The sequence below is a fragment of the Muntiacus reevesi genome, chromosome 2, assembly GCF_963930625.1.
Source record: "Muntiacus reevesi chromosome 2, mMunRee1.1, whole genome shotgun sequence".
NCBI lineage: Eukaryota > Metazoa > Chordata > Mammalia > Artiodactyla > Cervidae > Muntiacus > Muntiacus reevesi.
In genome coordinates this window covers 247008526-247147075 of record NC_089250.1, presented here as the reverse complement: position 1 = coordinate 247147075, position 138550 = coordinate 247008526, and the positions used below count along the sequence as shown (strand labels likewise).

The window sequence follows — 138550 nt, the reverse complement described above, 5'->3', positions numbered from 1 at the left end:
AGAGAAGGCTGGTGGGCCACAGTCCACCAGGTTGCAAAGAATCAGCCACAACTGAGTGATTAACAATGGCAGTTTCTTTAAAAGTTCATATTCATGAAACTAACTAGCCAGCAATTTTAGTCCTATGTATCTATCTACCCAAGATAAATGAGAACAAATGTCCACATAAGAGACTCAGGTATAAACATTAAAAGCAGCATAGTAGCCAAACCAAGGGAAATAACTCAGATGGCTATCAACTGATAAATGGATAAACAAAATGTGGCAGATTCACACAATGGAACACTGCTCAGTAAAAAGAAAAGATAACAGAGTATGTAACGGAAAGCAGACAATGGGTGCCTGGGCCGGGGGGCGGGAAGACTGGCTGCAAAGCACATGAGGGCACTTTCTGAGGTTACGGAAACAGGCTGTATCTTCACTGTGGTGGTAATCACACCGCTGACTGTACATATTTGTCACTGAACTGTGTATCTTAAATAGGTGAATTCTACTGTATAGAAATCATATCTCAAAAATGACAACTGAAAAAAATCAATTACAATGGGAAGCAGTAAAACTGGGACATAGCAGCCCTTCTCAACAACTGATTTCTTTAGTTGATAACATCTTTATCCTTGCAGTGTCTGAATTAATCATTCAAAAATATTGGGGTAGGAAGTACAAACAAAAAGGGGAAGATTAAGGATGTTTCTCTCAGACATACCATTCTGACTTTTCTAACTTGAAAAATATAATTGAGATATGGCCAAGACTACACTTCACACTAAATCCAGGCGAATAATCCAATTCAAGAAAAGGGGAAAAGATGAGTGCTGTATATCAATTCTATCTCAATAAAACTGGAAGAAAAAAAGAAGACGGGAAAAAAAGAGTATATTGTCTTCAAATACTTCAGAGGAGCATTTATCATATATGCAAGTTAATGTAACTCTAACTGGAAGATACTATGACATTCTAATTTTTTTTTTTTTTTTTTTATGTTTTATTTATTTGGCTGCGCCTGGCCTTAGTTGCAACATGCAGAATCTTTAGTTGCAGTATATGAACTCTTAGTTGCTGCATGTGGGATCTAGTTCCCTGACCAGGGATTGAACCCATGCCCCCTACATTAGGAGCTCAGAGTCCTAGCCACTGAACCACCAGGGAAATCCCAACATTCTAATTTTTAAACATTATTATTTATTCATGAAGTCAGTCTACTCTTCCTGGATTTAAAAATTGTTGAAATAAAACTTTTTTAAAAAGCCCAGATTACTTATTTCAGTGCACTAAACTGTTGATAACTAAGTGCTAGAAAATATACTTCATATTTTAGTTGAATTGAAGTACTTAAAAGTCTAGATCCAACAAGCTAGTTGTAAAGTTGCCTCAGTTTCTCTTGGGGAAAACCACATTCCAAAGTGTTACCACAGATTTCTTTTATTTGGAGTGACTGGGCTGTCTAAGGAGGAAAAGAAACTTGCTGCTTCTGAGCTTGAAAAGGAATTTCTCAAAGCTAAAGAGAGTGCTCTAAACTCTGCCAAATTGTGGATGGTATATAAACAGACACAATATTTATTTTGGGACAAAGATCCTGCAAGCAAGTAAGCAAACCGCTCCAGAAACAGCAGTTATGGAACTTTGAGGACAATTTTTTTTTTTAAAGACATTTAAAGTAAGAGTTTTTGTCTTCATTTGTTAAATCAAATGCTATTAAACTTTGCTTTGCTATTTCATGCTGATGAAAATGAAGGGTAAAAAGATTTTTAAGTATGAATGTTCAGAAAAGAAAAAGAAGTAAAACACATAACTTATCAAAAAGTTTAAAAGTGCTCTGATGCCACTATATAACTACTCCCAATGTCTGCTATCGTTATCTATCAATTAAAATCATAAGTAATGAATAGCAATGCAAAAACTATAGAAAGTTTAACCTCTTTTTCTGGGACCACATCTAATATATCTAGATGAAACTAGATAGTATATTCAATTTTCAATTTTCATAGAAAAAATGGAAAACAAACAATAGCACTACAAAGTTAATTTCTTCAGTTTACAAGATTTTCGTACCCTCTAACTTCATGCTCACAAACTAGAATTATGCAGTAAGCATAATCATTAATTTTAAAACCTAAGGACGCTTAAGAAAACACAGAATGCATGCAAAAACCATTAATCTGACCACTCAAGACTAATAACTTATGGTCAACCATAACCATTTGCATTTGTTTGAAATAAAAATTAATTGGAAATAAGTTCCAAGAGGAAAGATCAAAGGAACAGGGTGTTGCTTGGTCTAACAAAATTTCACACAGAATGATTTAAATTCTGATCTGTTGCATTCCTTGTCTTCTGACAGCTACATTAGAGGAAAGCAGTTTAAATTAAGGGACAATTATGAACATTTTGGCTGTCTAGGTTTATAAAATACCAGGATGGACCACTGAGGAAAGACATAGTCTCCCAACACCATACTACTACTTGAAGTGAAGCTGACCTAAGGCCTCTATAGCACTGAAAATCCTTGATTATCTATGATCTCACTCTACAAACCTATCAAATAGTCTAGCTTTGGATAGGGCTTGACAATTAAGAAGGCATTTTCACATATTCTGGTACTTCATTTAATCCTCACATGAGGTTTATGAACAGAGAAGACATTTTGACTCCCATTTACAGCTAAGGAAAACAATTGTTGATTGTCTTCTGACAATCCAGACATATCCAGAGCTCTCTCCATTATACGGTATTATTTTAAACCTCTTCTAAGAAAGACCCTTAATAAAGAGTCAGCTTTATCTGTTAATAGCTCACTAGGTACCTGGGTGCAAAAGTTTTAAATATATTTGAAAGTCAGACTATAAAAGTGTGTGCTCTGACTTGATGGTCAGTTACCCACTAACAGACCTTTCTTACTGAAGACTCTAGGTTTGAAAATATTCCAACAAACACAAAGGCAGAAAGAATGAATACAAAGACTGATTTTGTGAAGCCCATTTTCTTAGCTCATAAAGCCATATTTCAAATCTAAGAGAATATGGAACTTCTGTTTCCTATTAGCATTCTAATTTTTTTCCTGAATTCATCAGATTTAAGTGAACACTGGGAGCCAGCCTCTAAGATGGCCCCAAAGATCTCAGCCTCCTCCCATATATGTGAATAAACCACCCCCCTCCCTGCTGAGTGTGGGCTAGACATAGCGACTCGCTTCTAATGAACAAGAAGAAAAAAGTGATCAGAGAATAAGTCATAAAAAGCAGGATGACCTCATTCTTTTTCTCTCTATGGAAAGGAATATATGACTAGGAATTGAAGCCACCAGCCAAAAGTCATGTGAGTGAGTTTGCAAGGGGATCCTTTAGCTCCAATCAAGCCTTCAGAGACTGAAGAGCCCCAAGAGCTGGACTGCCAACTCATGGGAGACCCTGAGCCAGAACCAACCAGCTCAGCTACTCTCAGATTCCTGCGGAAGGGCACAAGGGGATGAAATATTATCTGGACTGTGGGTGGTGTTTACATGGGTGTGTACATTTGTTAAAACTCAAATTATACACTCAAAATGGGGGCATTATTTGGTAAATAAACTATACTTTCATAGAGCTGATTTAAAAAAAAAAAAAAGACACTGAAATCTTGAGATAAGCAGACAAAGGGTCACTTAGGAAAAAGCTGTGCCATCATTTAAGAAGTTATGGGTGGGTGCTGAAAACAGAAGCTGCAACAAGCTACCACCACAAACTCACATGCCCTAAACTGCTCAAAATTGCTCCACCCACAGCTTTTCTCATCGCAGATGACTGCAATCCTATACTCCCAGTTGCTCTAACCAAAAAAAGTTGGAGTCATTCTTGACTCTCACACCTCACATCCAATCTATAAGCAAATCCTGTTGGCTCTATCTCAAATATTCCTGGACTATGACTCCTTCTCACCGTGTCCATTGCTACCACCCTGGTCTCTCACCAAGACTACCGCACCAGCCCAATGGGCCCCCCTGCTTCACTCTTGCATGCTAAAACTGCTGTTAACCCAGCAGCTAGAGTGATCTTTTCAAAACTAAAGGCAGATCAGATAATTCATCTGCTCAAAGAGCAGAAACTACTCTCCACTCTACTCAGAATAAAAGTCCATTGTTGTTCCCATGGCCCCTCACAGTCCTGTAAACTGGCTTCTTGCTATCTCCCTAATCTCTTCCACTACTCTCCTCTTTGGTCAGTGTACTCCAGCCGCACTGGCCTACTCACTGGCCTACTCATTGTTTAACGCACACACTGTGCAAGCTCCCACTCCAGGGCCTTTACAACGCTGTGTCCCCTGTTTGGATCACCTTTCCCTCAAATATCTGCATTGCTCATCATTCCCTATCTTCCTTTAGGTTTCTGCTCAAATATGACCTTCTTTACCCAGTCTTTCCTGTTTAAAATTGCACACATTCCCATTCATTGATCCCTTATTTTATTCTAATTTTCCTTTCCCCCCCCCAGAGCATTTATCACTTTGTAACATACTACATAACTTATAAACTGCGCATACTGCCTGTTCTTCCATTCTTTCCATAAAACAACCTGTAAGGCAGGATCTTTTGTTTTGTTTATTCATATATCAAGTGCCTAGAACAGTACTCACTAAATTACATAATATGTGTTAAACAAAGACCTTCTGAATGAATGAATTTTTTAATAACTCTGCCAGTTACTGATCTAAGCACTTTACAGACACTATTTTATTTAATCCCTAGGGCCACCCTGGGACACATGCATTAACCTCACTTTATAACTGAGGACCATAAAGATTAAACAACTTGTCTAAAGTTACAGAATAAACGTAGTATATGAAGCCAGGACTTAACCTCAATTTATATGTAACTCTAAAGGCTCAATTTCTCAAAGCTAGGTTTGAATGGGAAGAGAACTAAGCTGCTTTAGCACCTAACTAGGTTGAAAGCATGTGGAAGAAGAGACACTGATTTTGGATTTAGTATAAGGAGTAGAGGCAAATAATTAACATTTAGGGAAACTGCTTCAATTTGCTTTGCTTCTAGTCCTATGGGGACAGAAATAAACGATGGTTATCAGAAGAGAAATAAGAGACCCCAGAGCCTGAGCTCTATGGATGAGAAAACATGGGTTAGTATCTTTTCTCTAAGTTCATTACTATACTTATCCCAGTGGTAAAGAGCGAAATACTAGCAGGGTTTTGTTTTTTTTTCCTTAATGTTGTTGGTTTTTTTCATTAAAATGCTTTCTTTTTCCTAGATTCTACTGGTGTAGAAAGTACTGGTAAAATTATATTTGAGAAATATATCATCTATACACAAACATTTACCAATTTACATCTGAGGGAAAGATACAGATTTCTGCCAGTATTACCATCCTTGGAACACAGCCACATTCATTTGTTTACACATTGTCTATGGCTCCTTTCACACCGTAACAGCGAACTTGAGAAGCTGCAACAGAGATCATATGCCTGCAAAACTGAAAATATTTACTCTGGCACTTTACAGAAGAAAATCATAAAACAAATATTAATAAAATATAAGTTTCCGGATTTCTTGCATCAGTTCTATCATTTTTCTTGGTATATTTGAAAACACTTTCTCTAAGTTCTAGAACAAGCTATCTAAGATTTTTGTTCTTGTTGATCGTACAACTAAAAACATCTCAACGGCTTAAGTCCAAGGAAAATATGGTCGTCAATCTACTAAACAGATATCATTAATTCAAGCAAACATATTCTAGTAGAATTAACACCCATTTACTAGTTATTAAATACTAGAAGATTTTAGTAACATTGAGATGTCAGTCATGAAATCCTAAAAGAGTTTAGCATAAAAGTTGAGAGGAAAGAAATTTTTTGGTTTATGTTTTTAGTATCTGAGCTAGCAAGTTAAACTTTAAGGAAGTGTTTGGAACAAGGAAAAAAACAGTCACACATTCATACACCAAACAGACAAAAAAGCAATAATCACACATTGTCATTACTTTCCAACTTCTCCTTTATATATTAATAATTACCAAGTAGTAAAACCTGGAACATTTGCTTTTAATCTTCCAAGCAAACAAGTCTAACACATAGAAAAGCAAACTTCAAACTTATTACTCATTGTAAAATTCTGTAATCTATTTTCCCTCTTCCCATCAAAAGATTAGTTGATTTGTAACTCACAAAAGAGCAAACTTTATTTCACAAAATTAAGGAAAAAAAGCCCACAACTCTTCATTGTATATGTACAAGATATGAAAATCCTTTTTCTAATACAGACCAATACGAAAATCTTTTAAGTTCCCCAAAGTAATGTTTACATGATCCTTATGTTTCGCAAATAAAGTGATAGGTTATACTATTCACAATGACACGTAGAAAACAATTTTAGCAAGTTAATAAAAACAGGTATAGAAACATGCTGCAAAGGAAACAGGAGAAAGACTACAAAACGAGGTAAAAAAAATTTTTTTTCTTTAAATATTTTATTTCAAGAAGTCAGTTTCTACATTAAAAGATGAACTAATCCAAGACACTATTCACTAATATTTCATCAAAAGCACATAATTCATTTAAGTTAGATTTTAATAGGGCTCTCAACTTAAACATCTCTACCTACATTTTTCATATCTTTGATCTAAAACTTTCCATGTTAACATTTTCATATTTTCTCAAAATTAAATTTGCTACATTAAAAAGTGGAAATCTATCCATGAATCATTTCTAAATACTATTAAATTTTAAGCCTAAGTCTTTTCCCATTTTTCTCTAATTTTCATTTTTAAAAAAAAACACTATAGTTAGACACATTTTAGTAAAACAAAGAATTTCTTGTCCACACTTTTAAAGGAATTAAGTTTCAAATGTTACATATAAGAAAGCACACTACTCTCTTTAAGCGTGAGAACTTTCTGTGGCAAATGACATAAGCATCATATTAGCAATGAAATTATATAAAATATTGATTTTTAAGAATTGTATTATATCTTTTTAATATGGAATGAAAGCACATCTGATCACATGTCTATAATCAGACCTGTGATCTCTTTCTTAAAATATAAATCATCAGGTAATTGCTAATAGTAAAACAATCCACAGTATTTCAAATTGCAAAGAAATGTTTCCTACCTTGCCTGCTTCTCTTTCTAAGTCGACATACTCTCGGCTAGGTGTTTGTCGCTGTTCTCCCTGCCAGCTGGCCGGAAAAAACTGGAGAGACAGATTGGTTCCTGTGGCCACAAAAGCCTTTTAGAAAAATCAATACAAACAGGATCAGGAGCAGGACATTACATAAATTATGCAGGCAGTCATTTATTTTTACATCAGTTTCTGTCTTAAGCCAGGCAGCACCAAGATTACTTAAAAGTAAAAAAACATGCACTCATCATTTTTCTTAAGTATTAAGTTACAAACATCTGATTCCATTTTGAGGACATTTGCCATTGGCTGCTTAAATATAAAATCAGACATGGAATCAATACTTTCTTTCAGGTCATTTTTTGCTGACGTTAGCACAATACACTGCTAATGTCTAACCAGAAGCCCCCATAACTACATTTAAGAACTTGTATTTTTAAACATAAAAATCACTGAAGAGCTGAATATTTTGAATTTTAAAGCATACCACAATTTAAAGTTGTGTAAATGAGACACTTTAATTTTTCTTGATTTTCCATGCTCAAAGAAACACTATGCTTCAAAAACCATGCTAAAAATGCACTTCGAGATGACTGGAAGTGAAAACATCTCCACGATATATCACATTGGGAGGATCTCATTATCATGAATAAACTGACCAAATATCATTTCCAATGATTTTTAAAAACCAAAATTTATAAGATGAAGATAATATCCTCCATTACGGTTTTCAGTAGAACTCACTTTCAGAGACAAAAATTCCAGTTTCAGGAAAGGCTCAGCTTAAAAAACACAGACTTTTTCATCCCTATAGGTGTCTATTTTATCCAGAGTTTCCCAAATTCCAATCACTTGCACGCTGAATATAAATAAATGTTAATTAACTAATAGCCCACTATTGAAAAAAAAATGCATATGGGACTGTCTTTCCTCTGATAAACCATACATTAGCATGTGCTATGACAGTACTCATCTCTCTAAAACCTTGGATGAATTTTTAAAAATGCATTTTCGAAAATCTGACTTTAGGAAAACTGGATCTGACAATAACAGAAGAGTATTCATCTAATATTTATAAAAGATTTGGATGGCACAGCTCAAGAGAACAATCTAAAACCATTTCAATAAAGTGTCATTCTGTGTAGCCCCAGAGCAATTTAACTCTATACTTCCCCCTAGTTAAAAATGGAAGTAACACTGTCCCTCTTTCCCAGGGAAAAATCTAAAAGAAATACATAAAAAGCATTAAAAAAAATTCTGCATGTAAACTCACTGTTGAAATCAGAGAACTTTTTGTTTTAGTTTACTAATTAAAATTCTAAAACATAATTTGAAGTATAGAGTCTTCATCTGAAAGCTAGGGGTACACATTCTTGGGCAATTTGTTTAAAGCATTAGCTGATTCAGCTATCCACTAGTTCCCCCGAAGATAGGGGCTTAGATTCTTTACAGATAAAAATTACAGCACTTCCTATTTCTATGATTGATACTAGAAGGTACAGTGGTCAATCTAACTGCTAAATCTCTACAGATACCTTTAATGGCATTTCCCTAATCACTGGGATACCTTTTCTTGTGGCAAATACTTATATGAATAGAGACTGAACAAACATCAATATTACGATATTAACCTTAAGAACTTTGCCAACTATTAGCATAAGTTTAAAAAACAACCACTGAAGTGAAAAGCAGACACTAGAAGGCAAACTGCCTAGGTTGACCTGAGGCAATTACTTCACTCTGAACCTCAGTTTCCAGTACTTGTCAAGTGTTTAGAACACCACCCAGTAAATGCTACAAGTATCTGCTAAATACAATGAGAAGTAATTCTTAGCTGAAGAAGACAGCCAATTCTTTCAGTCTCAGACAGTGAAATTCACAAAGCAGAATGGTGACAGATAAGAGAGCCTGCCCATGAATGAATACCCTGCCAAAATCCTGGCAGCCATGTTTCTTCAGTAGTCACCTAGTAACAAATCCTTCTGTCACAGTGTATCCCAAATCAGCTCAGGGCTAAGTAAAGACATTCTGCAACTCATTACCTCACCTCCCGCCTGAAGGCCAACCTCAGATTTCCTGCTTCATCACTTCATGTCCATTATCTCAACATACCTCTTTGAGACTGGAGAAGTGGTAAAAACAGATCACACTCCAGAATACCATTTCTCAAATTTATTTGACCACAGAACTCTCTTTTTTTAATGGAACATCTACAATACATAGGAGTTGGGAAAATTTTGTTTGAAAACATAAAAATCCACACTGGTAAAAATGGCTGTATGGAGAATTCTCAGAATGTCCTGATTATATTTCATGAGGTTTCATTAAATTGCAAAATAGCACACTTGTGCCAATCCAACATACCTTTTATTCTTCCATCTTCAAGATTAAAAACAGTTTTTACCACTTTCACAGTAGTCACCATACCTCTCATAAGTAATTTTTTTATTAATCATTAGTGTTGAAGGTATCTCTTAATACTATAATACAAGAGCTTATATAAGGAATAAATCTGATTTTACCAAATAGATTCTACCCCTCACCTATAATCACACTTATCTCATGCTATGATATAGAGTCTTGCTAAGTTTTATACCTAAGAAGAGATGAGCATCACAGCCTTATGTTGCTTTACATCTAAATACAAAATAAATTCATTAACCTCACTGATAAGGTGTTCATAAAAAAAAAAGAAATAAAAGGGGTAAGGGTTGGACACAGTTTGGAGAATTATATATTTTTATCATACATGGCTGCTATTAAAATAGAAGTAAAAAAAAATGCCTTTCCCTACCTATTTTCCACCACCAAATAAGTAAAAGCCACAGCCTGTTTACAAGTCGTAAGATAAATTTGGGGCATTAAATGAAATAACCTTTAAAGTCAAATAATCAGGTGCTTATGATGCAAAAGATACTGGGCAAAACTCATATGAAGGGGGCATACATGAAATTAATGTGGTCTCTATCCCCGAGAAGCTAAAACTCTGTTAATTTAAGTATGGCTAACATTGAATTAAAGGGAGAAAACTGGAGAGGAAAAAGTGAAATTCCTTCCAAATACAAAGTTATACTATTCAACGCATTAAACTGTGCTGTCTTAATTATAATTCTTAGATGAAATTCAAACTACTTATCTTCTTTAACCTAAATACTTGTTAGAAATTAAGAACTTATTAAAAATTTGTAGGATCAGATTTTTGGAAGAAGAGAAGGCCTAGAATTAGAATGTCTGATTTATCCCTGAAGAGGAATTTATAACAAATACAAGTAACCTATAATACTGCTATAACAGGAAACTCGTGTTATACATGATATAGTAATTCAAATATACTATGAATTCATATATATTCAAATACGCTTAAATTATATTGCCAATTCATAATCACATGCAGTAAAATTTGATATAACAGAAAATACCCTATTAACTATATTTCCCTAAAAAACTGTATTTCTCTAAAAAATTAACTATATTTCCCTAAAAAATTACAATAGCATTTTATAGCTCATCTTTCATACTTACATCAATTACTTCCAAGAAATCCATTGGTTGGGTATACCATCCACCTTTTCCAAAAGGAAATCCAGACAAAGGATGATATAATCACTGAACCAACTAAGTAAGGAAAGATTCCTCTACCACTTAATGCCAAAACCAAAAACTATTTGTCCTATACATCTGAATCATATAACAATTACAACTACTCAAGCAAGTGGGCTAAAAGCTAGACATTTTCTTTTATAATGTGCAATAATGACCAAATATCCTAGAGTTTCTAGTAAAGTTGGCCATATCTTCTCATTATCTGTAATAGTTTAAAAAGCCTGTCTTAAGCATCAAAATATTTTTTAAAAATAAACTTGATTTCAGTGATGAAAAGGGAGAATTTTATGATATGTGAACTATGTCTCAATAAAAATATTCTCTACTGTACACGGAATGGGAGACGCAAATGGTCCAACATGTCTTTCTACTGTTAACATAAATTCAAACTGCGCCTGTAGCTTCAAGTGTGTGAAGGTGCAGTGGCCCAAGTCATGGTGCAGATAATCAGATTCCATTATACAGTTCCTCAACTTCTTAAAAAATTAACAACCAGTCTCCTCTTTAATTCTTTCCGATGCACTTTTTGGCTCCATCATTCTCTCATTAGCACCTCCACTAGGACAAACCAAAAGGAGATGAGGCGAACTAGGATACTTGAATTGTTTTTCAGCAAAATGTTTGGTGGAGGTAAAGCACCAAATCTAGCATTTAAAACAGGGCCTCAAATCGACTGTGGGTTTTGCAAATCCATGTGATTCTTTAAAAACTGCAGGCCTAAGCGGGATATGTTTTTTAGGTTTGGAGGGAAAAAAAGGTTGTTCTCCATGCGAAGAAAAGATGGCACGTTTTGGGGGGCTTCTTTTTTTCTCTCTTAGGACAACAGGTAACTGGATTTACCCTCTGATTTATTTCCAGCTCTACTGAAAAAGAGATAGCTTCACACATAGATTTACGCAAAATCTAGCCCCCGAGACAAACTATCGCCCAAGAAATGATTTTGAACGAAGCCCACTTCTTTTTCCCTACGGGTGTTTTCTTCCTACTAATATCCCGACCCTTTCTTTTAATGAGGGTCACAGCCTATATAGTGACCTTTCCTGGTTTAGTTGGGCTCGGATTTGAGATCCACTCGCGGCAAAGTGTCCGCCGAGTCGTGTGTGGGAAACATAATCCACCCGCCGACGGCCACCTGGAAGCGTCTCCCCGCGAGGACGCGGCCCGCCAGTGTCTGGTTTCGCATTTTGAATCCCGAGTAGGAAGTGAGACGGCGCCCGCTCAGTTCCGGGAGCCGCGGCGTCCGCGGCGCCGTCCGGAACCGGCCTGGGCCGCGGCGGCCCCAGTGCAACAAGTGACCCGCGCGCGCCTCACTCCCCCGCGCCCCCGTCCCGCCGACTTACGATTTCCGAGCGGCCGTCGCGGCAAGCGTTCTGGAAGCGCGCCTGGCGCTCCTCGTGGGGCCGGTCCCTGAAGCCCGTGTACTTAATCTGCAAGGCAGAGACGGCCCGAAATCAGAAGCCAAATCCGCGCCGTCCGCCCCGCGCCGCCCCGATAAGGGCAAGCAGAGTCAGCAGGGAGACGGCTGCCCGGGCGAGATTGCCCCTCCGCGGCGCGCCGGCGCGGGGATCCCCGGGGCCGCACCGCCCAAACTTTTCTCCGCCCGGGCCCGCTCGGGGCGCGCCGCGGCCTCCCCGCCGCCCGCCTGCCTCACCTCACATTCGCGGCTCAGCTTCCTGAAGAACTCCTCGTTCTCGAACTTGCTTCTCTGGTCGGGCACGACGCGCGGCATCTTCCCGCCCTGAGGCCGCGCCGGCCGCCGGGCTCCAGGCTTCCGCGGGCACCCGCTGACCGACTGACCGCCCACCCGCGGCGCCCTGACTCTCGCTTCCCTTTGTTTCAGGCGCCCGCCCGCGTGGGCTCCCGCGCCCGGGAGTCTAAGGTGCCGCCGCCCGCTCGAGCCCAGCCCACGCCGCCGACGCCGCCTCAGCCGTTGCCTACCGCCCGCGCGGACCCAACATTCGCCGCCCCCGGCCGCCGCCGCCGCCGCCGCCGCCACTTCCTCTCGCCGCCCACCTCGCTAGCCCGCCCGCCCCGCCCCCGTCGGCCCCACCCCTCCTCCTCGCGCGCCCGCCCGCCCCAAACTCCGGCAAACAAAACGCACCATTCACAACTCTGCGACCCGCGCCGCGCATGCGCCGCAAGTCTACTTGCGGGGCTGCTGGACTGCGGCGAAACCCGGCTCCTCTTGGGGCGCCGCGCGGCCCCTTTTCCCCTGGCCCGCCCGCGGGCCACTTCGTTCAGTGGGGGATCTGCCCCGTTCTTGGAGATAGGGAGCGGCCCGCGCGAGTCCTTCCTCTACACTGCCTGCAACTTTTGGGCTCCGCAGCAGCGCAGAGTAACCCCAAATTGTCACCTGAACGCCAGGAAACTTAAGTCCTTGGAGATTCCGAAAACCGACCAGGAGGGGTGCAGACTGTGCACATCAAAGACTAACGGTGGAAAGAGACCAAAGAGATCCAACTGAATCCGCATCATGGTGGAAAGGTCTGAGTTGTTGGAATCAGAAGGGCCTCAAATGGGACCTCGCTCACTCCCCTGCCTGCTGGCTGGGGCCCTTAGATAGGCACTGAATCACAAAGCCTCAGTTTGCTTTTTTCCAAAATGCAGGCATTCACAAGCTCGCAGTATTATCTGGCATGAGAGCTTTTATGTAGTTTTAGCACATGATGAACACTCAATAAATTTAAGTTTTCAAAGAACAAGCTGAATTAATAACCCAATACCGGTTCATATATTCACACAAATGTACAATCAAATCCTAAAAAATAAGATCCACAAGTTCTAGGGAAGTCATTTAGCTCAGGCTGGAGACAGCCTGACATGGGATTTACGGCAGAGCTTTACTCAAAGTTGGTCCTCAATAAATTCTGATCCTTAAAATCTCAACTTGTCAAAAACTCAGTCCAACTATGGCAAATAGGTGCCAATTTTGACAGTAGCTGGTCTTATAGCAAAGGATTGTAAGAATGCACTTAAACTTACAGGAGTTAGTGCCAAGGGCAATTGGCAAGGTCTGCCTGAATGCAGGATTTGGCAGACTTTCCCAGCCCTTTCTAGTCCAATCCAATCTCATTTTTACAGATACAGAACTGAGCTAGGATGATGGACTATCCTGGTTTTAGCAATGGGAGTCCCATGTCCCAGGAAACCACTCAGTTCCTGGCAAACTGGATTGGTTTTTCACTCTAACTAGGATCCAGTTAATGATGGATTGCCCAAGATGAGGGGGAGTTTTCAGCAAAAGCAAACCTGCAGGCCAGTGGTTTTAACAAACACACACTTTCTGAGTAGCAAACATAGAATCAACTTCCAAGGGCATGCTCTCTGGCCTACACCAAGCCTGTGTGAATGTATGTATGTACACAAACAGAAAGGGTATACATAGATATGGATGTCACCAACCACTTTGGTGGGGGGTCCAGGTATCTCAGAATCTTTCCCTTGGGTGCTTTTCAGTTGCAAGTGACAGAAAACCAATTAAAAAAACAACAACTTAAAGCTAAAAAGGTGTCAGTTTTAAGTAAACAAATTACAGAGAGGGACTCTCCTTTCTCCATTTCTTCTCACTGCTAATTCTCTCAGCCTCTCATAAATGGCATTCATTTCCTGACAAAGGATGGAAACATCCACTTCTCTATCTCCAAAGATTCCATCTCCTGGGGGCCTAACCTGGGTCCCACACTCTCCCCTCTGCCAAACCACCATATCCAAGCAGATGTGACGACATAGGCCAGCTTATGTCATATGCTGTCCCATTTCGGACTGGGGTCCTGCAATTGGCAACTTCAGAGAAAAGCCAATGGTTGAAAGAAGGGAAGAACAGTTTTCCCGAAAGGAGGGAGTAAGAGCACGTGGTGGGCCCACTCAACAGCTTGTATCAGCTATATCTGGCAAAAGGTGCCATTTATTTCACTGCCTAAAGGTTCCAGTGAAACTGAAGGGGGAAACTTCACATTAGTACAAAGTGCAGACAAAACCAGCCTTAAAGTATCTGCACTTTATGTTAACAGGTAAGTGAGGCAGCTTCTACCCGTTACCAAGGCAGAACCAAGCCACTCACAAGGAACAGAAGTTTTCATCCATCTGCTGCCTCTCCCTTACATCTTCCCAGTTCAGCTAAGAAGATCTTTGGGCACCAAGACAACACAATCATCGTTTGAACAAGAGGAAGATGATGAGTTTGCTGTCAGTCAACAAGGACTGTGGTCAAGAGAGCAGAGTTTCTGCTGTTGGTGTCCATAGTAGGAAAAAAGGGTATCCCATGTGATACCATGCAATGTCACCATATTCTGTTTAGGTAGATACTAGAGTAAAACCTTTCATTTCTGTCTCTGATAGATGATTCACAAGGAAGCACTCTTACTCCACAGTGGGTCCAGGTAGGGCTCACAGACCTGCAGCTGACCTTGGTGTCTGAACTCTAGCAATAATTGTTTTTTCCCTGGGAGATGTGGAATAAATAAAAGTTGAAATCTCACTAGAGTGGCCTAGATGCTCAGACCAGACATGAACTTTTTGTTGTTTCTGTTCCCAAGTTTTATTCGAGAACTCATACAGAGGGGCTTTCCTGATGGTCCAATCACTAGGTCCAAACATCCTCCCAATGCAGGGGTCGGTTTGATCCCTGGTGTGGGAACTAGATCCCACATGTCGCAACTGAGATGTGGTGAAGAAAAATAAACAAGTTTTTAAAAAAATTATATGATATTATATATATTACATATATACATTAAAGAACTCATACAAAATATTCCAGATAATTGAGTTTTAACCTTGAAGTTCCTCCTCTTCTTGATCTTGATTAATCTGGAAGTAACTCAATTCCTAACTTTCTTTGCTGTTAGCAACTACAGGTAACCAATCATGTAGTTGTTGTTTAGTCACAAAGTCATGTCACTTGGACTGTAGTCCGCCACGTTCCTCTGTCCATGGAATTTCCCAGGCAAGAAAACTGGAGTCGGTTGCCATGCCCTCCTCCAGGGTATCTTCCTGACCCAGGGATCAAACCCAAGTCTTTTATGTATGTCTCCTGCATTGGCAGGCAGGTTCTTTACCACTAGCGCCACCCGGGAAACCCATCATGTAGATTATGCTTCTTCAAATATTTTTTGGTGAAATATTTCAAATACCTTTTGGAGAAAGGCACCTCAGACATTACAGTAGTCCTGTTCTAGCTTCTTTTGACTGTTACAACTCCTCCACCAAGATTCTCAGCTTTTCCATTCACTTTGATTCTCTACTAAAGAAACTGCTCAAAATTGGCAGCATCTATGATGCTACCTTTTACAGGGTAGGTGTAGTCAAAGGTAAAACTTCAGAAGCAGCTTCTTTTTTTGCTCTTTGCCACAAGCTTTTTCACAGGGGCCATGGCAGCAGCTGAGGCAGAAAGCCACCATGAATTTTTGACAAAGAAAAGGTGATGGTCAAGACAAATCTCTTCTAAGCTCGAGGGAGCTGGACTGGAAACAGTGGGAGTGCAGAGCAGGACAGAGTACTCTAAGTGTCAGCCTCACAGAGGTGGGGAATGCCGTCTGGAGGGAAAGGGATGGGAGAGTCTGCCAGGCGGACCCAGAACAGCAGCACCACAGAGAGCTTTTGGCAACTCCAGGCCACAGGGTAACCCACATTCGGCATTGTCTGGCATCCAAACAGCCAGGACAACCGGGAAACGAGCCGCAGGCCAAAGGAGGCCAGCTCCTCGGCTGAACTCTGTATGCCTTTTTATTTTTTATTTTTTTAATGGTTGTTAATTTTTTTCCCTTATTTTAAAAACTGGATTAAAGGAAATTAATAAAAGAAAATTTCACCCACATCACATATATTTAGCTCTTGTGCTTCTGTCTGGTGGGTATGGATTGGTTCAGGCACCACCCCGTGAAGGAGTTTGCTACCAGCCAGCTCTATTAGGGCCCGCAGATGGAAGCCTGAGGATGACTGTTCATTGCCGAGAAACACCCTCCCAACCCCATAAACCTGGCTGAATTCTCTGAAGCCCAACTACTTGGAGCTTTCCTTTCTTAAGGATTCAGTCAGTCCAGGGCCTTCTCTCTCCTCCTTTCCCGGGTGGGCAGCTGCTCCCACCGATCTTGAAAGGGTGGGCAGCAAAAGGATGACACTGCTGAGCAGGGTGTTGAGGGGACCCTGAATTGTCTGGTTCAATTGTGAAGCTCTGAGCAGGGTGCTTTTATGCCCCTTATCTCAGTTAATTCACACAACCACCTTCTAAGACAGGCCTCATTGTCCCTATCTGAGATGAGGCAAAGGAGACCCTGAAAAGGTAAATAGGTGGCCATAGGACCCAGACAAGACCCTGACCCATTAGAGTTAATGAAATGGCTAAGCACTGGGGGTATATCCTTTATTCACTCCTCATCATAACCCTGAAAGTTTGTTGTTATTGACCCTATTCTACAGATGAGGAAGCCAAGGTTCAGAAGGGCTAGGGCTCTTAACCATTCCATTACAAGGCTTCTATGGGTAAAGATGCCCAAAGTCCAGCTTGTCTCCTTCACCAAAGTGCATGTGAACTTATAGAGAGCTGGGGTCACTCTCCTGAAGCACCCTACCATGCTCCCAAAGGGGCCCCAACAGGTTGGGTGAAGGGGTCTTACTGTGGGCCTTGTGGCAGGATGCGGCTCTTGCCCTTGATGGTTGCACGTTCCTGTCCCCTGAACCCAACTGTTTGTCCCTCCTTGGCTTGATCGGTCAGGGCCTAGACATCCTGCCTCCCAGGTCTAGCAGAAAGGATGGCTTTATCCAGATCCGGTGTCAGCAGCCACCCACATCTGTCTCTCCTCAAAGTGGGGGTGAGGTCCTCCCAGGTCCCTGAACCTCTGTGTACTTTAATTCTAAAGAAACAGCATCCATTCAATTACTGAGGAAATAGTGTACCATCTTAAAGCTGAAACAGGATCTGGAGCCACAAATGAACGTTGAGGGGGTGTGAGAGGAGGGGAACTAGTGGTTGGCACAGAGCCATCAAAGCCTAGCTCTACTCAGCTTCTAGTCTTTGGATGGAGATGGGCTGAAGTCCAGGATGGGGTATCATCCACCTAAATGAGGCAGTTTCCTGAGCCCTAAATAATTTTTTGGAGATATAATTTACATACCATACAATTCACCCTTGGGCCCATAAGAATTTTCCCTCTGGGAAGTTCTCCCCCTTCTTAACTGCCCTGCCACCACCACCCGCCCCCCCGCCCACCCCCAACACCCCCATCAATTCATCCATCCCAGAGGGAGAGGAAAGCAGAGAGGAGCAAGTTTCCCCAGAATAGCATTTCTTCGGTGTTGGGATCAATAAACCCGTTTGCTTAAAAGGAACCAGATGATTTCATCCTTGTAATTACAAGGTTGACGTTTGCAAAATCTTGCCCAGGCACCAAATGAGCCTCTTTGTCATGGGAGGTGAAGGGGTTTGTCTGAGTGGCCGGAGGTGGAGCCTGAACCTGGTGTGGTGGGCAGAGGGCCAGACTGGGGTCAGGAGGTCTGGCTGACCACGTGTGAGAGCTGCTGGATGGCTCCCCTTCCCCTCCCCTCCTCTCTGAGTTTCTGGAGGGTGATGGCAAACAGACTAGACTGGGGAACTGGAGAATGTAGAGCTCTAACCACACTGCCCTGCTGCTTGAAACCCTCCCCCAAGTCCCCAGTTTGCCTATGGCTGAGAGGCAAAGGCCCTCAGCCCAGCTTATGTGACCCCCTGAAAGTCATTCCTTTCCTTCCCAATCCCTTCTCCCATTGTGTCTCCCCACGGCACCCTGCCATTCGACCACACTGGCCTGCTTGTGGTTCCCACATGCCTCAGGGCCTTTTCTCTCACTGTCCCCTCTATCTAGCCTGACCTCCTCCCCTTTCTCTTGTGGGAAAACTCTTATTTGTTTTCTTTCCTTTCTTTTTTTAAATGTTTATTGATTTGACTGTGCCAGGTCTTGGTTGCAGCATGCGGGATCTGTTTCCTGACCAGGGATGGTACCCAGGCCCCCTGCACTGGGAGTATAGAGCCTTAGCCGCTGGACTGCCAGAGAAGTCCCTCATGCTTTATCTTTAAATAATGAGTTCAGGAGCCTTTGACTGTCCTCTGCAGAGTGACCGCCCTCAGTATCACCTCATCCTATCACTTCTGTCCATTTGACGTGCCAGGGCAATGGTCAGCAGACCTAAGACATAGCAGTACCCTGGGTTCTAGAATGAATCGGCTCCCTACTACTTTATGCTTATTTTACTTCTATGCAGACACCTCATATGAGTGTCTTTCGCTCCATCCTTACATTTTGTTTTAATTATTTAAAACTAGTGCATATTGTAGAAAATTTAGGAAATATAAGGAAAAAAAAGAGAACCTCATCACTTGAAGACAATCATTGCTAACATTTTGGTACATTTTCTTTGGCCCTTTTCCATCCACATTTCTTCACACAGTTATGACATTCTATATGTACAGAATTTTGTGGGGTTTTTTGGCCATGCTGTGCAGCTTGCAGAATTTTAGTTCTCTGATTGGGGATTGAAATCAGGCCCTTGGCAGTGAAAGCACGGAGTCCTAACCACTGGACCACCACAGAATTCCCCTATGGGCATAGTTTTGAATGCTCCATTTTAACCTAATCCTATGGCATAAGTATTTCTCCACGTAATCTTATAAAACTCCTAATGACTTCTTGGCTGATCCTTTATTGTCAGATATAACTATTTAGATTGTTTCCCGTTATTGACTGCTATAAAAATAAGACTTCTATGAACATTGTGATGCTTGAAGGCTTTTTCTTAAAAGTTTTGGATAGTGTTTTTAGGGTCAATTTCCAGAAAACAGATCCACTATGTCAAAAGATACAGGCATTTTAAGGTTCCTGATACCTGTTGCCAAATTTCTCTTGGCCTTGCCTCTTTTCTCTCCTGGAGTCTTAAAAACCTGTTCCTTTCTTCTCTCCATTTCTCTTCCCACTGTCTCAGACACAGGAAATGCCAACCAAGAATAAACCAAGACCTGCAGATAGAGATCAATGGATCAATAAAGGAGGCTGAATAATTCAACAACCACTTCTGGCTCATTTATCGACGCCTGAGTCCAAATGCATCCTTTTTTATCTTATCTCCTTTTGTCTCCCTGCTGATACCTTGAAACTTGGCCTTGTTCTTGGATTCTTACCCCAGTTTACTGAGCTCTAAACCATCCTTGCAGGCAGGGTTTCCCAATTGCGCTGTAACACTGTCTTAAAAATAGGCTGACAGAGTTACTATCCTACGGCCACCTCACCAGCCTGGAAGGGATTCTCTGTGGTTCTGGGGTCTGCTACATCAATAGCTCCTTCAAAGGATTCTGCTTCAAATGATCGGGCTGACCTGGTGGCCAGACCAGTTCTGGGACCTGAAGGCAGCCATGGATAGGCTGGAAGAGGAAGGGGCTATAAAGACCACCCAGTGCGGATGTTTTGGGTGAGATGGTAACCAAGAGATCCCATCAGAGGCTTCTCTGAGGCGTGGGTGGTGTAAGTGTGCATGTAGGTGGCAGGTCCAGAGTACATAGGGCATGGCGTTAGGTTACATTTTGGGGCTCATTCACACTGTAAACCAGGTAAACAGTGCTCCCTGGAGGGGTGTCCTGCAACAGCTCTTCTGCCTGCCATAATACCTGGCAGTGCGAGGGAGGTAAGTGCCACTGTAATAATGAGTTCCACATCCAGACTGTTTTCCTGCTGGATGGGCCCTCTACCAAGAATTGTTTTGATATGGTTCCATCCTCACTCTTCATGAAAAATTATTCCTTTCCCAGGTGTATTGAGTATTATGGGCTTCCCTGGTGGCTCAGGTGGTAAAGAATCTGGCTGCAATTCAGGAAAGTGAAAGTGAAATTGCTCAGTCATGTCCGATTCTTTGCACCCCTGTGGACTGTAGCCTACCAGGCTCCTCTGTCCATGGGATTTTCCAGGCAAGAGTACTAGAGTGGGTTGCCATTTAAACCTGGGTTCAATCCCTAGGTCAAAAGAGCCCCTGGAGGAGGGCATGGCAACCCACTCCAGTATTCTTGCCTGGAGAATCCCATGGACAGAGGAGCCTGATGGGCGATAGTCTATATGGTTGCAAAGAGTCGGACACGACTGAAGAGACTTAGCACACATGCACTGAATATTATAGATGTACTGGTCACCTAGAAGGTAGGGAAGGTCAGAATTCCTCCTGGCAGAGAGGGTCAGAGAGGTCAACTGAGTGTCTGAGATCACACAGCAGTTGTATTCAAACTCAAGGCCACTGTCTATCAGCAGCCTTTCCTAGCACTGTAGAATCCTATGATTCAGGAACAAAAAAACAGATGATGGTGCGCCCTCCCCCCCACCCCCCACCAGATGCTGAAAATTCCAGTAAAAGTTCCAGTGTTTTGAAGTTTTGGGTCTGGGGTCTTTGGAAGACTCTGGAAGCTACCAGTCCTGCCCTCAGCCCAGAGAGCTGTTCCTTAGGTGAGAGACATGAATCAGCAGCAGCTATTCTGCCAGCTTTTGATGAATTTTCCTGCCACTGGGGCTAATTTTCTGAAAGGCTTTCTCTTCCATCTTCAGGCTCCCCTTCCAAAGGGTCCTTGCTCCTTCACAGTAGAAAATACATAATGATCACCCAGTGACTCCTTGGAGAGGTCACGGGTATGCTCCTCCATAGCACCTATGGATGAATAGGCTGAGAGTAGACAGGAGTCCTGGACCACAGCTGGAGGAGAGGGAGGTTAGAGCAGTGTCCTACCCCAGAGATTGCTCCCAGTGCACTGGAGAGTAGAAACCAGGCCCAGATAGGCAGTGGCTCGCCTGAGGAAACACACAGAGAGGAAGAGGCCCAGACAGGAACACACAGCTCCCAAACTCTGCCTAAAAGAGATAGGTTGAACTCTATTCTGTGAGGCTGTCTGCTCTAAGCTTCTGAGTTCTTTCAGGGCTCCAATGGGCCTCCCTCCCCTTCTGATTTGCTCCATAGACAAAGAGGCCCAAACTCAACCCCTCATGGCCATGGAGTTATCACTGCAATGATAGAGGGTCAGCAGCTGGAGGCTACAGTACTACCTTGATTAGCTTCTGGAGAGGGGGTCAGAGGGGAGGAGCTCCGCCAGTAACACCTGGCCCTCCGTGCTGTGCCCCCAACCTGGACTGGACACCCTCTTGGGCCTTTTCTTGGGCCCAGGCCCTAGGGCAGCTTCACGTGATTTCCGAGGCTGGGTGGGAGAGCTCTGAGCCAAGGGCCCACCTGTGGAGGGCAGCGGGTGGATGCTCAGAGCTGACCTCCTGCCTTGGCCCAAAGCTCCTTGGAACAACGAGACACTTCGGAGTCTCTCTCCACTTCCACCTCCCCTCCCCTCCCCTCCTCTGTCACCAAGTCTTGCCCATCTGCTTTATGAGGTTGTTTGCTCTGTTCTCTGAAGGACTCCCTTCCAGTTCTGCTCCACCCTTCCCTGGCTTCCCTACTTCTCCCTTCTCCTCCTCCAGTTGCTCCTTCTGGAAGATAAGCCTGTCCTTCCCGGTACCTGTCCTTCCCATGGCTCTCCAGTACCTCAGGGTAGGGGCCGTGTTCCCTCCCTGGTGCTGGCCCTGGTGCTCCAGCTCTGGGCCTGGTTCCTCTTTTAATCTTCCTGTGTGGGCCACGCTGATGCACAGCTGCTGGGATGGAAGAGGCTAATTCCTGCCTCCGGGCCTGGGTTCCTCCCCTTCCCTCTCCACCTTCATCCCTTCCACTCTTTCCTACTGGTCCTTTCAGGTGCTCCTCCTGGAAGCCTTTCCCAACACCCCAACCCAGCCCAAGAGAGGTTCATCTCTGTGCTCCCACAGCCTTTCCAGATGACCCTCCTGTCATGCCCTGAAGGGTCTCAGCGGTCAGACAATGGGGATGAGAAACAGATCCTTTGCTCTCTGTCCCCTTCTAAGTGCCCAGGTAGTGCCCTTCTCCAGGACAGCCCCCAGCACTGCCCTGGCTCTCTGTTCATTTGCTTGTCTGGGTGCATGTGTGCCTGCTTCTGTTTCTTTTCCCCACCCTCTAAGTTTCTTGGCAGACTATTCCACTGTCTCTGTCACCTGTCTCCATACTTTCCCTCATGCTTTTTTTTCCATTCATTTATCTACTTACTTGGCTGTGCCAGGTCTTAGTTGCAGCAGGATCTTCTGTCCCCGTTGTGGCAGGTAGGATCTTTAGTTGCAGCATGCGACCTCTTAGCTAGGGCATGTGGGATCTAGTTCCCTGACCAGGACTGAACCCAGGCCTCCTGCATAGGTAGCACAGTTTTAGCCACTGAGCCACCAGGGAAATCTTCTCATGCTTTAATTTAATGCACTGTCACCTCATTCCACAAAGGACTGAAGGTGGTATCTCTGTCATGGTCTCTCTTCCTTACTCAATCCCCACACCCAATTTCTCACAGTCTTCCCCCACCTTCTCTCCATACAGTTAATCACCTTGGTACATAGAAAGGGGGAATTCTCATTCGCTTATCATACAGTTTATCACCTTGGTACATAGAAAGGGGGAATTCTCATTCGCTTAGAAGTGATCCCTTCTCCTTCACAGGAAGTCTGGTCCAGCAGGGTCTGAATGAGGTTCTAGGACACAAGGCAGGCTTCCAGCCCTTCCCTACTAAGACCAGACCTGAGTGGGTGCATGCATGCGTGCTAAGTTGCTGACTCTTTGTGACCCCATGGATTGTAGTCCGCCAGGCTCCTCTGTCCATGGAATTCTCTAGGCAAGAATACTGGAGTGGGTTGCCATGCCCTCCTCCAGGGGATCTTCCCGACTCAGGGACTGAACTTGCACATCTCTTATGTCTCCTACATGGACAGGCAGATTCTTTGCCACTAGTACCACCTGGGAAACCATGGGGGCTTAGAAATAAGGCCACTCTTAACCCCAGGACACTGCGTGCAGGACTGGTCAGAGGTCCCAGCACCTCTTGCCCGGCCCTGCATGGCACAGGAAATGGGAGTCTTGTACAGCGGATCTCTGGTGAACCCCATTTGTGAGCCTTTCCATTAAACCCTTCTCCCCTGCTTCTTCCATTCCCCAGCCTCATCCAGAGTGTGTGCTGGGCATAGGCCCACCCCGCCCCGACTGCAGGGCCCCAGTGTGTCCAGTCTGGTCTAGAAAGGAGTCAACTGGGGAAGGGAGAGCCTTGAAGTGGCGGTGCCGCCTCTTTCCTTCACCTGAAGCCTCCCTGGACCTCAGAGTTTCTATAAGCTTGGGATCCCAGCCAAGTCCCTGGTGCTTCTGTCTAGGCAGCCTGTGGGTTCCCGGAGGACAAGACTGATCCCCCTTGGGTCTCAAAGCCTATAGGTTAGCAAGGCAGGTTGTGCAGGGCCGGGACCCAGGGGAGGAAGTCCATGCATTGGCTTATCAGTGAAAAGGGTCCTGCGGTCCCGCACTGCCCACCCACCCTTCTGCCCACCTTGCCTGCCGCGGGAGCTTTATCAAGCACAAGCCCAGGGTTTCTCAAGCCAGGCCCTGCTAAGGCCGCCAACAGGGATCTGCCCTGGGCTTGGCCACCCTAGGAAGGAGCCTTGGAGGCCCCCAAGTCAGAGGACCGTGAGGCTGTTAAGGGGAACCTCTCCTCTTACCCCCGCCCACCACTGCGCCCCTGCAGCCTGCCTGCCTGGCGGCTGAAAGCAGGCGCCAGGCTCGAGCCGTCGGGGGCGCAGGAGTCTTCACAGGGAATGAGGCCCCATTCCGCTCGCCCCCACCTCCCAGCGGCAGCAAGTTGCAGCTCCCGGCGCCCTCGCGTCCGCCTGGGCTCTGGCCCCACGCCAGGCTGCTGGATCCATCACTGCAGTTGGCGGGAGGCCGGACGTCGCGTCCCCCGGGGCTCCCAGGCGGTTGGCGCTGTCTGCTGGGCAGGGAGGGCGGCGGCGGGCGAGCGGCGGCGGCGGCGCTGCGAGGGCTGCGGTCAGCGCGGGCACAGTCGAGGGGCTGCGACTCCCGCACTAATTGGCCCTTCCCCGGCCGCCTCTGCCGGTAATTGCTGCTTTGGGGGTAGGGAGCTGGGGGTGTTGGAAGAGAGGAACGGGCCAGATGAACCCCTCCTGTGCGCGCCGTTCCCAGGCCAGCTTTGCAGGGGTGCGCCTTTGTGCTCACAGTGGTCCGGGCGAGCCGAGGTAAACGTGGGGAAAAGCCACAGAAGCGCCCTGGGGTCTTCACCAAGATCTAATCAGTTCTGAGAAGGGCTCCCTGCTACAAGGGATTTCGGAAGGACTCTAGGTGGCCATCGGGGGATCCCAGCGAAGGCATGAAGACAGGATGGAGACAAGGCAGTCCGTTGCCTTCTCCAACCCCTTCATCCAGCAGTGACATCCCAGAAGAGCAGGCAAGAAGGGAGGATATGAAGCAGGGACTATGGGAGGCAGGGACCCAGCCCACCATCCAGGTTGCCCATCAGAGTTCTTGCTGACTTGAGTTCTTAGAGAAGGTGCCAGGGTTCCCGGAATTCCTTTATGATCCTCGCAGCTCCTGCAGCTGGCTGAGCCCTGGCTGTGATTCAGCTGCTCTCCCTCTGATTCCGAAGAGAATACCCTATGGGTGGGTGACTGTTTACATAAGCTCCCTTCAGCTCCCTTCACACAGGAGAGAACTGAGGGAGCCTCAGAAGCAGTCCTGGACCAGTCTGAGGTCAGGCCTCTGGATTCCCAGGGCAGGATGTCCTATGTAAGCATCGTGTGTGTGTGTGTGTGTGTGTGTGTGTGTGTGTGTGTGTGTGTGTGTGTGTGTGTGTGTGTGTGAGAGAGACCCAGCTCGACCTCAGCCAGCATCTGCTGATTTCTGTATCGGTTGCCCAGGACCGCCCTCCAGGGGGCTGAGCTCCTAGTCCTCACTCTGGGTTTCACTGAGAAATGGCTATTTAGTCACCTATTGCCTGGTTAGAGGTAGACAGGGACTTTTGGCTATTCCTCCCCTGAAGCTGGAGCTGTCACACCTCCTCTGGGGGCCACCTTCTCTCAGGGGTTGTTCCAGGTCTGGATAGAGGTGGCGGGGTGAGTCAGACAGGCCTGGATCAAATTCCCACTCTGCCCCCACTAGCTCATGACCTTGAGCAGGGACTTTTATGTTTCTTGTCTCAGTTTACTTGTCTGTAGAAATGGGATAATAAAATCTATGTGCCAGCATTGTCGTGAAGATAAATGTTTACCCAAAAGGGGCTCTTCTCCCTCCTCCAGCCATCCCTTTGGGTTGGCAGCTTAGATGTGAGGGTATGGAGGATTGGGTGTCCCTCACCTCACGGGGTTTTGCAGCCTCCAGTTGTCTCAGAGATTAAGGAAACCCTCTAGGAATAAAGAACTTAATCGACATTATAGTTTATGGCACAAAACCCATGGAACACTACACTCATGTTCAGAGCATTTTTCACAACAGCCAAAAGGTGGTAACAACCCAAATGTCCATCCACAGATAAATAGAGAAACAGAATGTGGTATGTACATACAATGGAACATAATTCAGTCTTAAACAGGAATAAAATTCTGAAATATGCTACAACATGCAAAGTATAAAAAGCCAGACATGAAAGGGCAAATACTGTATGATTCCATTCACACGAAGCTCCTGAAATACTCAAATTCATAGGCTAGAAAGTAGAATAGTGGGTACCAGGGTTTGGGTGCATAGGAAGCTATTATTAAATGGACACTGAGTTTCAGTTTGTGATGATAAAAAAAATTCTGGAGATGGATGATGATGATGATAATGTAAATTTACTTAATGTCACTGAAATTAAAATGATTAAAATGGTAAATTGTATGTTGTGTATATTTTCCAAAAATAAAAAAATCCACAAAAAATCCACAAATAAAACAAAAACCCTATGGGAGGCAGTGGGGTTATGCCCAGGTTGCAAGAGAGACCAGAGAGTAAAGAGTCTGAATGCAGCACCAAGACCTCACCCAGTGGACAAGTGAACATGGAGTGTGGATGTCCTGAGAGGTGCACTAGAGACAGTGAAAAAAAAAGCCAGGTGTTCTGCAGCCCAGGCAGCTTTACAGCAGCTCTCCTTGACTGAGTGAGCAGCGCAGGCTCAGCCCAGCAGAGAGAAGCCAGTAGTGCTCCCTCCCTGCAAGGACTCAAATAGAGAAACCATCCGCTTCACCCAACTGTTTCACAGATGCACACAAATTCAGAGCAAGTCAACATGTCTTTATTAAGGACTGTCTCTGTGGCCAGGCTTTGAAGGAACCCTGGGAAAAATCAGTATGGAAAGGGGAGAATATCCCCAGCTGTCAAAGCATCACTCCTTATAACATATAACCTGCCCAAGGCCTCAGTCCAATGTGAAAAGGCATAAGGTTGAGCAGGATGAATGGCGAACGCTAAACTGTTTGCAGTGGTGGGGCAGTGGCAATCTGGGTGGACTTCCCATAAGAAGTGGCTTGAAGTTGACCTTGATGGATGGGAGGATTTGGAGAAGGAAGAGAAGCGTTTGTTCTGAGTCTGGGTAGCTGGGCAGAATCCGGCAGAAAGGGCCTGAGCTAATCCAATGGTCAGTGAGATAGCTGGACATCATGGGATGTCAGACTGAAGAGGGTGATTCTGGGCCCCAAACAGGCTAAGGCTCTGTCATGGAAGGAATATGGACCCTCTGCAGGACCTGGACTGGGGAGGGCAGGATGCTTGTCCCAGATATGTCCATGGCTAGTGTTCCTAAGGCCTGCGTGGTGGGACAATCCCTAAGGCTCCCTCCTGCAGAGCCACTCAGAATTGCCTTGCTTTTCAGGTCCTTAATTCTGGTTCAGCCTCTTCCAAAAGGCCATCTTCTTCTCCCTGAGCATCACACCCACCCTTGTGGTTAAATCCAGCTGCAGGTACTTCTCATCTTTGTTGTAGCGTGGCCAGTAGGGCAGCTTCCCACCATTGGGGTTTCTGCCCGGGAGGAAGGAGAGAGGATTACTTTAGCTCGTCTTCATCTTGCCTCCTTCTGTTACTTTTCCCTCATACACTTTCCCTTTGGGAGGTAGGGTTCAAGAAGGCCTTACAGAGATGATATTTAGACAGATCTTTAAGAAAGAGGAGGAAAAGTGTGGTGGGAGGGCACTTTGAGGCAGAGGGAACTGTATGTGCAAAGGGTTGGAGGTATGAAAGCCCAGGGCTTTTGGAAGAAAGCACAAGTACAGGGCTAGGTGAAAATATAGAGTGTGTCAAGAGAATAGGTGTGGGGAAGAGATGAAACAGGAAGGATTTTGAAAATTTTTGTTCCAAGTGAAGGGGATGGGACTTTATCTGGGAACAAAGGGAAGCCATGAAGTTTTAAGTGGGTGACTTGGTCAAATGATATTTCAGAAAGATCCCTTGAGTGTCATCAGGAGGATGGAGAGAAAGGAGAGAGAACATGAAGATGGAAACTAGTTGCAAGACTAGCCAAAGCTCAGATCAGAAGTCATCTCTGCCAGGAAACCGCCCCTGCCCACCCCAGGTCAGTCAGACACCTCCTCTCTGCTCTCATAGTGCCTTCTGCTCCCCTAACACAATTCTCATCATGCCAGATGGTAATTTAATATCTTTGTTAACCATTAACAGGCTACTGGCAGATGGGGATCATGTCTATGATACCCTTGAATTCCAGCTCCCAGTATTGAGCTGGCCACAAAAAAGCGCATTGGTAGTGACTGTGGAATGCTTGAGTGAATGAAGGATGTGGTCATGGGACAAAGAGAGGCACATTCTAGGGACATTTAGGCCGGGGTGCCTTTTCTCACAAGGACAAATATCTGAAACAGCTGACCACTGGGTCTAGCGCTGGTAGGAAGACCACCCACACGTGTTGGGGGATCAGACTCACCCTGAGCGAGCAAAGTTGGCCCAGTATTTCATCATCTGGAGGCTCAGTGCCTTCTCCTTGCTTGAGAAATGGCCTGGAGGCAGAATGGAAGGTGGTGTTTAGAACGGACCATGGGGTGGGGACATCCCACCCCACTGCTTCCATGCTGGGAGGCTTTCATTTGGGAGAGTACTCCAGATTAAGAATTTGCTAGCTAACTCCCTGTGGTCAGCCAGGGAGGGTGGGGTCAGAACACAAAGATGGAGAGATTGACACCCAGCGGGGAGTCAGGTGGGGCTTCGGCACCTTTGGAGAAAGGACTCCCGAAGATGAAGCCGATCTCATCTCCGTGGTCTGCCCCATCAGTGCTGGGTTTTACGATAGTGCCAGGAGCATAGTGTTCAAACTCGTATAGATAGACAGGGAAGCCAGCATCTAGGAACAAGGAACCCAATGAAGGCTGCTGAAAGTCTCAGCCCGGACTTCTCATCCACCCCACGCATCCCACCCACCTCCATCAAGCAGGGGAAAGAGCTTGGGCTTCAGAACCCAGGGAGCAGATTCAAATTCTACCTACACTACTCATTAGTCATGTGACCTGGGGCAAGACACCCAACTTCTCAGAGCTGCAAGTCCTCATCTGCAGACTAGGGACATGAAAACAATTCATGGGATTGTGGTAAGCCTTATTCTTCCTTCCACTGAACCTCTCCTCTCTCTATTTGGCACTTAAAGTTCTTCAGTGTCTACCTTCTCCAGGCCCTCCTTTGACCTCTCACCCACGTGTTGCCCAAGCCTGGGTCAGCCTGGGCAGGATCTCCAAGATACCCCTATAAAGGCCTGTCCTTGCAGCCAGGAGACCTTCCCTGACCACCCTAGGTTGTTTCCTCTGGGCTGGCCTTGGCCTTGCCCTCCTCAGCCCTAAGGAACAGCCTCTCTTCTCTGCAGTTGACAGCATGCTGCCTCTTCTGTGGCCACTTGGAATTCTACATCAGCCCAGAGGTACAGAGAGGGTGAGTGAGTGATTGGTCAGCCCAGTGGCAAGCAGCACAGTGGACAGGGTGTGGCCACTCTTGAGGACCCCACATACTGCGGTGGTAGCGGGCAGCCTGCAGTGTGGAGTACACAAAGGTAGCATCCCCAGCTAGGTCCATCACATGTTTTTGTAGCATCTTCTGGTCATGGTCATCCACATCACTCAGGTACTCCTCCATCACCAGTGGTAACTGCTCCTTGGTGACATTCTAGGTGGGGAAGTCACACCCACCCTGAGATGTGGGGTGCCAGCTGGGTCAGAGGTAAGCACACCAGTGACTTGGATCTAGCCTTGGCACCCCCAGGAGTTTTTGGCCTGGGTGTGGGGGGATGAGGAGCCTCCTGGGAAGGTCTCCCCCTTTGACAATTCTTACCCCAGTGTTTTAGCTGCATGAGAACTGCCTGCTGTGTCCCTGAGGAAGTCTGGAGAGCCTTGCCCAGTAGCAGCCACCTGATCCCATGCAAAACCCCAGCCCCCCCCCCCCCCCCCCCAAGGAACATCTCTGTCCTGGCTGGGAGCCCTTTGTGAAGAGCAGTTACTAGGTAAAAATAGGGAGGCTGCCTTGTCCAACCAAACAGAGCACACGTGATAGCACGGCCCCTCACCAACAGGGTGCTGGTACTCCAGAGCAACTTGATGATGGTTTCTTTCCTCAGATGGCTCATTGGAAACTTCATGATCTGCTCCACAAGGCAAGGGCCCAGGTGTAGGCCAGGTCGAAACATTAGGAAGGATTCCAGCTGTGCCACATCAGGCCCCAAGGCTCTTCTCAGAGTAGGAGTACCCATGACCTTTCCCGCACTCCTGCTCCCAACCTCTCCATCACTAACTTGGTTTGGAGCTGCAGTGGGGGCTGGGAGGGCCCTCCTGAGCTCGGGCATCTGCCCTGATCCACTTGGGAGCAAGGGAGGGACCCAGGATATACAGCCACCTGGTGGGGAAGGAATGGATATGAGGACCCATTCACACTATGAGCTAAGGATTTGGGGCTCCGAAACCTCCAAGAGACTACACTTCTTTCCCTCTCATTATTCCTGTACAGTTCTCACTGCACAGGGACTGCAGGAGGCTCCCAAGCTCTTGGGCATCCCCAGAGAGACCTGTGGAATCTGACCTGGTACCCAGCACTGCTCAAAAGGCATCCTCTGCTACCCCTACTGTGATGGGCATCCCTCCTTTTCACTTACAAAAGGCAAGAGCCAGTTGAACTCCAGACTGTTGACACCCAAAAGATAAGGCACAGGTGCAACCTGCCCCTGAATCAGGACCACAGTGGGGTTGTCTTGGAACACTACACCATCCACCACGGGGCTCATGAACCACACAATCTATAAGGCAAGGGGGTTTCTAGTCAATCCTCCCACTTACCCTCCTAGGACCCCATTGGTCTAAGATGCCAGCTCAGCAAGTTCCAGAAATTACTCTAGCTATATGTGCTTTGACTGGGAAAAAGCTAGGGCTCAGTCAACCTGGTGTGAGAGAGGATTAGCCACAGACAGGACCAGGCTACTCAGACTCAGGATTCCCCTATCTCCCACCCCTCGGCTGACACCAAGAGGTGTTCACATAGCGCATTCTCTCATCTCTTGAAAATCTTTGCTAAAACTTCTCTTTTCTTTCTATTTAAAATCCTACCCCTCCCAACATGCCCAACCTCCTTACTCTCCTTCTTTTGTTTTCATTAACTCATCATCTCCTAAAGAAGTGAATAATTCATTTATTTATAGTGTTTATTGTCTGCCCCCAGTGGAACATCAGCCCTGTGAAGGAATTTTGGCCTGAGTATCGTAAGTGTCTGGCTCACAGGAGATGTTCAGACAGAATGGGGCCTGCTCACCTCTTGAGGGTCTTCCTGGCAGTGCAGTTTGAAGAATCTCTGTGGGAAGAGAAGAGGATGGGACTAAAGGGAATCTTCTATGGCATGGTGCCTGGGAAGGCTGGGTACCAGGTCAGAAGGATGCAGGCAGCTGGGTCAGAGGCCGGGAGGAAGTTCTACCTACCATCTTCTGGGAAACACGCATCACCTCAGCCCCTGATAGTGCTCTCAGGCAGTCTACCAGAATCTTTGTGCTGTTGTGATTGCAGCCTGCCAGCTGGGCAATCTTCTGTGAAGAGAAGAGGTGCTTGGGGGTGTGCCCATCTTGCCTCCCTTGCTGAACCTTAGGCGAGAGGAGGCATTTACCTTGGCCACCTTCAGTGGATCAGGAGTGATGAAGATGTGGAGTGCTGCGGTGCCACTCTGGGAAATGGCCCGATGGAAGAGACCCCGGGCTAGAGGTGATGTCATCTGCAGGGGTGGGGGGAGTGGCAGCCATGACATGCACAAATGGGGGCCCTTGGGCAGTTTGGGGTGACTTTCTGGCCTGGCTGGGCTGCTTGAAGGGGCCCAGAGAGGGCAGAAGCAAGGAGGGAGACAGGAGTTCTGGGTTGGAGTCCTAAACCTAGACCCTGTGCCTTCTACTCTCTGGGCATCCATATCCTGCTCTGTGGAATGGCCCCAGGGGTCCCGCAGGGCATCTGGCATTGCTGTAGTGGTTCTGCTGGTGTAACAAACCAATAGGGGCCCCCCTCTGCTACTGGGCTAGGAATATGGGAAGGGGACCCTGTGATTCCCATGACCCCAATTACCTGCGCTGATAGCTCTTAGCCTTCCCCTGCTACCCAGGTTGGAGAAGTGAAGTGAAGTTGCTCAGTCGTGTCTGACTCTTTGCGACTCCATGGACTGTAGCCTACCAGACTTCTCCATCCATGGGATTTTTCAGGCAAGAGTACTGGAGTGGGTTGCCATTTCGGACCCCCATCCTGTCCTCTGGGCACCTCAGACTTAATGTGCCCCAAACTTGCTCCAGCCACTCCCCATCTGGGTGTTGTCCCTTATCGACACCATCCACCTGGGCCTTCCCTCTCTCTGTTCATCTGCATGCTGCAGTTGGCCCTGTCCTGTCTACTTGGCCTCCCACATCACTCATCTATTGTCCATCCTTCCCACTCCTATTTCAGAACTAGCCTTCATTAGATACACCATCCCTCACCCCAAGCTGATCTCCAAGCCTCTGTTTGTGCTTCATTTTAACCCAGATCCAGCAGAGCCAACTCTAAAGGCACATCTGATTGTGTCACTCCCCTGCTTAAAATCTTTGCCTGCTCTCCAATGCATTTTCAACAAAGTTGCTTAACGTCTCTGGGCCTCACTTTCTTCCTCTGTAAAGTAGAGTGCAGAAAGGGAATATTCCTCTTTTTGGATTGTTGAGGTAATTCAATGAATAAATATGTGTAAGGTGCTTAGAAAAGTGACTGGCACACGGGATGTGCTCAAGTGTTTGAGTGTTATTACTGTGGCGCACGAGGTCCTGTGTGATGTGCTCCCCGCTGACTGCCCAGCCACATGTCCCTCACAGGGCACCTGACCTACCCTCAAACTCTAGGTGAGCAGTACCCCAGAAGTCAAGGGCAAAGCCCAGTCTCTAACCTAGGCCTGACTCCTACCCCTGATCTGTGGCCCCAACCCTGCCCAGAGGGCACACAGTGGTCTCTATTTCGGGCATAGACCTCTGGGGGAATGTGGAGGCAGGAAGTGCTGGATGATCTTTCTGGCCCACCACAGTCATAGTCTTAGCATTGCCTTTTCTGGGCTGACTTGGTTTCCTCCCTGAATGGAACAGATATCCTTGGCTGTGAGGGGTGGTACCCATGGCAGTGGTGAGGGCACGTCTGTGGATTGGAATGTTCTTGTATACCCAAATCTGCACAAGTATATGTGCAGAACCCATGGGCCACGCGGTCCTGCGACTGTGCTTAGGTCTATCTGGGCATTGCACTCACCAGTCCCGAGATGCACATGGCCCCTGATGACTGGCCGAACAAAGTCACGCAGCCTGGGTCTCCGCCGAAGGCTTCGATGTTCTTCTGCACCCAGCGCAGAGCCGCAACCTGGTCCAGCAGCGCCCAGTTTCCGCGCGCTTGGCTGTCCCCAGTGCTGAGCGCGCGGGGCTCACTCTCAGCATCAGGAGCCCCGACGCCTGGGTGCTGGGGAGCCCCGCGCCTTGTCCCGCCCTGTCCCTCAGAGACTAGGTCTAACCACCGCATCTCCTTCCTTATAATTGGACACGGCCCCATGCGGTAGCGAGTACCCACCTGTCCGCTCCAAGTATTAGACCCCTCCCTGCCACGCCCCTCACGAGGATACGCCCCCATAGGCCACGCCCCCTTTCTTCCACCCAATCCTCACCTCCTCCGCCTTTAGCCCAAGAGCCGAGGAGGCCCCGCCCCTGACCCCAGGCGCGGGTTTCCGGTCCCGCCCACCTGAGGAAGCCCAAGATGCCGAGTCTGTGCTGCAGAACCACGACCACCACTTTCTCCCGGGCAGCCAATTCGGAGCCATCATAAGTGGAAGCGGAACCCACGAGGAAGGCGCCTCCTGGGAACCAGATCATCACCTGGGCGAGAAGGGCTGAGGCCTGAGCGGGACAGCGGGGTGCTTGAGTGGGATGGTGAGTGGTTGAAGGCTGAGTACTCACGGGCTGCAGAGGGTCCCCGCGCGCTCGCACTGGCGCGTGCACATTCAGGTACAGACAGTCCTCACTGAAGTGTAGCCATTTATATCGTTTGTGTGTGTTGAAATACATGGAGGTGACCTGTCCCCAGGACTCCTGGAGGCACCTGTGGACACGATGTGAGTTGGGTTTCAGTGCCGTGATGATAGTAGGGAGAATGGTTTCAACCCAGGTTCCAGTAGTGAGGGACTAGAACCCAAAGCAAAATTCAGGCAACGTGTGGGTGGGTGTGCGTGTGTATTCTTGTCCTAGCAGTCTCCACTAACATTAGGTCCAGGGGTAAGAGGCAGGTTGGCATTTCCTGCCTTGCAGCTTGATGTGCCTGTTCCCAAGGAAGGAAGCAGTTCCCTGCTCCTGTTGGAGACCTGTTGGTGCTGTCAAGCTAGAAACCTGGGTGCCCTGGGCACCTCCTTTCTTACATGCCCTGCCCTCCCCTCAGTCTCTGTTCTGACTCCAAAACAGCATTTGAATAGGCCCCCTCTGTTCACTTCAAGGCTGCTGCCCTGTGAAGGCCACCATCACTCTGGCCAGGACTCTGCCCCTGCCTCTTCACCTCCCCTCCAACTCATCTTCCACTCCCTGGCCGGAAAGATTGACAGATAACACAAATCTGACCATGTCACTCCCCTCCTTATTACCTTCCCTGGTTCCTCCTGCCCCCAGGATAAAGTCTAGGTTCACCCACAGTGACCTAGGCTCTCCTTCCCATCTAGTCATCACCTCCCAGTCACTCTTTGCTCCAAATACACATGACCTCTTGCCTCCCACCCCCAAGCCCCCATGCCGCTGTTCTCTCTACCAAATGCCTTCTCCTCTGCCCAGCAAGCTCCTACTGACATTTAAAGTCCAGCTTATGTGTGTGCTGCTGGGCACTTGCTAATCTGGGCATCCCAAACCTCTATACACCACTAACTATAATACTGGCTTGGAGTAATTTTGATTGGTTGTTTTTGCTTTCAAAGGGTAGGGATGGAGATGTGTTCATCTGATTCCTGGCACTTGGCCTTGTGCCTATGCACTGTATGGATCTTGGGCTGTCAGGCCATCTTGCCTTTCCTCCATGCTGGCCCAGCCCTGGGGATGGCTATTCTTATAACAGGTGGGGCTGGTCGCGTTTGACTGGATGCAGGAACCCTGTCTACCTACTCCTCCGTTCCCTTCTCTTGTGCCAGTCTGTCTTCACTGTGTGTATGTGTGTTTTTGTAGGTGTAATTCATCTCCACCTCCCTAACCCTAGATCATCACCTGCTCCTTTTCACTCCTTCCCCATAGCACTTCAACATACCTTGGTCCAAACCTATCCTCTACTACCCGCCTTCTCCAGCAACTAATCTTCTCTCTCTTCCCCTCAAGGCCAAACTTTTCAATAAGTTTTCTCCCTTCACACCTACCAGGCTGTCCAAGATCACTGGTAGGCAACTTGTCTCTCTTTCTACAGATTGTCTTTGCTTGACTTCTCAGCAGCAGCTAACGTTGGTGTTAGGATCAGTTCAGTTCAGTTCAGTTAGGATAGCTCAGTCATGTCCGACTCTGCAACCCCATGGACTGCAGCACGCCAGGCCTCCCTGTCCATCACCAACTCCTGGAATTTACTCAGACTCATGTACATTGAGTCAGTGATGCCATCCAACTATCTCGTCCTCTGTCGTCCTCTTCTCCTCCCGCCTTCAATCTTTCCCAGCATCAGGGTCTTTTTCCAATGAGTCTGTTCTTCACATCAGGTGGCCAAAGTATTGGAGTTTCAGCGTCAGCATCAGTCCTTCCAATTAATATTCAGGACTGATTTCCTTTAGGATGGACTGGTTGGATCTACTTGCAGTCCAAGGGACTCTCAAGAGCATTCTCCAACATCACAGTTTAAAAGCATCAATTCTTCGGCGCTCAGCTTTCTTTATGCTGTCCCATAAATCACATCCAGCATCCCAGCAGGAAAGCCAGGGCTCTTAGAGCCTAGAACTGGGGTTATAAGCATTTGAGGCCTCTGTCTCCAACCTACACTAAATCCATTCCCATCAAAGTCACCAATGACTTCCATCTTGCTAAATCTCTCCCATCATCTTACTTGCCCTGGTAGCCTCTCTGTATGGTTGACCATTCTCTGCTTCTTCAAAGCTTTCCTTCTCTGTTGGTCCGTCACCAAGTCGTGTCTTATTCTTTGCGACCCTGTGGACTACAACACGCCAGTCTCCTCTGTCCTCCACTGTCTCCCGAAGTTTGTTCAAATTCATGCCCATCAAGTCGGTGATGCCATCCAACTATCTCATCCTCTGCCACCTGACTTCCTTCTCTAGGCTTCTGTAATCCCACTCTCCTGGTTTTCCTGCCACCTCATGGGTGATTCCTCCTCCTCTTCTTTCCAGCCTAAGCAGGCGAATGCCCCAGGCCTCAACCCTCATTTCTCTTTTCAGTCTGATTATTCTTTCCTGAGCTGATGTCCTTCAGGCCTAGGGCTTCACACCACTGACATTCTGATGACTGGTCTCCTTTCAGCTCCCTTTGTCCAAACCATCTATTCTACATCTCCACATGGATATCTATTAGACATGCCAAACTTAACATACCCCAAAATGAACTCTTGTTTTGCCCAAACGTGCTCTTGTCCTAGTCTTCTCCATTTAGGTAAATTGTGCCTCTATTCACCTTGCTGCTCTGCCCCCAAACTAGTCATTATCCTTGATTATTCTTCTTTCCTTGTGACTCACATCCAATTCTCCAGAAAATCCTGTCAATTTTACCTTCAAAATAAATCTGGAGCCTGACTACTCCCACCCATCTCCACTGTAACTACCCTGGTCAAAGCCACCATCTCTGTAAGAACTTTCTCCCTGTTCTCCCCTTAATTACCACCCACAGTCTGTTCTAAGTTATTCACACATTCTTACACCAGACACTCTGTGTTCCAAACAGCCAGTGGCCAATATTCCCACAACAGACACCCAGATGTTTATGCAAGGACACCCCAATCTCAAAACTCCTGATCCTCAGAGTTCCAGCAATGGTTTTTCCATGTTCTGTCACCTGATCCATGGAGTTCCGAATAACAGTTGTCACACAATATTCAGAATGCCTAGGCTTCTCTCAGTGATGACCAGTAGTTTAACAACCAACACTCCAGTGTTCCAGTAACAGTCAATCTTATTCTAACAGTGGACATCCTGTTTTTTAACAACTAGATACCCAGGTAGTTGTAGTTTTTTTATATCACCTGACACCCAGGTTCTCACAGTAGACATTTTTCTAAATCCAGTAATTTATCCAACCGATGCTGAACAGTGTTAGTGTTCATCACAGAATGTTCTGGACAGTGCGTTACTCAATGGTCTGAGTGAACAGTAAATATACTTGTTCTTGGTAAACTGCCAAGCCCAGTGCTTCAAAGGGCAGTCATTGTCCCAACATGCTCATGTGATTCAGGCCCAGCTAGGGGTTGCATTAAGACCCTGGGACTTTGAAACTGCAACTGAGTCCAGGTTTCCCCATATTCTGCAGTGAAGGGCTAGAGGTGACATGTGGCCTTCTTAGGTTCAAGCACCGAGGAAGAGGGAAGAGTTCAGGGTTCTGTGTGTGTGTGTACTGTTCCTTACACACATTTAGGGACTCTCAGCTCCCCAGCAGGTCCTGGGGGCACAGTCAGTATACACCTCCTCTTTGCCTGGAGCCTTCCCACAAGAGAATAAAAAACAGCCTTATCAGTGCCTTAAGTACCATTTAGACCAGCTACTTCATTATATAGGTTTGGAAACTGAGGCCCAGTATGGTCCCCAGGCTTGCCCGTGTGCACAAGTGCACTCTTCGGTGAGTTGTTCAAACCCTGGCCCAGAAGTGGGCATGGGTTCACCGCCTTGCTTGGGATCTGCCCACCTCCCAGCCCACAGTCCTCTGGTTCTTACGCAGGAGCGTAGGTGGTGGCATCTCTGATTCCTTTCCAGGGCTCTGGGGCTTCTGGGGCAGCGAACCTGCGGGCACCCACAGGAGGTTTGGAGAAGGGAACTCCTAGGAATACATTGATGGGCGTCTTCCCCACATGTATCTGCTTTCCTCGGAGTGTCCCATATTTGGTATCCACTAGAGGCTCCTTGGTGTGCAAGGCACCTAGAAAGAGAAGAGAAGGGTCACCCTGGACACTAGAAACACCTTGACTCATCTGCCACAGCACCAGCTTGAAGCTTTTCACAACTGTGTCATTGCTTACTTCTTTTGTGTTCCTCTTAGTAATTTTATCTAGTGTATTTGATTTAAGATATCAAAGCTATGTTTGTTTGTTTGTTTTCCCCCTTCCTAAAACACCCCTGTCATTTCGTTCTCCTCCTCCCCCTTTATCAAAACTAAATTTTTCAGGAATTTCCAGATGGTCCAGTGGCTAGAACTCTGCACTCTTACTGCCAAGGGCCCAGGCTCAATCCCTGGCTGGGGAACTAAGATCTCACAAGTCACATGGTCAAAAAACAAAACAAAAAGCTGAAATTTTCTGTGCCCTGGTTCCCTGGGGGCTCACCCTACAAAATGACAGAAAGCAAATCTAATCAAAATATTTTATCTAACTTGATTGGGCATTAGAATCCTCTGGAGGAATCATCAGGAAATTCGAATTCCTGGGTCCCATTCTACATCCTCTGAAAGAGAATCTCAGGTTGCATCAGGAAATTAGATTTACAACCCCTTCTAGGAGATTTTGATGCAACTCATTTTTCAAATAGCATTGATATAGCTGAGTGCCAAAGAATTGATGCTTTCGAACTGTGGAACTGGAGAAGACTCTTGAGAATCCCTTGAACTACAAGATCAAATCAATCAATCCTAAAGGAAATCAACCTGAATATTCATTGGAAGGACTGATGATGAAGCTCCAGCTCTAATACTTTGGCCACCTGATGCGAAGAGCTGACTCACTGGAAAAGACCTGATGCTGGTAAAGACTAAAGGCAATAGAAGGGGGTGGCAGAGGATGAGGTGGTCAGATAGCATCACTGACTCAATGGACTCAATGGACATGAATTTGAGCAAACTCTGGGAGACAGTGGAGGACAGAGGAGCCTGGCGTGCTGCAGTCAGGCAGCAAAGAAGGATTGAAAAGAGTTGGACATGACTGAGCAACTGAATAACAACAGTTGGTGTGGTAAGAACACACCCTCACACCCTAGCTGCAGGTGGCCTCTCTGCCCACGTTCCCAGGTCTTACATGAGTAATATCTGGGCACAAAAACTGGCCGTGATAGTGACCCTTCAAACATGGAGGTGTGTGCCAGTTGGGGGCAAGGGATCATCTCAAACCTCCTCTGTGTGTGTGTAGTCCCTTGCAACTTACAAGGCCCTTTGTCATGGTCCTCCCATGTAGGCTTCTCAATGGCCCTTGGAGGAGCAGGCTGGGGCCTTGAGGCGCAGAGATGGTTAGTGACCAACTTGAGATCTCATAGGACAGAGTCAGGAGGTCAAGATCTATCATATTACTCAGATTTGCCCTGAATTCTGGGTCCACTCATGATTGAATAACTAATGACTATGATTGACTGATCTTTTATTATAGCTTGGCACTCTGCCAAACACCTTTATGCTATCTCACCTCATCTGCCTAAAAAAATTTAATAAGGTAACTGTTTTGTATTTTCCTACTACACAAATGTGGAAATAGAGGTTCAAAGTGGTGTATAACTTGTCCAGGGTGACACAGACTGTCTCACATCAGAGCTCTGCCTAAACAGTAATGTTTTACTGTCCTCACCCCAGCCTCTGGGAGCACCTAAGCCTGTGACAGAGTGCTCTACACCCCTGAATCAGAGCTGATGAGGAGTGTTCCCGGTCCTAACTCTGCTACCCTGAGGCAATACGTAAGCACTTATGAAAACAATATTCCATGTTTTTAGAAGTCATAAAATACTAATTAAAACCAAGAGTTACAATTTCCACTTAATAAATTAAAAACAATGGCACCTCGACTTCCCTGGCAGTTCAGTGGTTAAGACTCTGTGCTTCCAGTGCAGGGGGCCACCGGTGTGGTTCTATCCCTGGTCCCACATGCCTGGCCATCAAAAAACCAAAAACATAAAACAGAAACAATGTTGTAACAGATTCAGTAAAGACTTGAAAAATGGTCCACATCCAAAAAAAAAGAAAAAAGAAAAATCTTTGAAAAATGATAGCACCCAATTCTGGCAAAGATGCAATAAAAAGGACACCCACATATGCTGTTGGTAGATAAACTGATATACCACCTTGAAAAAATAATTTGGCAAAATGTATAAAAGTCATAAAAAATTCACATGCTTTGACTCAGTAATTCCACTCTAGGTCCACCCTTATGAAACTAGTCAGAAATGTATTAAAAGAAAGACTTTATGAATCACAGTCATACTTGCCATAGTGAGGACAAGAAGCATTATTTGTATCTGGGGTTCAGAAAAAGTAAATGTAATTATGAACTCAAGTTATAAACTGTTTATGCATGATCTTAAGTGAAAAAAAAACACAATAAAATTGTTTAGGTGCTTATATCACAGCTATATACAAATACGCAATAAAAAGACTAACAGACAATGTGCCAGAATGCTAAAGTTGTTTTAGCAAAGTTTCAAGTTAAAAAATTTTTTTAATGTGGGGACTTCCCTGGCGGTCCAGTGACTAAGACTCTGTACTTCCAATGCAGAGGGCTCAGGTTTGATCCCTAGCTGGGGAGCTAAGTTCCTGCATGTAACCAAGAAAAAAAAATTGTGTTAATATGGGCAAAACTAAATTATGATAGCCATCAGAATGGTGGTGGTTACTTGGAGGGTATTGCCTGAGAAGGTGCATGTCAGGTGTTGGAAATGTTCTAGATCTTTTTTTGTTTTTTTGGCCTTACCTCGTGACATGTGGGATCTTAGTTCCCCAACCAGGAATGTAACCCACCCCGCTGCATTGTAGCATAGAGTCTTAACCACTGGACCACCAGAGAAGTCCTGAAATGTTCTAGGTCTTGATCTGGTTGGTGATTACACGATGATTTTACACACACACATACACTAAGATATATATATATACACACACACACTAGTATAATAAGATTTTTAAACAGTATTAATTGTATAAAGAATGTAAGTATACAATATAATTATAACATATACAGTTATGTAAATTATAAGATATGTTTTATAAAAATGTAAATATAAATGTCCATGCTCCCAGCTGCCCACCACCTCCATCCACCCAGATATCTAAATGTCCCTACCCTGCTGCCCCCAGGAGAGGTTGAGTTGGGGACCTGTCCCTATGGTCTATGTCCCTCTTGAACCAGGGAAGGGTAGGGGCTTACCCCAGGCTGTCTGCACCACCAGAAGGAGGGTGAGACTCAAGCACAGAATCCAATTCATTCTCCGGCCAGCCAGCTCCTGTCACAGTCTGGGACGATGTCCACCCCGCAGATGTCAGATGGCGAATGTGTCTGCGGCGAACTGGGCTGTCCGACTTTTATCTTCTTTTAATCATCAATAGAAGGTGAGAGGGTGGGAGAAATTGTAACCAGCTCTCCCATCAGCCCACAGCCGTATCTCTGTGTTGGGGTGATAAGTCACTGTCAATGGTCTTGGCTCTTCGAAAAACTGACCAGCCTGTAACCCCTTTGCAGTTTGCTCATCTGTGCAATGGGCTTAAAGTTGAGGTAGTGTGAGTCAAGCACTGAGCACCAGGAGGTACTAACTTTGGAGCAGAACACCTGAGCACTTGTTTCTTAGCCCCCAGGTTTCCTCCCTGCGGATTTAAAGACCCCACTCCCCCGCCCACACACACATACACGGAGGCTTCCCTCCAGTTTGTGCAGTCCCTTTTTTTTTTTTTTTTGTGCTCTTCATCTTAAGAAAAGATTTATTTGGTCACAGGCATGATGCATCTTGATTACTGATGGCTTAACAAGTGTAGTTAAGGTTCTGTGTTGTGCAGTCCCTTTTACAGGCACTCCCTAACCTTCTCACACATGCTGACTTTCTCAGCCAGGACCATGAGGGTCTGAAAGCAGCCATGATGTGGAAGTCCAAAACTGGGTGATGGTGATCAGGGACCTGGGGTAACCAAATAAATATTAAAAACAAAACAAAACTACCCTATCCTTTGACTAAGAAATTTGGTCTGGGAGACCATCCAAAACACACAAAAAGTTGTTTACAGGATGAGTGTCCTATAGCCTTGTTGACGACAGCCTCACCTCAGTAAGACTGTAGGGGATGGGTGAAGAAGGATGTTACACCTACAGAATGTAATTTATGCTACACGGTCAGTAATATCATGTTCCGTGAGACTCTAGAGTAGCCAATGATTTAGCACTGGTTATGAGCCAGGCTACTGGGCTTGAATTCCAGCATTGCCACTTACAAGCTGTGTGACTCTTCTGGACTCCAGTTTCTTCATCTGTATATTCTGCATGATAATAGTACTTACTGGGTTGTAGTGAGGGTTAAATGTGTTCATGTAGGTAAAGCACTTCAAACAGGGAAAACCCATCGTCAGCTGTCATCATTAGTCCTTGGGGAAAGGCTGATGTGGTTTAATAACTTGAAAAAGGGAGAATCTGAAATTTTATATTGAATATGACCATGGAAAGTACATACCAAAATACTCCAAAGATGTCTAAAGTAACAGGAAGGATTGATGCCAAAATGGTGTCTGTGGTTGGCTCTGAGTTGCAGAGTCATCAGTGACCTTGATTTTTTTTTTCCTTCTTTTTCCTTTAAATTTTCTGTAGTTTCTACGTTTTCTTTAGCCAGCATTATGGAGAATGCACTATCATTGTGGGGTTTAAAGAGTCAGGTATGGGAGAGAACAGGGAAGGCAAGATCAGGGAAACACGGGTTACCAGCAGCTTCGTCTGGCCTGGGCCACGTTTCTCTTTCTGGATCATATTCCCCTTCTCATTACTTTGCGCTGCTGGCCTCCCCTGTGGTCCATGTGTGGCCACATCACTAGGAGTATGGAGCCTGGTTTGAGGGAAGTGACAGAGCCACTTGTTTCTGCTTCCCAGGCTCCAACAAGGTTAGTGGTTTTTTTTTTTTTTTCCATTTATTTTTATTAGTTGGAGACTAATTACTTTACAATATTGTAGTGGTTTTTGCCATACATTGACATGAATCAGCCATGGATTTACATGTGTTCCCCATCCCGATCCCCCCTCCCACCTCCGATCGCTCTGGGTCTTCCCAGTGCACCAGCCCTGAGCACTTGACAAGGCTAGTTTATCTGTTTGTACTAAGCATGTGTTACTGAAAGGAAGGGCCGAGCTGGGAGGTGGAGGGGAGTGTGAGTGTGGAGGACAAAGGAGGTGGGTGGTGGAAAAGGCAGATAAGACTGTGAGTGCACCTGCCAGGCAGGCCTGGAGGTCAGTCACCTGCAGGATCCGCAGCCCAGCTGTGCAGTAACTTGGCCAGCTCTGTGTGGGCCTTAAGGACCGGTCCTGCCAACAGCTGGCTCCATTCGTGCCACCTCTCCCCGGGGAAGAAACAACCTTTCACCTGGGCCATATGGGTGGGAGTAATGCCAGGCCAGGCTTCTGAGTGGAGGACTCATGTGGGTCCCACCCAACGCCCGCATGGGGTACAGGGAACATTGAGTAGGTCGCTGGGTCAGTCAGGTGGCCCTGGGAAAACACTATCTTAGGGGTAAGAACCTGAGATTCTGACATGCAATGTTAGGTGATCTTCTCCTGGGTCACCCAGCACCCTCTATTTGGTGAGAGAAAACTGAGGCTCGGGGCCTGGCCGGCTGTGCGTCGCGGGCTCGGCTGTCCGAGCCGCGGGCGGGCAGCCGGGGGCCGGGTGGGCGAGAGGAACTGGCCGCGGGGCGGATAGAAATGAAGGTGATCGACAGTGTGCCCCTTGATCTCCATTTGGGGTTGAAGGAAACAGTGAAAATTGGGAATATGTGCAAATTGTGGTTACTCGAGCATGAGACTTTCACTGTGACTTATTAAGAAAAGACATTCTCTGTTGACTTCTTGCTGTGACAGATGTTTTCAGTCCCACTTCTCACTACTGACCTTCCTCGTACAACGGTCACAGAACGGGCGCCTCTCTCGGGTTCTGCCCAGAAGATTAGCCTTCCTCGGCCGCCACTCCCCCTCTAACTCAACAAAAATCCAGTGGAAGGCTTTTCAGCAGGTTTAATAGATGACAATGATCTCTACCGATGGGAAGTCCTTATTATTGGTCCTCCAGATACACTTTATGAAGGTGGTGTTTTTAAAGCTCATCTCACTTTCCCAAAAGATTATCCCCTTCGACCTCCTAAAATGAAATTCATTACAGAAATCTGGCATCCAAATGTTGATAAAAATGGTGATGTATGCATTTCTATTCTTCACGAACCTGGAGAAGATAAATATGGTTATGAAAAGCCAGAGGAACGCTGGCTGCCTATTCACACGGTGGAAACCATCATGATTAGTGTCATTTCTATGCTGGCAGACCCCAATGGAGACTCACCTGCTAATGTTGATGCTGTGAAAGAATGGAGGGAAGACAGAAATGGAGAATTCAAAAGGAAAGTTGCCTGCTGTGTAAGAAAAAGCCAAGAGACTGCTTTTGAGTGACATTTATTCAACAGCTGTAACTTCACTTATTTCAGGGTCTCCAATTGAGAAACATGGCACTGTTTTTCCTGCACTCTACCCACCTATTGCTGGACTTCTGTTGTAACAAGTTGGCAAACACTGGCTGGAACTGGGCTGCAATAAAACATGCCAGTATCAATGCTGACAAGAGCCTAACAAGTGCCAACTTACAGATGATTACGCATTTTGAATTCTAATGAACTGTTTTAACCTTCAGGAAGAATTGTAAAGACCTGTACATAGCACAACATGATCCGGATAATATATATACTGTTCATGTACATCCACAAATACACCTGTACCACCAAATAGTGCTTTCTTGTAGTGGAGTAAGAATCGTGTAAATTCTAAAAAATTTTAGCAGGTTTTCTTTCCCTATTCATTGTTTCTTATCAGTTTTAAAAGACTCCTTAAAGCATGTCAGATAAAAAGCAATTAGGATTAAAAGTTTCCATTTAATTTCCTTTAAACCATTGAGGCTTCATTAAACTCTTTCCACTTACTAAACTTTTGTATCTTCTTTGTTTTGACACACTCCCCTTTACTTTTATCTCTTCTGTCTGCCAGGAAGTTTTCAAATCATTTAGTTCAAATACCGAAGTACTCAATAAGCAACTACTTGATTTTTAATGATGACTTCAGAGGAGCGGTCATCACTAGGTGCTTTGTCCCTTTTGTATTGTACCTGCACCCATCTCTCAGATTGGATACAGCAATAACATTTTTTTTTTTTTTTTTTTTTTTTTGTCGTTGAGAGCTCTTGAATTCAGTCATTATCCCTAGGAACTAAAAAGAGTTAGTTCTGAATTCAATTCAGATTTAAAATGATTGAAAATTACGCCCAACAACACAAAACTCTGATTTGGTTTTATTTTTGCCCTCAGTTACCTAATGTGAAGGTTGGATGAATAAAGCATGCACAGCTACAGGCTTTCTACTTAACTTCTGGGTTTGCTATTAAAAATGCTGTTTATCAGAATGTGGCTACATGTGAGTATAATAAATCCACATGTATACACAATTGTGTCTTATATATACCTTACAGTAATCTTTGTAGTCTATGGTATGTTCATGTAATGAAATATATAGCATTAATGTCAGTCATAACAAAAATGCTATCAATCTTATATATGTAACAATCTATTTTCTTCATAAAACAGGCACAAAACTTAAAAAAAAAAAATGCTGTTTACCCTCGTACCCTTCCCCTTAGCCCTTCATATTTCTTTGCCTCTATTCTTCTAATACTGCAGAATTTTCTCACCTATTGTACAAAGAAATTGTGATGTATATTTTCATGTAATTTGATTTTGGAATTCTGTCACCTTATGTAGTGAGTTCTTCCAAAATATAATTTTTTTCCAATTAAAAAAAAAAACAAAAAACTGAGGTTCTATCAAAAGATGGGGAAGCCTGGTGTGTGGCAGTCCATGGGGTCACAAAGTGTCAGAAACAACCAAGTGAGTGAACTGAACTGAAATGAAGCTCCATCTGGTCCATGACTGGGCTTCAAAGATGCATGACAAGTGGGGTGGGGTGTCCTGAGGGGCCAGATCACAGGATGAAGCCAAGCTCCTGATAAGAGAAGGAGCCTGTGCCTGGAGCTCTGCAGACCCTGTCAGTGCGGTGCGGTCATCTCTCATCTCTGTACTGCCTGAACTATTGCAAAACCCCACTCTGGGCCTCACTTGCTGACAGTGCTAGCTATTGGAATCCCAGTTCCTCTGCCTACACCACCCCTTAGACCCTCACTCCGGCAGCTGGAAAGCTCACATGAGGGCACAGTCTGGAGGGAGGCCCACAGTACTGGGAATGGGTCCTGGCTCCATCCTCACTCTGTGTGGCCTCAGGCAAGGTGCTTCCCCTCTCTGATCCTCAGTTTCTTCCTCTGTAAAGCGGGGATCCACTCGGGACCCCAGAGGATGGCCCAAAGGTCCTATAAGACTACTCAGGACCCCAGAGGATGGTCCAGAGCCCTGAGGGAGAGAAAGAATGTGAGTGAACTTGAGCACAGAGGGAAGCTCAGCAAGGCTCCTTGGGCGGGTGAGGCCTGGCCCTCTGATTGCCTGGTGCCCTGGGCCCTGGTCAAGACCTCCAGAGTCAGAAAAGTCAGCTCAGGGACAGTAGGGAGGGGCAAGGACAACTCTAGAGAGGCTCCAGTGGGCAATGCCATCTCAAGACATGAGGAATCTGGGCTGATGGGAAAGGAAGCCCAAGGGCTGCGGCAGAGGGAGGAGGGATGTGTGGATGCCACTCTTCTCCAGTAACAGAGCTGGTATTTCTCTGCCAGGTAGCTTCCTGTTCTTGGAATGGTTTTCCCAGGGCCTGGGCAAGCTGGGCTGGGAACTGGGGTCCAGGGGGACTGGAGGGTGTACATCTAAAATCCAAAAGGAGGGACTGCAGGTACAGTGGGGGAGGGGCTTGAATGACAGCTTCCCTGAGACCCTCAGGGAAGGCCAGAGACTCATTCAGAACATCACAGAGTTCCACCTGCCACCTCTTCTAGGCAGACACAGGTCCAAGAGTTATTTCAAAGTGGAAAAGCCTCATACTAACATTATGATAGCACCCCGAATGTCCCCTAGTTCTTCTATCTTTGAACTGCGGTTGAGGGAGCCATATGATTTTTTCAGACAGTGCAGTTGAAATCTGTGTCCACACCTACACCAGGGGGCAATTGTTGAGCACTTGCTGTGTGTCAGGCACTATTCCAGGCACTTTACAGCTAATTATCATTCAGTCCTCATAGCGGATCCATGAAGGGGGAAAACACTATCATTATCCCCCATTTTACGGATGGGAAAACTAAGGAACAAAGAAACTAAATAACTTGCTCATACATATCTAGTAAATTGCTGAGCTGTATTGGAACCCTATTAGTGAGGGTATGTGTGTGTGGAAGTGTGTGTGTGTGACTGGCACTGGGTGTGAACACACTTGTCTGCATCTACTGGGAGTGTCCACCAATCTCCTGTCGGGTGGCTGGGTCCAGGTGTGCACGTTCGATCCTGCAGTACCCCCTGGTGCTCACACACTCACACTGCTCACTGGGTCCTTCCCATCACCCTGCCTTGGGGAGGCTCCCTGGGTCCACCAGTCCCTGCCCTGCAGGGCCTGGTCCTTCTGAATTTGTGGGTGCCCCTGGCTTGCTCCTTTCACTCTGGGTCCTGGGGCTGGACCATCAGTGGATGGAGGATGCGCTGCCAGCAACGGAGGGGAGTTCCATGAGTAGTGGCCCAGGGAAGTGAGAGCAGAGAGGCCAGAAGACTGGAATCCTAGGAGCACCCTCTTCTCTGGCACTGCCTCCCCCTCGACCCCAAGCCACTGGGACCATGCCAAGTCATTCCTCTCCCTCCCATGGACAGAAAACCCTAGAAGTTGGGGGAAGGAGGAGAAGAAGGGGGAAAGTTGACCTGGGGCATGATCTGACGCCTCACCAGCAGGCTCGCCCACCCTCCTCAGAGCTTTCTGGCAGTGGTGACACGGAAACTGGCATGTGCCGCCCACCCCGCGCATCCCCGTGGCTGCCAGGTATGGTGTGCCCTCAGGCCTGGAGGAAGAGGCTTGTCTGTACCTCCAGCATGGCCTAAACCGACCCCTTGATTCCCAACCCGGTCCTGCTTGCCCCCAGGCAACCCCCCACCCTCCAGGAGTCTTCCTTCTCTCACCTTCTTGTCCCCTCAATTACCACGTCAGCCTGTTGCTTCTAAACCTAGAGCCCACTGGTGCCTTCTGTCCCGCCCCGGAAGCCTGCATTGGCCCACTTTCTTGCTCTCCCTGTCCCCTCTCTCATCACCACCCCCAACCCATTCATGTCACACACCCCCACCTGATTAAACCTTTCCCAGGCTCTCTGTCACCCTCCAGTCCAGGCCCCTAGTCCAGCCTGCACGGCTGCTCCCAGTCTGGTCTTTGCTGGCCTCTTTGCTGACATACAGAACTGTGTTTTCTCAGCACATCTCAACCTCCAGCCCTTTGTTCCTGCTGTTCCATCTGCCAGGAACGCCCTCTTCCCTGCTCCCACCACTCAAGCCTACCCCCCTGGCCTGAGCCACTTCTGCTGGTCCTTCCCATGTCAGCTTAGATGTCCTGCCTTCCTTGTCCCCCAAGTAAGGCTGGTCTATGCCTCTGTGTCCCTATAGCCCTTTGTGTCTCCAGTAACACACTGTGGAATTGGAGCCTATTTAAGATCATGGCATCTGGTCCCATCACTTCATGGCTAATAGATGGGGAAACAGTGAACGCAGTGGCTGAATTTATTTTTCTGGGCCTCAAAATCACTGCAGATGCAGCCAATGAAGAGGATGCAGATTGCAGCTATGAAGTTAAAATACGCTTACTCCTTGGAAGGAAAGTTATGACCAACCTAGACAGCATATTGAAAAGCAAAGACATTACTTTGTCAAAAAAGGTCTGTCTAGTCAAGGCTATGGTTTTTCCAGTGGTCATGTATGGATGTGAGAGTTGGACTGTGAAGAAAGCTGAGCGCCGAAGAACTGATGGTTTTGAACTGTTGGAGAAGTGTTGGAGAAGCTCTTGAGAGTCCCTTAGACTGCAAGGAGATCCAACCAGTCCATCCTAAAGGAGATTGGTCCTGGGTGTTCACTGGAAGGACTGATGTTGAAGCTGAAACTCCAATACTTTGGCCACTTCATGCAAAGAACTGACTCATTTGAAGAGACCCTGATGCTGGGAAAGATGGAGGGCAGGAGGAGAAGGGGATGACAGAGGATGAGATGGTTGGATGTCATCACCAACTCAGTGGACATGGGTTTGGGTGGATTCCAGGAGTTGGAGATGGACAGGGAGGCCTGGTGTGCTGCGGTTCATGGGGTCGCAAAGAGTCGGACACGACTGAGCGACTGAACTGAACTGAACTACCTGTCAGACTCTCTTACCAGCTTATGGGGGCAAGGGGATGAGAACAGGAGTCCTTCAATGCCATGTAAAGAGCTTGAACTTGCCTCAAGGGCGGCAGGGAGCTTTAGGGTAGCTGAGCAGCATGACTTGGAACCTCTCTGGTTTGTGACTCTTTCCTGCCCCAAATGGACTTCCCAAAACAGAACTTCCCAGGTGGTGCAAGTGGTAAAGAATCCGCCTGCCAATGCAGGAGACACAAGAGACATGGGTTTGATCCCTGCGTCAGGAAGATCCTCTGGAGGAGGGCATGACAACCCACTCCAATATTCTTGCCTGGAGAACCCCATGGACAAAGGAGCATGAAGAGCTATAGTCCATGGGGTTGCAAAGAGTTGGACATGATTAAAACGACTTAGCATGCATGCACAAAACAGAATTGGTCTCAACTGCAATTAGTTTTCATTCAATCAGCAGCAGCCAGGAACTTAGTCTGACTGAGGAAGGGTGTATGTGGGACCAGAGTTGGTGGGATGAGATAGTGGGCAGAGGGGAAGTCATTGTGTTTGTATTAAAATCCAGATGTCTCAAGGGAAGGATATATTGATCCTCAAAAACAAACAAAAGAAAGAAATGTGTGCCCCACTTAAAAACCTCTGGCTGCTTTTCACCTGTTGTTGCCTGAGAGGGCAGACCTGGTCTTCTCTCTCTGACAGCAGCCTGACTGATGCACTAGTCCAGACACCCACCCCCAGCCTGTTCTCCTGTGTCCTGGTGGTGCCCCGAGAACTGTGCAGCCCCAGAAGTCAGTCTCCCCAGCTGGAGGGAGAAGAAAGAGCCCAGGCAGGCCATAAGCGGGTGAGGTACTAGGGCTGGGAAGCTTGCATCTCACGTCCAAGGGTCAAGGCCCTGGCCCTGCTGGACTCTGCCAAGACTGGGCAGCATGGACAAAGGGACCTCCCCCAGCCCTAGTCAGAGGCCTCTGAGATCAGTTGTCAGCTGGATTCCCTGAGGCCTCAGGACCCACCCTTCTAACCCCGGGTCTCTGCCACGAGAGTCCACCCACCCTTCTGATCGGAGAGGACAACATTTGTCCAGAACTAAGCAAGGCTTTGGTGCCTAAAGGGCCTGGGTTCACATGCAACAGTCCCCATCCTCATACTTTCTCAGTCTCTCACTCAGCAAGCATCCTTTGACCCCAGGTCCTGCCTGATCCTGGTATGGGAGATGCAGAGTGGGGTCAGGCTGATTTCCACTCTCAGAGAGCTTCTGAGAGGGGAAGAGGAACACTGACACCAATGGTGCTAGCCTAGAGTGGGATACACTGTCATAGACAGAGCTCGGGCCAGGTCCAGAGAGGGCAGGGAAGACTTTCCGGAGGAGGATCCTCTGGGGAGCTTGAGGTATGAGCTGGAACTTTCCATGGAGCAAGTGGGAAGAGGGAGAAGTTTGGGCAAAATCCCCCTAGATGAGAAGCAGGTGACATTTCACAGGAGTCACAGAGGGGCTGATGTTCTATTGCAGCAAGCAGTCTCTGACATTTTCGGCACCAGGGACTGGTTTTGTAGAAGACAATTTTTTCATCGACTGGGGAGGGGGGAATGGTTTCAGGATGAGTCAAGTGTATTACATTTATTGTGCACTTTATTTCTATTATTATGACATCAGCCCCACCTCAGATCATCAGGCATTAGATCCCAGAGGTTGGGGACCTCTGCTTTAAGAGATATGACTGCCCATCAGCCTGGTTTGGGTTAAAGTCTCTTAGCAGTGATAGAGGGCTTCCTAGATGGCACTAGAGGTAAAGAACCTGCCTCTTCATGCAGGAGATGTAAGAGACTCAGGTTTGATCCTTGGGTCAGGAAGATCCCCTGGAGGAAGGCATGGCAACACGCTCCAGTATTCTTGCCTGGACAATCCCAGGGACAGAGGAGCCTGGCGGGCTACAGTCCATGGGGGTTGCAAAAGTGTTAGACACAGCTGAAGTGATTTAGCACATAGCACAGAAGGGAGAGAAGGAGGCCGCCCGCCTGGGATGTAGCCACCCCTAGGGCTGAGCTCCAGCCCAGAAGGCCCAGAGCTTGCCTCAGAGTTCCTCCTGGGCCTTCCTGCCCTTCTGCTTATGCTGCCACTGCCCAAACTTGGTGGGAAGTATCTCTGCCCAGAACTGCATTCGGGCCTCCCTTGGTTTCTGGTTGACCCGTGGCACCAGGCTGATTTCCAGGTATTCCTCCGCATGGTTGAATGGGGGCCAAAGAGGCAGCCCCTTGCCATTGGGGTCCCTGGGTGGGAGGAATGAATGAATGAAGACCAAGGCCTCCTGTATTGCTCCCAGGCAGGCAGCTCTAAGTAGTCCTAGGCCCAAAGCCAGGCAGGCCTGTTTGCTTACTCACCCTGTCCAGGCAAAGTTGGTCCACTGGGCCATCATGGTGAGGCTCAGTTGCTGCTCCTCCTCCGTGGCTTCTGGAAAGGCTGTGGGAAGGACAGACTTGGATCAGGGTCAGGTGGGTCCTGAAGGAGACTCCAGGGTCCCTTATGCTGACCTGAGACCTCTGTTCCTGCAAGCCCCGCTCCTCCCCTGGTGGAGCCAGAAACCTAAGGATTGCTGGTCCGTCCATCCTCACCCAACATGGAGCTCTCATCCGTGAGGAAAGGACCGCCGAACATGAAGGTCAACTCAGCCCCATGATCAGCCCGCACCCAGGCTGGCTTGATCTTCGCAAAAGAACTGGGTCGATGCTGGAACTCATAGAAAAAGATGGAGACCCCAGAATCTGTGGAGAGAGGGCTGCATGAGAGATGGTCACCCACAGCCTGATCAGGCACTATCTTTGCTAAGCCTGGCTCACTGTAACACCAATACCAGTGATAATAATGATGATGACAAAATGATGAACAGCAAGCCTTTACTGAGTACTTGCTAGATGTTCAGCACCAGTCATCGTTCAGTTCATCCTCATAATAACCTATGGATTAGATCATTATGCATTATGATTGCCATTTTGTTTCTTTAAATTTTTATTTATTTGGCTGCACTGAATTTTGTTGTGGCATGTAGGATCATTAGTTCCCCCCGACCAGGGACTGAACCCAGGTCCTCAGCATTGGGAGCCTGGAATCTTAGGCTCCATCAGGGAGCCCCTACTATAGCCATTTTAGAAATGAGAAAACGAGGCACAGAAGGGTTATGTGTCTGCCCAAGGGGTCACAAAGACAGGAACCCAGAACTGTTTAGGACTGTGTTAGGGTTTAGCCACAACAGGGGTCTGCAATCTCCAGGATTGAATGCCTGATGATTTGAGGTGGAGCTAATGTCATAATAAATAGAAATAAAGTGTACAATAAATGTAATGTGCTTGAGTCATCCTGAAACCATCCCCCTCTCACTCCTTGTCTATGGAAAAATTGTCTTTTGTGAAAACAGTCCCTGGAGCCAAAAAGGTTGGGGACTGCTGAGCCATGAAGCTTGGAGGAAACAAGACTTTTCTCCCAGGAGGAAGGCTGAAAGCAGAAAAAAATCACTCATGAGTCAAGTTGAGTCCCAGAGAATTGGTGATAAGCCCTGCTGGGCAACCTCTGACAGGTCACTGCACCTCTCTGTGCCTTGGTTTTCTCCTCTGCAGAGTGTCCTGCCAGAGTCACCTCTTATTGTTGTGACACTGCATCTCAGAGAGGAAGTGGTGAGTGGGAGAAGCAGTGGAGCATGAGGCCGTGTCACCGTGAGAGCTCGGGTCCTGGGCTCAAGTGGGAAGGGTGGGACGGCTTAGACAGTGATAGGCTTACCTTGGAGGTCTCTCGCAAATTGCAACATGGGTAAGGTTATGATAATGTCACTCAGCAATTCCTGGAAGGCTTCTCGCTTGGCTTGTCCGTCTGAGCTGCTGCCTAGGTATTCCTTTATGATGGTGGGCATCACCTCAGTGGGCACATCCTGGGGCAAGAGGCCTTGTCAGATCCCACAGCCATGGCAGACCCTTCCAAGAAGTCCTGCATCCTCCTGTCTGGCCTTTTTCATGTCCCAGGACTCATGTGCCAGGATGCTAGCCACCTGCCTTCCTTGGGGGTTCTAGATGATGTCTGGGTGGGAAGAGGTCAAATCTGGAGTTAACTGCTAGCTCTGCAATCATTGTGATTGATTGGCTGTGTGACCTCAGACAGGTTGCTGAACCTCTCTGAAAGTCAGTTCCTCCCTGTAAGGTGGTTTGGCAGCCTCTGTGAATCACAGAGTTCTGGCCTAGAGCAGGCACTCAGTTGAAGTTAACTAGGAAGTCAGTGGAAGAATGAATCATGGGACTTCCCCACAGCTCCAGAGAGCAGTGATACGGCTGTGTGAATGAGGAGGGATCTAGGGAGTCTCAAAGGAAGGAAATGTACATCGATTGAGCACCTCCTGGATACCAGTTCCCTGGGAGACTCTTCCAATACAGCATCCAGTAACTTTCTTAAACAGCTCACATGGGTGGGAACTAGCATTCTTATTCATGAGTGAAGAAATGGAAGGTTAATTGTGGACAAGCAGCCAAGGTCAGGATTTGACCCCAGGTCCACCTGGTTTCAGGCATCCCAGGAGGTGCTAGTGGCAAAGAACCTGCCTGCCAATTCAGGAGACTTAAGAGATGCGAATTCGATCCCTGGGTCAGGAAGATCCCCTGGAGGAGGGCATGGCACCCACTCCAGTATTCTTGCCTGGAGAATCCCAGGGACAGAGGAGCCTGGCGGGCTATAGTCCATAGGGTTGCACAGAGTCGGACACAACGGAGCGACTTAGCACGCACGCACCACCTGGTTCCAGGTCTGACAGTGCCATCTTAAGCTCTGAGATCAGATGACTGGCACAAACTCTGCCTCTGCCCTTTACCCACCTCGAGGCCTTGAGCCTCAGTTTCCTCATCTGTAACATGAGGATAGTGAAAGTCCCTGCTTCACACAGTTGTAATGAGGATTGGAGGATTTGAATGCCTGTCCCGGTGCTCAGCACAGCACAGTTCCTGGCAGAGAGTGTGTGCTCATTACGGGTAGTCTGTGATGAAAATGATGTGGTGGTGATCTTCCTTTGAGAACCATGTTGTGTCATGTCCAAGGGGATTCCTAGACAGAACTAAAATCTGAGAGTTGCCCCCCAGGCTTGGTGGCAGGTAGGGAGCTGGGTGTTGGAGGGTAGAGGGTAGAGACTGTTGGGTTCGGCCCCATTGGACCACTCGTTCCTGCCTTTTTCTCACCACATTGGTCAAGAAGGGCCTCAGGACGGCCAGCATGTCCTCCAGGCTCAGTTGATCCATCTTCTCCAGGAAACCCCAGCCCTGTGCAGACACCAAGGCCCTCTCAGTACAGCCTCATCACGGCCCATGCCCCTCACCCTCACCTTCCCAGCCAGCTACCAGCTTGGAGCAGGCCAGTGTTCACAGCCCTGGGACCATGAACTCATTATAGAGCCGAGTGTGGCCAAACCCATGAGCCTGAAGACCTCCCTAAAAACTTCTAATTTAGGAGGGAGGGAAAAGCACCAAATACAACAAGCAAGTGGTTAACAGCAGTCTCGGAATTTGTTCAATATTTTCATAGAATACCATCAAGACCCCCAGGTCCTGTAGCAGGGGTTACAAAGAACGTTCAAATGTCTTTAAAATTAAATGTTGACTTTAGGATCTTCTCTGGTGCTCTGGTGACTAAGACTCTGCACTTCCCAGGCAGGGGGCCTGGGTTCGAGCCCTGGTGAGGGAACCCACATGCTGCAACTAAGAATTCCCATGGTGCAACTAAGGCCTGACACAGCCGAATAAATAATAAAAATAAAATAAATAAATAGTTTTTAAAATGTTGGCTTTGCATATTACAGTTTTGAAAGCTCGGTCTCTGGTTCAAATCCCAGCTCCGCTACTTACTAGGTGCATAACGTAAACCAGTTACTTAAACTCTCTATGTCACACTTTCTTAATTTGTAAGTGAGTAACAGTCGCTCAGTCATGTCTGACTCTTTGCGACTCCATAGACTGTTTAAGTCCATGGAATTCTCCAGGCCAGAATACAGGACTGGGTAACCTTTCCCTTCTCTAGGGGATCTTCCCAACCCAGGGACTGAACCCAGGTGTCCCGCATTTCAGGCGAATTCTTTACCAGCTGAGCCACAAGGGAAGCCCAAGAACACTGAGCTATGAGGGAAGCCCCTCTTAAGCTGTAAAAGGAGTGAAAATATCTTGCCTCATGGGATTGTTGTAAGGAATAGGTTAATGTACAAAGGCCCTGACAGAGTAAGCAGGATAGAAAGGTCAAAGTTATTAAAGTTATTTTCATGGCTCCTAGACTCTTGGCTAATCTTTGTAGCAGTAGGAACAAAAAATTCACAGACAAATAAACACAAAAAGTGTATTCCTGAGGGGAGATGTTAATCTTCACTAGGAATTAAGGTATTAAACTAAAGGCCACGGAAGCTAAAATAGCAAAACTTCTTAAACAGTTGTTCTACAAGATCAAGATACCAATTGCTTCTATACACTACCAATGAACAATCTGAAGGTGACATGAAGAAAACAATTCCATTTACAATAGCATTGAAAAGAATAAAATACTTAGGAATAAATTTAATAAGAGACGTACAAGACTGTACATTAAAAACTAGAAGACATAATTGAGAGAAATTAAAGAAGACTTAACTAAATGTGAAGATGTTCCATGTTCATGGATTGTAAGACTAAATATTGTTAAAATGACAATACTTCCCGAATTGAACTAGAGATTCAGTGTGATCCCAATCAGAATCTCAGTTGCTTTTTTTTCTTTTCAGGAATGGACAAGCTGACCACAATTCACATGGGAATGCAAGGGACTCAGAATAGCTAAACAATTATCATGGACTGATTGTGTCTCCACATAAAAATATGTGGAGTCATAATCTCTAGTACCTCAGAATGTGATCTTATGTAAAGATGAGGCCATTAGTCAAATTCTGATGATTACAGAGGTAATCATTAGGGTGGGCTCTAGTCTAGTATCAGCTTTCCTGATGGCTCAGTGGGTAAAGAATCTGCCTGCAATGTAGGAGACACAAGAGACACATGTTCAATCCCTGAGTAAGAAAATTCCCCTGGAGAAGGAAATGGCAACCTACTCCAGTACTCTTTCCTGGGAAATCCCATGGACAGAGGAGCCTGGCGGGCTCTATGGGGTCACAAATAGACGCAACTGAGCACAGAGCACTGTCTAGAATGTCTGGAGTCCTTGTAAATGGGGGAAATTTGGACACAGAGATAGATGGGTCAGAGGGAAAGCAACATGAAGCCAGAGAGAGAAAGCCATCTATAAGCCAAAGAATACATGAGGCCAATGGAAACATTAAAAAGAGGCATGGATTCTCTCTCACAACACTCAGAAGGAACCAACCTTGCTCACATCTTGATTTCAGACTTGTAGCCTCCAGAACTGTGAAACACTTAATGTCCATTGTTTAAGCCACTCATATTGTGGTTTTTTGTTATGGCAACTCTGACAAAATAATATAGCAATCTTGAAAAAGAAGAACAGAGTTGAGGAATTCATACTTCCCAATTTTAACACTTACTATAATACTTCTGTAATCAAGATACTATGGCAGTGGCATAAGGATAAATTAATGGAGTATAATTCAAAGTCCAGAAAAAGACTCCTTCATTCATGACCAACTGATTTTCAATAAGGGCACCAAGACAGTTAAATAAGAAAAGAATAGTTTTTTTCAACAGATCATGCAGGGACAAGAAGATACCACATGCAAAAGAGCCCTTAGCTCACACCATATACAAAAATTAACTTGAAATGAATCTAGACCTAAATATAACAGCTAAAACTATAAAATTCTGAGAAGTAATCATAGAGGGAAATCTTTATGACCTTGGATTTAGCAATCATTTCTTAGGTATGACAAAAAAAAAAGGGCAAGCAACAAAAGAACAGATAAACTTCATCAAATTTTTTTTTAATTGTGTTGCAAAGGATACTGTCAACAATGTGAAAATACAACTCACAGAATGGGAAAAATATTTGAAAATCATATATCTGATAAGGGATGTCTATCTGGAATATATGGAAAATTTTACAACTCAACAATAAAAAGACAAATAATTCAATTTTTAAATGGACAAAACAGAAGACAGTTCTCCAAAGAAAATATTAAAATGGCCGAGAAGCACATGAAAAGATGTTCACCATTTTAGTCACTAGGGAAGTGCAACTCAAAACCACAGTGAGATACCACTTCACACCCACTGGGATGACTACAATCAAAACAAAAGATATTAACAAGCATTGGTAAGGATGTGGAGTAATTGAAATCCTTACACACTGCTGGTGGAAATATAAAGTGGTGCAGCTACTTTGGAAAATAATTCAGCAGTTCCTAAAATGATTGAGCATAGACTTACTCCATGACCCAGTGGTTCCATCCCTGAGTATATAACCAAGAGCAATTAAGGCATATGTTTGCACAAAAACTGGTACACGAACGTTTACAGTAGGGGAATCCATAAGAACCAAAAAGGTGGAATCAACCCAACTGTCTGTCAACTGATGAATGGATAAACAAATGTGGTATATCCATACACTGAACTATTCAGCCATTAAAAAAAGAGGGAAGTACTGATATCCACTACAACATAGATGGCCCTTAAAAACATTATATTAGGTGAAAGAAGTCAGACACAAAACCCCACATATTGTACTATTCTATTATATGAAATGTCCAGAAGAGGCAAATCCATAGATTTGACAGAAAGTAGATCAGAGACAGAAAGTAGATTCATGGTTGCCAAGTGCTGGGGTAGGGGGCATGGGGAGGGATGGGAAGTGACAGCTAAATGGGTATGGGCTTCTTTCTGCGTGATGGTGAAGCAAATGTTCTGGAATAAGATATGGTGATGGCTGCACAGCTTTGTGAGTATACTAAGAACCACTGAACTGTACACTTCAAAGAGGTAACTTTTATGCTATGTAAATTATATTTTTTAAAAGTTGACATTTAAAAAACTGTGCTCTGCAAATGCTGGTAAGTTTGCAAGAAAGCCTGTAGACTCCAGGGACTTCACTGGTGGTCAAGTGATTAGGACTCTGTGCTTCCACTGCAAGGGGTATGGGTTTGATTCCTAGTCGGGGAATTAAGATCCCGCAAGCCTCACAGCAGCCAAACAAAATGAAACAAAACCAAACAAAAAACCTGTAGACAATGCTGGTGGCAGTTTGAATCAGTGGAGTAATTTCAGAAAGTGCTGTACCAATAGCAACATGTAAGAAGTGGAGAGGTTTCCATTAGGCATACGGATTTCTTTCCATGGCTATAGAGAATGGAGGGAACGCCTGTACTAGTGATGGGGTGAGCAGCCCTCTGAGTCACCAACTCTGAGAAATATCTTTAGCCACAAAGTCCTGGGCACAGCGTTCCACACCAGACAGGTTTGCCCGTGTCTTGGGAGCCAGCCAAGTCAGCTCCCTTTCACTGTTAACATTCAAAACTCAAAGTTGCAAGTGTGGGGGCAAGGCTGCCTACCAGAGTCCAGGGTACTATTTCCCCTTAACACTCTTCTGCTAGCACACACACACACACACACACCCCTGGACTGTAAACTCCTACAAACTTCAGTGAGTATCAACATTACTTAAGGCTTTCATCTAACAAGCACCCAAATGTGCCCCTGGGGATTAAATACAAGGAAATAAGTCAGAGGACAAAAGCTGTGGACATGAAGACGTTAACTGCAATATTAGCTTCAGTGATTAAAATGAGAAGCTGCCGAAGCGATGACATGAAGGAAAATTATGAGACGACCCTTTCTTTTTGGAAGGTTTTGCAGGCATTAAATTCATTAATTGTGAAGATGGGCGAAAGAGTGAGAATGAAATATGAGAAGATGCTTAGAAGGAAGGTATGATGGTGACACTCTGTGTGGGGTGTTCTGTGCAGCTGAAAAGGACTGGAAGGCATGTGGGCCATGATGTCTCCCAGCGACTTGACACTGTCAGAAACCTGGGAATCTCGGGTGGTTGGCCCCTCAGGTACAGAGTCACACAAACTAGTCTCATAGAGCCTGATTCATAAGCCAGACACCAAGGCAGGAATATGCCATGGATCAGTACTGCCTAGAAAGTACAAAAATGTGGTCCCTAAGAAGGAAATATTTGCTTTGAGAAGATGAAACTGGGTCAGCCTCTGCTTTCTCACCTATGAGACAGAAGGGTCTGAACTCACAGCACATGGAGATGATGTCGGGGCAGGGAGGGCCTTGAAGGGTACACTCACCCTGGGGATGAGCCAGCCAAACTCGTGGTTGTTGACTCCGAAGAGGAAGGGCACAGAGTGGAACTGCCTCTCCCTCAGGAGCTCCTCAGGGCTCTTGGGAAAGAAGGTACCATCGATGTTGTACAAAGCTGTTTTTCTCTGCAGGAGAAAACAAGGCAGAGAGCCTCCCAGTCAGGCCGTCAACAGATGGGACCCTAGAGATCCCTCGGCTGTCTGCCTGGGTGGCTGAGCCTTAAGGAGAAGAGAGGGGATGAGATCACCAAGGCGAGAAGACTGGAGGGAGTCAGGAGACCAGGCCTGTGATGCTTCTAAGCCGTCTTCTTTGCTAGAAGACCCTCAGGACTGGGGTGACCCCCGTCTTCATGCCCCCAGGCCCTTAGCCTCCCGGGTAGCTGCCTCACCCCACACTGCTGATTGCCCCTCTGCTCCTGCAGGCTCTGGACAGTATCCCCTCTGTGTCACTGCCCACTGCCATTCCCCAAGAAGTGAGCATACCGACTTGTAGGCAAGGATTATCTCCTCGCTTGTCTTCTGCCGAAGGCACTGCACCATCACAGCCGAGGAGTCAGAGTTGCAGGCCAAGGAGTCTGCGAGGGTCTGGGGACAGACAAAAGTGTCTTGACTCCTTCTTGCCCATCAGTGCCCACTGCCAGCCCTCTGCCTCCCACAGAGAGAGGACGAATTTGTAGGAGAACTGGGGCAATGATGTAAGAGAGAGGACCTGGACACTGGCCAGAGATCTACCACCAACTCAGATAAGCCTTCCTTGCCCACCAGCTTGGGTGGTCCCCAGGCACCCCATGTGTCCCCCATCACATCATTACTGTCATTATCTCTGTGTGTGTGTGTGTGTGTCTGGGTCCTCTCTACCCCTGTGAGAACAGTGTCATTATCTAATTAACTCTAGTCCCAGAGTCAGTGGGCTCAAAAAAGTTTGGTGGAGTAAGGGAAGGAGGTGATGCTAGTTTTAAAGAGCTTGTCTGCCAGTGCAGGAGATGTAAGAGACATGGGTTCGATCGCTAAGTCTGGGAAGATCCCCTGGAGGAGGGTACGGCAACCCACTCCAGTATTCTTGCCTGGAGACTCCCATGGACAGAGGAGTCTGGCGGGCTACAGTCCACAGGGTCACAAAGGGTTGGACACAACTGAAGTGATTTAGTATGCAGGCATGCAAGGAAAGGAGAGAGGGTTTAGGTGGGGAGGGAGTCATGTGTGTGCTGCTCTGGCAGGGAGGCTGGAGCAGGATCAGCAGGCTGACCTGCTGGGTCAGTGAGGGTCAGTGAGGCTGGAGGGATGGCTTCCGGGACCATGCCACACCCTGGGAACTCAGGCGGTTTTCCCTGAGTTGTCACTAGTTATGTGCTTCCTTCAGGCTAGTGTGTCCCTCTCTGCCAGCAAGGAGCTGGCTAGTGGTAACACCTCTGCCAAGAGCAAGCATAGGGCAGGTGTACACGGGGTGAGAGAGGGAAAGAAATGCAGACCTGAGCCAGGAGCCAGGGGTCAGGATCCAGAAACCCCGGTACGGTGATGGTTCCACTCTGTGCTATAGCTCTATGGAACAGCCCGGCAGCCAGTGGGGACAGGACCTGGGGGCAGTGTGGAGGACAGATGGCTGTCAGAGGAGGGCAGAAGATCTGAGAGGTCTGGGACCACAGGAGACACCATTGCTGGTTCCCTCCCTGGGGTGACTCACCAGGGCAGAGACGACGGAGGCCCCACTGGATTCACCAAAGATGGTGACAGAGTTGAAGTCACCCCCAAAGGGGGTGATGTTCCCCTGCACCCAGCGCAGAGCAGCCACGACGTCGAGGAATCCCCAGTTGCCAGGAGCATGCTTGTCCCCAGTGCTGGCGGTTGGGTGGGGCAGTGGTTAGGGCCGGCTGGATCCCCTGACAGATCTTCCTCAGCCTCTGAAGTTTTGCTCTGAATCAGCCCCTGGGATGCCCCACCTTCCCTTGCTCCTCAATCTGGCCTGGCTATGAGCAATGCCCCGTAGTCAGATGCCCAGTATGCGGGACGGGTGGGCCTGACTGGGCAACCCGCCAGCTCTGGCTCTCCAGCGGCTTCTGGAATGTGTTGTTCCTTGACCCTACAGACTCTGTTAACCCACAGGCCAAGAGCCAAAGTATTGTGCCCAAAGATCCAAGTCCCACTGTCAAACCCAGGCTTTGGCTGAGCCCCTCCCCCAAGGGGGTGGAGCCTCAGCGGACTGTGCTCCGCCCAGCACCCTGCTTGCCTGGGACCCGCACTCGCTTCGAGCTCCGGACCCTCACCCTGTGCAGTCACTGCCCTCCGCCAGGCGTGCTGCCTCACCTGAAAAAGCCAAGGAAGCCCAGGCGGTACTGGACTGTAACCACGACCACGTCCCCGTAGGCGGCCAGGGCGGACCCATCGTGGGAGGTGGCGGTGCCAGTCACGAGAGAGCCCCCGTGGAACCACACCATGACCTGCAGAGATGGCCGTGGGTCAGTGATCCCGGCTGCCCACTGACCGGCTCAGGGCATTCTGGGGACTCCTGGAGCGCTTTCGGAGCGGGGGTGGGGAGGGATCAGGCCTGGCCGCGCTGGCTGGGTGGACAGGGCCCTCTGGGCAGCTCACTGGCCTTCCTGCCCCCGAGGGGGCCTCAGCCGGGCTGTAGATGTTGAGGATCAGGCAGTCCTCCGAAATGGGGAAGGTCTGGTGCTTTCCGTCCAGCGTAAATCTGCTGTTGTTCATTCTCTCCCGATCCTGCGGACACCTGTGGCAGAGGAGGAGCCCGAGGGCCAGTGGGTCAGCCCCACCAGCCCAGGCAGCTGGACCCCTGCCACCTGCCTGCCTACCCACCTCAGCGGGGCTACTCACATGGCGTGGGCCCTGCTGGCATCTCGCACGCCGTCCCAAGACTTCGCTGGGCGCGGGGCCGAGAACCGGTGGGGCCCCAGGGGCGGCTGGGCGAATGGGATGCCCAAGAAAACGTTCACAAGACGGTCTGTGCCCTTCACGCCCACCTGCCGGCCTCGCACACGGCCCAGGGGTGTGTCCACTTCAGGCTGAGTGACCCCCGGCCCTGAGGGCAGGACAGAGGGGCTGTGGGTGAGTGTGCATGGGGTGGCAGATGGACCCACTAGTCTACTCTGAGCACCTCCTCTGCCAGGCCGGGTTCTGAACACTCTGATGAACTGCCCCAGCCTGCCTGTGAAATGGGTCTTGTGACTACTCTCCAAATCCTCTCCCCACCTCTCCTCCAGGTTGAGTCAGTTCCCCCTAGTGAACAAGCTAAACCCCCCTGCGACCCACAGACCTGCCAGGTGGGCAGTGGGTGGTGGCTTGGGCCAGCCACTTGCCCTCTCACCTGCTAAATAAGGTGTGACAACCTTATCTTTTTTTTTTTTTTTCTGTTCTGATATTTTTACATCCGGCTTGCTGGCCCTGCCCTCTCAGGACTAGCCAGTTCTTAGAGATGGTAAACCACTCACTGAGACGTGCCCTTCACAGTCCATACAGAGGCCATGCTCCCGGCCACCTCTGGGCACCCTTGTACTCCTGGCAACTGACCACCTGCCCTAATCAATGCAAGGCCAGGTCCCGGACATCTAGCGACAGCCCCATGCCCCAGAACCTACTGAAACCATTCCAGTGAGTTAACCCAGACCTGCTCTGCCTGTCTCACCTGCTCCTCCCACAGGGAACAACAATGAAAGCTGTCATCCACATCCTTCCCCCACCCCCTGCTCATTTCCTCTGCTTCCTGAGGGACCCCTGCTTCCCTGAGTGGCCCTGTTTCTAGGGAATGGCAAGTAAACTTTCTTTCTCATGATGATCATTTCTACGTCTGTGTCTTACTGATTAAATGAAATCCTAGGAACTCTTAAAAACATGACAAATTGCACTTAAACATGGTTAAAATGGCAAATTTTATGTTTTGTATATGTTATCATAACAAAAAAAGAGAGGGGTAGCATTACCCAGATGGTTGCCCCTGCCCAGAGAGGATGTTCAACCCTTGGCATTCCGGTGAACAGCTGAACAGAACAGAGGGCTCCTTCTCTGAGCAGGCTGCCCACCTTCCCTGTCCCTACCCCACTCTTGCCTGCTGCTCCAAGTCCTCCCACCAAACCAGAAGCTCCCACCTCTGCAGGCCCTGAGGGTGTGTCTTACCAGTGGCTGTAGCAGAGAATGCCAGGAGCAGACAGGCCACCCAGACCAGGACCCCAGACCTGGTTCTTACCACTGTGCCCATGCTTCTTACTCACACTCAACTGTGGGCAGAAGTGGTAGAAGGTGGAACAATGTTCTTGCCCTTTGGCACAGTCAATCTCTAAACGGTTGTTGGGAAAGCCTCAGCAGACCGCCCCCACCTGACTGGAGTCTAGCAGTCAGGTTGGGGGAGGAGGGAGGTGGGGCTGGGAGACCAGCCCTGCCAGCAGGCGTGGTGATATGACAGCCCTAGGCAAGGGAAGGTGCTCTGCAACCCTGGGTTCAAGTTCCAGCTCTCCTGACACCAAGACTTCCAGGACACTTTGGACACTCACTGCCAGGCACATATCACCTACCTGAGGGAGTAGTGGACATGGTCCTGGTGCCAGTCCTGTTCTGAGTGAGCCAGCTCACCGTGGTAGGGGCCACTGTCTGGTCCTACCTGCTGGAGGGGCACCTGAGCTCTGCCACAGGGTAGAGGGAACTGGGGTTGATGCCCCTTTTCTTTAAAAAAAAAAAAGTATTTATTTTTGGCTGCATCAGGTCTTTGTTGTGCAAGCAAGATCTCCTGGCTCAGGACTTGGGACCCTCAGGCTTAGATCCCTGGAGGTATGTGGGATCTTAGTTTCCCGACCAGGGATTGAACCTCTCCTCTCCTTCATTGGAAGGCAGACTCTTAACCACTAGACCACCAGGGAAGTCCCTTTTTTTTTCTTTTTAAATCGAGTCTTCCCTTGTAGCTCAGTTGGTAAAGAATCTACCTGCAAGGCAGGAGACCCAGGTTTGGCTCCTGGATTGGGAAGATACCCTGGAGAAGGAAATGGCAGCCCACTCCACTATTCTTGCCTGGAGAATCCCAAGGACAGAGGAGTCTGGTGGGCTGCAGTTTATGGGGTCTCAAGAGTTGGACACGACTTCGCGACTAAACCACCACCAAATTCACTTTACAATGAACCATTATAAAGTATACAAATCAGTGGTATTTAGTATATTTGTGATTTGGGGCCATCTCTCTAGTTACAAAATTCTTTCATTACCCCAGCAATATATCCTTTCCATTAAATAGTCACTCTCCATTCCTGCCCCTACCCCCTCACCTTCCATGCCAATACCCCCATCCCCTGATGAGCTGATAACCATTAATCTGCTGACTCCATAGATTTACCTATTCTGGATGTATCACATTAAAGCAATCATATGATATGTGACATTTAGTGTCTGGCTTCTCTCCCTCAGCATGATGTTCTGGAGTTTCATCTAAGGTGTAGCACATATCAGTACTTACTTTTTATGATCAAATAATATTTCACTGTGGGTGCACCAAAATTTTTTCTATCCATTCATTCATTGAAGGGCATTTGGGTTGCTTCCTCCTTTCGACTCTTATGAATTACACTGTTGTAAACATTTGTTTATGAGTTCCTGTGTGGTCCTATGTTTTTGTTTCTCTTGGCTGTAGAGCTAGGAATGGAACTGTTGGTCATATGGTAATTCTGTGTTTAATGTTTTGAAAAACAGACAAGGTCTTTTCCATGGTGGTTGAATGATGCCTTGGGCCTGAGCAGCCCTGCCAAGGGGCCTGTGAACTGAGGATCCCCAGGGTGTATGTTGGCGATAACTCTCAGGTAGGCTGACTCTCTGGAAGGAGCCTCACGTGTCAGCGGTGGAGGGAGGGCATGACCCTCCACTGGGCCTGAGACTCCTGGGTAGGGATGATGGAGAAAATGGGGCAGGAAGACTCCTTGCAACAACTCAAATCCTATATTCCACCCCCAGGGAAGACGTGACTTCAGAGCCAGACCTCCTGCACTGAGATCCTGGCTCTGCCAGGTGGCAGCTGTGTGACCTAGTACAAGTTACTTCACAGTTCCAGGCCTAGTTTTGTCATGCATTAAACAGTGATGATAAGAGGAGCCACCTCACAGGGTTACAGTGAGGTTACAGTGCGAAAACATGAGGTATGAAACCAGAGGCTGGAGAGGGAGGTGGGAGGGGGGATCGGGATGGGGAATACGTGTAACTCTATGGCTGATTCATATCAATGTATGACAAAACCCACTGAAAAATAAAAATAAAAATAAAAAATTAAAAAAAAAAAAAAAAAGAAACCAGAGGCAAGGGGAGCCTGTTCTTGTGTCAGAGCAGGATGTCTGGTTCTCTGCTGGCTTGGGGGACCCCCACCCCATGGGACCCAGTGTCAGGGCCCCAGTGACTGGCTGGGAGTGAGAGCTGGGGGTATGGGTGGAGAGTACAATGCACTGGCAGATATTTGCTAATTCAAACAGCTGAATGTGCTGTTCATTGAGGGACAGGGTGAGGGTCATGCCTGGACTGGAAGCCAAATCCTCTTCTGGAGTTCCAGCTCACACCTCAAGATGGAGAGCCTGAGGATCAAATTTCTCTCCTGCCAGAAACAACCAGGGCAGCTTCCTGATTCCTCTTTGGAAGTTTCCCTGGTGGGGCCATTCCCTCTCCCAGAATCCCAGGTACATGTAAGGGCTCATGAGAGAGAGACTGAGAAAGAGGAATGAGATACCACAATGAGATACCACTACACATCTATTAAATTAATTGAATGTAAAAAACTGATAAGACGAGGTGCTGGTGAGGATCTGGAGTAATTGGAACTCACATATATGGCTGATGAGTATGCAAAAATGGTATAGTCAAGTTGGAAGGCAGTTTGACATTTTCTTTCCAAGTTAAGCATACACTTTCCATATGACTCAGTGAATCCACTGTTAGCTATTTGCATGCGTGCTAAGTTGCTTCAGTCGTGTCCAACTCTTTGCAACCCTATGGACCAGACTATAGCCCTCTAGGCTCCTCTTTCCATGAGATTCTCCAGGCAAGAATACGGGAGTGGGTTACCATGCTCTCCTCCAGGGATTGAACCTGTGTCTCTTATGTCTCCTGCAGTGACAGGCGGGTTCTTTAATTGCTCGTGCCACCTGGGAAGCCCTAGCGATTTACTATTTATGAAATGAAAGCATATGTCCACGGACTTGTCTGAAAATGTTCATAGCGACTTTGTTGAAAATAGCCTAAAAATGCTCAGTCGCTTCAGTTGTGTCTGACTCTCTGGGACCCCATGGACTGTAGCCCACCAGGCTCTTCTGTCCATGGGATTCTCCAGGCAAGAATACTGGAGTGGGGTTGCCATTTCCTTCTCCAGGGGATTTTCTTGACACAGGGATGGAACCCATGTCTCTTACGTCTCCTGCATTGGCAGGTGGGTTTTTTACTACTTGTGCCACCTGGGAAAAAATAGAAGTCACTCAAATGCCCATCAGTGGATGAATGGGTAAAATGTGGCATGTCATATATGGAATCCTATTCAGCAAGAAAAGAGAAAAACTACTGGTTGAATCTCAAAAACGTTATGCTAAGAGACAGAAGCTGGTAAAAAAAAAATGAATTTATATGAATTTTTTAAAAACACAAACTATAGCAACAGAAAGCAAGTTAGTAGTTGTGTGGAACCAGGTTCGGGGCAGTGCGAGGGTGCACAAAGGAACTTTTCTGAGCAAAGGATGCATCCTAAAACTTGATGTGATGATGGTTGTTTGTCTTATACATTTATCCAAATTTATAAAACTGTATACCCATTTCACATCTAAAATGGGTGAATTTGTATGTGAATAATTCCACAATAAAGCTGTTCAAAAAATCAGTTTACCTAAAACTAGTCCTGGGAGTCCACTTTTGGGAAGTATACTGTGCATATCCAGGACTGAAAAACAGAAGCATGCATGCCAACAGGTGCTTTCAGGACGCTGGGGAAGCGTTAGAACCGGGTAGTGTTCATTAGAACGGGCTTCCCTAGTGGCTCAGCGGTAAAGAATCTGCCTGCCAACGCAGGAGGTGTGGGTTCAATCCCTAGGTTGAGAAGATCCCCTGAAGAAGGAAATGGCAACCCACCCCAGTATTCTTGCTTGGGAAATCCCATGGACAGAGGAGCCTGGTGGGCTACAGTCCATGAGGTTGCAAAGAGTCGAACAAGACTTAGTGATTAACTAACAACAACAACAAAACAAAGTGTTCTTTAGAAGGAAGTCTCCTTTCTCAGAGGCAATGGCACCCCACTCCAGTACTCTTGCCTGGAACATCCCACGGATGGAGGAGCCTGGTGGGCTGCAGTCCATGGGGTCGCGAAGTCGGATACAACTGAGCGACTTCACTTTCACTTTTCACTTTCATGCATTGGAAAAGGAAATGGCAGTGTTCTTGCCTGGAGAATCCCAGGGACGGAGGAGCCTGGTGGGCTGCCGTCTGTGGGGTCACACAGAGTTGGACACGACTGAATTGACTTAGCAGCAGCAGCAGCTCCTTTCTCATCCAGAGTTGGTCATTGCAAGCTCAAGGGTGTACTTGTGTGCCATCTGGTGTCTATAGTGGGCAATGCATGAATCTCCATCCTCCCAGCCCAACTTCAGGGGGCTCTGGTTGGGCTGAATACAGTGGGTAGAAAGAAGGGGGACATTTCTCCTGGGAAACCTGATACTCAGAGGGAGGGTCAGAGGTAGGGAGTCCTGGATCTATGAGAAAAGGGATACAACCTCTTATTGATATAAAGAAAGTGCTTTGGTGGAACAAAGAGGCAGAGTGAACATAATTGGTGCCTTTGCATATTGAGATGAAACATAAGATAGGGTTTGGGGGGGCGTGGGGAGAGATGGCGAAAAGGAATTAAAAGTTTAGGGAGAATGAGGTCCATAGGAAAACTAATCATGTTGATGCCCACAGTGAGTTGGGGAATGCTCAGCAGAGGGGATGGTGGGGGTGGAGGGGGCGGCAGCAGTAGCAAGGAGGATTCTGAAAAGCAAAGGAGACCTCCCTGGATGAAGAGGCCATTGGGAGCCAACAGACAAGTTTCTTCTCCTAACATCCTAGATCTTCTGACCCCTTAGTCCTGCTTCCCAGAAATATCCCACAGACCTCTTCATGGATGTGCTGCAATCATGTAAAGTCTGAGCCCTACAATGTCTGCAGAATCACTGAGGATAAAGACAGGCTTTAGCAGACAGTGACTGAGGAACCCGCTCACTTCTCCTGGCCACTCTGCAGCTGGCCCAGGCTCCAGCAGCCCATAGACAAGCCCAATTCTGCTTCCTACAAAAAATGGGGTCAATCACCTCCCGTGGGACACTAAGTGAAAGAGAAGTTTGTTTAAAGGTCAGCGACAGATGGCACTTAGTCTAGGAAGACAAAGGGTGGGAATAGGGACAGTAACATTCTGAGTAGTGGGGAGCCTGGGTGGATGGCGGGGCTGAGATCTGTGCTCCCAGGATCCTGGTGTCCAGGTTTCTGATTGGCCATTTACAGACGGAGAGCATGGCGGCCTTGCTGAGAGCCCTGTGCAAGGTTCCTGAAGCACCTTCCTTCAGAGGGAGAGGAGAGAGACGCTGGGGAGGCACTGGAAGTAAGGAAGGGAAGATGGGGCCCAGGGTCCGGTGGAGTGCTAAGGAAAGTAAACTTCCATTAGTGTTTGCTCATGCAGCTTCCTGGGAAGGTTTATTGACTGTGTCTGAGAAGAGAGGACCCATGACAGGCTTGGGAACATCAGGCAGTCGGTTCTTCAATGCTTGCTGGATGGATAGATGGGTAGAAGAATGAATGAATGAATGAATGAATGGCTGTGTGAATGAAGGAAAAAACTGCTGGCTCCTCCCTGGGCATCTGTGGGCACATCCGGCAGACTCCCACCTGTACTCAAGCCCCCAGCCCCCACCCCCAGATGCAGGGAGCTACAATTCTGTGTGCTTCTCCTTGGTCTCCGTTAGCTCCTGTATCTTCTGGGGTAGGGTCTTCATCCAGAACTGGAGCCTGTGGGCCTTCAGGGCCCGGCCCACTGCAGGCTGTGTGTTCAGCTGCATGTATCGGTCCTCCTGGTCGAACACCGGCCAGTGGGGCAGACCCTCACCATTGGGGTTCCTGCAGACATGAGGGTCACTCTGAGTCCTACCAAGCTCAGATCCAAGCACCCTTACAGGTCAGGCAAGGCAACCAAACAGGGCTTGGGGAATGAGAGGGGAGGTTTCTAGAAGTAGGAAAGAAAGAAACTACCTCCCACCAGAGCATCAGTTCTACAGGGGGCAGGGCAGCCTTTGTTCCTTCCTGACAGAGGGACGCTCTGTAGGTAACAGCACTGTCACCACCCCCATCCAGGTCAAAAAACCAGAGATGGAAAGAGTGTCCAAGAGGATCTTGGAGCTTGGGAGGGGGCCATGCAATGAAGGACATTTACGCTCATGAGTCACCATAGACAGACGAGGGGAGCCCCAGATGGGTTCCAGGCCCTGCCCTCCCCACAATGGGGTTAAAGTAGGGGTGTGGCATCTCACCCATTTCGAGCAAAGTTGGCCCAATACTTGATCATCCTTCTGCTCAGCAGCTCCTCCTCCTCAGTGAGTTGGACTACAGAACAAGAAGACAAGGGTCCAGGTCAGGGCAGCTCAGTCCAGCACGTGGGTCATTCCCCCATCCCCCCACCATCCCAGGCTCTGCCCTGTCATCCCAGGCCTGGGGCTCTGCCCACTCCCCAGGCCCTGTCCTTGCCTAAGCCCCACATATTCATCCCAGCCTCTGGCTGACCTGACACTGGGTTCAACCCTGACCTAGAAGGCTCTCTTCTTCTGACACTGGAAGAGATTTAAAAAATAAATAGGAGGACTTCCCTGGTGGTTCAGCTGGTAAAGAATCCACCTGCATTGCGGGAGACCTGGGTTCAATCTCTGGGTTGGGAAGATCCCTTGGAGAAGGGAACAGCTACCCACTCCAGTATTCTGGCCTGGAGAATTCCATGGACTGTATAGTCCATGGGGTCACAAAGAGTTGGACATGACTCAGTGATTTTAAAAAATAAATAAATAAATAGGAAAAAAGAGGGAAGGGAGGAAGGGGGAAAAAAAGAGAGAGAGAAAGATGCTTTTGAAATATTTTCTCTGCACCCATGCCAGACACCTAAGATCAGGGTGGGGAGAGATGGAGTGTGAGTTCTGGTCTGAAGAGTCCTGGACTCCAAGCTCAGTCGTTTTTGGCTTTCCTTTTCTTCTTCTTTTTTAAAATTCTCTTTTCTTCTTTCTTTTTTTGTACCTGCAGCATGCAGGACCTTAGTTTCCCAACCAGGGATTGAACTTGTGCCCCTGCATTGGGAGTGTGGAGTCTTAACCACTGGACCATCAGATAAGTCCCTGGAGTTCAGTCTTTCCAGCTGTCAGATCTTGGATACCTGATCCTGTCCTCTCTCGGAGCCTCAGTTTCCTCATTGGTACAGTAAGGGTGATTGTCCTCACCCAGAGTGTCAGCCAGCATCCCATGTCCTGGGAACAAGGAGCCCCACCCAGTATGACTCACTTTGCTCATTCCTAAAGAGGAAGTGAACCTCATCTCCATGGTCCGCCTTCACATAGCTCGGTCTGACATTCTTGAAGAAGCTGGACTGATGTTGGAACTCGTAGAAGTAGACGGGGGCGTGGGAACCTGGGGAGGTAGGGCAGACGGGCTGTGACATGGCGGCCCATCACTGGGAGCCTTCCTGCATGATCCATGGTGATGACATAGCTAGGTCCAAAGCTGGATGGAATCTGGACAACGGGGTGAGGGCGTCCCAGGCTGGAGCAACGGCAGTGGGAAGAGCCTGGGTTCAAACTGTGGCCTTGGAACTTCCTAAGGTGTGGTCTTGGGCAAGTCACTGAAGGTCACTGAACTCTTTTCCTCCTCTGTAAAATGGGGTAAATGTCTGTCTCTTAGACTAGCCATGAGGATTTACCAAGATGAAGGATCTCAAGTGCCTTGCACCTGGGGCCCAATAAATATATATGGGTGTTGACCTGGGCACTGGTAGACCTCCCCTGGCACCTGCAGTTCCAAGCTGCCCCCCTGCCAGTCTGGCCTTAGTTAAAGATGTACTCACGATGAAATATTGCTACTTGAAGTGCAGGGATCACAAAAATGTAGTCCTCCATCATCTCATGGAACTGGTTTTGGAGGGTCTGGGGGTCCTCACTGTCCCCTATGTACTCCTCCATCAACAGGTCACCAAACTCAGGAGGCATAGTCTGCCCCAGGTGGATGAGGGACAGTCAGGTTAGGCAGGCTGGCAGGGGCCAGGAGGCAGCAGGGGCAGAGGTGGGGAGATGGATTCTGGGTTGGGATTGGGAACTGGGGACAAGGACCAAGCTCTGGCGGAGGGAGGGGGGAGGTATTGCATGGACAGGATATCTGGGTGATGGGTTCCCCATGCCTTGGGATAGGAAAGGAACCCCTCCCCATGAGGGCAGGTCCACAGGAACCTCACCGTCATTGCTGACAATTCCTTCAAGGCATCCCTCATGGACTCTCTGCTCATTTCCCTCCTGGTGTCAGAACTGTTCACGGTCTGGGTGGTGGGAGAGACTCAAGTTGGAAATAGGATGGGCCCAGAACTATGAAGCCCTGAGAACTTCCCATTGGATGGGCTCCCAGGCACCTGGAGGCTTGGGAGTGGGCCTCACCAAGGGGATGATCCAACTGTACTCATCGTTGTTGACACCAATGATGCTGGGGACAGGTCGAAAGTCTGCAGAGGCCAGCAGCTCCTGGGGGTACTTGGGCAGGAAGACCCCATCCACCAGGCCGGGGATGATCTTGAAGGGCTAAGGATCCTCAAGGTCAGGTTGCAGACACTTTCTGATGCCACAGATATCTTTCACCCTTCCTGGCTCATCCCAGGATGCTCACACCCACCCCAGAAGGTCCTACATCTGCCTCAACATGGCCTGGCCTCAATTTTGTACCTCATCTCCTGTAAGGGAGGCTTACAGGAGGCTCCTGTAAGAGGGCTGTAAGAACACCACAATGCGGAGCCAGAAAAACTTGCCCAGGACAGTGAAGGGTACCCAGGCTTGCCTGCCGCACACCTGATGGCCCCTCCCTCCAAAGCCACATCCATTCAGCCAAACCTTGTTGATGTCCAGAATCTCCTCTTCATTCTTGTGCCGCAGGCAGTCTACCAGGGCCTCTGAGTCAACCTGCCCACAGGCAGACAGGTTGGCCACCATCTGTGAAGAGATTAGGCAGTGGTCAGCTCATCCTTCCAGGTAGGGGAGAGAGGTATGCCCAATGCCCCAGGTGTAGGCTGTATACCCCCAAATCTCACAGAATATTGTAAATGGATTTCTACAGGGTTGAAATTGTCCCAACCTCCCTGTTGCTCAGAGGACTCAGCTGGGGGGGGGTGCCATCCCACTTTCCTAGGTGGTCCTGCCTCTGATGGGGGTCCCAGGGCAGGAGTTCTGTGGGCCACAGAATGCACTTAGCCTCTGAGCTGACAAAGTCCTGTGAATTCTGACCCCTGAGCAATCCCCAGGTAGGTGGCTGTTCCCAAGGTCCTCTGATGGCAGGGAAGTCCCAGTTATCTCCACTTAACAGACAGCATAATGGGCCGAGGGCTAAGAGATGTGGGGAGCAGGTCTGGGCTTTCCATGGGTGAGGGCACTCACTTTGGAGACCTTGTCAGATGAGCTGGCAGTGAAGCCAGGCAGCAGGGCCACCCCACTCTCCATGATGGCGCCATGGAAGAGTCCTTGGGACATGGGGGACATGACGTGCAAAGACACGCTTATGCCACCTGCAGACTCGCCAAAAATTGTGACACGGCCAGGGTCACCTCCAAAGTAGGCGATATTCTGCTGGACCCAGCGCAGTGCGGCCACTTGATCCAGGTAGCCCCAGTTGCCAGTTGCATGCTTGTCTCCAGTGCTGAGAAGTAGCAAGGATGAGGGTCATGAGACTGTCCTAGCTCCATCAGTCCACGTTGCCCAGCCCAGCCCAGCCCCAGACTCACCTGAAGAAGCCCAGCAAACCCAGGCGGTACTGGATAACGACCACCACCACATCCTCAAAGGCCGCCATGGCAGAGCCGTCATACATGGAAGCCATGCCCAGGACAAGCCCGCCACCATGGATCCACACCATCACCTGGGGAATCCAAGGTATAGTTACCATGTGGCTCCCACCTGGCCCTAAACACCACCAGGGCTGCTACCTAAACTAACCACCACTTTGACTTTGCTCACCTAACCACATGGACAGAACTCCAGCAAGACACAGTAGTGTCTTCATTACCTGGGCTGAAGGTGACCCACGTTCTATCAGGAAAACCTGCCTCCCACGTGTAAGGCCTGTCCCACTTACCAAAGCCTGGCCCCATTTCCCCCAGAACCCTCTCCGGGGTGGAAAGAAAAGGGGTGTTTCTCTGATCACCTTACATGCATGCACATTAATTAAGAGTAGTCCATTCTCACTGGCCCAATGGATAATCCAAGGCTGGGGTCTCTGGCCACCTCAAAGTGCAGGCCTTAGGCACCTAGGTACCTGACTGGTCTCTGGGTATGAGTTGGTTAGGTGAGTCCAGGGTCCCTCCCAGGGACACAGTTTCTGACCTCTGAGAGCAGCCAGGGTTCTGTGACCCTGTGCCCAAGGGTCAGCCATCCACGCTGGGTAAGAAGCACTCAGCGTCTTAACAGGATCCATGTGCAGTGGGGCTAAAGTTGATCTTGTCCTTTTCAATCTTCTTTCAGAAGAAACGTCCTCCCACCCCTCACCCAGTTATGTCCTGCCACTCACAGGCAGATTGGAGCCCTCGTGGGAATGGGCAGGTGTGTGGATGTTGAGGTACAGACAATCTTCAGACATGGAGGTAGAAGGCAGGGTCACATTCCATAGTTTATCAGTCATTCTTTTCATGCCGTCAACGTCCTGCAGACACCTGGTGGCCGTGGCAGGCAGTTAGTCCTGGGGCTGTGCAGTAGCTGTAACCAGATCCTGGGCCCCGATTTACTCCCAGCTACCCTTGGTCCCACTTTCTCTGGTCCCCACTTACATGTGATCCCTCCCTAAAGGACCTTTGCACCAAGTTACAGTCCACAGACTCTGGGAAAGCAGGGATGGAGCCCAGTCTTCCAGGGAAGACTCAAGCTTATGAGGGCCTTGGATACTATCCTCCTGAGGCTGAGAAATCTTGACTCTTGAGGGCTTCCGTGAGAACTATTGGTGGCATGTGTTTACATTCACCACCATATCCCTGTACTCACACAGACCTGGAACAGGGGAGTAGCCCGTATTCATGTGCTGCCAAAATGAATGGATTAATTTGTCAAGAGAAGGGCAGTGCGATGTCCTTTAAAAATCTCAAGTCAATCTCTCAGGAAACCTCATCTCTCCCTCAAAGTTTCCAGCTGCAAGAACATTCACACATTCCTTGGTCAATGGCACCTGGCCCTGTCGGTTGGCACAGTGACTATGAAGACTCAGGTCGGCCACTCCTTGGGAATCTACAGTACGTGCTGCTAGAATCAGGAGCTCCTACAAGGGTCAAACCTCTTCCAGAGCCACTTTCTCTGGTGTCAGAGATCACTTGGTACTACTAAAACTTAGCGAGTTACATGTCTCTGCTTGTCCCTTCAGCATGTAGATCTAGCGCTCTTTTGAGTGCTAAGCCCTCAGTCTGGGAAAGTTACTTTGCTCTTTCAAGCTTCAGCATGCTTATCATAAAAATGCATGTGAATATCCATCAAACTCAGAAGGAAAACTGGCTGTGGCTTAGATGGAATAACAACTGCAACCTGGCCCAGAGCTCAAGAGTACCCTCTATACCAGGGCCTAAAGTTCCTGGACCTCCTGCTTACTTGGCTGGCTGGGAAGTCACATCCTTTACACCGCTCCAAGATTCTGGGGGCTCCGGGGGTGCAAATCGCAGCAGCCCTACAGGTGGCTTGGCAAAGGGAATTCCCAAGAAGGTGTGGACCCCCACATCAGCATTCTTCACGTAGACAAGGCTCCCCTGCACCTTCCCTGTGTGTGTGGTCCGGACAGGGCGGGTAGAGTCCTGGCCTGTGGGCAGAGAGATGGACATCAGGGTTGGGTCTCCCCATTCAGCTGCCCTCCCAGACTGTTGATGTTGTCACCTCCTTCCTGTCCTCAGCTCAGCTCAAGGGACACTGATTTACCAATACTTGCTTTACAGATTCCCTGCCTGTAATTCTGCCCCGCCCTCCACTGCCTTTACTGCTCCAGCCTTTTCCATCAGGCTCAGTGAACCTCTGTGGGGCTTGGGACCATGGTTTAGCCCCAGGAGCCTCAAATAGCCATATGAGCTTGATGGGAGTAAAAGTGTCCCTTCCACTCACTGTGTGCAGGTCTAGGAGCAGCAGCAGAACTGTAGGAATCAGACAGACAAGATTCTTGTCTTTCAGGATCTCACACTCCAGGTGGCAAGAATGACATAAAGTATTCTCCAAATAGAGTGATGTCATGAGGAGAATTACAGAGGAAAGGGCAGCCGTGTCTAGAACATTAGAAAGCACAGCCCGCCCTGCTAAAGGGATCAGGGAGCCAGGAAGAGATTAAGAGTCACCTAACACCTTTTGCCTCATTGCAGCCAAGAAAGCAACATGGGTCACCAGCAGCTGTACGGATCCATCAGAGAAAATTTGGCCAGGGTTTCTCACTCTTGCTGGGTCTGCTCAAACTACCATGGTTTGATCCCAAAATACAACCTCAAAATGTGCCGCCAGCATTTCCACTAGTAGGAAGAACATCAGCTTTGTTAAGTTGGACTAACTGAACTTGCTTAAATGGATCGTCCAGCACATCTACTTTATGCAGAAACAACACTAGCTCTTTGAAAATAAAAGTTTAAAAATTAGAAAAGAAAGAAAGAAAGTCACCTAACAGATGGGGAGCTGACATTCATAATAGATAAAAAATTCTATATATAAGAAAGATGACAGCAACATACATTTGGGAAAAGAACGTGAAATGGTGAAAGTGCATGTTCAGATAGAATGAGGAATACCAATAAATAGCTCTTACACAAATGAGGAGATATTTGTCTCAATTATGCTAAGAGAAACACATACTGAAATCTGAATGTGATGTCAGCAACTTATTTTGTCACAGAAAGCAAGACAATCAGACATTGTATGTTTTCTATTGGAAGTCCACTGTACCACATATGAAGCAGTCTTGCCCCTAAACAAAAAAAGGCAAAATGTAAAATCTGAATTTGATCGAGACTCTAGAATATAAACGCAAATTTACAGGCATACAGGGGGCAGAGAAACAGTTAAAAGACACCATATCAGCAAAATTCAAACTCTGTTATATGTGGAATTTAAAAAATGATACAAATGAACAAAATAGAAACAGATTCACGAACACAGAAAACAAATTTATGGTTACCAAAGGGAAAAAGGGGGAAGGGATAAATTAGGAGCTTGGGATGAACATATACACACTGCTAAGTCACTTCAGTCGTGTCCGACTCTGTGCGACCGCATAGACGGCAGCCCACCAGGCTCCCCCGTCCCTGGGATTCTCCAGGCACACTACTATATATAAAATAATCAACAAGGACCTAGAGCCCTTGTATAGCACAGGGAACTCTACTCAGTATCTTAAAATAATCTGTAAGGAAAAAGAATATGAGTATGTTTATCACTGAAGCACTTTACTGTACACCCGAAACTAAATTAACACTATATGTCAACTATACTTCAAGAAAACAAACAAACAAAAATAACCCAAATCCCAACTCTGGGATTCTCTCCAGAACAAGCTGGTTTCTTCAACACAACAACAAAATTACAAGGAAAACAGAAGCGAGGCAGAGAAGGAATCTGAAGATTGGGCTTCATGAAATACTTCAAAAAGACAGGTAATAATAAACGTTGGAAAGGATGTGGAAAAACTGGAACCTTTGTACATTGCCGGTTGGAAGGGAAAGTGCAAGTGCTCTGGAAAACATCCTGCAGTTCTTCAAAAAGTTAAACATAGAGTTACCAAATGACCCAGCAATTCCACTCCTAGGTATAAACTCAAGAGAATTGAAAACATGTCCACACAAAAACTTGGGTGTGGATGTTCATAGCAGGATTATTTATAATGGCCAAAAAGTGGAAAGAATCCAAATGTCCATCAACTGATAAGTGGATTAATAAAATGTACCATATGTACACAATAGAATATATTATTCAGCAATAAAAAGAATTAGCAAACATTCTACAACATGGATAAACCTTGAAAATAAGCTAAGTGAAAAAAGCCAGTTCTAAAGGACCACATATTGGATGATTCAATTTATACAAAATCACAATTGGGATATTCATAAAGACAAAATGTTGGGGAAAAGGGAAATCAATGTGGTAAACTCCATAAATATACTAAAAACCATATTAAAATATTCATTTATTTATTTATTCAGCTGTGCTGGGTCTTAGTTACAGCATGTGGGCTTTAGTTCCCTGTACTGTGCTTAGTTGCCCAGTTGTGTCCGACTCTTTACGACCCCATGGACCGTAGCCCACCAGGCTCTTCTATCCATGGGGATTCTCCAGGCAAGAATACTGGGTTGCCATGCTTCCCTCAGGGGATCTTCCCAACCCAAGGATTGAACCCAGGTCCCCCGCATCACGAGCAGATTCTTTTTTTTTTTTTTGAGCAGATTCTTTACCATCTGAGCCACCAGGGAAGCCTAAACATACTGAATTGAGTAGCCTATCCCTGCTCCAGGGGAATTTCTAGAGCCAGGAATCAAACCAGGGTCTCCTGCATTGCAGGCAAATTCTTTACCAGATGAGCTACCAGGGAAGTCCCTAGTTCCCTGACCAGGGATCAAACAAGTGCCCCTTGCATTGGGATCATGGAGTCTTAGTCACTGGCCACCAGGGAAGTCCCTACAAACCATATTAAATGCTATGTGAATTATATCTCAAATCTGCTACTAAAAAAAGAAGCACAGCTACCAGTTCTTAAAGTATGAACCTTATATAAATCATAGTTTTAAAAAAATGCCATAAATATCATGAGACAACATGAAAAAAGAATGTTTGACTAGATGTTTGATTACATTAAGAAATTATGAGAGATATATACCTTTTCTTTTAGTAGGACATGATTAAAAAAATTTACAAGTGATATGATGTCTGGGATTTGCTTCAAATAATAGTGCGAAGGAGAGGCGATAATCCAAACAAAACTAAGTTGCCCAGGTCTTGATAACTGTTGAAGGTATACTGAGTCTGCTATATTATTCTCCCTACCTCAGATGGGGAGCCCTGCAGGGCTATGTGACCTCAGGCAGTCCTGACCCTCTGTGCCTCAGGGTGCAGGGAGGTATCCAATCAGGCTCCCAATTCCTCTGGTGCTATCTCCACTGGTTCCCACCTCCCTGGCGCCTTTCTTCCTGCAGGCTCAGGTTCTGTCTACAGAATTTGGCAGATCTGAGCCTGGTTTCATAATAAGTGTTTGTTTTTTTTTTTTTTAAAGAAAGAAAACAAAAAACAGCCTCACATGACTGTACTAAGCTATACCTATTAGATTTACACGGATTAACATGCTTGATGACACATAGTGTGGGTGAGGCCAGATCAGCAGCTATTCTCACGCTCCACAGAGGGCAACTGAGCAATGCCTTTTCAAGTCAGAAGACCCACCATTCTCCCAAGGAACATGCTGCTCTCTGGTTCCTGGTGGGATGTAATGTCTATCCATGTAATTCACTGCCTCCACCAGCCCCTAATGCTCGTTGTTCGTTATAGCAAAGGACAAAACCTGCTAAAATATTCCTGACCAGAGGCTGGTTACATTGAGGATGCTTACTTCTTGAAGAGAAGCCCTTACATTAAAAAGTAAGAAGAAGTTCTACCACGGTGGGGTGTGGAGGTCACTCCTGGGGTCAGGAAGTGAAAAAGCCAGAGACCAGAAAGGGAGGCAATGGGTGACCATTTAGGTGAAAACCAAGGATGCATGCACACACCCATTCTTGGGTGAACTCCTGGGCAGTGTGTGGAAAGCCCTGGAGACCTAGATGGTCCCTGTCGAAAAGCTAGGACTGGGTAGGACAGGAGAGGGACAGACCCACCACCTGTACTTATCAATTCTTCTCCTCTGAAAGCGGGTCCATCCCAACACAGCAACATTTTTAAAAAGAGGCCTCAGCCAAGCTTAGCAGATTGTGGTGCTGGAAGATTCTGGGGACCTCTTAGAGCCTGGTCAGCAAAGGGGTAAGGGTGGAAGCCCAGTGGGGTGGGCCACAGGGGAGTCATGAGTGTGGACTCTTCCTGGGCAGATTGGACTGGGAGTGGACAAGATAGCCAAGTGTCACAGGCAGAGAACCTCTGAATTACAGGATCACAGAGTTCAAGAGCAGGTACAGGAGCTGGGGCTGTGCCCGGGTACTGTGCCCACATAGCCTAAGCTACTTATCAGTAAAAGCCACTGATAAGGGTGGGCACAAAGAGCAATTACCTTTGCCCTGAAGGCCAAGGCATACCCTCACCAAGGGTGGGTGCATGGGGTGAAGAGGATGTGGTAGTCTCTCCTGCTAGATGTGGCTGCTGGGGATGGGGGCCTCTGTAGCCTGAGCCAGTAACCTTGCCTACAGTTCCATGGAGAGAGGCTCAGAGGCTGTCAGGACGTCCCTCTGGCCAAGGGTGCAACGCTCAGAGCCAAAGGGTGGCAGGAAGGTATCATTATTGTTGATGTTATCACTGATCAGCTCCAGCTCCACCATGAACACTTGAAGGGAAATGTTCCAAATAACTTTCCACCCCGTCCGGCTGCGTCTCACAGCCCCTAGAGCCCGCTTGCCCCTAAGCGCAGCTAGACCTGGGGCAGGCCAGACTTTCTCTGCGTCTCTCGGGACACAGAGATGCGTGGGATGACGGTTCTGGTACTGTAGCTCCAGCGGCTCCCACCTCCCCGACGCCAGTGACCGCTTTCCCACCCCCACCCCCACCACCCTCACAGTATCTGCAGAATTTGGCCAAGTCCTACCCCGGTCCCTATGTCGCCCTGCGCGGGAGCCTCACCCTGGCCCGGGACGAGGAGAAGCAAGAACCCGAGGACCACGGAACTCAGACGCAAGCGAGGCCCGTCCGGCTTCATCGTGAGCTCAAAAGTCTTTTCTGCACTACCGGCGAGCTCGCAGCTTTTCATCAAGAGGCTGTGCGGGGACTCGACCAGTCAGTGCCTCGCCCAGGCCTGGAGTTTGGACTGGGCAGGGCGTAGGCGGGAGCAAAGGTGGGTTTGGCAGGAGAGTGGGACTAAACGGGTTAAGACCAGTGGCGGGCAGTGGCTAGCACAGCCGCTTCCCTTCTGTCTGGGTCCCCTTGGGCTTCCGTCGAAGGGGCATTGAGGCTTCTGCAATTCCTCCGCAGTACCAAGACCCATCTCCCCAAACTTGCGTTCAGCGTCCCTACAGTCACCGGCTGGACGAATGTGGTGCTGGGCGGGGCGGGGAGCGCGGAGAGGGAGCAATAAGCTGTAATTGGGGAAACCGGGAGCGTTTCCTTGAGGAGGCGCACAATCAGAATTCCCACTGACAAGAGATATCAAAACGACTTTCGTTCAGAGGGCAAAGAACCGCTCGAGTAAAGGCAGGGAAACGTGACTGCCCGTCATTGCAAAAACTCCTCCTTGCTTTCAGGTATCGATTTCCTGGGTTCACCTTCATCCCCTTATTGTCTCTGGTCTGAGGGTCTTCCGTGAGCCCCCCGCCCTATTCAGCAAAGGTCCCCCTTTTGAAATGCATACCTGATTGTGGCACTCATCTTAAGGACAGCCTCAACCTCATCTCGGGTCTTTCCCTGTCCCCAGCTATCTCCAAAATCGAGGTCAGTTATTTATCCATTGGACAAACATTTAAAGAACGTCTGCCGGTCCGCGTGCTGGGGACTGGGGGAGCACTCTCGGGCCCCAGGTGCAGCTGGAGCTGCAGGTGCGTGTCCGGGAAGTTCCGAAACGCAGTGAGCCGTGCAGGGGCAGACAGAGGCAAGTCTAGGCAACTGCCCAGCCTAAGGGGCAGGTTTCTCGGAGGAAATGATGTCTGGCTCGATCTCATTCGGATATTCAGTGCTCCAGCCTTATCCTGCCGTGCCCAGGACCCTCCCGGCTCGCACACGTGCTCCCTGCTCGGTGCCTCCGAGAGCGCTATGGTGCCTTGTTGGAGCGCTCCATATATTCATGGGTCCGCGTGGAGAGCGCGCAACGGCCACCGTCGCACCCATACCCCGGGAGGAGCCCGGGCCGCGCCGCGTGTCCCTCGCGTTACCCCGTCACCACGCCACGCCCCCTTCCCGTTCCCCGGAAGTGCGCCGTAGGAGAGGAAGTGCATGCCTACGGTCGCCGGCAGCGGTTCCGAGATGGTGGGCGGCGGCGGGATGGGGGGCGGTCTCCTGGAGAACGCTAACCCCCTCATCTATGAGCGCTCTGGGGACCGGCCAGTGACCGCGGGCGAGGAGGACGAGCAGGTTCCAGACAGCATCGACGCGCGCGAGATCTTCGATATCCGCCGCTACCGGACGCGGGGGTCGGGGGCGGTTCTTGGGGGCTTGGGATGCGGGGGATGAAGTGACGTTGTGTAGTCGGTGGAGTTGTGTTAGGGCCGGGCATTCTGGCGGAGGGTTCTCAGTGGGCACAGGCGCAGAGCACTCTTTCCTTCACTTGGCACATTTGATTCGCTCCATCAATGACCCGGAGCATCCCCTGACGCTAGAAGAACTGAACGTAGTAGAGCAAGTCCGGGTTCAGGTGAGTCACTCCCAGCGTCCAGGGTAGCGACTTGTTCGCGAGAGTCAGAATAGCTCAGCTGTGCGCCAAGGGGTTGGTGTGCTTTCAGGTCACAGACTCCTCCCTCAGTGGCTCTTTGGAACATTGCACACCCATTTTATGGATGAGGAAACTGAGGCCCATACTTGTTAGACGATTTGTTTGAAGCAACAGACTAAAAAGAGGGGCTCAGGGCTGAATGGGTCATGACTCCTAACATCCCACTCCCGAACTAGGTGAGCGACCCCGAGAGCACAGTGGCCGTGGCCTTTACACCCACCATTCCACACTGCAGTATGGCCACCCTTATTGGCCTGTCCATCAAAGTTAAGCTTCTGCGATCCCTTCCTCAGCGTTTCAAGGTGAGTTTGAACTTAGCCCTGGGGGTGGGTCAGCTGTGAGTGAGTGTCACTGAAGAGGATATGGGAGCATGAGTCTGGACATCAGAGAGACCTGGAAGGAACCTGGCTAGCAGAGATGAAATTGGAGGAGGCTTTCTAACTGGATAGGACAAGAATAAAGACCCACGCTGGAAAAGTGCAGAAAAGTAGTGAGGAGTGTGGCAGTTTGGGCAGTAGGGAGCCACAGATAAGTTTGGAGCAGGGGTGGAGGGTGCAGGCAGGCCTTTAAGTCAGTAGCAGTTGGCCAGTCATTTGGGTAGTGATGGACTGGCAATGAGTGGATTTGGAAGGTCAGAGTCCAAAAGCATAATTAGGAAGTAGGATCAACTGGAGGGGGTGAGTGGGGAGAAAGGGGTAGACAGGTGTGTGGGTGCTCAGGCCCACCTCTCTCCCTCCCAGATGGATGTGCACATTACACCAGGGACCCATGCCTCAGAACATGCAGGTAAGTGTGGGCTGGTATTGAGGCATTAGCCCCGAGGCTTTCCCCTTGCCATGATGGTTTCTGGGGCAAGATTGGGGGTGTGGCCCTAGGCGGATGACTCCTCAGTGGAGCTGGCAGCCTAAAGCAAAGTTGGCCTGACTTGAGTCTCCTATATTTACCATGTTCTTTCACTCCTGCCTTCTCTCTCTTCTAAGTACATAGGACTAGGGTGTGTCAGGCTTTATAGTGTAGCAGGCAGACGAGAGTGGCCAGGTGAGAGGGGGTCACAAGAAGGTGGGGGAGATGGTTGGGGTAGCCAGACCAAGACTTGGAATCCTGGGAAGGTGACAAGAGAGCTTTGTTGGGGGTGGGGGGTTTAGATATATTTCACCACTCTCTTCTTTCCACCTAGTAAACAAGCAGCTTGCGGATAAAGAGCGGGTGGCAGCCGCCCTAGAGAACACCCACCTGCTTGAGGTTGTGAACCAGTGTCTATCAGCCCGGTCTTGAGCCTGGATTTTGCTCCCAGCGCCACACAGGGCTCATGGCCCTGTTTTCTTGAATCACTGACAATAAGAAACAAACATTTTGCATTTTGTAATAAACTCTTAATTTATATTCATTTCCCAGCATGCTTGAGAGTCTTTCATCTCTGTAGTGTCACTCCCGATTTGGGATGGGGGTGGTAGTGAGTGCCTATACAGGATGAGTCAAGGAGGTTTGGTTCATTTTTAAAATTTCTCCCAATGGTTTGATTGGGAAAAGTTTCAAGTATGCCAAAAAATTGAAAGAATAAGGTAGCACATAGTCTTGTATACCCACCACTTAGATTTAATAGTTCTTAACATGTTACAACACTGGCTTTATTTATATGTGTGGAGAATATAAATATACTTGACAGTAAAACTGCAGACATAACGACCCTTCACTTCTAAGTACTTCATCCTGTGTCTCCTAAGATTAAGCCTGGAACCACAGTACTATTATCTGGTCCCAAAGCAAGCAATTCCCTAAAGCTAATACCTAATATTCAGTCATATGTGAATTTCCCCACAATGTCATTCATAATTGTTTGTTTAATCAGGCTCCAGTCAAGTTCTGTGTATTGCATTTGGTTGTCATCTCTTTAGCCTCTTCTAGAACTATCTCCCCACCTCCTCACCTTTTAATCTTTCTTGACACTATTTTGAAAAGCACAATGTGAGCTGTCCTGGAGAAGTCCCACAGTCTGATTTCTTCCTTTGCTGTGTTTCCTATAAACTAGAAATTGGTTGAGTTCAGGTTAGTTTATTAATGAGAACCTTGCCCAGGAGTGTTCTATGAATTCTTAGTATCCACCAGTAGCTGTGTGATGCCAGCCTGTCCCCACCCTTGGTGATGCTCAGTCTGGTCTCCTGGTCAGGGCAGTGACAGCAGATTTCTCTGTTGAAAGCCACCTGAAGCACTGTCTCCACCAGCATCGTCCAAGTGCATCACCCCAGGTGCTCAGGTCTGGGGCCTCTGCCTCCCCCAGCACAGTTGGTCACGAGGACAGGCTGAGGGGCTTAGACCTTGGATCAGCCAGTCAGAAGTCATAATGTGATTCCCTGCCTCCATTTCTTTTAGGAAATATTCAGTTATTAAGAAGATTTGTCCAGCCCATCTGGTGGGCAGAGCCTTCCAGAGGCCTCAGCAAGGAGCCTGGGCCCTTGGCAAATCTGTTCCTGGGAACCTTCTGATGATATTGAGCCTGTCCTGAGAGTGGGCATTGGCAGAAGCCTTGATATATAAGTACCTAGACAGCCAATTCTTGAGCCAGCCCTGTGTGGCATTCTTTGTTATCTCTATTTTGCAGGGGAGGAAAGAAGCGTCTAGAATAAGTGATTGACTCCCAAAGACTTCCAGTTAGAGTGGAGGAACCTAAGGAGTTCAGCAGGCACTGCTCAGCTGGCAGGGGGCGCTGTTGCCTGGCTGGAGGGGCCTGTGTTGTGCTAAGTCACTTCAGCCATGTCCCACTCTGTGTGACCCCATGGACTGTAGTCCAGCAGGTTCCTCTGTCCGTGGGATTCTCCAGGCAAGAATACTGGACTGGGTTGCCATGCCTTCCTCCAGGGGATCTTCCCAACCCAGGGATCAAACCCTCATCTCTTAAATCTCCCGAATTGGCAGGCAGGTTCTTTACCACCAATGCCACCTGGTTTCCAGGCAGGAGTGGCTTTGCCACCCAGTGACCAAGATCTGGCTGCTCAGAGAGGTGGAGCCATGAGTCCACGTCACCCAGTTTCTTCATGTGTGATGTGGGAAGTGGTGACAACAGCTTAGGACTGCTCTGAGGGGATTGCAAGTGGATCTAGGACCATTTCAGGTGACCTTCCAGGCAGAGTACCCACCCTCCCATTTTCACAGATGAAGCAGCTCAGTGCTCCAGAGAGGCAGGTGACCAACCACCCAGGGTCCCTCAGGCCCCAAGGAGGCTTCCCAACCACCAGTACCCAGCTGTAGATTTCACCGCCTGTGTACCTCTGCAGTGACAGCCCGGATCTGTCTAAGATCTGTGGTGTCTCTGTTCAGCTAGGGGTGGGGGGGTCACAGGGGAGACAGGTGTCACTGAGTCATTCAGCTGGCCCTCCTGGCAGCCAGGCCACAGTGGATGAGGGACACCAAGCTGCTCGCATCCAGCCAGTCGGCATATCAGATATCCCCTTTGCAGTTTTGACTCATCTGGGCCTGGCCCCCGGCTGCCTGCAGTGACACCATTTGTGAATACTGGACTAGTGCCTGGGGAACTTTCTGGAATCCCAGCTGCAATCTGCGAACATGGGGTGGGGGTGGGGGGGAATGAAGTTTCAGGTTCCTGAAGCCCTCTACCAGGTGGGTCTGACTGTGCTGTTTCTAGCCTGTGACTTCTCAGGCCTCGGTTAACATGTCTACAAAATGGGAACAACAAATCACAGCTAAGTGAGACCAACCCAGGGATTAGAGGACAAATATGAACATGCCCAGGTCTGTCCATTTTTGCTTATCATCCTGCCCAAAGCACAAGGGCCTGGCATACAGTTAGGTACTTAGTACAGGTCAGTGAAATGAATGAATGAATTGAGCCTTAGAACAGAGGAACTGGGGCATGGAACTGCGGTGTGAGGAGGAGTGGGGACACTGAAATCCAGCCAAGTTCCCCTTGCAGCATTTTACTACCCGAGGAAGGGGAAGGGCATAGGGTCTCACAGAGAAAAGGTGGGTAGTGGGGAGAGGGGAGAAGTATCTGTACCTGCCCCTATCCTGGGCAGACAACTGTTGTGGGCAGAAAGGAGCAGGAGCAGGAGAGAAGCAGCAGGAGAGGGCCCATATAGTCACTCAACCTGTCCTGTCCAACCAAGGGCGATAATAAAAGTGTTCATATTGAGATATCAATATTACTATATGCCAGACACATACCAACCAGTTTACCTCTGAATTTCATGTTATTTATACCTTTTTTTTTTTTTTTGACTGCACCACACAGCAGGTGGGATCTTAGTTCTCCAACCAGGGATCGAACCTGCGCCCCCTGCTTTGGAAGCATGGAGTCTTAACCACTAGATGACCAGGGAAGTCCTCAGATTATTCATATCTTATAACAACCGCCATGAAGGCACTATTTCTGTTCTACACAGGAGGGAACTGAGGCTCAGCCAAAATGGGCAGAGGTGAAATAGCTAGCAAGGTGCAGAGCTGGGATTTGAAGGCCAGGCTATCCTGGGGGTGTTCTTGCCTCGGTCTGTTCCTTCTGGGCAGCCACGCTCAGCCCAGGGAACTGAGAGGACAGAGAATTGGGGGTGTTTCAAGGGCATGTTCTGGTATGGTTCCTGGGGCCCCTGGCCATACTGATGCATGTGGCATGTCTATCCTGTTGAGGAATGCTTGGGGCCTGAGTGGCCCAGTGTGGATGCAGTTCCCTTGGCAACGAGGAAACATTGCTGAGGTCAAGAGCTTAGATTATCAGAGGGGAAACCCAGCCCTAATTCCTTACATGACCACAGCCACCCTCCCCCCAACACCCACCCTCTGTCGGACATCCAGGGGCTCTTGTCAGCAGCAAGGTCATGTGTAAGGTGGTTAGGAGGGGTCATGAGCAGCCCAGCTGGGATTCCTGATGGAAAGTGGTTTGCTGGCTCTTAGGACTTTTGTTGTTTGTTTGTTTTTTTGGGGGGCTATGCTGCGTGGCATGGTGGGATCTTAGTTCCCTGACCAAAGATCAAACCCATGCCCCCTGCATTGGAAGCGCAGAGTCTTAGCCACTGGACCACCAGGGAAGTCCCAAGACTTTTGTTCTTTGACAAGAGGCTCAACCCATGACTCCGTCTTCCCACTGGACCTGGTCCAGGAAGCTAGAGCCAACATGGGGTTGCCCAGTCCTCCAAGACCCCCCATGCCATGTGAAGGACACAAATGGATAGACCACCCCTCAGTTCAGGCCTTGCTTGCTTTGAGGACGTCAAGAACTAGAGGGGCCTGTGTGAACTCTGTAACACTTACCTAACCAGGCCCTGCTCATTCCAAGGCCATTTCAGATGTCGCCAAGGAAACTGACGCAGCAGCCAGAGAGCCCTGACCCCGGTCTCCATGACAACCTACAACACTAGGATCCATCCATTTGTGATGTCACCTGAGCCCTGAATGGGTGCCCCCCACCCCCAATCATACCCCTCGCAATCAAACGTCAGTCTAATAGCAGGTCCCTGTCACAAAGTACCTCACAGCTTACCTGCCCCCAGTCCTCACACACCCCAAACATGAGCAGGGCAATAATAGAGGGGCTGGGACAGAATAATAGAAGCTGGGACAGAAGCAAGACCTTGGAGCCTGGGGACAGATTTAGGACTAGAAACCAAGTCTCTCCATTACATCTCCTCCCCTCTGTGCCCCAGCATCCTCCCTGGGTCTGAGGAGGGGCTGATCTCTGGGCAGTGCTGGCACCAAGTGGTGGCTATCCCATTCCCAACCGCCTGACCCCATCCATGTGTGCGCGCATGCTCAGTTGCTAAGTCGTGTCAGACTCTTTGCAACCTCGTGGACTGTAGCCTGCCAGGCTCCTCTGTCCATGAGACTTCCCAGGAAAGAATACTGGAGCAGGTTGCCATTTCCTACTTTCCAACCCCAAGGGTTCTTCCCAACCTAGGGACTGAATCTGGTCTCCTGAATTGTAGGTGGATTCTTTACCACTGAGCCACCTGGGAAGCCTGAACCCATCCATGCTTTATGACAATGAACCTCTAGACCCCGAGTGTGCCTTGAATTACAGACCCAGTCTGAGACTAAAGGGAAGGAAGGAGACACTGAAGACTCAGAGTGACTGGAACCAGACCTGATCTGGTCTAGTCCCACCCCTATCCGCTCCTGCTGGTCTCTGACACCTGCCTGCCAGGATTTCCCTGACTTTGGGCAACCTCCAGGCCAGGAGCCGAATGACCAGGTATTTTTAGCAGAGCGGCTGGCAGCTGCCTGGAGGGTGCTGAGGGGGAGGTGGTGCTGAGTCCATCCTTTTCCTTCTCTGGACCCACATTCTCTCCTCAAGATTCAAGCTTGCACCTCTACCTGCACCACACTGGCAGAGGGCCTCCATTCCCCACCCCTTCCCCAAAGGCCTCTAAGGGCCCCCTTGGGGGCTCAGGTGTCACTAACCCTCATCTCGAAGGGCAGGCTCATCAGGTAGAATCATCAACTCCCAAGGGCAGGGATGAGAGTGGGAAGGACCTGGTGTTGAGGTTAGAAGCTTGGATTTAGAACCCCAAAATAAATGGGTGTCGTGGGCAGTGAAGGGTGAAGTCAGTGGACCTGTAACTGGTCTGCTTGCTTGGGCAACAGGCCAGGACTGGGAGAGAGGGAAGGGAGAACTCACTTTTAAAGGGCCAGACCTAAGTCTTCCCTAGTGGGGACTTGGCCCACTGGGCTATTGGGGCTTCTTCGCGCCTTGCCCCCACCCGTAATGGCACTCTCCACCTCTGTCCCCCTCCTCCTTGTACCATTCACAGACGCCCTCTCTTTCTTCCTTACCTGCCCTCCACCCACCCCCAACACACACACACACACACACACACACACACACACCCGCGCTTTTGTCTGCGGGGTCTGCCCCTGCCCCGCCCTAGAGAGTGAGGCGAGGGCTGGGTGGGTGTGAGGGCCTAGGAGGAGGGTGGGGGATTCCCCTGGGGGAGGGAGACGGACACGTCAGCCCCCGCACCGCGCAGACGGGGGCGAGCGCGGGGGTGGGGGCGGGGGCGGGAAGAGGCTTAAATAGGCGACTCTGGAGCCTGAGCCCAGTACGCACTGAGAAGGCGGCGGCTGCGACTGGTCGAGTGTTCGCTCCTGGGTCTACGGGTGGACTGTATCCGAGCCTGGTACCTACCTAGTCCTCACCGTGTCTGAGTGGGTGAGTGTCCTGGCAGAGCGGGGTGGGGGTGATCTCACCGTCTGGGATGGACGAGCCAGGAGGGCGGGTCACTTGTCAGGGCGCAAAGACCTTCCGCGGCAGGTCCTATACGCCGAGCATCTTTCCTGACCCGTGGTCAGGCAGGCGTGTCCCAGGTCCGGCCTCCTACTCCATGTCCACCGCGGCTTACGCGGCCATCCGGATTCCCGTTCCCCAGACGGCGTCCGACGCGATGACTCTGAACGGCGGCGGCAGCGGAGCCGGCGGGAACCGCGGCGGGGGCCGGGAACGCGATCGCCGTCGGGGCAGCACACCTTGGGGCCCCCCGCCCCCGCTGCACCGCCGGAGCATGCCGGTGGACGAGCGCGACCTGCAGGCGGCGCTGTCTCCGGGCGCTCTGACAACGTCCGAAGCCGGGACAGGGGCCCAGGGTCCGAGGCTGGACTGGCCCGAGGGCTCCTCCGACTCGCTCAGCTCGGGAGGAAGCGATTCAGACGAGAGCGTTTACAAGGTGCTGCTGCTGGGGGCGCCTGGCGTGGGCAAGAGCGCTCTGGCGCGCATCTTCGGAGGTGTAGAGGACGGGCCTGAAGCGGAAGCCGCAGGTGAGGGAATGGGAGGGACTGTTCAAGGGAGGGGCGAACTCAGGGTTAGGACTGGGGGCTGCTGGACTGGGGATCAGGGTTAAAAGCAGCAAATACCAACGGAATTCTGAAGGCGCTCTGAGAATCGCGTCTACCTCCCCCTTTCACAGATGGGGAAACTAAGGGGGAAGGTACCCCAGCCTTTAGTAGGGAAAGAAATGCTTGGAGTAGAAGACCCAGGGCATATGTTTAATGGTTCTGTAGTGTGAGGACAGGATAGCCCTCCCTGCCAGGACCGGGGAGAACACAGCCAGAGGGAGAGTCTAGGAGAGGAGTCCTAGGTAACCAAGGTCCCCAGGGGATGTCTGTTCTAACTCAAGCCACTGTGATCAAAACTATCCTGAGTCTCAGGCAACAGGAGGGCAGGGAGCCCAGGAATGGCCACCCAGGACATTGCTAGCTTGGGGAAGGGGTAGCTAGGTGGGGGGCCACACACCATGCCCTTCACCTGCCCCCCTATTTCTCAGCCCTGTCATTTCTGTTACTATATAGCAGCCATCAGTGGAGGAGAAGGTTGGGGGGCTTTGGGGAGGAGTTGAAGGGTGTGGCCAGAAAAGGACACCTGATGCACTGGGGGGATGGGGGGGCTTGTGGCAGCCAGCAAGTAACCTGACTACGGTCTCCTGCCCAGGGCACACATATGACCGCTCCATCATGGTGGATGGAGAAGAGGCGTCACTCATGGTCTATGACATTTGGGATCAGGTAGGATGCAGGCTGAGACCCAGGGCAGGGTGGGAGGGTTGAGCTGGGGGTAGGGGCCTGCTGGGAATGACAGCGTTGTAGCTGGGTCGTGAGACTATTGGGTAAATATGTGTCTGTGTCCCCTAGGATGGGAGTCGCTGGCTACCCGGCCACTGCCTGGCCATGGGAGATGCATATGTCATTGTGTACTCAGTGACTGACAAGGGCAGCTTCGAGAAGGCCTCAGAGCTGCGGGTCCAGCTGCGGCGGGCGCGGCAGACGGATGACGTGCCCATCATCCTAGTGGGCAACAAGAGCGACCTGGTGCGCTCTCGCGAGGTCTCCTTGGACGGTGAGCAGGGAGCTGGGTCGGAAAGGGAGGGAGATCCTGGCTGCTCTGTGGTCCACTCAGCCTTGACTCAGCTCGAGTCTCTGGGGATCATCAGTAGCTAAAAATGTCCAGGAAGAAAACTCAGGGAGACAGGGGGAGAGCTTCTGCCCTCCCACAGGACTCCCAAGTCCTGAGTGCTGGGGAAGGGACCAGATGTACTAGAGGAGGTGAAAGCTGCTGGACCATCTCAGAGCCCTCCTTTTCTGTCCTCTTTGTCCCTGGCCTGGCTGATGAGGAGTGAGGAGAGTTCAGGGACTCAGGCCAGGAGGCCAGAGCCTGGATTTCAGGCCCAGTCCAGTCTCTGCATAATCTTGCCCCTGAAGAGGAGCCCTCCCCCAATATTGGGCTCAGCATCCTCTGTGACCCCTAGACCTGAACCCCACAGAAGAACCAGCAGTGACTTGGTGATGTCCTCCCCCCATTCCACCCATCATTCATCATGATATAACAGCAAGCCATAAAACACCATGCTGTCCAACAAAGTTGTCATTTTCCTGTGCTGAGTACTATGGCACTACCGTTTAAATATCAAACTTTGAATTATTTCGATAAATGAGTCTTCTTTTGTGGGCCTCTATGAGCTCCTTAAACATGGGCAAGCTCTGCAGCTGGGTGACCCCGTGATGCCTGGGCCCCTCCATACAGGAGGTGGGGTTCATTGTGTTCCTGGGGAGGACCCAGGACTCCCCTCGCCTTCCCCACAGATAGCTGCCAGGTGTGGCCAGGGTTGGAGTGGGCCTCTCACCCACCCACATTTTGCTTACTGATGTGTGCCTGTCCCCCACTCCCCACCCCTGCCACACACACCAGAGGGCCGGGCCTGCGCCGTTGTCTTTGACTGCAAGTTCATTGAGACGTCAGCTGCGCTGCACCACAACGTCCAGGCACTGTTCGAGGGTGTCGTGCGTCAGATACGCCTGCGCAGGGACAGCAAAGAGGCCAACGCGCGTCGGCAAGCAGGTACCCGGCGGCGAGAGAGCCTGGGCAAGAAGGCGAAGCGCTTCCTGGGCCGCATTGTCGCTCGAAACAGCCGCAAGATGGCCATGCGTGCCAAGTCCAAGTCCTGCCACGACCTGTCGGTGCTCTAGGCCCTGGGGCCCTTGCTGTATTGTGCAGACAGATGGGCAGATTGGTGGGCTGGCCCAGCCAACCGCCCGAGGTGCCTCAGAGCTGGCTCAGACTCTGGGCGTCCCCCACCTCACGGTCATGGACAGACAGACAGACAGTGCTGCCCAGGGAGGCGACTCCCAGTGGCCGTCGAGGGCTGGGCCCACTGAGATGCCTGTGCCAGCCTGTGTGCATCCCAAGCAGCAGGCTGACTCCTGCCAGCCCTTGGGGACGGGCCTATGAGTGGGGAGAGGACTCTGCCTTTCTCTACACCCTGGTGTGCATGCCCTGGAGGGAGGCTGTTCAGTGCAGTGGCTATTTGTTTACATGCAGATTTTTGTAATAAAGACTATTTCCTGATAGGCCAGGGCTGGTGACTCTGTTTTCTTTGATTCTGGGGGCTGTAGGAACGGGAAAGTTTCCTTAAGTTGAGGAAGGGGCCTCACTGACCCACCCTAGTCTGTGGCCTTAACTATTCTAATGTTTGTGCCCAGGTGCGTCCAAGGGGCAGGTGTGGGTTGTGGTCTGGTTGCTGGGGTAAACGGGGTGGGGGGTGGGGGTTCAAGCAGCAGGAAGAGACGTGAACCTCACCCAACCTGTTATTCAGATTCTTCTGTACAGGAGCCTGGCATTGCCCAGCTGATCAAGGGTTCAATCACTGCAAATCCACTCCAGTATCCTTGCCTGGAGAATCCCATGGACAGAGGAGCCTGGTGGGCTACAGTTTATAGGGTCACAAAGGTCGGACACGACTGAAGTGACTTAGCACACACGCATGCACAAGGAAGGCACACTCAGGTGGACTTGACTCCGCGTGGCTCCCCACCTCCTAGCAGAGGCTGGGTTGCTAGGCAGGAAGTGGTGGGGGGACAGGGAGGGCCATTCTTCTCCCCACTGAGTGGCCACACCAGAGGGTTCCATGCTCGGCATTGCCTAATGTAGGAGCGGGTCCCTGGGGCCCTCCTTGCCTGGAATGAGAGGCCTTGCATTCTCTTGTAAATGTGTGCATCTTTGCTGATAGCTGGAGGTGTGTATCTCCCCACCACTCTCACCTGGGAAGGGGAGCCTTCTGGGCACAGGTGCCTGCTCGGATTTACCATCATGGTTTCAGGAGTCAGCATCCCCATTCAACAATGGCGGATGGGGGACGAAGCACTTACCTGGGGCCCCACAGGCAGAAGTGGCTGAGTGGGGACTGGGAGCCCAGATGCAGCCTGGGACAAGGCTGGGGATGGTTTCTGAAAAGGTTCCAGGCCGGGATCCAGACATTTCTATATTAGTCAATTTTTTCAGGGCTCCTGGGAGCCCTCAGGACTTGGTTAGAACTCTGATTGCAATTGTTCAATAGCAGGTGGAGGTTTGAAAGCAGTTCCTCAGGTGTGCGATCCCCGTGACTAACCACATGCCCCCAGGGCAGCTCAAAGCTGCATTCCCGCTCCCAGTCTCAGTGTCCTTCACCAAGGCAAATGGCAGGCAGAAGCACCAAGGCAAATTTCTCAGAGCAGGTGAGGATGCTGAGGCCTGAAGAAGATTCCAGACCTTCCGAGCTCTGTCACTTATTGGCTGTGTGACCCTGGGCAAGTCACTCAACCTCTCTGTGCTCCAGTGTGTGACATGGGCACGATACCCTTTTCAGAATGGAATGGGTGGAATAAGGATGGTATCTGCTTAGAGTAGTGCCAGTCACATAGCTGGAGACCCCTCTCATGTGGTCTTAATACACATGAGACCCTTTTAACATTCCCACGCAGCACTGCTCCGGGCTGGGGTGCCCAAGTGACCTGGAGGCAGGAACTCAACTTGTGATGGACAAAGTTGAAGTCAGCTGAGGGGTCCTGATCCAGCCTTCTAGCCTGAGACAAATTAACCAGATTTGCAATGTGAAGGACTCCGGGGAAACCACAGGAGAGGTCGGAGACCAAGATCCCTGACCTTTCCCACCCTCTTCCCACCACTCCACACACCCAGGCCCCAGGAGCTTCTCCCGACTCTTCTAGGCTGCACCAGTGGGGGAAGGGCCTCCTGTCAGTCCTGCAACTCCCTCAAGGTCACCTGAACTGGCTCAAACTCCTCTCTCCTCTCAAAGGCACGAGACAGTCCATTGTCCCAGCCCTGTCTGTGTCCAGGGGCTAGTGTGAGCACCTAGGGAGACTTAGGGGTTCTCACAGGCTGCTATCCTCCTACCCCCGCCCACTGGTCACACTGGTGGGTGGTCTGGAGCTCCAAATATCTGGTTCAGGTCATGCACCACTCCCCTATCCTGCACATGGCACCTCCAGCTCCTTATCTTAGTTCCACAAGTCAGTTGGGAGCTGCCAGGGCCAGGCAAGGACCAGGTCATTAATTATTGGGTCCCTGAGTCTTGCCCTGGAGGGCCTCCGAGTCTGATGGAAGAGATAGCTAATAACAAGCTGGTGCCCTCCTTGTGTTAATAGATAAAGTACTATCTCTATGGCATATGGGCATGGGTAGGGGTGAAGTATCTCCATGGGAGAGCCCTGAACAAACCTGGGAGCCAGGGAAGCTTTCCTGGAAGCAGGGAATATTTGAGCTGAGCGCAGAAGCCTGAACGGGTGATCAGCAGACAGATGAAGGAGTGAGAAGGGCATTCCAGGAAAAAGGAACAGCGTGGGCCAAGGCGAAGCTGCAGACACTGGTGCATAAGTGGGAGAAGTGGGAGCAAGCCTGGAGCCACGGAAAAAAGGTCATGTCCAAATCCAGGGGGCCGAGAAGTACCCGCTGAGCTGTGTAGGGGTGGGACAAGTGCAGGTCGAAGATCTCCCCACCTCCTGGGGTTGGCGGTCATGGATGCCGAGCAACCTCCAGCTTTTCAAAGTCAATGAGTAACTTGAGGGGCTGGACAGGGTCAGGACTGCTGCTGTGGGCCCAGAGGTGTTTTCCACTCCTGAGCAAGCGTGACTGGCCCGCCTACCTGCTCCAGTGTCCGCCCTGCCCTGTTCCACCCAGTTCGGCCTGGCCAGCACTCCTGTAGAAAGACTCCTCTTACCTGGCAGCTGGACCAAGGGAAGCCAGCCTCGGGCATTGGCGGGTGAGGGCCTGGGACCTGGGACCTGGGTTGGTGTCAGGGCTGAGGCGGGGGTTGGTGGCAGGGGAGGGAGAAACACTGCCCTGTCATCCAGGGAAGACTCCCCGGGAGTGATTGGTGTGGTTGTCCGCTCTCTGGGTGCCCAGCGCCATGCTGAGTGCTGGAAAACACTGAGGTGAGGGCAGGGGTCCTGTCCTGTGAGGGCTCCATGTCTGAAGGATAACAGTGGGAGCTAAAAGAGTCTTGGAGACCCTGAACCCTGAGCCCTCTGTTTCAGGAAGAATTCTCCCGTGGTCAAATCCTCTGTGACCTTGGTCAGCTCTTGCCCTTCAGGCCTTGCCTACAATGTGAGGCGGCCACAGGAGGAGGCCCACAGGGTCATCAGGGTCTTTCTAGCTTCAAACGTTGGTTATTCAGGGAGACTGCTGAGAAATGAATACTTTGGGATCTACGAGCTGGGGAGGCTATGCTGGGAAGGAGATAGAAGTCTGGAGGTAAAGCTCCCTGTGGAGACCCTTGTGGGCACAAGAACCAAGAGATGCAGGGCAGCTGGACCTGGGGGTCTTGGTGGGCCCGGCCAAGGAGCTAGATACTGCGCTGCAGGCAATGGAGGAACCACAGGTCCCTCAAAGCAGAGGAAGAGGAGGCCAGTCTGTTGTGAAGCCCGGCTATGTGTATGCAGCAGGCTCAGGCCGGGGACAAGGGTGGGAGGGGGTGGGGGCAGTGTCCAAGTGGCGGGGGGCGGGGCTGCTCTGAGATCTGCTGGGGCGGCAGAAGGCAGGGCTCAGGAGGAGGCCTGACTGCCTGCCCCCTGGTCCAGCTGGAGGAGGGGGGCTGCTGGACCCCATGGGGCCTGGGGAAGCTGCGGGAATGGGTGAGGAACACTTTCTCGAGGGAGGGTTATGGGAGGGACCCTCTGCCCACCAACCTGGGCTGGATCCTTACAGGCCCATCCTGACCATGGTCCCTGCCTGGCTCTGGCTACTTTGCTTCTTAGTCCCCCAGGTGAGTTGGGCCCTCTCTTTGCCCTCAGATCCTGGCCTTGGGGGTTGTACCTTCACCCCCTACTCCACCTGGACCAGTTGCACTGACTATGGATGGTAGTGTCTGGGGGATGTGGTTCTAGGCCTGTCTTGGGGTTAGGAGGTCAAAGGCCAGGGGGCGGAGGGATAAAGTATGACCAGGCCCAGGGAAGGGGTAGAAATTCCCCTTCTCTGTTGGGTCGTAGCACCCATGGGAGGAAGGTACAGCTTGGTGACGTGTTGAGAATCCCTCCACAGGCTCTCCCTAGAGCCCAGACTGCAGAGCTGTATGTCGAAGTCCCGGAAAACTATGGTGGAAATTTCCCTTTGTACTTGACAAAGGTGAGTCTGAGAGCTGACTGGGTGGGCTGCCCTCCCCACAGGTCCTGTTTCCCCTACCTCCAGCATCCATTTCTCTTTATTGCTCTGGCTTTTTAGAGAGTATGTGGTATAGTGTGAATGGCTAGTAAGATTTTCATCTCAGAAGAAAGTAGAGCTTCAAACAGAAGGGGGGGGACATGTCTGGTGGTTCAGTAGTTAGGGCTCAGTGCTCTTGGTGCTGGGGCCCCAGGTTCAATCCCTGATCAAGGAGCTAAAAATCCCAGAGGCTGCATGGCATGGCCAAAACATCTTAAAACATAAAAATTAATTAATTAATTAAAGGATGAAGTGATGGAGGAGGGGTTTCAAGCTTCAGGAAGTAGGGCAGAGAGTATAAGGGAGCACCCAACACAGGGGAAAGAGCTTTGGCTTTGAATGTCCATCCTGTTCCTTACTGGCTTTGTGACCTCGGGCAAGTGCAAGCCCTCTCTGAGCCTCAGTTTCCCCATATTAAAAAATGGGGCTATTGGGTGGAAGGGGCATCCCCCAGACTCGCCCCTAGCTCGCTTTACCTCTGTTCTTCCCCCACCAGCTGCCATTGCCTCGTGAGGAGGCTGAGGGCCAGATTGCGCTGTCAGGAGATGCAGGAGTGGCAGGGGAGGGCCCCTTTGCTGTGGACCCAGAATCTGGCTTCCTGCTGGTGACCAGGTCCCTGGACCGGGAGGAACAGGCAGAGTACCAGCTACGGGTATGGCTGGGCCAGGGGGAGGGGGACGTCGCCGGGGGAGGGCGGGGCTCTGACCACTCCTTCTTGTCAGGTCACCCTGGAGACTGAGGACAGACGTGTCCTGTGGGGCCCGCAGCCCGTGCGTGTGCACGTGAAGGATGAGAACGACCAGGTGCCCCACTTCTCCCAGGCCACCTACAAAGTTCAGCTGAGCCGGGGTACTAGGCCGGGTGAGTGCCCAAAGAAGTGAGCTCACAGCAAGGTCAGTTGGGCACCGATGGGAGAACAGAGAGGAAGCTGATGGCCAGAGAGATGGCATAGGGACACGGCAACAGGGTCCAAGCCACCCCCCTCCCATTTCTGTCCTATCCACACCCCCCACCCAACTGAGGGTCCACAGGTGAGTTCCATCTACTCTAGGCCTCAGTTTACTCATCTGTGAAGTGGGGTGAAGAGTCATGGCGCACCTTCAGAGTCCTGATATGATGATGGGTATGAAAGGCAGAACCAGGGAGAGACAGGCGAAGCTTGGGAGACTCTCCCCACCCCTTTGTCCCTAATGGTAAACTCTCCCCATACTCCCAGGTGTCCCCTTCTTCTTCCTGGAGGCTTCCGATGGGGATGAGCCAGGCACAGTCAACTCAGATCTTCGGTTCCACATCCTGAACCAGGCTCCAGCCCAACCTGCTTCCGATATTTTCCAGCTGGAGCCTCGGCTGGGCGCTCTGGCTCTGAGACCTGAGGGTGAGCCTGAGTCAGTGTGAAAAGGGAGGGACGGGGAGAGCTGGGTTTCATCTGAGCTGTAGGATGGGTTTGCAGCTCAAGAGATAAAAGAGGAGGAAAGAGTATTGCAGCTGGAGAGGGTAGCAAGGCAAAATCATGTGTGGAGCCAGGACCATGCATGGAGTTAAGAAACGGTGTGCCTGGAAGTAGGGTTTCCCTGGTGGTTCAGTGGTAAACAGTCCACCTGCAATGCAGGAGGACCAGGTTTGATCCCTGGGTTGGGAAGATCCCCTGGAGAAGGGAATTGCAACTCACTCCAATATTCTTGCCTGGAGAATCCCACAGACAGAGGAGTCTGGTGGGCTACAGTCCATGGGGTCACAAAGAGTTGGACACAACTGAGCAATTAAGCATGCACGTGACTGGAAGTGCCTCAACCCTACATTCTACAAACCTGGGCCTAAGAGGCAAGGGTAGGAGAGACCTGAGGGGTTGTGGCCCAGAACCTTGTGGCTGGGAGACCTTGGGACGGATGGCAAGAGAGATCTGGACATGGGAGTTCAGACCAAAGAAACAAATTGGGAAAAGAAAAAGTAGTCAATCATACAACTCTCTCATTCACCCATCTATCACCCAACCACATATAGTCCATCTACCCAACCATCCATCCACAGGTCCAAATTCCCATCTATCTACCCTCCCAAGCCTCTATCTATCCAGTCAATTGTCCATTTATCCAACCAGTCATTCACTCATCTACATATCCACCCATGTACCCCCTCATCCTGGCCATCCACGAATCCAGTACATCAACCTTTCTTTGTGTGGACAGATGTGCAAGTGATTCTGCAAACTGTCAAGTCCAGGTTGACTGCTCACGATGGTGCTACAGGTCCCTCTCATCCCTTGGCCAAGACAGTATCCTGAACACCTGCCGTGTACTTGTCTTTGTGTTTGGTTCCTTGCTGAGAAGGATGCACTGGCCCCCTGACCAGCTGACTGCCTTCCCCTTCTAGGGAGCACCAGCCTAGACAAGTCTCTGGAGGGGCACTACCAGCTGTTGGTACAAGTCAAGGACATGGGTGACCAGGCCTCGGGCCACCAGGCCACAGCCACCATAGATGTCTCTATAGTGGAAAACACCTGGGTGCCCCTAGATCCTGTCCACCTGGCAGAGAATCTCCAAGTCCCATACCCACACCACATTGCTCAGGTGAGTAAATAGCTGTTACAGCTGAAATAACCCCGTGGATGGTGCAGCTGGGCCTGAGTCTTATGGAGATTTGCAACTTGACCTTGACCCCTGCTCCGCCCCTGACTATGCTCCCCCCTCCTCTGTCCCCATCAGCTCCCATGATGCAATGAGTGTTTAAAGGACCAGGCCCTGAGCTCCTCAGATGGTTGTCCTCTGGCTGGCGTGGCTCCCTGCTCTGACCTCCTGAGCTCACCCCAGGCTTCCTCACAGAACAGCTGCTACCTCCTTGCTGCCATGGGGATTGTCACCTAGGCCAGGAATGTCTCAGGCCTCCTCGAGGAATGCCCTGGGGTCAGGCTCAGTCCCAGAGAGGAGAGAATAAAACAATCTGGTCATTCAGACACTTTGGGCAGAATCCAGGCTTGAACCAGGGCAAGGCCACCACAGGGTTGTCACGACAACCTCCCTAAACAAAAGGATCATACCTGGTCTCCCAAGAGGACAGTCGCTTGCCTGGAGTCACATGGCAGTTGGGGCGCAGGCTCCCTAAACCGTGAACTGTTGGAACATAAGGGATAACGTGGACTATTCCTGCCCTTCATCCTGGAGACCCTCATTCTGTGTCTCCCTCGCAGGTCCACTGGAATGGGGGGGATGTACATTATCACCTGGAGAGCCAGCCCCAGGGACCATTTGATGTGGACACAGAGGGGAAACTCTATGTGACCCGGGAGCTGGATCGAGAAGCCCAGGCTGAGGTGAGATGAAGGGGGAGCCAGGACAGGCTGAGGGGTGTTTGGTCCCGGTCAGGGGGCTTCTGGGGGTGTCACATCCTCCACAGACACTGAGGCAGAAGAACTGGAGCTGCCCACCAGAAGAGAAGACCCTGGTCTTCACCTGAAGCCCTCCCACTGCCCACTACAGTACCTGCTCCGGGTGTGGGCTCAGAACACCCACAGTGAGGACTATGCAGAAGCACTGGAGCTGCAGGTGGTGGTGACGGATGAGAACGACAACGCACCCGTCTGCCCCCCACGAGGCCCCTCAGTCAGCATCCCAGAGCTCAGCCCCCCAGGTGGGCTATGGGCCCTGTTAGGGGGTGGGGTAGTGGTAAAACCCCTGTGAACTATGCCACGTGACCGTCCTGTGCTATGGGGCCAACCAGCCCCAGGCCGATATATCAACGTCTGACCCAGCCCACACACATACACAAAGAAGAGTGGGGGGTAAGGCCTCCAGGCTTGGCTGTGGTCCCACCCAGGTGGGTGTCATCTTCGCAGGCACCAAGGTGGCTAAGATTTCGGCAGAGGACACAGATGCTCCCAGTTCCCCCAATTCCCATGTTGTGTATCAGCTACTGAGCCCTGAGCCTGAGGAGCCGGCAGAACTGAGAGCCTTCGAGCTGGACTCCACCTCGGGCAGCGTGACCCTGGGGGCTGCCCAGCTCCAAGCTGGCCAGAACATCCTGCTTCAGGTGCTGGCCATGGACCTAGGAGGAGCAGATGGTGGTAAGTGCCCCAGTGGTGGGTGACCAGGGTTCCCTGACCCCTCAGCTCCCACCCTGGCCTCCCCAACATGCCCTCCTCTGTCTCAGGCCTCAGCAGCACCTGTGAAATACCAGTCACCATCACGGACATCAATGACCATGCCCCAGAGTTTACCACTTCCCAGGTAAGCAGGCACAGGGAAGGACCCCTTCAGCAGGCACTAATGGTAGGCTCACAGCCCCTTGCCATCTCTCCAGATTGAGCCCGTAAGTCTCCCTGAGGATGCAGAGCCTGGGACTCTGGTGACCACACTCACGGCCACTGATGCTGACCTCGAACCTGCCTTCCGCCTCATGGACTTTGACATCGAGGCAGGGGATGAAGAGGGGACCTTCAGCCTGGACTGGGAGCCAGACTCTGATCATGTCCAGCTGAGACTCCTCAAGGTAAGGGGCTAGGGGTGGAGAAGGGGTGCACACATACACGCACGCATTCATGCATGAGGGCGCCATGCCTTGGCCCACACAGTGACCCAAGTCCCTCTGGTTCCAGAACCTCAGCTATGAGGCAGCTCCAAGCCACGAGTTGGTGGTGGTGGTGCGGAACGTGGAAGAGCTGGTGGGGCCAGGCCCAGGCTCAGGAGCCACAGCCACCGTGACTGTGCTGGTGGAAAGGGTGGTGCCGCCTCCTCAGCTGGACCAGGAGAGCTATGAGGCCAGTGTCCCCATCAGCACCCCTGCTGGCTCCCTCCTGCTGACCGTCCAGCCCTCAGACCCCATGAGCAGTCCCCTCAGGTAAGGCAGAAGCCCAGCCCCTTACCTAGACTGGACCTCCTCTGTTCCTTGGGAATGACCCCCGGACCTCAGAGGGAATTAACATTATTTACGACCTGGAAAGTTCCTCAAACCATTGGCTAATTTGCAGGTTGTGACTCTTGGGGGCACCAGGGTAGCAGGGAGAAGGGGTGCTGGGACCCCTTGAGAGCTCAGATGATGCCTCCTCATTCCATCCTGTGTACCCGGCCCTCTTCCTGCCACCCACCCAGAGTGCAGCACTGTGCTATTCCCAGGCCTCTGGCTCCTTCTTGGCCCTTTGTGGGCTGACCTGGGAATAGTGGAATTAAGTCTAGAGTCCCACAGGCTCTAGTGTGATCCCTCTCTCAGCCTCAGTGTCTGTGGTTTAAGCCTTGCCCCGCCCCAACAAGTCCCTTAAGCTGGAGACAGATCATGGATGCTGCTGCTGCCTTCAAGTCACAGAGGGAATGTGGGACTCGGGCAGGTCACATGGCCCTGGAGGTCTCTGGGCAAGACCCCATATGTGGTCACTGCCTCCCTGCCCATTTTCTTTGGGCCTCAGGTTCTCCCTGGTCAATGACTCCGAAGGCTGGCTCTGCATCAAGGAGATCTCCGGGGAGGTGCACACAGCCCGGCCCCTGCAGGGCGCCCAGCCTGGGGACATGTACACAGTGCTCATAGAGGCCCAGGATGCAGGTATGGCCAGCCTATGGTGGGGACCCCTGGGAGGGTGAGAGAGCCTCAGACAGACAGATGAGCAGGACCAAGCCTCCTCCCCAGGGCCCTTGCTAGCATCCACTCTGCCCAAGGCAGGAGGGAGGGACAAGGAGCTGGGTACAGTGTCCTTCTCTGAGAATGCCTGGCCTCTGCCCCGCCACCATCCTCTTCGCCAGACACTTGTAATCCCCCAACCTCACCCTGGGGCGGTTGGGGGGGGGCCCCTCTTAGCGTGTCAGCTTTATACACAAACTGGGAGCAGAGGGTTTGGGGCTGGGCGGGAGGTGAGGGGGCAGATAAGGGCCAGGGGCTCTCCCCGGGAGGCGTGCCAGGAGGTGAGCTTGGATGAGGTCAGGTGGGGAGGACTCCAAACACCATGTTGATGGGATGAAGAGCTGGCCCAGGGGCGGGATGTCAGGTTTCAGCTCTGAGCTGGACTGAGCAAGACAGACAAGCAGGGGAGAGCTCATGTATAGTCAGGGCATTTCTGCACTGTTGGGCCCTGGCTCCAGGGGCTGGGGTGGGGGTGGGGGTTGAGGCAAGCTTTCCATCCAAAAAGGCACAGAAAGGCCTGGCGGGTGTTTGGATGGTGAAGGGGGTGAAGGGTATGAGGAAGAGACTAGCGTGGAGATGCTGGGGATGGAGATGTGAAGGTGGGTGGGAAGGAGGGGCAAGAAAGGGGCTCAGCAGGGTGAGAAGATGGACTGTGGGGAAGGGGACCAGCCCAGGGACCTTGAATTCACCCAACTCCCCCACAAGGGGCTGAGTCACCTCAGTACTGCCTCCTCTGCAGATGAACCAACGCTGAGCACCTCTGCGACCCTTGTGATTCACTTCCTGAAGGCCCTTTCTGCCCCAACCCCGACGCTGGCTCCCGTGCCCTCCCGACACCTATGCACACCCCGCCAGGACCATGGGGTGGTTGTCAGTGGACCCAGGGAGGACCCTGACCTGGCTGATAGACATGGTCCCTACAGCTTTGCCCTTGGTCCCAACCCCACGGTGCAGCGGGACTGGCGTCTCCGGGCTCTCAATGGTGTGTGCTGGGGAAAGCGGGGAGGCTGTGGCCAAGGCAGGGGGCGGGTGGATTTTGGAAGTGAGACACCCTCTCACCATGAGGGTGGGGCTGGGTCTGGGGGGAGCAGGCTGCTGACTCTGATTGCTGCTTACGATTCCCAACAGGGTCCCATGCCTACCTCACCTTGGGCCTGCATTGGGTAGAGCCTCGCGAACACATAGTCCCCATAGTTGTCAGCCGCAATGACCAGATATGGCAGATCCAGGTCCGAGGTGAGGCCGGGCTGGGGTGCAGCCAAGGTCAGGGGCATGCAGTTTCTGAGGGAGCCACTGGGACGTAGGCGGAGGGACTGGGCCACATGTCTGCAGGCTCATGTGGACAGCATATACCTGTGCACACCTGCACATGTGTGGCTGGGCACACAGAGCCCAGTGCACACAGGCGCATGCACACAGGAGCTTGCTTCAACCCCCACACCCATGAACACGCACATAGGCACAGAAGCACACATACTAGCCAGCTGGGCTGGGCTTAAGCCGCTGAGAAGCTGGGGAGCCCTCCCCCACTGCCCTGACCTTCCTTCCCTGCCTGTCCTCAGTGATCGTGTGTCGCTGCAATGTGGAGGGGCAGTGCATGCGCAAGGTGGGCCGCATGAAGGGCATGCCCACGAAGCTGTCGGCGGTGGGCATTCTCGTGGGCACTCTGATAGCAATAGGTAATGGAGGCTGGGCTCCTGCGTGGGGGAGGGCAATGGTGGTCAGAGCCACAGCCTCCAGATAAACAGTGCTCCTGTTCCCATGGATCCCCCAGGGCTGAGAAGAAACCCACCCCCCCCCCAACTCTCAGATTCATTATGCTCTTGCCTCCTCTTACCATAGTCCAGGTCATTCTCATTGATAATAGCATTTACTGTTACATTGTTACACCTTAACTGTGTATCAGCCAAGCACAGGTTTATTGAGTTGAATCCTCCCACAACCTTGTGATGCTGGCATTTCCCCACTTTTCCAGGTGAGGTCACTGATGCTCAGAGAGGTTAAGTAACTTGTCAGAGTTTACATAGCCAGCGTGTGGCAGAGCTCACTCTTTCCAGCCTAAGTCCTTCAGTTCAAGCCTTACTCTCCATCCCCTTTGTTTATTTAGCCCCCTAAATTTTTTTTTCCTGGCTGGTTTTCTTTACTGGTGCTATGACATTGCTACAATGTGCCTTCCTCTCAGAGGTCCATGGGACAACTCACTGGCTCTCAGACGACCCCCTGTCTGTACCCCAGAGAAGGGGACCTTGGAGGCTGGGGCATTCTGGGGCAGCCTCAAGGGGATGGGTGCCTGGTGAGGGCCAGATGAGTCAGTTATGCTCCTTCAGCACCAGAACCACAGAATCATACCCAATTCAGCCTCAGAGATGCTATCTAGGAAACTGCTTCTTCATTAAATCAATTCCAATAGCAAGGAATCCCCAGGGATAGACAAGTCCTACTGCCCTTTCTGAGGGCTGATCTATCCCTCTCTGGCTCCTCAGGCATCTTCCTCATCCTCATCTTCACCCACTTGACCCTGGCGAGGAAGAAGGACCTGGATCAGCCAGTAGACAGTGTGCCCCTGAAGGCGGCAGTTTAAATGGTCCAGGCAGCCCCTGCTGGGAACTTGGCATCTGGCTGCATCCGAATCCACTGGGAGATAGCCCAGCACTCCAGATCCACGAGGCTGAGACAGGGCAAGAAGCCCCTTCACTTGCCCTAGGAGGGAGGCAACATCACCAGATATGTCTGTGGAGCCTGCACACAGACTTAAGTGCCCGTGGAACCACTTCAGACGGCTCATGTCTGTCCAATAATAAAGCCTCAGAGAACTGGCCATGGGTCCTCAGGGACCATGCGCCCATGTCCAAGTGTCCATTTGTGTGTCCATCATCCAAGTCCACCTGCCCCTTAACCTCTTCCCCATCTCCTGCTGCACAGAAAGTGTTTCAGTGCTTGAGGAATGAGCCTGGGGTCCCCTGTGGAGAAAGACATGAGATCTTGAGGCTAGAGACAAATGTGTCATTTCTCTGGGCATTTGGAGACCACTGGTTGCAGACTCTGGATGGGTTAACTGTACAGGTAATGGTTGAGAAGGGTGTCCTTGAGAGTGACATGGACTCACAGGTGCTCTTGGAAGGCAACTTGTGAGTCCATGTCCTGTACTCATGTGTGAGTACACTCGAGTCCCTATACATGAATCACCTGCATGCAGGGGTGGGGAGAGGTCCTTAAGTCTCAGGAGGGGTCTGAGTAGGAATGGTGAGGGCCTCGTGGTGCTGGAAAGCAGAAATGAGGCTAGGGATGGGTCTCTCTGCCCCTGGCTGGCCCCAAGGCACCTTTGAGTTTTATACACAGGCTGATGAGGAGTCTGCAAAAAATCAGAGAATCACTCAGATGGACACCACTGGGGTGGGATAGGAACCCTCGTGGCTCACCTTGCCCCTGCCCCAGATGAGAACCCTTTCCCCTGGCCTGAGATTAAGCCACGGCCTGGTGCTAAGCCCTGATCCCATCTCCAGACTGACCTCTCATCCCTGACCCTTTGACTGACCCAAGACACATACTGATCCCCCATGCCTTCATCCCAATGGTCTCTGGGATGGGACTTGTTGTCCCAGGCACCCTGAGCTGATGATGGTAAATCACCGGGAAAGGAGAAAAACAATCTCAGTGGGGCCCAGGCTCTATTTTTAGGAGATAATCTCCTCACTCCTGGCAGATTCTGTGGGATGGAGGCCAAGCACAGCCAAGAGATATGGGGCAGGCATCCTGGAGGGCCTAGGGGAGCCTGGGAAACTCAGCCAGGATCCCCAGCCCAAGGATGGACTCTAAATCTGATCCTAGCCACTCTGGGCCCACGTCATCCCTCCCTCCCCTGCCCCACAGGAGGCTCTGCTGACTAATACGGTCCAAGCAGAGCTTCCTGCCCATCACTTAGGATCCTCTGCTTGGCCTGCACCTACTCAGAAGCCTTCAAGGTACAAAGCTCTTCGAAAGCAGATCTCATTGAATCTTTCCATCAATGTGCAAGGGCGGGTTTATTGGCCCCATTTGTCCAGTGAAGGAATTTGAAGGTCAGGGAAATTAAGGGCTGCAACTGGGGGTCTCAGAAGCAGGGCAGTCAAGGTTTGTGTTACTTCTCCAGCAGTGTCCACAGCCCTCAGCAGGTCTCTGCACCCACCAGATTCCCCCAGATGGGCTTTAGGGATCAGCCAGGCCAGCAACTTCTTATCAGGTTGGAAAAGTAAATCCCAAAGAGGTGGAGAAGCCTTCCCAAGTCCATCCAGCAGCTGAACTGGGCCCTGGGAATTAGCTGCTTTCTGGGTCCTGGTTCTGGATAGGCAGATAGGTTGATAGGTGGGTGAGTGGATGAATGGATGGGTGGGTGTGTGGGTTGGCCCAAGATGAATGGGTAGACAGGCAGATAGATAGATGGGTGTGTGGATAAGTGGACGAATATATGGGTGGGTAACAGGGTTGGTGACAGGACAACAGGGCTCATGAGGGCATCTGCCTCAATACGAGGTCTCAAGCCTCTAGACCTCAGAGCACTTTCTGACTGTGGGGTTGACAACAGGGCCCACAACCCCCAACGACACGGGCTGCATTTTCCTGAGCACCTGTGGACATAAGCCTCTCCTGCCATTCTCAGTTCCTTCTGTAGAGGAAAGTGAGGGCGTGGAGGGGCGTGGCTCCCCCTGGCTCTCTGAGGGAGAGAAACAAGAAGCTGGTGTTCTTTTGTGGGCTTGGCGGTAGGTCAGTGAGCTCACTCTGCAGGCGGGGCTTGGACCCTGCAAGGGCAAGGTTAGGGGGTGGGGGGTGACTGGTGGCTCCGTGTGGGCGGAAGAACGTGTGATTCCTGCTCTGCCTCCTCCCTGCTGTGTGTTCCCAGGGGAATCTCTTTACTTTTCTGAGCCTCAGTGTTCTTGTCGGTAAAATGGGTCTCACTCAAATAGAGTTATTGAGAGGACTACACGAGGTAACCCCTGAAAAAAAAAAATGTGTGTACAACAATGGCAGGCACAGAGCAGGAGCTCTACCAACATGGTTTTCCCTGGTCCATGGACTGTGGGTTGGGGGAGCTCATCTCAGACGCCTACAGTCACAGATTCTGACACCCTCCCCAGGGGCCCCGTGAGGCCCAGGCTTTTGGGAGGAAGTGTGGAGTAGGACCCCAACTCCTGCTCCCCTGTGATCCTGCTGGGTGACCCTGAGTGAGACATCCCTTCCAGCCTTGGCTCCTCGCCAGCTCCATGGCTCTCTCTGGGTGCCGCTGAGAGTTCTCATGGGGTTCAGACCGATCTGGAGAGATTTGTGGGGTCCACCCTGGTGGGGAGTTCATGGTCTCCCTCTCCCAGGCTCCTTCCAGAGGCACTGGGCCAGATCAAAGGGACCCAGCACTGAGGATTGGGAGGCGGGCTTGGAAAGAATGTAAACATGAGGATATTTTTAAACTTTTTCCAGACCCAGAGATTAGGGCTCTTGAAGCAAGAGACCCAGAGGTCAGTCTGGCCCTTTGCTCACAAAGAAAAAAATGGTCTCGGGATCTCAGAGACAGCCCCTCCTCCAACCCCACTCACACCCACCAAGACTCATCTCAAGACTAGCTTAGGCCTCAGGACAAAGTTCTTTCTCTGATCTCATCTTCGAACGTCCTGCTGCTGTGGGATAAGGTGTTTCTAATGAGAGGGTCTCAGGAACGTGTGAGGACCCAGAGGACTGACGGGTGGGGAGGCCTATCTGAGAGACAGTTCCGGGAGACTGAGCTAGGAGACCCCATGGCGGCCCAATCACTCTGTTAGGAGTCTGTGTGTGCCTGTGTGCACGTGAGTGTGTCCGTGGGTGTGTGTGTGTTAAACACTAGTCTGCATGGTAAAAGCGTGCCAGGAACCCACCCCAGCCCTTCTCTTCTTTCCCTTCCCTGGCATCCCTGGGCCCCTCCCCCCGGGACTCTTGGATCTGTGGGGGACATGGAGTGGGGCAGGAGGTAGGCTTGCGGGTCAAGAGAACAGGGAAGATGAGGGGAGCAAGAGGGCTGGGAGGGGTGAGAAGGCTGGGGGAGGGGCTGGGTCCAGGTTTGAGCCATGCAATGAGTCAGGCTATGAGAGATTCAGGGGCCACGGTCCAGGGGGATGGGGGACTCAGCCTCATCTCCTTTAATTACCCCCAGGTCCGACAGTGACTCAGGACTTGGACACAAGCCTCCCTAAATCTCCCTGCCTCAAATGTCATGGTGATGCTCACCCTGGATTCCATGACAACAGCCTCTTCTCTTAGAGTGATGCACCCTTGTGCTGTGGAGCACACAACAGGCGTGTCACAGGCAGACTCATAGAGGGAACTCAGCCACAGCATATGCCTTATTCCAGGGACTCCAATATCCCCATCCATATCCCCTCTGACCAAGATGTCCAAGGGTCAGAGTTCTCAGGGGCATTCAGGAGACAGGCCCACAGCAGGTACCAGGACAGTGAAGGGCCCTAGCAAGAAGAGAAGCCTTGCTGGCCATTTTCCATGCCTCAGGAGGCTGTTGGGCCATTTACTCTGCTTGTGGGCCCAGAGAAGGACAGTGTCTGGCTCCAGGTCATACAGCTTATCAGAGGAGGGCAGGGCTCCAGCCCCAGGCCAGGATCTGCACAAGGCAGTGTGCTCCCCTGCAGGTCCCCTCCACTGAGGCAGCAGGGGAAGAGGATGAGGCTTGGCGCTACATCACAAGGTGTGGCTGGATGTCAGGACAATGAGTGGGGGGTGGCGAAGCCTGATGGGAAAAGACAGCTGGAGATTTGTCCTCAACCGGAGGGCCAGAGCTGCCCGCCTGCAGCCGTTGCTGTGTTGTCCCTGTGTGCCTGCCCACTCAGCAGGGCTGTTACTATTCTTACCCACTTGCTGGCGGCAGCGGGGTCAGAGATAGTGGCTAGGTGGGAGCGAGTCATGAGTACCAGTCCCTTATCGAACACGTTCCCTGGAAACTTGGCAGGGGCTACCAGGCTCCGGGGGCCTAGGCAGGGCGGGCAAGGTGGTCACAGGGACGGGGAGGGGGGTGGGCTCACTCGGACAAGGCTTTATGCCAGCTCACCTACCTCTCCTACAGCCAGGCAAGTTTCCATGAGCACCAGCCTCAGGTTTCCAGTGCAATTTCTTTCCGTATGGTCATTAAGACCCTCAAGTCATCTTCCTAGCCCATCTACCCCAGAGGGCACCACCTCAGAGCTTTTAAAGATGAGGTATTGGTTTCCCCAGCGAGGCCATAGGCAAGGGGCCACCTCTACAGGGAGAGCCCTGTACTGAGAGCCACAGGGGTCCAGGTTGACCACTGTTCTGCCCACTTCCCAGCTGTGTGACTTTGGGTAAGTCCTTTCCCTTACCCTGAGCTGCGCTTTCCTCACCCTCTCCAGGGCTGCTTGTGGGATGATGAAGTCCAATAGCCAGGAAGGTGGGCTGAGGGCTGCAAATACGGGTGTGTCTGTGCACGTGAGCGAGTATGCTTGGTGGGTGCAGGGGGAGGGGGGGAGAGGGAGGCACGTGGGTTCCCCATCTTGGAGACTCCCGCCCCGTGGATTTTCCACTGGCACGTCGGCACCCTCTCCCCCAAAATAGGCCCTACGAGCCGTGTGGGACAGAGCCCAGACTGAGGGGACTTTTTTTAGCTGCCCTTTGATTGTCAGCTCTCGAGCGGCCGCTATTTTGAGCCCCAACGCCTGAAGGAGGAGGGCCAAGTGAGGGCTGGGGTCAGCTCAGTGGGCCTGGCTGGCTCTCGAAAGGCATCCCCGAGGGGGCCAGACGTGCCCTCTCTGGCCCAGCTCTGCTGGCAAGGAAAGCACAGCATCTCCTGTGTACTGGGCCTGAGAGCTCAGTTATTCACCTCCAGGGAAGCTGCGAACCTGGCAAAAACCATCCTTGTTTATGACGCTTACCCTGCAGGCCATTGGCCTTGGCCATCGAGGGAAGAGCACATTGTGGGGATTAACTGAGACAACACAAGCAAAGCCCTTACTTAGCACAGGGACTGGCACAAAACTGGCCCTTAAAAATGGGAATAGCTACTGTTATTATTGTCATCACAGCTGTTGTCATTCTTGACTTTGTTGTTAAGGTAACATTTTTATCTAGTTTCCTTCCAGTCTTTTTTCTGTGCATTTATTTTATGTTGCCAAGTTCGGGTCATAAAACTCCTCCCTCCTCCACGCTTGGTTTCAGCAGAAAAGAGCCCCCATGTCTTCTGGGGTACCTCTCTCTGCATCTCTGGCCCCCACTCCCAGGGGTCACCCCTCTATATATGTCCTTTGGGATCCATGACCTCTGAAGTTTTACTTGACCTTCCAGAGTGTCTGTGGTATACCTACAGCTTGTGTCATCTCCTCAAATGTCATCAACCACTGCCCCACAGGATTCCAGGGTCCTAGAATTGGAAAGTCAAAGTTAGGTGCTGGGTCCTTACAAAGCCCTTGCACCTGGACTCTAAGACTCTCTGGCTCGCACCTAAGGAAATGGTCTTATTTCCACAGATTAGATGTGAGAAAGAATTTTCTGGCTGTTCAGGTGCCTAAGATCAGGCAATGGATCACGAGGACAGATGATCCATTTGTCAGCTTCCTGGGCTTTGTGTGTGTTGGATGGGGGTAGGGTGTGGGCTGTCAAGAAAGGATGAGGTAGGAAGAAGCTAGATTCTTGGACGTATCTAAGTAAGGTGAGAAAGGGAGCGTGGCTGAGCCAGGCTTCCTCCTTCCCCACTGGGGTCATTTCCTAGCAGGGCAGCAAGGTCAGCTGGGGTTGAGGGTCATATGTTTTCCCCTCACCCCAAGTGGTTACTGCACAAGGTGAGACTTCCTTGTTACCCGAAGGACAAAAATAGATTCCAGGTGATGGCCAGCAATCTGTGCCCAGAACCACCAGGGTTATTCTGAGAGTGGTAGGCATAGGGCCAGCCCAGGCTTGGTCAAGAGTAGCTGAGCTGGAAGTGGCAGCCTGTCCTTTTGGGAATCCTGAATGGGATGGGGGCACTGGAGCTATAAGCAGGTCGATAGCCCTCGATATGTGGGCCTAGAATCCTGACTTAGCCATGTGATCTTGGGCAAGCCACTTGTATCTCCCGGCATCAGCTTCCTTCTCAAACGATGGGGACCTTGATCTCTGCTTCTCAGGGTGGTTGAGAGAACCCTGTGAAGCTGACAGATGGTGCTCAATGAAGGCATGAATTTCCACTTCAGCTGTTCCAGAATCCAGAGAAGGGACTTCCCTGGCCGTTTAGTTGTTTGGACTCTGCGCTTCCATTACAGGGGGCACAGATTTGATCCCCTGGTCAGGGAACTAAGATCCTGCATGCTATATGGTGTGGCCAAAAAAGAAGAAGAAAAAAAAATCCAGAGAAGATAAGGGCCTTACCTGCATCTAGCCTCACCGCCAAAATGCCCCTTCCCTGCCAATCTGAAGGAACCGGAGTCAGGCATAAAAGCATGTTTCTGCAAGGGCCTGTGGGGATTTTCCAGGAAGACTCCATCCTGCTGGAGAATTCCATTCCTGGCCCTGCCACCCAGGGCTCAGCCTAAGGAGGGATTCTCTGGCTCATTCCGGTTCTGCCCAGTTCTTGCTCCTCGCCTGCCAAGCCCACATCAGGGTGTTCCACACTGTATTCTCTTGCTGCCTTCTGTGGAGTATGAGGTGCCTGAGGTTCCCAGGGGTCCCTCGGAGGCCTGACACAGAACAGTGAGGGGCACACAATTGGTCCTCTCCTGCCCTCCCGTCGCCATCCCTTCCTGGGCCCTCTCTCTCCTTCACCCAGCATGTGTTAGCATTTTCCCTGGAGCCAGTATCTGCCCTCAGGGTCACCTTGGATAAACATGGGCAAACCAACACAATGGACACTGATTCGGGGCACAGGTGGCACCTAACGCAGCTTGGGGGTGTATGACAAAGGCGGCTGGAGGGGGGAGGTGGAGCCAGCTTGGGACAACTGCCTGGGCAGAAGCTCAGAGCTTTGGGACACGCTGTGATGTTTCCGCGAAACTGGAGAACAGTTTGAGGGAGTCAGATGGGCCCTGAGGTCCAGATAGGAGCTGAACTGACCTCGTGCATTGTATCTACTTAGCTGGAATTGGACCCCAGTTCCCTTCCCACTCCAGCCTCTCCCCTCCACAGCTACCGCCAGGAAGGTTTTCCCTGGGTTTAGCCAGAAACAGGAGGAGTCTTCTCAGGGGAAGTCCCGGCTGGCAAATAGGAATCTCAAGACATAACAGGGCATTAGACTTGGTCCTGGGGGGCACCCAGCTCAGCACATCACAAGGGATATTCTACCCTCTGGGATATTTCTGCACCATGAAATGCATTTTCTGCTCACAAAGACTCCTGGGGGAGCAACACTCAGATCTGCTAGGAGCCAAGCTCTTGCAGGGTCCCAACTGGGCCCTGGGGACCCCCAGACCCGTTCTGCCATTATATCACAATTTCAGCCCAGCACCTGTGCTCTGTCCAGCTTCAGCCACCTCTCTGCCCCTCGTGAGGAGGAACATGTCCCCCCTCCACCCTAAGGCTGGCGCCAAGGTTTATGATCCGGCATGGAAGACACCGAGAGCCACACGGGTGGAAAAAGTTACCCGGTTCTAAATCAGCCAGTCTTTCGATGATCTCATCCCCTTCCCAATATAGTTGCAGTCCCCTCCCCCGCGGTGGCCCCTGGCCAATGGTGCTAGTCACGAGGGAGCTGGTGGAAGGGTGGAGGGGTGTGTGTGAGGTCCAGGGTGGGAACAATTTCAACCTGGGGTTTTACTGTGCATACTGTTTTGCAACCTGATTTCCCATCCCCTCCTTTACAGTATTTCCATTTAGTTGTTTCCCGTCAAATAATGAAGATCTTTCATCATCACTTTAGTTTTTCGCCATCACTTCAAAGTCCACCAGGATGGATGTACTAGAATCTCTTTGTCCAGTATGTTGAGGAAGAACATGTCCACGGTGTCCAGTTTCTCTTTCTTCACAAACATCGGGCTATGACCATTTTTGTTCAAACCCTCTTGCACAGTTGCCTAATCTTCCCTCCCTCCCTCTGTCTATTTTTTGTTTTCGATAAATTCTAACAGGTACTGGGGTGAGAGAGCAGGCTTCACTGTGTGTCTGATGAGTTCTGAACTCTCCCTTAAGTCAGAGGTACCAGGCCCAGGGAGGGGACCCAAGACCAGTCCAGGGCCACAGGTTCAGTGGAGCCGGGCAGGCTGCTGGTCTCTCCTGCTGCTCAAAACCAGCCCCCACCCCAAGCTTCCGCCTGCTCTTGCCTACGCAGTCCCTTAGGCCAGGCTGCCTGAGGATGCAGGGAAAGGCTGTACTTAAGATCTATCCTGTATTATATCTACACAGCCCCCACCCCAGGCACAAGCAAAGGGCCCCCAAATCCATTCAATTCATGTCTGGCCATGAACTTCCCCCAGCTTCTGCTAGAATGCTTCCATGGACCAACAACTTACTCCTTCCTCCCAGGCTTTTGGGGAACAGATAGGGCATTTTTAAAAGTACCAAATGAGTAGATATTCAGCAGAATTGCATGATCTCTTAGCAATTGCACAATATCTGAGGAAGCTTTGGAGAACACCCCCAGAGTTTTGAAATTCAACTGTGCATTTATGAACTTTGTGACCTTGGGGACATCATTTTACTACTCCAAGCTCAGTTTTACCATCTGTAAAATGGGTTTATAATACTTGCCTCATATAGTTATTAGATGATAAGGGATTGACTCCTGTGATAATGGAGGCTGAGAAGTCCCACCATCTGCTGTATGCAAACCGGAGGCTCAGGAAAGCCAATAGTGTGGTTCCAGTCCAAATTCAAAGGTCTATGAACCACAGGTGCCAAGGATGTAAGTCCCAGTCAGAGTCCAAAGGCCTGAGATGTCCAAGGGCAGAAGATCGCTGTCCCAGCTTAACAGGGAGCAACTTTCCTCTTCTACGTTTTTGTTCTATCCCAGGCCACAGTGGATTGGATGATGTCCAGGCTCTTCTTTATTCAGTCTCCTGATTCAAATGCTAATCTCTTTTGGAATTACCCTCAGGGCAGAAGTAAATGAAAAATAAAATGAAAAAATGAAGAAAAAATGTTTTATCAGTTATCATCCCTTAGCCCCACCAAGTTAACACGTAAAACCATCACAGCCATCTATCAGATTCACCAATTACCAAGACTTTGCTGCACATTGACTTCGTCAATCCTCAGTGTCATTTCTGCTGTATTCTATTCTTTACAAGTAAGCTGCTAAGAGCACCCAGATTCAAGAGGAGGGGAATTGGATCTTACTGCTTGATGGGAGGAGTGGAAAAGAATTTGTGCTCAACCTTAAAAGTATAGTCAGGGGACTTCCCTGGTGGTTCCGTGGTAAGTCCCATTGCAATGCAGGGGACAAAGTTTTGATCCCTGGTCAGGGAACTAACATCTCACACGCCCTGTGCCACAACCTCAGAGCCCACGTGCTCACAACTAGGACTGGATGCAGCCATAAACAAATTAAAACAAACAAACCAACCACAACCCAAAGCAAAAGGTGGAGGGTTCTAGGCTATATCCCAGAGGAGAGCAGGGGCCATGGAAGAAGTGACTCCAGCCTTGCAAGATAAGACAAAGACTACTTTCTCTTCTCCGGCTCCTTCCGCTGTGTATGACTGTAGTGCCCCCATACCTGGGGAGGAAGATTCTGCGCTTTCTCCCAAAGGTGATGGGGAGCTGTGGAAGGGTTTGGAGCAGAGGAGTGAAGGGGTCAGATCTGAGTCTGACCAAGGTCGCTCTGACTGCTATGTGCTGGGTAGAGTTGATCAGAGAGGGCAGCCGTTGTTTAGGGGTGGAGGAGGATAAAGGTGGTTTGGACCATTCTTGGGGCAGGAGGGAGTAAACCCCAGAGATGCTCTGGGTGGGGGGCTCGGAGTTGTGGGGGATTGGCCGTGGGGACTGGCTGAAGGGAGTGGAGATGGGGTGGGAAGGATTCAAAGGTGTGGGGCAGTCTCCAGAGAATAACTCCCACACTGGGGGAGACCAGAAAAGGTGGCAGCCATCCTCTCACCTCTCTTGGGATCCCAACAGCCCCTTCCCCAACAGGCAGGGCTGAGTGACCACGGAGAAAGGTCCTTCCCTCCTACCACCTGCTCGTTCCAGCCCCAAAGACTTCCAGGGTCTGGAGAGGCTCCCTGAAGGCTCTTCCAGGCTGCAGTTGCCAGAGACCCTGCTCTGCCTGGTGGTGAGTCCCAGGGCCTCATTTTCTCTGGAACACTTTCCTCCTACTCCTGCTGCAGCTGACGCCAACACGGCCTGATGGTGACACCTAGAGGCAACACCTGCCTCACATTGCTAGACCACAGCATCCCACAGCGAAGGCCTGTGCCTCCAGGGCTCCACATGGGTGTTCCCCTCATGCAACCCTGGGATTTAGTGGCCAAGTCACTGGGCAGAGCTCTGAAGCCCAGCTCCTCCACCCTTCCCTGATAAAGCCCAGTGTGGGGTCAGCAAGGTCCCCGGAACCCCAAATCAGCCCATGGATACCCTCCCCTGCCACAAGCCAAGGAGCACATTGGCTTATTGATGACATTTCCCTGTCCCCCCACCCACTGCTCTGATTTGTTTCAGAGGAAGGGTCATCCCAGCAGCTCAGCATTCACAGAATCAACCTCTCAGCACCTCACCATTTGGGCCCATCCTATGTCCTGAGTCCCATGTGAGAAGATGCAATGGCCCTCAGCTTTTGTTAGAGCTCTTTTTAGCTAGTTGTTCATTGTCGTCTATCCACACCCACAGTCTCTTCTGTGCCTGGATATGCCTCATCCCTCTCCTCACTTCCATGCCACTGCTCACAGTTTTCCTCCTACTTCTCTGGTCTCTTTTTTTCTGGTTCCTCCCCATCTGCTCCTCCCTTAATCATCCATCTATCCACCCATATGCCCCCATCCCTCCTTATCCATTGTACAATCAGCGGGACGGGGGCTAAGTCTGACATTACAGGGATGAGGGTAGGAAGAGAAAAAACAAGGACAGGTACCCAACAGCACCTGGTGGTCACACCGCAGGGAAAGTGGGGGGATTGAGGTGGGACTTTCTGCGTGGCACCCACCCCACCTCTATGCTAATGAAGAGCAAGCCATGTCCTCTCTGAGGTCGCTGCATGGCCTTACCCACTTCTCCATCCCCAGACATTACCCAAGAGGCTCCTTCTTTCTCACTCAGCCACATTTGACCAGCTCTCCTTCAACCTTCTCTACTCTGGCCCTACTTCTGTGATGTCTATAGAGCGCATCCCTAGATGCTCTGGACCAACCCCTCTGAGCTCCATTGTGCGCAGTGTCATGGGCAATGCCTGGGTGGCTATGCCTGCCTGGGCCCAGGGCCACACAAGGTATGTGCAGGTGGACTGGAGAGAGAAGCAGCTTGTGGCAGACATTACCTATCTTCATCTGCTGTAAGGAGAATAGCGGGAAATTGTACACCGCAGATGGGACCCGAATGCACAGTCTTCCAACTGAAACCACACAACTGTTTCAGGACTTAATGAAGCTCAGGTCCTTAACAACTCAGCACAGAAGTAATTCAGTGAGAGGTAAAGTGACAGGTAAGCAATAGATTTATTAATATTTTTTGTAAAGAAGTTCCAGGGAAATGGGATGCTAGAAGGTGATCATGTCCCAGGTCTCTGGTGAGTTCCTGGGCCTGGCTGCCAAGTGAATGCCCTTGGCTTCCTGTGGGAAAGAAAGCAAAAGTGGGAGCTGGAGAACCACAGTAAAGTGAAACCAGAGATACACATTCCAGAGGCAGAAGGTGAGGGAGCCCTGAAATACGGGGTGGTAAGTTTCTATGGGCAGGGTAATTTCATAGGTTAGTAAGGGGAGGATTGTTCCAATTATTTGGGGGAAGAGACAGGGACTTCCAGGGAACTGGGCCACCGCTCCCTTTAAAGCCTTTTATTGTTTTTTTTTTTTTTTTAATAATCAAAATTAAAAGTCACGTTATGTCCAAAGTTAAGGTACAAAGTATTGCACCAGTCATTCTAGGGTTATTAGATGTCATTAGATGAAGAAAAGGCATCACATGTGATTGTTGTCGAAGGTATTCACAGACCTGGAGAAAGTTTTTTCCTTGAAGTGGAGATGTCCACCACGGGAAGCCTTCCACTGATGAAGAGGGGAGTTCTCCGCAGACCCAGCAGTTAGACCGATTGTGGAACACAGCATAGGAGTGAGCCCAGGAGAGGAAGGCATTGTCCTGAGGATCAAACGGCAGACTGAGGATTTCTGGAGTCAGCAGAAGTAGGCTCACATAGATTATCAGGCCCATCTTGTCCTGAAGGATTCCGGACGAGCCCCCAAGATGAAAGGTTGTTACTGAACGATGAGACGCGGGATTCTTGGCCTCCAGAGGAGATGAATTCAATCTGGGGCCAGAGACAAGGCTGGATCGCTCAGAGCTTTTGTGTAATAGAGTTTTATTAAAGTATAAAGGAGATAGAGAAAGTTTCTGACATAGGCATCAGAAGGGGGCAAAAGAGTACCCCTAAAGCCTTTTATTGTTGTTAGGTCGCTCAGTCATGTCTGACTCTTTGCAACCCCATGGGCTGCAGCACACTAGGCCTCCCTGTCCATCACCACCTCCCAGAGCTTGCTCAAACTCATGTCCATTGAGTCGGTGATGCAACCCAACCATCTCACCCTCTGCCACCCCCTTCTCCTCCTGCCCTCAATCTTTCCCAGCATCAGGGTCTTTTCCTCTTCATTCGCATCATGTGGCCAAAGTATTCGGCTTCAGCTTCAGCATTTTATGGTCTGCCTCAAATTGTCCTGGCGCCATTGTGTGTGTGTGTGTGTGTGTGTGTGTGTGTGTGTGAGAGTCATTTAGCATATCCTAATGTATTACAATGAGCACATAATGAGGCCCAAAGTGTACCAGCAGTAGAATTTTCAGCCATCTTGGACCTAATCGGTTCTGACTACTTTTCATCAAGTCCTCAACATCTCAACTTATGCCCTGCCTCCTTCCCTCTTGTCTCAGTGGGGCAAGTGAGAACTTTCCAGAATCCCAGGAAGGCAGGAAAAGTTAAGATCTGCGATAGATTGAGTTTTGAAAAGTGCCTCTACAGGCTGCTTCTTCTGAAGGTGAGGGTGAGTAATATTTCCTGGTCTATGGATGTTACCGAACTAAACTGGGTCCAGTCACTGGCCACATGGCAAAACCAATTTACTGGTTGGTACTGGGTTGTGGTGACAAAAAGTGCAGTGTTTATTTGCAGGCAACCTGTGTGGGCAGCTTTCATACTGTAAAGACCCAAACTCCCCCACAACTTTCAGAGAAGGATTTTTTTTTTAATTGAAACTTTTTTTTCTTTACTTATTTTTGGCTGCTCTGGGTCTTTGTTGCTGTAGGAAGGCTTCTTGTGGTGGTTTCTCTTATTTTGAAGCATGAGCTCCAGGCATGTGGGGTTCAGTAGCTGTGGTTCCCAAGCTCTAGAGCACAGGCTTAGTAGTTGCGGCACAGGGCCTAGTTGCTCCGCGGCATGTGGGATCCTCCCAGACCAGGGAACGACCCCCCGTTTCCAGCATTGGCAGGTGGATTCTTCACCACTGAGCCACCAGGGAAGCCCTAGAGGTTTTTTAAAGGCACCATTTAGGGTGAGAGCTGCAGGGTGTGTGACTTTCTTCTGATTGGTCAGTGGTGAGGTAAGAGGGTAATGTTTTGGTAATCCCAATTATCAACCTTCTGGTTCCAACAGGTCTGAGGGCTACAGTGCTTGTCGTCAGCACATATTTTTATTAAGTTCCAAAATGATGGGATATGGTAATGTATGGGTTATCTATCAGCTTCTTGTCCGAACAACCTACTTCTCCACACCATCCTACCCACCCTGGGTCAAAACTGTGCCATGAGATTTTCCCTGCATTTTCCCTTTCTGAAAGCCCAGCACTGGGACAAGGGCATGGGGCAGTGGACTCGGTTCAATGTGTGCCCTATTGTAGTGTCAGGAAGTTTTCAAGCCTCTGGGCCTGTTTTTATCAAGTTACAAAGAAAGAAACAGCTCCATTATTTTCACCTTTCTCTCCCTCAAATCTGCTCTTCAAGGCCCAGTTTAACCACCCTTTGTTGTTATTCAGTTGCTAAGATGTGTCGAGGCTTTGCGACCCCATGGACTGCCGCACACCAGTCTCCCGAGTCTCCCCGTCCTTCACCATCTCCGGGAGTTTGCTCAAACCCATGTCCATTGAGTTGGTGATGCCAACCAACCTTCTCATCCTCTGTCGTCTCCTTCTCCTGCCTTCAATCTTTCCCAGCATTAGGGTCTTTTCCAATTAACCACACTAGCCCACACTAAAATTACCAACCTAATAGTTGTATTTGCATTTTAAGAAGTACCCATCAGAGTGGTCTTTGTGAGCTGTACTCAGAGGCAATGAGATATGGCTCAGTCAGTGGAGGTGGGATCAAGTGGGCTCTTCAAGTAGCTGGCTAGATCCTTCCTAAGCGGGCTCTGATTTTAAAATTAACAAAGAAGCTGGTCTTACAAGGCCAGTTAAATAATGTGAAGTCCCAGCAAGCCTCAGGCCTGAGTGTGTGGAGACCAGTCACAACAAAAGCCTCTCTTTTCCTTCTTTTCAGCTCTCCACACAAGTTAACACTAAGCAAGGACTTCCTGTGTGGCTAGCAGACACCAAAAATTGGCAGAGAAAACTTTTTTAGGGTAAGCCTTTTTTTTTTTTTTTTAATGTGGAACATTTTTAAAGTCTTTATCACATTTGTTACAGTGTTGCTTGTTTCGGATTTTTGGCCCCAAGGCATGTGGGATCTTGGTTCCCCAAGTCAGGGATCAAACCTGCATCCTCTGCATTGGGAGGCAGTCTAAACCACCAGACCAGAGAAGTCCCTCGGGTGAACTCTTGAACAAACTAAAATCTTCCATGGCTAGATACAGGTGATGAAACAAAGGCTGGCCTAATCTAATACCCTAAGTGAAGTTGCTCAGTTGTGTCTGACTCTTTGCGGACCCCATGGACTATAGCCTACCAGGGTCCTCTGTCCGTGGGATTTTCCAGGCAAGGGTACTGGAGTGGGTTGCCATTTCCTTCTCCAGGGGATCTTCCCAACCCAGGGACTGAACCCAAGGACCTTACAAATACAAATATTCAAAACCAAAAGAAAGCAAATCGCATTTTGCCTCTTTTATTTACAAGTTTTACTTAAATCTCTCTCATGGTGAGAAAATCAACGTCAAAAAGAACATTGGTATACAGTTTACAAATATCAGTATATATTAAAGAACATGGTTAATTTTTCCAAGTAAATGCTCGATACGAAATATTTTCCAGGAGGCTAGTTAAATATCAGGTGCCCGAGGTGTCAGGGAAAGAGCCTCGAGCCTGCTCAGGAGATGGTCACACTGCAAGCCACCTGTGTTTTGCACTTGGTGACACATGTGGCAGCTCAGAGGACAAAGCAGGGCCACCAGCCTTTATTCCTAGCCCCAAAGCCACACCAGGGCTTCCTCTGCGACGAGAGCCACATTCAGACACAAATGAACCACTTAAAATGTCAAATGAAAAATAGGTCACTAGGGACTGATGGATGAACAAGTCAAGCCAGATTCATTCTGAACATTTTCTTGTCGACCTTTTAAGCCAATCATACTTCTGGGGAAAATGTTAATACACCTCAAAGTTTACACTTTCATTATAATAAATTAGCTTTAATGTTCCAAATACCATCTCAGAAGACTGTACACATAACTTGACCTAACATACTAACTTGAACTTAGAACTTCTTTATTCATTTTGATCAATCCCCAGAATCAGCAGAACTGTATTATTTACATATATAACAATATCTAAAGTATGCCAATATTACCAACATTTCTTACCTAAAATAAATATGCCATTTAAAGCACTAATAAAGCATAGTTTATTCAAAAACGACACCTTAAACAATCTCATCTTTTAGTTCATTTTAGAAGTCTCAATATCAAAATCTTTACATACAAGGAATGATAAGTATTTTGGAAGACCTGACAAGTACCACCAACCCCCTCTCAAATCCCACTATCCATCCTCAAGTGGTAGCCCATGTGCCTCAGGCCAGTGACAGCAGAATGATAGTCAGGGAGTCAGACACACTGGAGTTAACCAGGAGCAGCTGCTCCTCGAAGCATTCATGGCAGAGTTCACAGTGGAAAAAGGGCAGAGAATAAACCAGCCTTTCTTTTCTCTCAATATGCCAATTAGAAAGCAAATCTATTAGGCTAAGAAAAAACACAGACATCTTTGAAGGAACAGGTTGGGAGTCTGTATTCTCTCAGCTATTCCACAAGTTAATCAAGTATATTTACGAGCTCATGAGAGGCTCCAAAACAGGATTCAGACACTCTGTAACCCCAGTAAATGCTCTGAGGGTGTGCCAGGGTTTAGCTGGCATAAAGAATGAAGAATTTCAGACAAGTAGTGTTCAGCTCTAGTAATGAACCTTCATGCAAGCTAAATGATAGGGATTCAGGTTTTATTTTTGAGTTAAGATTTTTCAGAATAAAAGGACAAAGTCTTAAGCACTCAAAAGAGAATTTCTTAGACAAAGCAATATCACTAAAAGTACAGGGAAACATTCCTAGGCTGTCTCAACATTTGAATGTCCCTTGTCCCGAATGTGAAAGTCATACCTAGTTATTTTGCTTTCCTTTCAGTGGGTGGCTCGAGGGGGTGAGATGAGGGGAACCATCAACAGGAAGATAGTGCAGGAAAATGAAGTCAGTTTTGCAGGATTATATTTGTTTCCATCTAGAGACACACTTCCTGTTTAAATGCTACAGCAATTTCAGAACATGAAATTCATCCCCCTAAAAATAATTTTCAAATAAACACAGACTGTGCAGCCCACAGAAGCTACTACAGGTTACATTGGTTTTTGGCCCAACTCCTATACTAAATAAGGCCTAGTTACTGAGGAGTAGCAATGGCCATTTATCCCACTAGTCTATGGGCAAATGTCCCATCTGAAAAAAAATCTCCCTCCTCCCTCCTCCCCACTACCCCTGGGGATGCAGCCAGGGAGTCTTGGTTAGCAACTTGTTCTCAGGTCCTTCACATTTTTACCTCTCTAGATTCAAGCTGAATCTTAAAGTCTAGAATCCACTGCATAAGCCAGTCCTGCCTAAACTGTCATGCAGTCTTGAATTTCCTGCTTCCCTGAAACTGTGTGAAGTGAGAGCATTCTTCCTAGACAGTATTGCACAGTCAGCAGGGTGAGAGAGTTCAGCATAGCAGAGGGTGAAGGAGCATTGGGAGGAATTAAAAGAATGTTTGAGAAGTATAATCAGAAAGGCTAAGTACTATGAGTAAATCTGTAGAGATTTACTGAACACTGGAGGAAATTTTATTAATGAAGGAAAGGCCAGGAGTTAAGGCTCAGACAGAAGTTACCTCCTAGCATGGCTCAAAGGTTCAAGGGGTGAGACATAGAGGAAGGGCTTGAAAGCTGCACAAATTCAGCTGGTCCAGAGGCCTGGCCACCTTCACCCACAGCTGAAAAACCAAGAAAACTCATTCCAAGCATGCTCGCTCACAGCACGCCTGTTTTGTAAGTTTGAGGACTCAATTTTAACAAACTAAATCAGAACTAGAATGCAGCATTACAAAATGTTTTCACAACTAAAAACACACACACAAGTTAGAATTTTGCATAGAAAAGTGTCCTATAGTATGCTTTGTAAACCTAGGTCTTTAGTAACTTCAGAATAAAAAACAAAAACCTCTCTTCATAGTGTAGAAGTCCATGATTACACAGAGAGAATTATCAGTCTGCAGATTTTGCAGCAAGAGCTCAGAAGATCCTGGACTTCTTCATATTCTTAGAATCATAATTAAATTTACCCTTTCCAGGCTCAGGCTGACAGTTTTAACAGTGTCTTTATAAAAGGACTTGGGTTACATGAGCCCAAGACAAGTTGATCATCTCTGTGCTCTACCCTCTCTGTGTAGCAAAACACTCAGGCACATAAATCACTAGATCATAAATCACAAACAAATCACTAGATTTGTTTTTAACCCAAGGCTGTTTTTTCCTCACATTAGTCTATAATTAAGCAAGCTGCATCTATCTGATGCCCTTCAACCATAGGGTCTAAAGAGCCAGGTTCAGAGTAAGGGAAAATGTCTCAGAAGAACATTGACGTTAACCTTGGCAACAAGGTGGGAGACTCTTAACTCCTCTTGGAAGAGGCACCAATCGATTCTGAGTTGAAATACACCACGGTGACTGTGATGTCATCCCTGTACATTCTCGCCAAGTCCTCTGGCAACGTTAGCATCGCCGACAGCCGCTCAGGCTCCATCTCCCCGTATTCGTTGTTCCCTACGGCGTATCTGATCAGACGTGTGGCCGCGTTTTGGTCGGCCACGTGGAGGCCCTGGGCTTTCCTCTGCTGCAACAGGCTCTGCATGAGTCCCAGGTTGGTGGGTCTCTGGGCCAGGTCTGGCTTGTGCTGACCCTCTTCAGCCAGGTGCTCCACCACCAGCCTCACCACATCCTCGTTGCCCAGCACGTCCCACAGGCCATCAGAGGCCAGCACGAGGAACTTATCCTGGGGCCTCAGCCTGTGGTAGGTGACCTCTGGCCTGGCTGTCAGGTAAGGTGGGGTGTAGTAGTGTGGGGGGGTGAACTGGTAGATGTTGAGGGCCTCGGTGTCGAAGCCCCGCTCCAGGACGCTGCGCTGCAGCTCTTTACTCCACTTCAGCTGGACGTCCCCAAAGGCCCTGCAGGGCATGAGGACACCCAGCAGCCTGTTTTCCATGATGACCGTCCTGTCCTCGGACTGAGGATGCTCCCTTTTCAGCCGTGACAGCTCGGCTGGGTTCCAGGCATTGTGGTCCTGGGTGAGGGGCAGACAAGACCACATGCCATTGTCTTCCTGGACACCAAGGATGGCCCGGCAGTCACCAGCATTTGCCACGTGCAAGTGAACCCCATCAACATGGGCCAGGCAAGCTGTTGCCCCTGAGAAAGCAACCTGGAGTGAAAGGTTCCTGGTCATCTCATCTTCGAGGGGGGCCTGAATCTCTAGCGAGATGTCAGAATCCAGTCTCTGGAAGGAGTACATTAATGCTTCCTCAGTGTTCAGCCCCATTTCCATGTGCAGGTTTAGCAGCTCCTGCCAGTAGACACGGAGGTGATCAAGGTGCACCGACGTGACATCCTTGTAGATACTGTCCCCTGGATGCTTGAGCCACTGAAGGATGGGCAGCAGGGGCTTCATGCTTTCCATGGCTTCCTCCATTTGCTCCAGAGTCTGCTGGGACATTAGTGACACGGCCACGTAGTAGAAGAGCCTCTCGCTCACTGCTTGAGCACATGCGTGGCCACCATGTCCATCGAAGATGCCAAACAGCAGTCCATTGGTCTGCAGGCAGGCAGCTATACCTCCCCGGTCCTCCACTGGGGAATTGGCAGCTAGCTGGTTGCTCTCAAACCGTAACACTGAATCTGGAGCTCTGCTGACAAGGTCAAGAATCTTGTGGGCCGACTCACCAGCTCGCAGGACCTCATTCACCTGATCGGGGCTGAGCTGCAAGTGGAAGTCCTCTTCCTCCGTTGATGTGTGTCTGTAGGCTTTCCGCAGAGCAATGCCACCACATGCAGCGGCGTTGTCTTTTAGGGTGGCTGGCCCCTGAGGAAAGAGTCTCCATTTTGACTTAATCCTATTTGAGGCATACCTTGAATACAAACGTTGTCCCCCCTGTAATGTGGCAACGGCCTTCCTTGCAGAACTGAGAATCCAGTAGGACACAGTACTTGACATTCTGAAACCGTATGAGTGAATATGTTCCTTCTGCAAAAGGGTTCTTTAAATCTGAAAATTCAAGAGGTTAAGAAATTTAATTTCTTAAAAATAATGACTCTGCCAACACTTAACCTCAAAATATTTAAGTCTCCACACATCCCATTATAACATATAAATGCATTTCAGAAAATAGGTTTTTAAACACTCTGCACTTAAGAGTCACTGAGGGCTTCCCACAATTGTTTCCTTCTTCCCAAATCCTTTCCCTTGTTAGAGCCCAGTGCATAGCTCCCATGTTCCCTCTCCCAGGTAGGCTGTGTTCCTTTAAATACACACAAGCTCTTTCTTGCCCCCCAGCTATCTTGGTAGCTACTCTCAGTTGGATGCCATCCAGCTCTTTAGGCAGGAAGACAGTGGCAGCAAAAAAGACAGAAAAGCCGTTGGAGTCAGATCAACTCTAGGCTCCAACTGGTTATGATAAGTGGAAAAAGTATGTGCTGGGGTACAGGAGACTCTGAAAATGATCAGACAAGGCAAAGCGAACCTGGTCATCCTCGCCAACAGCTGCCCAGCCTTGAGGAAATCTTGCATAGAGCACTATGTCATGTTGGGGCTTCCCTGGTGACTCAAACGGTAAAAAAAATCTGCCTGCAATGCAGCAGACTGGGGTTTGACCCCTGGGTCGGGAAGATCCCCTGGAGAAGGGGATGGGAACCCACCCCAGTATTCCTGCCTGGAGAATTCCATGGACAGAGGAGCCTGGCGGGCTAGAGGAGGAGTCCATGGGGTTGCAAAGAGTCAGACATGACTGAGCAACTAACACTGGCAACTTGTATGCCATGTTGGCCAAAAACTGGTGTCCATCACTATAGTGGGAATACCACTACTGAATTGGACACAACGTGTTGAAAATAACAGAGTATGCACACTAGCTATCATTGATCCAGGTGATGAGCAGAAGCATGCTAGGAGAAGAGTGGTGAAAAGTAAATCCTGCAAAAATTTTCCTTAATAAAACTGGCCAGAGCTTGTTCTACATATATGTAAAGAACACACACATGCATGCTCTGTAAGTTCAGGAAACATGGCTGCCTTATTCACCAGTGGCTTTCCAGTGCCCAGGCCTCAAACACTGGCTAAACACAGCAATTTCAAGAGGTCCCAAAGCACACTTGCTATGACACTAGCTGTCTAGCATCAGACACATGACTTCTCAGACTTGCCTGAGTTCCAGTCATCCATCTGTGGAATGGGAATACTAGTTTCATAGGGTTTTGTGAGGATTTTAAAGAAATATAACCCTTCATCTTAAAAAAAAAAAAAAAAAAGATACTATTAGCAATAATCTTTTATTATTAGGTGTATCACTGAAGATTTAGAAGTTGTTTCCACTATCTCCCTATTTATAAAATACCAAACTGCAATGCCTAACGCATCAACATTTCCCCTACTTAAGTTTTAACCTACATTTTCCCCAAGGCTAGCATCAGTAGGTCAAAGAGTGTAGACTCAACCTGCCAAATTGATTTCCAAATGGTTCACATCTGCCTCCATAAGGGCATGAAGTAAACCCTACACCTTCAACAGCCTCTGGCGGTATTTTTCCTTAGAAAAAAATTTTTTAAAGCTGCTCTATTTTACTATTTTCTCTGGAGAACCGGGGGTAGGGGGGACTGGGGCGGGCGTTTTTTCACTCCACGTGTTTTCGGAATCCCGCCCTCCACAAGTTTTTCTGTCGGGAGTACAGAGAACGCCCACACTCGAGGACCGCCCAGTCTCCCCAGCCCACCCCGCCGAACTAGGGGCAGGATTGGTCGGACCCGGCGCGCAGAGGGCGCCTACCCGTGCCCCTCATCACCACCCCTAGCCCTGGAGAGAAGCCAGGCAGCGTTGTCCGACGCAAGGCCGTCTGCCACAGACCCGACCCAAACAGTTTCGCGTATCTAAAGAAGGCAGGTTCCAAAGTCAAGTCTCTGGCCCACAGGCTCAGAGATACGAGCGCGGCCTCCGGAATCCACCAAGCCCTATCTCCCTCAAACCCTGGCGCGGCCACGTCCCTGAGTCCCAGCTTCCCAGTCTATAGATAAGGCGAATTAAGTTGAGATGCTGAGCTCCGAGGGCTAAAACAGCTACTGCGGATGTTCCGGCACGCAGCCAAAGGTCCTTTGCCAGACTGCGAGCCCACGTGGCGCGTGCGCGCGAGAAGGGTGACCGTCGCTGTGACCCAGGCTCTTCGCAGTCCGCCGCGGGCCCGCCCCCTCACCTCACTTCACCTCCACTCTCCACCCCATCACCTGAGCCGTGGCCGTGGGCTGGAGCCGACGCGGGGAGGCTAGAGGCTTTCACATCCCGCGCTCGCCCCTTCCCTACCTCGGACCCTCGTCGTCCTCTCACCAGCCCCGAGGCCGCCGTGTCCGTCAGTCAATTTCACGCCCGCAAGCTGTACCGCGGCCACCCCTACCCCGGACTCAGCTCCCCGCAGGGACCTCTAGTGCTGCTGATCTAGCTGGAGGAGGAAGCATCCTTTTGCCAGCCTTTACTGGTTCATCTGTGGAGGCGGGCCCCTGACGAACAGCCCAATTGTCCAATGGATGAAGAGACTGAGAGGGCGGGCTCCAGACGGGCCAAATCCGGTTCCTCCCCCTCTCCCGCCCACCCCAGCCAACCTTTACCCACCCCGCCCTCTGGCTCTGACTGCGGGTAGGCTTGGCCCTGGGCCTTGAGATTAAGCAGTCTTGCGGCTGAGCGCTCCCACCACGTGACACCCTGCCCGTTCTGCACACCTCAAACAGAGCAGCCTCTCCCATTTCTCACTGTTGTTCATCATACCCCAAGGCTTCCTCTCCATTTCTGTCCTGACCAGTTCAGACCCCTCTCCCAGGCGCCATACCCTTCTATATCCTCTTAGACAATCCCCTTAGACGCCTCCCTCGGAGTCCCTATGTACACCTTAAATGGTGTCTCGAACTCATTTTTTTCTGCTAAACCTGCTCTTCCCCTTCTTCCCTAACCCAGTAATGGCCCCACCACATGCTCAGAGACCCAAGCCCCAAGCCTGGGAGTCATTTTGACTCCTCTTCCCTAACCCCCACCCCTCTTCTGTCAGTTATCTGATCCTGTTCTTCATCTCACCTCCAAAATATCCCTCTAATCTAAATATTTGCCTCCAGCTGCTCTACCACTCTATACAATCTTCTTATCTGGTCGCTCCACCCTGACTTCAACTTGGCCCTAGGCACTCTTCCTCTATCCCTGGAGAAGGAAATGGCAACCTCCTCCAGTATTCCTGCCTGGAAAATCCCATGGACAGAGGAGCCTGGTGGGCTACAGTTCATGGGGTCACAAAGAGTCAGACACAGCTGAGCGACTGAGCACACTCTTCCTCTATAGAGAAGGTAGGATAACCCTTCTACAATTCAAATTGCTACTTCATTGACTGCCCACCAACCACTGGGCCTTGAACTGACAATTACATTGGCATGGCCACTGACAGTTATCACAATAGTTAGTGGTTGGTAGATTGAGAAAAGCTGAGAACCAGAACACCAGATACTCCCTCTGTCCCTGTAGAATTCAGGTTATAACCTGCTGCCTTACATATTGCTTTAATAGAACCTATCTACTACCTATGGTGGGCTTCCCAGTTTGTTGTTCAGTTGCTCTGTATTGTCCAATTCTTTGAAACCCCATGGACTGTAGCACATCAGGCTTGCCTAACTTTCACCATCTCCCAGAGTTTGCTCAAACTTACGTCCAGCTAGTCAGTGATGCTATCCAACCACTCATCCTCTGTCATCCCCTTCTCTTCTTGCCTCCTTTCCTAGCATCAGGGTCTTTTCTAATGAGTCAGCTCTTTGCATCAGGTGGCCAAGGTATTAAATCTTCAGCTTCAGTATCAGTCTTTCCAATGAATATTCAGGACTGATTTCCTTTAGGATTGACTGGTTTAATCTTATTATCCAAGGGACTCTCAAGAGTATTCTCCAACACCACAGTTCGAAAGCATCAGTTCCTCAGTGCTCAGCCTTCGTTATGGTCCAACTCTCATATCCATACATGACTACTAGAAAAACCACAGCTTTAACTAGACGGACCTTTGTTGCCAAAGTGATGTCTCTGCTTTTTAATACGCTGTTCTAGGTTTGTCATAGCTTTTCTTCCAAGGAGCAAGCATTTTTAATTTCATTGCTGTCACCATCCATAACACTATGGCTGTCACCGTCCACAGTGATTTTGGAGCCCAAGAAAATAAGGGTTTTCCAGGTAGGTCAGTGGCAAAGAATTCGCCTGCCAATACAGGAGACACAGCTTTGATCCCTAGGTGGGAAAGATCTCCTGGAGAAAGAAATGGCAACCCACTCTGGTATTTTTGCCTGGGAAAACCCATAGACAGAATAGCCTGGTGGGCTATGGTCCATGGAGTTGCAAAAGAATGGGATTTGACTTAGCAACTAAACAACAACTACCTATGATAAATCAAATGTAGTCTTCCCTAGAAGCAGAGAAAACTAGGAGATGACCAGAAAAGGCCACTTAGAACCCTGAAAATGTGACCTTCTGAGAGGAAGGCACACTGGCTTATCTAGGGAGCCTGGCCAGTCCATCTGGATCCAAGGACATGACAGCCATAAAATGGTTCCTGTCAGACTTGTTGGTGATATGATATTCACACTGCCACTCACCCTTGCCCTTTTGCAGAAGTTCTACCATTAAGTCAGAATTTGCAATGTCTCTCTTCCTGGATATTGAGACAGCTGTTTCCAACTTAAAAATGACTCCAAAGGATTCCAAATAAATAGATGCAGTTATTATTATTTTTAGGGGCAACACAGTTTCTGGGTGTCTACCATATGTCAGGCCCTGGGCCGATGACTACTGGAGAAACACAGATGGCAGCCCCAACAGCACTTTCCTGAGAAAATTACATCATTCTGCTGTCTGAAACCACTGAGTTTTTCTAAGTTACCACACGTACACCACTTCCAAAGTAAAAATCCACTCTTGAGGATTTTGTGTGCATTGGTACTTTTGTTTAAAGCCTATAGTGAACTTATTTGCCCTATATATACATGATGGCTAGCCCAAGAACCCTATTCAGTGTCCCAAGGCTTCCTTGGCACAAAGTCTTATTAGGGAAAAAAAAAAAAAGAAGGAAAAGGACTTATCTCTGCCTTGAGATTGGAGAAGGAAATGGCAACCCACTCCAGTGTTCTTGCCTGGAGAATCCCAGGGGTGGAGGAGCCTGATGGATTGCCATCTGTGGGGTCGCACAGAGACGGACGTGACTGAAGTGACTTAGCAGCAGCAGCAGATGCCTTGAGAAAGGGGAAGCAGCAGCTCAGCTGTCATTTTCCAAGAAATTATGTAAAAAATACTGTCTCATTCAAAACCAAGCAAATGTGAATTAAAATGAGATACTAATTTTTGTCAGTCAAACTGACGAACATTAAAACATGATTAATACCTAATGTTGGTGAGTGGGCATTGCCTTATTGGCAGGTGGGAGTATAAATTGAAGCTGCCCAATGGACAGCTCTTTGATCCACTAATTCTACGTCTTTTAATTTTACAGAGACAATCAAAGGCAAACATTGCAAATTTTCTACAATAAACACATGTTACCCCCATCTTGTATAATCATCTTGTATAATCAGAAAAAAAAAAGAAGCAAAACTGTATTTTGCAAGCAGAGGAGTGGTGGGGGTAGGGAAACAAATCTCTTAGATGATTCTGGGCAGGTCCCCTGATTCCTTAGCAACGCAGATAAGCCCACCTATGGAATACTAGGAAAGCTGGATTTGAAGATGACCTTTATATCAGGAGGAATTGAGATGGGGGTTTGTCTGGCCTGATCATCTGGGAGAGTTTAGAAAAACCTCAGATGTCTTCTTTGCCAGCACGAGCTTGCCCGTGCAGCGTTTCTGTGGCATCACTGTGGCCCAAGGCAGCTTTAAGCCCAGAAAAGCCTTCTTGCTGATCTGGGCACATCTGTGCTCTGAGACAGTTGTCCCAGAGACCAGTGCCATCCCAAATCAAGTGATTTAACTTCACCACCTTTTAGCTGGCACTGCTCTCTCCCAGATTGATCACACATGCACACACACACACACACCCCACCTCTCTTCTCATTAGAGGGGATGATTACCAATCCCTGGAGAGCAACAAATTCAGGGACATATTTAGCCAGTCTTGAGGATGCTCGTGACAAAGGCTTGGAAATTTTTGAAAAATACAAGTCCTGCCTCAGCCCTCTTAAGCCTGTTGTAAAGCAACAGCACTGACAGCCTTGCCAGGAGGCTTCAAAAATGGTTATGTTAAGCTCCTAGCTCCTAGAGTCAAGCTAAGATTGCCCTTCAGTAGAGAAGGATGGGCAGAGCCTTTTGGGGGAAACACACCTGTGTTTCTGTCTCTTCAAACCTTCTTCAAACATAAGTTAATCTTTTTCAGCTGCTACCAAGGCTGCGATGATCTAGGCCAGAGGGCTCCTTCTTCTGCGACCATCAACAAATCATTCCCTTTGTCACTGTCACCCCATACCCATTCTCACTCAGGCCTTATTAACTGGTGAGCTCAGAATTTTCCATCACCCTGGAGTCCCAAGTCTGAGGCCCAGCTCTGACACCTAGTTGCTGCGTGATCATGGGCCAGTCACTTCCTCTCTCAAAGCCGCCACAGAACTGTTTGGAGAGGGCAGTTTTGTGGGCCTTGGAGTTGTCATTTGCACTCTAGGATGCCCATGACATATCCTTTCTTGAGAGTGAATTTGGAGAGGAACCCAAGAAGAGCACGGGCTTCCCAGGTGGCACTAGTGGTGAAGAACCCACCTGCCGATACAGGAGATGGAAGAGATGCAGGTTCGATCACTAGGTTGGGAAGATCCCCCTGGGGAAGGAGATGGCAACCCACTGGAGTATTCTTGCCTGGAGAATTCCATGGACAGAGGAGCCTGATGGACTATAGTCCATGGGATCACAAAGAGTCAGACACAACTAAAATGACTTAGCAGCAGAAGAAAAACAGCAATAGGGGCCTAGTGTGGGGAAGAAGAAGTTGGGAGACAATTCTGGAGCTCTGCAGAAGCACGCTTCCTGTTCCTTCGCTTGAAGCACCGTCCTGTGCTCGCCTGTGAAACAGTATTTCTCCAGGGAAACGTCCAGGGCCTCTCCCACCACTCCCGTGGAGGCCCCACCTCAAGTGCCCAGGGCGCCTCTTTCAGACACGGTTCAGTGAGTGAAGTTGCTCAGTTGTGTCCGACTCCTTGTGTGACCCCATGAACTGTAGTCCACCAGGCTCCTCCATCCATGGAATTTTCCAGGCAAGAGTACTGGAGTGGATTGCCATAGAAAAGCCTAGTAGTGGAGTCTCAGCACCTTGGCCTGAGCAGGTCCCTAACACCCAACAAGAAGCCAAGAGCCAGGCTGGAAAGTCCAGAAAGGAGCTATTTTGACCAGGACAGACCTCAGATGGAAAAACCAGGTTACAACAAAGAGAAGGCGTTTGATAATAACAGCAATTATCTCTGCATTTCTCCCCACCCCTCCTTTCTCTGCCTCCAAAGAAAAGTTTAGTAGGACTCATGCCAGCAGTTAACAATGCTTATCTCTGAAGGAACTTTCACATTCTTAGCCTCTCCATTTATTTATTATTTCCTTTAAAAAAAAATGTTTTTACCAGTCGGCCTGTCTATCCTACCTAATTACATCTGGGAGTGGGAGGGAAGGACACACAGCACAGGGTGGGTAGAGACTGTCCTGAGGCAAGGGAGGCAGCTGGGGAGAGAGCAGGGTCCTAGAGGAGACTGCTGTTCTAGATGGGGGAAATCAGGAAGTTTCATCTGATAAGACAGGCTTTGGCCAGAGATCTGTAGGGAGTTAGGGAATGAACCTGGCAATATCTGGGAAACTGAGATACATTCAACAGAGAGGAAATATCAGGGACAAAGGTCCTGGCCTTGCCAGTCAAGGGAAGGGCTTAAATTTTATGACTAGAGCTGGCTGTCTCATCTCCAGTCCTTTGACCAGGGCTGAAGAGAACTTAAAGGACTATCTCCCCGCTTCTTTCCTAAAGTGTGCTCCATGGAACATGGTCTCAGAAAATGTTCTGAGAGAAAAGGACCACATCCATACCACTCTGCCCTGGCAGAGATGCACAGTAAACAATGGCTTAGTCAAAATTATTGGCTGAATCAAAATGATTCAGTAAAAGGAATTCATCCAGCTTCATTGCATCAATGCAAAACTGTTCACCATGAACCTCCTTTTTTCCGTAAAATTTCATCACATCTGGCAGAACCTGTGTACTTTGTGAGATGCCACATATCTGTTCTTGGAAGAGCAAAATAGAGTCAGAAGACCTAAACTGACTTCCCCAGGTTCCCCTTTAAGTTTGTGGCTGAGAGGAGCCTGGGCCCTGCTCTCTGGACTCATTGGCAAGTCACATTCCTGGAAGCACCTTATGTATATTTACTAGCCTGAGGGACCAGGTTAGACTTCTCCAAAGCCAGACAAATCCAGAGGAAGACTCCTGTACACTGTACAGGGAAGCTAGTTTTCACCATGCCATGTTTTTGTTTAGCCACCTTTAGGTAAAGACTGTAGCTTAAATAGGCACTCCATCTTCGTGGGTGTTAACAATGGGTGTGTCTTGAGCCTGGTCCCCCAGGGGGCAGTGCAGGCTGATGTATGTCAAATACACTCATGGAAAATCAAATATACTTTAATCAGGTGATAGAGACAATTAAAAACTTCCACTTGACACCCCACTTCTTGTAGAAGACTGGGAATCTGTGGATTGATTTTTTTTTTCCTATAGAATTTTTTGAAATCAAAGTATAGTTTGATTGTGTTGTATGTTGTGTTCATTTCTGCTATAAAGCAAAGTGATTCAGATATACATACTATGCATTTAAAAAATAGCCTTTTCCATTATGCTTTATCATAGGATATTTTAAAAGTTCTCTGTGCTATCCCGTAGGACCTTGTTGTTTATCCATTCCATATGTATAGCTTACATCTGCTAACCCCAACCTCCCACTGCATTCCTCCCCCAACTTTCTCCCCCTTGGCAACCTCAAGTCTGTTCTCTATGTCTGTGTGTCTGTTTCTGTTTTGTCGATAGGCTCATTTGTGGCATAGTTTAGAGTCCACATATAAGTGATATCATATGGTATTTGTCTTCCTCTTTTCTGACTTACTTCACTTAGTATGGTAAGCTCTAGTTGCATCCATGTTGCTGTAAATGGCATTATTTTGTTCTTTTATATGTTAAGTAGTATTCCAGTGTGTGTATCCACCACATCTTTTTTACCCATTCATCTGCTGATGGACATTTAGGCTATTTCCATGTCTAGACTGTTGTGAATAGTGGTGCTATGAACATAGGGGTGTATGTATCTTTTTGAATTAGAGTCTTGTCTGGCTATATGTCCGGGAGTGGGATCGCTGAATCATATGGTAATTCTATTTCTGTTTTTCTGAGGAACCTCAGTGGCTGCATCAACTTACATTCCCACCAACAGTGTCATAGACTAGGTATTTTTTCTTCCCTGCTGAGGACCAGTGTGGTACTGTGTTCTTGGGCCTCATCCAAAAGAAATACCTAAGGATGGATGCTTTTGAACCATGGTGTTGGAGTATACTCTTGAGAGTCCTTTGGACTGCAAGGAGATCAAACCACTCAATCCTAAGGGAAATTAGTCCTAAATATTCATTGGAAAGACTGATGCTGAAGCTGAAGCTCCAGTACTTTGGCCACCTGATGCAAAGAGCTGATTCATTTGAAAAGACCCTGATGCTGGGAAAGATTGAAGGCAGGAGGAAAAGGGGACGACAGAGGGTGAGATGGTTGGATGGCATCACCGATTAGATGGACATGAGTTTGAACAAGCTCTGGGAGTTGGTGATTGACAGGGATACCTGGCATGCTACAGTCTGTGGGGTCGCAAAGTCAGATACAACTAAGTGATTGAACTGAACTGAACTTCCAAAAGAAACACACTTCACAGACTGTGCAGGCCATCACAGGAGAAAGTGGCCTCAAAATGTGATGTGTTAGATTTTATCGGCTGAGTAGTTTCACAGGCTAATGAGAGGGAGAATTAGTCCAACTCTTTTGGGGAAAGGGCGGGGATTTCCAGGAATTGGGCCACCGCCCACTTTTTGGTCTTTGAAGGCCTTGGAACAGTCATGAAACCTGTGGGTGTGTCATTTACTTTGCGGATGTGTTGTAATGAGCCTGTATTGAGGTTCAAGGTCTAGTAGGAGTTGTCCTGTCCACCATCTTGGATCCATTTGATTCTAATCAGTTTATGTTGTATCCTTGGGCTCTGTCTTTCTTTCAAAGGCTGTGCCCCTCCTCCTTCCCTTCTGTTTCAAAAGGGCACCCGTGTAATGTGGGGGTTTCAGAGGCTGGACCTAGGGTCAGGCAGAACATGAGAACCCCAGCCATCAGCTGGATACATGATTTGGGCCAGAGGCCTCAGCTGAATTTAGAGCCTCTGTTTCTCCATCTGCTGAATGGGGGCAGCCATTCCCATGTATGTCGTTGGGGTGAACCCCTCCCCCTAGGTGTGTTGTGACTACAGAATGGGGGCAAGGGATAGCATATGGGGGTGTTGAAGCAGAACTGTCCTTCTTTCCCTGGCTCTGGAGATATTTCTGTCTAAAGAACTAGGGCCTGTCACTGTAATCAGGGCACCCTCATCCCCAGACTCTGCTGGAGACTGGGTCAAATTTAATTCAACTTTTTTTCTGTGCTCACTTCAGTCCCAGGTAACTACGTGCAGGCCTTTGTCCCTACTGTTCCCCTGCCTAGAATGCCCTATTCTGTCCTCCGCCCTCCATGCACGCCCTTTCCCAAGTAACCCAGTGGCCTCCGTAGCACTGACCAGCTGCCTGCTCCACCCAGTGCTGGACCCCAGGGGCAGCAGAGGAAGCAAGAGCCTACGATGTTAGTAAAGCAGGACCACAGACAACAGCAAAAATATTTTAAATATTTTGACAAGTGAAAACCTGCTGGGCAGGCTTCCCAGGTGGCAGAGTGGTAAAGAATCTGCCTGTCAATGCAGGAGACGCAAGAGACTCAGTTTTGATCCCTGGGTTAAAAAGATCCCTTGGAGTAGGGAATGTATCCTTGCCTGAAAAATTCCATGGACAGAGGAGCCCAGTAGGCTATAGTCCACGAGGTTGCAAAGAGTCAGGCATGACTGAGTGTGCGCGCACACGCACACAGACACACACACACACCCGACTGTTGTTGTTCAGTCACTAAGTTGTGTCTGACTCTTTGCAACCCCATGAACAGCAGCACGCCAGGCAGACTTCCCTGTCCTTCACCATCTCCCTGAGTTTGCTCAAACTCATGTTCATTGAGTCGGTCCAACCATCTCATCCTGTGTCATCCCCTTTTTCTCCTGCCTTCGATCTTTCCCAGCATCAGGGTCTTTCCCAATGAATTGGCTTTCCATTGAATTCATTGGCATTTCAATGAATTTGTATCAGGTGGCTAAATATTGGAGTTTCAGCTTCAGCATCAGTCCTTCTAAATGTCACGCGAGTGTATGCTCCTTGGTTGTCTCGTCACAACAAAAATTTGGAGCGACGGACATTGAAGCCCCCGCAGCGGGTCACAGCTCTTGGAGGACAGACCGTGTTATAGCTCTTAAATAAATCAGTGTTACAGCTCAGTGTTACAGCTCTATTTATTTAGATAATAGCAGGAAAATCCATCTTTGAGGCGTGAGGGCACGTCGATCCAAAGACGCAAAGAGAAGAGCGCCCCACTGCGTGGGAGAGGGGGAGATGGGGAGAGGGGGAAGAGGGCTTTGGCTCTTCTTTTTATATTTTTTTGTTCCCCCTGGGCCTGTGCTATGCAAATTGGGCTTAGGCAGGAGCGTTGTTTGTTTTACCTGAGGTTCTCACATCGGTCCTCGGACCTTCCTTTGTTCTATTTTCGCGGGCTTTCCCTTCCAGGTCTTTTAGCCACCACCATTTTGGACTCCTTTTCCCTATTCTAACTACCTAACACAAAGAATATTCAAAGTTTATTTCCTTTAGGATTGGCTGGTTTGATCTTCTTGCTATCCAAGGGACTCTCAAGAGTCTTCTCCAGCATCAATTCTAAAGCATCAGTTCTTCGGCTCTCAGTATTCTTTATAGTCCACCTCTCACATCCATACATGACTACTGGAAAAAGAAACAAAAAAACATAGCCTTGACTCTGATAGCTTAGGGTGGATGGTGTCCGATTCATGATCTCCAAAGAAGATTTAGCTTCGGGACCAGGGACCAGGCTTCATCACTCAAGAGCTTTTTGTTATGCCCGATGTCCGAATCCCTGAGCGGGAAGAGAGAAGGCTTCCAAGATAATGCAACTCGCAAAAAAGGGAAGTTTATTGCTGACTCGAGTCAGGGCTCACTGCCACAACCAACGCAGTGGTGCAGGGTCAGAAAGCGCTGAGCCCGAGCGGCTACCCAATTTATAAGGTGTGCATAAGCAGTTGGTAGCTGGCTTAAGTGGATTGGTTACATGTTTGCAAAGTAATCTTATTGGCTCAAACCTTTGCAGGCATTTTTCAAACTTGGGCGTTGGTGGGCTTTTCAGCTTTCCCCTGATAGGTTTCCTTTTTCTTGCTAGGCACATGTTGATTGGCTGGCTCCAGGTGGCCTGATAATCATGTTACCCTGGAAAACCAGGCCTACTCCTAATCTAGGCTGCCTGTCATGGCGCAGCCTCACACTTTTGAGTAGCAGAGTTTTATTAAAATATGAAAAGGCACAAAGAAAGCTTCTGATATAGACATCAGAAGGGGAATGGAGAGTGCTGCCCTAGTTTTAGCAAGGGAACTATATACTTTTTCAGTTGGATATTACAGTAAATCAAAAGAATGTCTCAAGGTTGTAAAGGTCTTACAAGACCCACTCCCACAATATACATTTTAAGATAACAGGATTAATCAGAAGGTTCTCAAGAAGGAGAAACATGTCCTCAAGCAGGTTGCATTTTTTTTTTTTATAATCCTTAGTACAGAGTTTAAACTGAGTTGTTTTGTTGTGTAATCATCAACTCTGGGCTTAAAGGGAAAAAACATTTTATGTGACTAAGACTAAATATGTAGAAAAAAAATTTTTGTTCTTTTCTCCTCCTTGAGAACTCCAGACCCTTATCTCCTCCTTGAG

The 138550-nt window shown here is 49.3% G+C and overlaps 8 protein-coding genes and 2 pseudogenes across 12 annotated transcripts in view; 4 read left to right on the top strand and 6 right to left on the bottom strand.

Annotated features, from left to right (window-relative positions):
* The window catches only part of CBFB (core-binding factor subunit beta), a 47745-nt gene extending 35051 nt beyond the window's left edge, over positions 1-12694 (bottom strand). For both annotated transcript variants that reach the window (XM_065925484.1, XM_065925482.1), the window contains exons 1-3: positions 12359-12694; positions 12048-12134; positions 7096-7212 (exon numbers count right to left, since the gene is read on the bottom strand). In XM_065925484.1, the coding sequence (XP_065781556.1) occupies positions 7096-7212; positions 12048-12134; positions 12359-12436 (282 nt within the window). In that variant the 5' untranslated portion in view covers positions 12437-12694. The remainder of the gene's footprint in view (positions 1-7095; positions 7213-12047; positions 12135-12358) is intronic.
* Positions 12695-15474: 2780 nt separating this feature from the next.
* On the bottom strand, positions 15475-16075 carry LOC136157460 (large ribosomal subunit protein eL22 pseudogene; annotated as a pseudogene).
* An 11350-nt stretch (positions 16076-27425) lies between these two features.
* CES4A (carboxylesterase 4A) lies at positions 27426-41394 on the bottom strand. The gene is made up of 14 exons (XM_065920520.1): positions 41337-41394; positions 37942-38143; positions 34016-34157; positions 33801-33934; positions 33321-33474; positions 31681-31785; positions 31499-31603; positions 31336-31374; positions 30686-30826; positions 30104-30178; positions 29553-29706; positions 28769-28897; positions 28484-28556; positions 27426-27567 (listed from the first exon to the last, which is right to left on the bottom strand). The coding sequence occupies exons 1-14, from the start codon at positions 41392-41394 to the stop codon at positions 27426-27428; spliced, it is 1653 nt and encodes a 550-aa protein (XP_065776592.1).
* A 2738-nt stretch (positions 41395-44132) lies between these two features.
* LOC136157459 (ubiquitin-conjugating enzyme E2 G1 pseudogene) lies at positions 44133-45506 on the top strand (annotated as a pseudogene).
* A 4412-nt stretch (positions 45507-49918) lies between these two features.
* On the bottom strand, positions 49919-64032 carry CES3 (carboxylesterase 3). Its single transcript, XM_065925478.1, has 13 exons — positions 63874-64032; positions 62578-62782; positions 62335-62473; positions 62050-62183; positions 61430-61583; positions 61218-61322; positions 60232-60333; positions 59737-59874; positions 54695-54775; positions 53259-53406; positions 52100-52249; positions 51869-51947; positions 49919-51757 (listed from the first exon to the last, which is right to left on the bottom strand). Exons 1-13 carry the CDS (start codon positions 63953-63955, stop codon positions 51562-51564), a joined length of 1713 nt encoding a protein of 570 aa, XP_065781550.1. The 5' UTR covers positions 63956-64032; the 3' UTR covers positions 49919-51561.
* A 5367-nt stretch (positions 64033-69399) lies between these two features.
* CES2 (carboxylesterase 2) lies at positions 69400-81940 on the bottom strand. 2 transcript variants are annotated; one of them, XM_065925479.1, is made up of 12 exons: positions 81490-81940; positions 75582-75786; positions 74521-74662; positions 73739-73872; positions 73395-73653; positions 72855-72953; positions 72408-72548; positions 72212-72292; positions 71828-71972; positions 71269-71394; positions 70257-70329; positions 69400-69846 (listed from the first exon to the last, which is right to left on the bottom strand). In XM_065925479.1, exons 3-12 carry the CDS (start codon positions 74638-74640, stop codon positions 69660-69662), a joined length of 1365 nt encoding a protein of 454 aa, XP_065781551.1. In that variant the 5' UTR covers positions 74641-74662; positions 75582-75786; positions 81490-81940; the 3' UTR covers positions 69400-69659. The 2 variants fall into 2 exon arrangements, with proteins under 2 accessions (XP_065781551.1, XP_065781552.1); XM_065925480.1 differs by lacking the exon at positions 81490-81940 and adding an exon at positions 80766-80856.
* Positions 81941-82028: 88 nt separating this feature from the next.
* Positions 82029-83957, top strand: CIAO2B (cytosolic iron-sulfur assembly component 2B). Its single transcript, XM_065925481.1, has 5 exons — positions 82029-82241; positions 82408-82485; positions 82740-82865; positions 83304-83349; positions 83741-83957. The coding sequence occupies exons 1-5, from the start codon at positions 82068-82070 to the stop codon at positions 83836-83838; spliced, it is 522 nt and encodes a 173-aa protein (XP_065781553.1). The 5' UTR covers positions 82029-82067; the 3' UTR covers positions 83839-83957.
* A 5645-nt stretch (positions 83958-89602) lies between these two features.
* On the top strand, positions 89603-92906 carry RRAD (RRAD, Ras related glycolysis inhibitor and calcium channel regulator). Its single transcript, XM_065920519.1, has 5 exons — positions 89603-89716; positions 89934-90318; positions 90989-91062; positions 91189-91393; positions 92243-92906. Exons 2-5 carry the CDS (start codon positions 89949-89951, stop codon positions 92518-92520), a joined length of 927 nt encoding a protein of 308 aa, XP_065776591.1. The 5' UTR covers positions 89603-89716; positions 89934-89948; the 3' UTR covers positions 92521-92906.
* Positions 92907-95439: 2533 nt separating this feature from the next.
* CDH16 (cadherin 16) lies at positions 95440-105483 on the top strand. 3 transcript variants are annotated; one of them, XM_065925475.1, is made up of 19 exons: positions 95465-95588; positions 96003-96079; positions 96533-96590; positions 96866-96949; positions 97521-97676; positions 97747-97885; positions 98241-98399; positions 99395-99591; positions 100209-100331; positions 100498-100648; positions 100854-101081; positions 101168-101244; positions 101318-101506; positions 101613-101854; positions 102417-102550; positions 103365-103607; positions 103754-103861; positions 104188-104304; positions 105109-105482. In XM_065925475.1, exons 2-19 carry the CDS (start codon positions 96018-96020, stop codon positions 105204-105206), a joined length of 2565 nt encoding a protein of 854 aa, XP_065781547.1. In that variant the 5' UTR covers positions 95465-95588; positions 96003-96017; the 3' UTR covers positions 105207-105482. The 3 variants fall into 3 exon arrangements, with proteins under 3 accessions (XP_065781548.1, XP_065781549.1, XP_065781547.1); XM_065925476.1 differs by lacking the exon at positions 96003-96079 and having other exon boundaries at positions 95440-95588; XM_065925477.1 differs by lacking the exon at positions 104188-104304 and having other exon boundaries at positions 95464-95588; positions 105109-105483.
* Positions 105484-120759: 15276 nt separating this feature from the next.
* On the bottom strand, positions 120760-127898 carry PDP2 (pyruvate dehydrogenase phosphatase catalytic subunit 2). The gene is made up of 2 exons (XM_065925474.1): positions 127746-127898; positions 120760-125444 (listed from the first exon to the last, which is right to left on the bottom strand). The coding sequence occupies exon 2, from the start codon at positions 125391-125393 to the stop codon at positions 123798-123800; it is 1596 nt and encodes a 531-aa protein (XP_065781546.1). The 5' UTR covers positions 125394-125444; positions 127746-127898; the 3' UTR covers positions 120760-123797.
* Positions 127899-138550: the final 10652 nt, after the last annotated feature.

What these genes read in the sequence shown, in the direction of transcription:
- CES4A (XM_065920520.1), bottom strand. Translation starts at nt 41,394, where the DNA reads ATGAATTGGATTCTGTGCTTGAGTCTCACCCTCCTTCTGGTGGTGCAG. An exon ending in GGCTGCCCGCTACCACCGCA is followed by an intron (nt 28,898 to 29,552) that starts GTATGTGGGGTC and finishes CCTTGTTCCTAG; the next exon opens with ATGCTGGCTTCCCTGTCTAT. An exon ending in CGGGAGTCCTTTCTCCAAAG is followed by an intron (nt 28,557 to 28,768) that starts GTGCCGAAGCCC and finishes TTCTGCCTCCAG; the next exon opens with GCCATTTCTCAAGCAAGGAG.
- CES3 (XM_065925478.1), bottom strand. Translation starts at nt 63,955, where the DNA reads ATGGGCACAGTGGTAAGAACCAGGTCTGGGGTCCTGGTCTGGGTGGCC. An exon ending in ATTCTCTGCTACAGCCACTG is followed by an intron (nt 62,783 to 63,873) that starts GTAAGACACACC and finishes TCCTGCCCTCAG; the next exon opens with GGCCGGGGGTCACTCAGCCT. An exon ending in CCTCCGTCGTCTCTGCCCTG is followed by an intron (nt 61,323 to 61,429) that starts GTGAGTCACCCC and finishes CACTGCCCCCAG; the next exon opens with GTCCTGTCCCCACTGGCTGC.
- CES2 (XM_065925480.1), bottom strand. Translation starts at nt 80,841, where the DNA reads ATGAAGCCGGACGGGCCTCGCTTGCGTCTGAGTTCCGTGGTCCTCGGG. An exon ending in ACAGTTGGATCATCCCCTTG is followed by an intron (nt 72,293 to 72,407) that starts GTGAGGCCCACT and finishes CCCACCACCCAG; the next exon opens with ACCGTGAACAGTTCTGACAC. An exon ending in AGGAATTGTCAGCAATGACG is followed by an intron (nt 71,973 to 72,211) that starts GTGAGGTTCCTG and finishes CACCTGGGGCAG; the next exon opens with ACTATGCCTCCTGAGTTTGG.
- CIAO2B (XM_065925481.1), top strand. Translation starts at nt 82,068, where the DNA reads ATGCCTACGGTCGCCGGCAGCGGTTCCGAGATGGTGGGCGGCGGCGGG. An exon ending in TAGAGCAAGTCCGGGTTCAG is followed by an intron (nt 82,486 to 82,739) that starts GTGAGTCACTCC and finishes CTCCCGAACTAG; the next exon opens with GTGAGCGACCCCGAGAGCAC. An exon ending in CCCTTCCTCAGCGTTTCAAG is followed by an intron (nt 82,866 to 83,303) that starts GTGAGTTTGAAC and finishes TCTCCCTCCCAG; the next exon opens with ATGGATGTGCACATTACACC.
- RRAD (XM_065920519.1), top strand. Translation starts at nt 89,949, where the DNA reads ATGACTCTGAACGGCGGCGGCAGCGGAGCCGGCGGGAACCGCGGCGGG. An exon ending in GCCTGAAGCGGAAGCCGCAG is followed by an intron (nt 90,319 to 90,988) that starts GTGAGGGAATGG and finishes TCTCCTGCCCAG; the next exon opens with GGCACACATATGACCGCTCC. An exon ending in TCGCGAGGTCTCCTTGGACG is followed by an intron (nt 91,394 to 92,242) that starts GTGAGCAGGGAG and finishes CACACACACCAG; the next exon opens with AGGGCCGGGCCTGCGCCGTT.
- CDH16 (XM_065925475.1), top strand. Translation starts at nt 96,018, where the DNA reads ATGAATACTTTGGGATCTACGAGCTGGGGAGGCTATGCTGGGAAGGAG. An exon ending in AGGCAGAGTACCAGCTACGG is followed by an intron (nt 97,677 to 97,746) that starts GTATGGCTGGGC and finishes CCTTCTTGTCAG; the next exon opens with GTCACCCTGGAGACTGAGGA. An exon ending in TCCAGCTGAGACTCCTCAAG is followed by an intron (nt 101,507 to 101,612) that starts GTAAGGGGCTAG and finishes CTCTGGTTCCAG; the next exon opens with AACCTCAGCTATGAGGCAGC.
- PDP2 (XM_065925474.1), bottom strand. Translation starts at nt 125,393, where the DNA reads ATGTCAAGTACTGTGTCCTACTGGATTCTCAGTTCTGCAAGGAAGGCC.